Source organism: Oncorhynchus keta, chromosome 12, assembly GCF_023373465.1.
Source record: "Oncorhynchus keta strain PuntledgeMale-10-30-2019 chromosome 12, Oket_V2, whole genome shotgun sequence".
Lineage (NCBI taxonomy): Eukaryota > Metazoa > Chordata > Actinopteri > Salmoniformes > Salmonidae > Oncorhynchus > Oncorhynchus keta.
Genome location: NC_068432.1, coordinates 15579288 through 15696560, shown reverse-complemented (window position 1 = coordinate 15696560; position 117273 = coordinate 15579288). Strand labels below are relative to the sequence as shown.

Below are 117273 nucleotides of genomic sequence, written 5' to 3'. Positions count from 1 at the left end.
AACAGAGGTACCATGCTGGGCTAACACATCAGACCTGATCATGGGTTTTATCCCAACAACCACTTGACAATTTTCTCTTTGTGCCCAGCAACCGCTAATGGACAATGACAGACTGGACGTTGATGCACTAAAAGTCACTATGGGGCAGGGAGATGCATTCAGGGAAACCTTCTGCTGTATGCATCTAGTCTAGCAGTGAGCAGTACACATTACGATACATAGCTAACCAAACTGATTGGCTACATCATCTTTCCAGTGTGAATTCAGCTCCAAAGTCTAACGATTGAGTTCAATGGGCTATCACTATTCCATTTCAGGAACATGTCTGTGCCAAGTCAATAGTACAAACACCTCTTGCATCGTTAACCATTTCTTCAACACTTCATTGAGCTATTCCATTGAAAATCACTCGGATTCCATTTGATACAAAAAGCAAGACCAACAGGTATGTCCTGTCCTCCCTGTGTATGAACTGACCGGACCACCAAACACACACACATCTTTCCTTTGGACCACAGTGACCATCTACCACAGACAACACATCTCTCACTCCGTCATTACCACCACAGTCTTTTTAAAGCCCGACATCGTAACCCCTTCCCCGGGAGGTGGCCCATGTTTGGACACCTCTCCCCACAATCACAGAGGGATCCCCGAAGAGCCACGCTTTGCCCCGTGATGGGCCGTCGGGTCTGAGCTGACAAGAGGCCATTGGAGAGCACTCTGACCTCTAAATTGGGCCTTCGTCTTCACCCTGGGAGGAGGTAATCCCCTCCTGAGAGAGGGCTAAGAGGAAAGAGGCGACGCCGGCTCCTGGGACTCTGGATTTGTCCCAGAGGGTGTGGGGCACTGACAGCACCTTCTGGCCTCGCACAAAGGGCGTAATGGAGCGAGACCGGGGCGGCAGTGAGAAAATCCAGTCCTCTGCCCCAAAAATACATCGGCAGTTGCCAGGGCAACCCTGCACCAAGCAAATTTCTACCCCCCAAAACAACTAATTTCCCAGCTATGGTGAAGCAGCCAGCCAAGCCAGGGTAGTGAGGGGACTCACTGGAGGTTTGGATGTTCCCAGTTCCACTCGTTGGACAGGGAGCCTTAATCAAATTCAGGCTTTGAGGGATTTAGAACCAGTTCAACCATTTTTGGGGGGGTTTTCCCCCGTATAAGCCCTCAACAAAAAATGAATACTTTTGAAACCTATAACAAATTGGCAACGGAGGCCTGCTGAAAACTTGCCAGCCGAGTGGATCAAATATCCATCACAATACCGGCAGTGCTAAACCATTGGCTCTTGTCTCCTGTCAAACAGCTTGGAAGGGATGCTCTAACCATGGGTCAGGATGTTGGAGCACTGATAGAGGATCTTCAGGGTTAGGTTGGGTAAGAGTGGAAAGCATATTACACCAGGAACGGAGGATGAAGGATAGGGTGCAGGGGGGGGCAAGGCAGGAGTTCTGCTTCAATGCATCTCAAAACAGGCTCTAGTGAGGAGCACACTCCCCTTCCCCTCCTTTTCCCCTCCCCTGCTTCAAAACCAAGCACCACTCCCACATCCTGGGCTTTGCACACCTCTTTGCCCCCACATCTCTATCTCCCTCTCTTTTTCTCTCTCTCCAGCCCCCCTTCCCCATCTCTTTGTATGTCCAGCTGGCTGCTCCACAAAGGCTCTGGATCGAGGTTCCAAAAGAGCTTCAAACCCCCAGACGCTTTGTTCTGCCCATTTTCCCACTCCCTAGAGACAGAGTTTGGTAACAGAAATGATAATAAAAAAAACGGGATAAAGCAAAAGAAAGAGTGAGAAAGAGTTGGATTGGCTGGAGCAAAGAACTTTGGGCGTGCGTCTTGCGCAGGCCCTAAACTGTCAGATTTGGAGCCTGAGGCAGCTGAAAGATGTGGTAATCGGTGGCATCTGCTGCATGGCGACCTTGAAATATCAACTGTTGTTGCAGGAAAAACATTTCAAAAGGTACATTTCAACGACAACCCCCACACATTTGCAAATAAACTAGTCTCTGCTAACATTTCAACGCATAGGCCACATTAGTTTTCTACACCTCCCAGGTAAATCCTATCCAACAAGTGTCACTATGCTTCAAAACACTCTATGGCGAAGATCATGTTTCATGGTAATCACATGCTTGATTACAGGCAAGGAGCCCCCCCACACACCCCCACCTATACCCCTTGTGTTGAATGATCTCAGATCCATCCCATGCCAGGCTGCACCACCCATTTCCAAGACTGTGAGAGGGACCTGTGGTGGTGGATGGGCCTGACCGTGTAGAAAAGGCCACTGTGTGGAGATGTGGGCCGGAACTAATAGGATTGGTTTTGATTCATTAGATTCTCTTTCATCATCCTGGTTGGAATTTCACTGCACGTCCCGTCAGGCTTTGCACTTTAAATAGGGGGCTGCAAGGAGCCAAGAGAGGGTCTGAGCAGTGGAAATTGAGCCCCTAGATTGCAAAAAGCATCATACTTTGTGGAATCATTGGTGATATTATCCTAAACACGCCACTGTGCAACAGAATGGTATAATTAGAGATAAACAATTGATGACAGAAATGAGAGCAGACATCCATCTTACATCTTATAGGTTACTTACTATCCTCTAAGGGGCAAAAGGGAACATGTTAGTGTCATGGTGCTATGTTACCAATAATATACCCCTGCTGTACCCCTACTGCTTGTGACTTGATTCCTTATAGAATATATATTTTTTGTGATTTCTTTCACGATACTTCTACAGGCCCGGCCTCCCAGTATCACATTTGTTGCAGTCTGAATAATATAGGGAAACTTGATATATCGTATGTTGTCCTGGAGATTACATCTCATTTTAGGATTAGTGAAGATGCGTGTGAACGCTACACAATGCACACTTCTGATGAGCATTTATGCAATTTTATCTGAGAGTTGAAATTACAAAATAACTTAAAAACAATAGCGCCCATTGTTCAAGGAAATAAATGCTGCATTAAGTTTTTTTGTGGGACAACAGCAAAACCAGAATTTGTGCTTTCCCACTTTGTTTTATTGTTTGGGGGTATGAGACCGAGAAAGACGGCATCAGTCAGTTGAAAAATTTACATTTCAATGTAGTCGAGTGCAGATCCAATCTGTCTGGTTTAAATGCCGGCAAATGTGACAGAACACAGGATGCATCTGGAGTTAATGAACACGCTCACTCCATTTAACTATGTGAGAGGGCTACTACTTCACATCATAGTATGTCACAGCATTGCTACTGACAGTTCTCTCTTCATTCAATTTACTTGACTGACTTGAGAGGCTTCATGAATCAGACAGCTATGAGAAGTGTAATCAAAGAAGATATCTTAATTAACCAAAGTCACTCAAAAAGACACCTGGCTGCATCTGAACGTAGACAAACAGCGCTATGCATATCCTTAACAGGGCCTGCTTCAGCAGGACTAGGCCTGAGTTCTTTAGTGGCATTTTGATGCTAGATGATTTTGCTCGAAGGAATTAGTTTTCAGTAGACGGGATAACCAACAATGAAATGTTTAATGAAGTTGTCTTGTAAAATATTTGTATTGTTAAAAATATATACAAGTTCAGTAAAAAAAAAAAGTGAATGTCAAAAGTATACATACAGTTAAATTACAGCTATAAGTCTTATCCTCTGAACTTCAGAGGCCCAAGAGATAAATACATTCCCTTAATGCAACTGCTACCCCACCACTACAATTCAAACTAATAGCTATCTATATACAAAACATCAAAACATATAATCTATGTCAGGGTGAGATACCAGGCAACATTTTAGCCTATCTTTAATTATGGTTGGCCCAAAACTCCCCCCAACAACAAACACAACAGTTGACCACAGAGAAAACATTGGCTCTGCCTGTGTTTTGGTTCAGGTGCCAACTTGTCCGGTGCTCCATTTAACTAGGGCCCCTCTTAGTTGGCCTTTTCTCATCTCCAGTGCTGCACATACGGCCCTGGCCACCAGTCTAGCGAGTCAACTTGGCCTGGCCCCTCCGCTCTAATGTGTTCTCAAGGGCTTGGCATAGATGGCTTCCAGGAAATGCAGTGGCAGCAGGCCAAACAGAGCAACCAGGAAGCCCAGACTGGCCACTGACAACAGGACGTATCGGCCGATGAAGAAAGTGTCTACGATCTGTGGGAGTAGAGAGATAGGGTTGTTATGTTCATTCATTGGTTGACCAAATATACTGAACAAAATTATAAAACACAACATGCAACAATTTCAAAGACTTTGCTGAGTTACAGCTCATATAAGGAAATCAGTCAATTTAAATAAATAAATGAGACCCTAAACTATGGATTTCACAACTGGGCAGGGGCACAGCCATGGGTGGACCTGGGAGGGCATAGGCCCACCCACTGGGGAGCCAGGCCCAACCAATCAGAATGAGTTATTCACTACAAAAGGGCTTTATTACAGACTAAGCCAAACTAACAGTACTCTTCTCATATGATGAGCCCCCCCAACACTTTACATGTTGCCTTTATATTTTGGTTCAGTGTAGATCAAAGTCCAAATGGATGATGAATGAGTTAGTTAGGATCGATGATGGTTTGTGTATATCTGATAAATGGGTAACTTGTGTTTTAATTATCCTAATTCCTCTTTCTTCCAACAGATGTCACAAGTGAGCCACTGTAATCAGTGCTGGAGGGAAATTGGAAGGCAAGGCAGGCTTCTCTCCTCACACTTACTTCACTAGTGGCCAAATGTTTAAGCCAAATGTTAACATGGACTTTGGTAAATGTATTACAGTGTCTGACTTGACTTAGTAGATCATGACCCATGTTGCTCTATAAATGTACACGTTTCAGGCAGTAACTATATTGTACTCAAGCAAACATGGCCTCGTTCAATAAATGGACATGATAGGGCAAGAGACTTGTCAATAATGATGTGAGTAATAACAGGCCTTATTTTAAAAGATAATGATCACTCTCAATGTATACAATATGATCACTTGTTACATCATCCACTTGAAATGGCTCAAAAAACGAAACTTAGGTAAGTTGAAACAATGGCAAAAATACAAATGATTCAAATCACAAAAAATGATTGAATGCATTATGACCAACCTTCCTCAAAGAGACACTAACTACACTTAATATGATTAATTTAATATAATACATAATTCACAGAAGAGTCAATAGTACTGTGTTCCATCATCTTGGTCAATACAATTTCCAGCCAGTGTGTGTGTGTGTGTGTTAACTGGGGGCCCCTATGACTTAGATACAAGGTTACACTTGGACAGTTGTTGGTTTTACTGCGAGGACGGTTGGAACAAAACAGAAGGACCTGGGGGGAGGAGTGGAAGAGATGACTAACCAAGAGACCCAACTCCCTGAAGACCTGCTCCACCGTACAGATGCCAAATATTACGAGGCGGTAACAACCTACTGCTGACTAAAGATAGGATACTGGGGCCTTGGTGGGAGCTTCGGGGCAGGGGTGGGGGGCATTGTCTCTGGCGGATGCAGTGTTCTCTCATTTAACGCATCTCATTTTCTAATTTGCCAATTAGCCAGCAAGCGGAGCTGGGGCCCATGTTTTATTAATGTGGCATCGAGCCGTTCGGTACGGAGGCCCTGTCTGGGGCCGGCCTAATTGGCACTGTGATATTTTGTTTTTGTTTAACAGCAAGAGGTTAGCCGTTTCTTACACACACACACACACACACACACACACACACACACACACACACACACACACACACACACACACACGCACACACACACACAATCTCTTAGTAACACACACACAGTAGCTAGTTATTCAGAGGTAAGTCACATATAATTTAATAGGATCTCTGTGGTAAGGAATAACTGGTTGAGCCTCTTCTATAAGACCACCTTCTACAAGCAAATTGCATGTGTAATAGGTCTGCCCTTGTGTGTTTCAATAGGCTTGGGCTACATCATACCGAACTGTATGGTTTTTGATGTAATAATCTTTTAGTACACCAGTTGTAGACTATTGACAACTAATTACAATGTGCAATCAGCCGAATTAAATCTATTTTAGCTACGCTTGTTTATTTTAGAAATTATGCACTCCACCAATCATCTTTTAAAATCAATAAAAATGTTTTTTTTTTATTATTTTTTTTACACATGCCTAAAATTTGAAACTAATTTAAAAGTCAATTAATATTTCACTACATAAACCTAAATACATTAACACTTTTCTGTGGAAAAATAGATTTTTAAAGTATGACAGAGCAGCAAATTGTGAATTTATTCACATAAAAAACAGAATCCATAATGAATACATCGTCGAAAATATATTGCCTGATTCATCTATCGGGTCTGTGTGTCAGCTGATCTTGCACATTGGCCTAAACTAACAGGAAAACAGGCACAGAACCATGTCTACGGCCCAAATTGCACCCTATTACCTATATAGTGCAGTACTTTTGACCAAAGCCTTATCAAAAGCAGTCCACTAAATAGGGAATAGGGTGTCATTTGAGACTAGGTTGCAAATTTCAATAACTTCCCTGGTATTTCCGAAATCGAGAGGGAATAAGCAGGAAATCCAGAGTCGTCCAACCAGGGTTTCTGGAAAACCAGGGAATTTATGGAAAGTTCCCGTAATTTTGCAACCCTATGAGACACAGCCCATGCCTCTTTGTACTTCTGGTTTTCCCATGCACAGACAGCGCAGCAGGAAAGGCAAGCGCTGTGGTCTGTCTGTGCTGCGCTGCCTTTGGGGAGAGATAAACCAGACCAGGTCTTTATGACAAACACACCGCCACATGTTCTGACTGCAGCTCTGCAGCCAGGGCCAACAGGCCACTCTGCTTGGCCTACATAATGTACATGGGCCACAAAACAAAAGCCACCATGACAAAAAAAAAATGGATTGCAGTTTACTTGTTTGGGACAAATCCCTCTGTGTTGTTCAGGGGAATCATTTGATGAGCGCAATACGCTATTCATATTCCATAGACCTTCATAGTTAGCTAATAATGACATGAAAATTATGCACATGATTCAATGGGGCAGATGTCTGTAGCTGTGCTCAAATACTCATACTAACCATACTATTTGTGACGTGAATTGAGTATATAGTATGCTTATTGGTCATAGTATGGATATAGTCAGTATACCAAAAGTTACCAGATGAGGTACTAAATTTGCAAAAATATGAAGTATACACACAAAGGACACTATTTCCGTACCTTGGGACCCATAATGAAATTCTTCAGGAAATTTGCGTGGCTTCACATCGTTTTCAGATTTGAAGAAAATGGTGGAAAATATGCAGCCGAAGTACAACGAGAGTGGATACAAATTAATTGCATTAACTAATTATAACAAATGTTAAGAAAATGTTGAACAATGTAATAAAGTAACGACTTTTCAAATAAGTTACCTTACACGTTATGCTGGCTGACAATTTGTTAGCTACGCTGTCCTTACAAACCACATAGCATATCATTACAGCAGTAAGTACTGGTATGTTATTTGGCTACTTATACATCAAACTTGCCAGTATATTAACTATAGGCTATCTACCTACCCAACGTTTATTGACTTGATTATTCCTGTCATTCTTTGCTTAGCTAAATGGTATAGTCATTGTGCGTTCTCAATGGACATTTGGGTGCTTTCGTAAATTCGCTCTGGCTATCTACTCCGATTTCAGAGCACTCTTGTCTGAGTGTACTAGAGCCCAGAATAATGAATTTACGAGCGCTCAACACCCGTTGAATATGGCCAGTGTCAGTAAACGTTGGCAAAAAAGCATATTTAAATTGTTGCCAGCAGCACAGTTACAGTCACCAACGCTTTGGAAAACATAAAAACAGCCTACCCAGCTCTGCTAGGGCGAGTAAAATTATCAGTGTGGTCTCATTTGTCTGGAAGTAGCTAGCAAGCTAGCCGACGTTAGCTTGGGTCCTTGACTGCTGTTATAAATTCAGAACGCTCAAAATCAACTCTACCTCTCGGCCCAAGCGTCCCGTGTGCGAAACACTCTGAATTTACAAAACAGACAATCTGACAACGCTCTGAATTTACGAGCGCACACTGGCACTCCACATTGAATTTAGGAACACACACAAAGTTGTAAAATGTCTAAATAGTAATTTGTTATGCTAAACTAGCTAGCAAGAGGTTGCATAGCAACAGCATCAACTTGTTGTCTTGAAGAGTAAGCTAATTTGCGTTGACTCTAGTGTTCTATTTGCACATGTGCATTTACGGGGCACCCCCCAAAAAAATTAATAGCCCAGCATCACACAGTTCTTCTCCCTAAATTCCCTTTCCCTCCATGTCTCATTCACTCAATTGCATGCACACACAAGCTCCCGTTAGGCCTACAGAAATAGATGCATATAAAACTGTATCCAGCTGATGGGATACACAAGCAACATTCCTTGCAAAATGACACCAGTTTTATCACAAATTCAAAATGGACTGATATGTGTTGCAGTTTTGGAACGATTGTGTCCCGTCTATTTCCCACTTTGGCTCCTTTGTGAACCGCTAGTGCCGTTTAGAATTGTTTAGCCTAAGCTATAACCCCACTAAACATAGGCAGGTTCCAAAAATGAAACTAGGCAAAAACATTAGTTTGATAAACACAAAGAGTATATTTATCAGAATCATTAAGCCTAGACCTACTCAAACAGATGTCGTGATTGTAATTCATCACCACGCAGTGTTCAATGTGAAATTGTTAATCCATTTAGAAAATTCCAAAGAACAGGCAGAATAAACTAGATTTAACATCGGAATATCAAAAATACAGATTTTGTTTTGTAACCCTGAAGAAAATAGGCTTTCAACTCGCCAAATACAGCCCCGTTTCAAATGATCACTGAGAATAACTGTTCCAGACGTGAGATGCTCATCACTTCGCAGTGGCAACTTTTTTCATTTGGAAAAATATAATATTTTATTCTATTATATTACTTATTTTTTTTAAACTATAAAATAGGTGTCTAGACTGTGATAAGGGCTCAGGAAATAAGAGTGTCTTGTCTGCTAAATGAATTTGGATTTGTTATCTATAATGGTTATAACAAATTAGCCATTGTCGCGCACTGTTGCATAGGCCTATAGATAAATGCACATATATTTCTTTCCAGAGCGGGCCTTGTGTTCTAAAAATATATGGGGGTTTTTCAGTCGAGTAATCAAGTAAAAATCTGAAATGCCCATCCCTAGTTGTGTATCAATATTAGAAAACACATTACACCAGTGGCTCCCACTTCTAAAGAGAAACTTTGACACCCAAGAGCCTTCTGCAGCTGGCTGCCTCTATGCTGGAGTACATTTGCGCGTGCGTGTGTGTGCATTACAATTGTATTCCAGTTTTTTGCTTACCTCGATGTCTTTGAATGGTGACGGAGTCTCTGAGCTGCGGGGGAAGAACACCAGGATAAGAGTGGCAATGAAGGCCAGCAGGAAGACAGGGATGACGCCTAACCTGTTAAAAAACAATACAGATATCATTAATATCATATGGGGTCAAATTGTATTCTTCAAATATTTTGACTGGTAATCAATCACTTTTGATTGTGTGTTCTTTAGGACTAATGCAAAATAGGCCAAGGTCATTGCAATCAACATCAATCAGCCCAATCAAATATGTATAACCAGTAAACTAACCCCTTTTTACACGTTTTAGTGAATCAATTCATTTTCTCAGAGTAAAATCTTGACCTAACCATTTCAGTAGCCGTCAGAAACATCTGACCTAGACAGTAACAGTGCAAATAGCAGGCTGATCTAAAGTCGAATAACAGTAGACGGCCCTGGGCTAGCTATACATCTGTATAAAACATATAGGGCCTAACTATTTGATGTAATCTCTGAAATACATTATAATCCCTCTGAAATACATAATAATGTACAGTATAAACCACAAAAGTGTAAGCCAGGGATTTGATGTGGAACAGCCAGTGCAGCATACACCTATGAACCTGTGATTTCACCTCTTGGCATGGCGGTTGTAGAAGCAGGCTATTCGGGGCAATGTAAATGTACAGTGTGGTATCATGTCTGCCTGCACAAGATAATGTGTAAAAACTGTATTGAGGTAGCCTATTTAGCTAGGCCTGCATGTATGTATGTATGTATACACAACTACCGGTAACTTACTTAGTTGGTCCAGTAGCTCTCAAAAGGATCATCCCGAGCACGAGAGCCACAATCCAGATAAGAGCAATGAGGAAAACCCCAGTGCCCACGCCCATTACCGTGCCAGCCATTCTTCACCAAAGGGTTAACCAAGCTAGCTGCTCACAGTCATCTTGAGGAGATTCAAGCGAGCTCGTTAGCTGCTCACAGTCACGTATTGAGGAGATTCAAGTGAGCTAGCTAGCTAACGTAGCTATATGCGTTAGCTAGCGCTGTTGTTCAGCTCAAGCAAAGCTAATTGCGTTAAATTGAGTTTCTGCAAAACAAGTTGCACCCTAGAATGCGAATTGCATCGTTTAGAACTCTAGACGTCGCATTTTGCACCCGACAGTAAAGTTAGCTACCTAGCTAGCTAAATAGCTAGCTCGTACACTCAACACAACATCCAGGCCTGTGAGCGCGTGCTGATTCAATAACTTGCTTTCCAAATAACTCAAAGTTTGAGACCGCTCGTGATAACCCACAACACCAAAAAAATGATTTCTGAACGCAAACAGAACTTGCACGAAATCACTTCTGTACTATCGCCTGCGTGCAAACTGTATAACAACTACCAGTTGGATCCAATGGTTGCAAATAAACTTCAATGTCATAGGACAGAAGCAGCCTGGCAAAGTGGTTGTTACTAATACCGAATAGAGTGCTGGGAAGTGTAGTGTATTTCAAGAAGAAGGAGCATCTGAAATTGTGTACGCTCTCTTGGTTGCCATAAACAACAAACAATGGTGCTTTAACTTTGAATGCTTAACCACAATAAATCCAACTAACGTGATGTTGATTTTATCAGTGGGCAACCGGAATGCTTTTCAGACATTTTGCCAGTCACTGATTTTACAGCTAATAAGACATTTTTTTTATTATTATTAATTGTTCAAGGGCAGAACGACAGATTTTTACTTTGTCAGCTCGCGGATTCGATCGAGCAACCTTTTAGTTACTGGCCCAACGCTCTAGCCACTAGGCTACCTGCCGCCTATTGCCACTGTAACATTGGGATAATAGATCTTTGTGAATAATTTGATAAATAAAGCACTTTTTAACTGGTGTGTTATCATTGCAGTGGTGAAAAAAAGTATCCAATTGTCACACTAAGATACCTTAATAGAAAATGAAGTAAAAAAGTAAACGTGAAAGACACCCAGTAAAAGACTACTAGAGTAAAAGTTGTAAACATACATAACTATCAAAAGTAAATGTATAGATACCTTAATAGAAAATGAAGTAAAAAGTAAACGGGAAAGACACCCAATAAAAGACTACTCGAGTAAAAGTTTTAAACATACATAACTATCAAAAGTAAATGTATAGATCATTTAAAATTCCTTATATTAAGTAAACCAGACAGTACTTTTTAAAAATGATTTTAGCCAGCGGAACACTCCAACAACCAGACATTATTTATACTAACGAATAATTTGTGTTTAGTGAGTCCGCCAGATCATAGGCAGCAGAGATGATGACCAGGGATGTTCTCTTGATAGGTATCCTGCTAAGCATTAAAAATGTAACGGGTACATTTGGGTGTCAGGTAAAATGTATGGAGTAAAAAGTACATTATTTTCTTTAGGAATGTAGTGTAGTAAAAGTAAACGTTAACTTTATAAAAATCATAAAGTAAAGTACAAATGCCACCCAAAAACGACTTAAGTTAGTATTTTTACTTAAGTACTTTACATCACTGCGTCATTCGGCAGTGACAGAATGTATCCATCCTCATACTGGATAACTGGAATGTTTGCTAATGTTTCCAATGAATGTAGCATATCAGTTGCTTGTCTGACGGTAATTTTTAATATGAGCCGACAGGGGGGCGGCAGACTCCACGATTTGAATAGATGCGCAGTGCTGGGGTTTGTGTGGTAATACTGGAGGGAGAGTAGTGGAGGTGATGGGAGGGGGGATAAGAGGAGCCAGAGGGGAGGGGAGGTGTGGGGTAAGTGTGGGGGGTGGGAGGGGTCTTACATGGCAGACGTCACAGTTTGTGCAAGGGAGTATAGGCTGTGTTGTCAGCCTAGTGTCAGTCTGATGAAGATTGGCATTCAGGTAAGCTGTCATTCATTTTCAATGTCAGAGCATGGAGCAGGCTAACACTCCAGCGTCTTTTTTTCCCCCTCGCCCTCATTACAAAAGGCAGCACATTATTCATACAGACAGGGCCATGCTAGGGAGAGAGAGCGGGAGAGAGATAGAGCAAGATAGACAGGGAGAGAGGGAGGAGGGAGAACGTGTGTGAAAGGGAGGGAGGAGAGGAAAAGAAAGAAACAGAGAAGGGAGATACATTTTTGTACTGGATGGGAAGACTGGATGTTTTTTTCTTGATGCAGCGTATGGATTAATAAAATATGTTGGTTATGTTTCTGTTAATGGCATTTAGGGCACGTTTTGCGAGGTGTTTGCGAGGTGTTTGTAAGGGATATGGAGAATAGAACAATGTTTTGGTTTGAGAGAATAATCGAAGGACTGCACAAGACAATTTTAGACACTGCGCACGTGAACGCGCTTTCCACGCGTGACAATGTATCACGCTTATTGAATAATGATTTATTAATAAGTTATTATGCATTTTTCTATGTGTTTGTTTAATTAATTGTATTGGCAAATATGTTTTGACTGACATAGCCTATATGTTAGGCCTTTTTCATGTATATGGATTTGTATATTCTTCATTGATTTTGCAGTATATTCTTCATTGATTTTGCACCTGGATGATTGTCTTGAAATGGCATTGTATCCGGTCTTATCCTTCTCATAAGCGTTTTGTTATTGATAGGCTATAGGTGGAACTAATGTGTCCTCTTGTTTAAGGCAAACAAACGCTTTGCTGTCAGACTATGTCAGGTAAAGATTTAAAAGATTTAGATGCACTATTGTAAAGTGGCTGTTCCACTGGATGTCATAAGGTGAATGCACCAATTTGTAAGTCGCTCTGGATAAGAGCGTCTGCTAAATGACTTAAATGTAAATGTAAAGTAAGTAATAGTCTACGACTAACTTTAGGTTATACTGTGCTTTTTTGCACCACTTTACAGGCTATCCAAAATCCACAGTTGCTAATGTATGTGAAAGAAATATAAGTGTATGAAAGGATGTCAACAAAATGGTTTATGTGTGTCAAATGGGCTACATTAAAGGTATATTTCAGTGAAGACCATTGGGGTGCATTATTTTGCATTTATGGCACATATGGTGGTTAAGCTTTATCCCACTGGGCACAGACATCACTTCAATGTCTATTCCAAGTTGTTTCAACGTAATTTCATTCAAATGAAGTGGAAGTAATGTTGATTAAACCAGCGTGTGCCCAGTGGGATGCTAGTCAGTCTTTGTAGCCTAATCATTCGTAATTGGTCTAAAATACAAATGCCATAGTTAAGCAGGTAGACTGGTAATTATTTGTCAGTCAAATCTTGTAATAGCCTGAGCATGGCAAAACGTTTTTAAAGGTCCAGTGCAATAAAAACATGTGTTTTTCTATATTTTCTATACCCGTGTTTTCTATATATGTTTCCACACTATGAGGTTGTAATAGTACTGTGCCCTTTTAATGTAAGAGCTGTTTGAAAAGATGGCCTGAAATATCAGCCTGTTTTGGTGGGACGGAATTTTTGCCTGCCTGGTGACATCGGCATGCTGTAAAGTTAATAGACCAATAAGAAAGAGCGGTGCAAACCTCTCTGCCAATAACAGCAAGTTTTCAGTTTTCCCCTCCCCACTCAGACAACTCCCAGACAGTCTTAGCAAAATTCTTGCTTGAGAAATTGCTCTTTGATAAGAAGCTATTTTTGTTTATTTTTTACTATTTTAATTGAAAACAATCACAAGGTACTTTCATTGTTACCAATATTTTTTTTGATTTTGAGATAAAAACGACTGCATTGGACCTTTTAGATTTTATCTTATTGGATTTGATTATACTTTTTAAAAATGAATTATCCCATAAGTGATTTGGTTTGCATTAATCTGAAATTGCGTAATATAATGTACTGTAATATACATGTCATTGCCCTTGTCAGCATGTAATCCATGTCTATCAAAAATAGATTCAGTTTGGCACTTTATTATTTCTATATTTTAAATAGGGATACAGAGGGTGATTTGTCTAAAGTGAATGGCTTGTGGCTGTCAGCATCACAGTGACTCCAATGTTTGCTTTTCAATCCTGAGGCATACCATGCAAGACCTCTCCAGACTGAACATTGGCTCTCTTTGTGTGTCACGATTCATTGCCCAGTCGCTACTTTCTATTTTAGATTACTTGTTTGTTCCAGAATTGGGCTTTTAGTGGGCTAGGCATTTGACAAGAACACACTCAAAGTGTTTCCACATAATTCACTTCAGTCGTGTATCCTCAATTTATTGCCATGTAGATTATAAAGAGTTAAGCTTTTTTTGTTTTTCCCTCACGAAATATCAATGTATAAAAAGGCATAGGGAGTTTTGATTCACTATCATGTCATGCCATACTAATGAGTTCAATATGTATCCATTTGCAATGTTTGGACATCTGTTATTATTTTATTTAGTCAAAGTAGTTGAGGCATTCTTTACGTAAAACCCTGCATCTGATATAAACAATTTGTTTTGTTTTGTCTTTTTTTTCAGAGGGCGGTTTACAGGTACAAAAAAATGTATACAAAGATAACCCCAACCCCCCTCAGTCGCCATCCACCCGCCGTATCCCCCTTTCCATCCAACCCAGAAGCCCCCCTCCCCCACACCTGAAGAAAACATACCTCCCATCAGTCCCCCTCCCAGCTATCTGTATCTGCATCTTATTTTTTTAATGGTGTTAGAAATTAATTAATGTACATGCCAAGTAATTGTAGACATGACATATAATATATGCGCTGTAAAGATAACTGCCAAAATAATGGAAACACTTGAGTAAATAAGGGATACAAAGTATATTGAAAGCAGGTGCTTCCACACAGGTGTGATTCCTGAGTTAATGAAGCAGTTAACATCCCATCATGCTTAGGGTCATGTATAAAAATGCTGGGCAGGCCATTATTTTGGCTACCATGAGTATGCCTCCATAGGAGGACAATGCCCCCATCCACAGGGCACGACTGGTAACTGAATGGTTTGATGAGCATGATGTAAACCATATGCCATGGAGATCAGTGACCAGATCTCAACCCAATTTAACACTTATGGGAGATCCTGGAGCGGAGCCTGAGACAGCGTTTACCACCACCATCAACAACACTCCAAATTATGGAATTTTACGTGGAAGAAAGGTGTTGCATCCCTCCAATAGATTTACAGACACATTGAAGCTGTTCACACACACACACACACACACACACACACACACACACACACACACACACACACACACACACACACACACACACACACACACACACACACACACACACACACACACACACACACACACACACACACACACACACACAATTTAGATGCTCCAAAGCCCTGCTGGGATCCTAATTGATGATTTGTGTCATGGGACAAGCAGCCCAGGGGCAAAACTGCAGATACCGAACACCCATACATTATTTGCATATTCCCATTCCCCAGTTTATGGGTAAATTACATTATTAGGTGCGATGCTGTGCTCTCCTGCAGCTTTTAGAGGATAATCACTAATAAAGTGATTCAGTTGCACTAAATGAATGAAATAAACAGAGCAAGAACAGCATCTGTTATTAACCAATTTGTGCATTTATGTATGGCCATAAAGCGTTTGAGAAAATTGAAGCGATATGCAAATGGCTGCTCTTTCTTTGCCGTAGCACCTAATACCACCTCCTTCATATTGCCAAAGTAACAAATACATAATTTTCTCTGTGAATATCATCAATGTATTTCAGCTCTCGTTCTAATAGTCCCAGGGCCGGCTCTACTCTTTTGGGGGCCCTAAGCGAGATTTGGTTGGGGCACCCCCATCCCGCGGCAAAATACTTTAGTGTTTTAAAGCAGGTTTTCTGCAGTTCTACACATTTTGCCATAGGGTGGAGAGGAAACATTGCAATTTTATAACACATTTCATGCAATTCTAATAATTTTCCCATTGGTCAGAGAAAATACATTTGCAGTTTTACAGAAAATAACCTGCAATTCTACGCTATTTGCCATGGGGTAGAGAGAATGTTTTGCAGATTTAAATAACATTTCCTGCAATTCTACACATTTTGTAATGACTTATGCCATGTTAATATGATATCTGAGTGAGAATGACTAACAAAATCAATGGTGACCCCCTGGAGATCTCGGCCCCCATTCGGCCATGATAACTACAAGTTTAGATAGCTGGCAAGACTAACTACCAATCAAAAAAATTGTTTGCTAAAACCGATAATTAAGTGACTGTCTGTGACTGACATAACAAGAGAAAAACCGCTGATGCACAACCAAATTCCGATCAATTGCACCTGGTGTATTCTACTATTCTTACTCTCAATAGTAAGTTGAAACCCCGACTGAGTCGTGTGTGTGTGCCCCCCCCTATTTTGATCACACCGCGTATGTCGCTTATGCCTGGAACCGGCCCTGAAAAGGCCCATTTCATTTAATCTTTTTGTTAGCAGTCAGATGAAGCGATAGAAAGAGAGAGACACTAAAGTATGCATGTTGTTTGGTATAATTCATGAGGACTTAGTCTGCTGGGTAGGTACAGTATATATTTTTGGAGCTCACAACAAGTTGGGCCTTTTTCTCTGCAGCACAGGCCTCAAAAGTGAAGCACACCAGCACACCTCGAGCAGTTGGGATGCATGTTGTGGCACCTACATCAGAGGTCCTCACCGGCCAGGCACTAAGCCTACTTGATCCCTATTGCTTTCCTGAGGAATGACGAGGCCTGCTTTAGCTTTCCGATGGCTCAGTGTAAGGAGGACCCTGCATGCTTTTATACTTTACCCCTCGCCCCATTCTCCCTCTAATGCAGCATGGGCATCGCTCTTACTCTAAGTCCGTCACCGGGGACTGACACGGAGAGGAAACGGATTTGCTTGATTTATGCTCCGAGAGGAGCGATGGGCGTATTTAACGATCCTCAATATTGTTTGTGTCATGTGCTATTGGCTGATCTTTTGCTGCAACTTGCTCAGTTTGCAGAAGGACAGAAAATAGACGTGGTCATGAAAATGCATTAGAACTCTCCAAGATGTTTTCGAGGATGTTTCCAAAGCCACTACTGCTGAATAGTAACAAGCAGATTTTGTTCCTATGACTTTAATGACATGCTTTCCAAAATCAACAGATCACCAAATACTAGGCCAGGTCTATATGGTTCTATAGAGGTTGTCCAGACAACCCTCATGGTTGGAGATCTGTATAACTATAAAACAGCACAGCATAAAATAACATTGAACAAAGGTTTTAGTCATTTGCTAATGATTTTAGCATCAACGCTTTGATTTTATTGCCCTTTTTTAGAATGATTAAGTAGCAACAGGAAGACATTCTGGAAACTAAACAAAACTCACAAAACAGAATGCTGATGTTTTAATTGTGTTTAGCTGAAGCGGGGGTAATTATAGTTTGGTAGATTACAGTCAATGTTATATTATACAATTCAAAACAAAGTTAATTTCAAGTAAATGTAAACATCTTTACAATATTATTGTTATTATTGTTGTTATTGTTGTTATTATTCAAACTAAAATCAACATTGTATTTAGACTGCAATGATTATTGTTATTCAAGGGTCAAAAGTTAAATAAATTAACAGCAGCTTATTATTTATCCTGTGTTTAAAGACAGGACTGCAAACCTGAAACTTATTCGATTCTTATCTCTGGTGGAATGCAGATAATTCTAATAAATTAACACAGCCTTACAGAGAGAAATATGAAGTCTGCCACTAAATCCAGAATGTATTTTATTCTAGTAGCAGCTGAGCAGGGTGAGGTAAAACCGCTATGGCTGCTGCATATTTGTGGTCTCCGTTCTCAAAAAATACATAAATGTATGGGCAAAAATGGTAAACCTAAAGTTGCTTAAAATCTTATACCCTTTAGGTTCAAGCTGCAGCTAGAGCAACCATTCATATTCCCTCAATTAGTTTTGGGGTGTGAAGTGTCATGGCTGGAAATTTCGACCAGTTGTGTTACAAAACGTTGGCTGAGACGCAGACAACATGGAGAGAGTTTCTCCATAGTGGTTGTAGCCACGTGCCAAAATAGGGAGTTTCTTCTGAAATTGTCTTGATGGAATCCGGTTTGTCCATTGCCTCATGTTGATGATTGGCACCATACAGTAGTAGACTGTACTTGGAAAAAGAGTATAAAGCTCCTTTGAATGGATGCAATCGCTTTAGTGCTATTTTGTCCTAAAAAGTGCCATCTTTCACAGTTTACTGGAATGACATCACTCATTCCTTTCTGACATGTCTATTTCCTGTGTATTTCTCAAAGCATTGTTCTACAGGATATCATTGGTTTGGAGGACAACATCTTCCCTCTGTACCCCCACCTCCTAGCTTTTTAACATTAGTCGATATTTAAGTTTCCCTTCCTGCAAATCTATTTGTGCACCTTGTTTTTGTTCTCCCTACGGGGTCCATAGAGGTTTATTATCAAAAGTCAGATGCAACGTCTGACATAGGAAATCAAGGACGTTTTTCTCATGGGCTTTGTTATAGCAGAAGCACTGCATTAATGGACTGAAAGCATTGCTTAAACGGTGACATCAGAATCATTTATTGTAATGAGTTTTAGTGGTAATACCACAAATGATTTCCTCAATGTGTCCAACCCCTTACTGTAAAAGCGCAATGATTTTATATGAACGTCGACTACTGGAAGTGCATTTCTCCCTGGTAATGTTATGTCTTATGTTTTACTAGACTTTGACTCTCCAAAATACTTTAAGGAGTACCATTTTATCACTGTAATATAATGCATTAAGGCATTTTGGCCGCAGGGAGACTGTAAAGCTTCCAGCTTCTCTCAGCTTTGACATAGGTGATTTAGGGGGTTCTAGGCAAAAACATTAGGCCCCTCTATAGCTACCTCTTCTAGAATTTGAGCCAATGATTCCATGGTTCTGTGCATTGTGCAAGCTGAACTCGTTGACTCAGTCTATTTTAGGGATGGAAGTAAGCTATTCTCAAAATCCATCTTGTAAACATATACAGTGCCTAGTGAAAGTACACCCCTTGCACAGCTATCACATTTTGCAGCCTTCAAATTTAATCTAAAAAGGATTCATTTAGATTTTTTCATTTTCAAAGTGAAAGAAAAAGTATAGAACATTTTCGAAATTAATAACGATAAAATACAAAGCTGTCTTGTGTATGTCTTCACACCCCAAAGTTAATACTTGGTGGAAGCCCCATTGGCAGCAATTACAGCTGTACATTTTTTGAGTAAGATTCTACCAACTCTGCACAACGCTTAGGGAGACATACTGTATTACCAGCTCATAAAATGTTGTTATGGACAGCAATGTTCAACTCAAGCAGATTTAAAGTTAGTATTGAGACTGGACCCATGGGAACACTCAACACCTCTTGGAAAGCCATTCTGGTGTGTCTTTGGCATTACAATGTGTTATTGCTGTACTGAAAAATATAACTATATCCCAGGGTTAGGTATTCAGAAGACTGAGGCAGGTTTTCATCTGACATCTAACTCAGTCCTGGTTTGAATATTGCTGTCCATCAATGATTCCCAACCAAATGTAATGATCTTCAGCACCTTTGACAAAAACAATGGATATACAGTGCCTTCTGAAAGTCTTCACCCCCCTAGACTTTTTCCACATTTTGTTGTGTTGCAGCCTGAATTTAAAATGGAATAAATTGAGATTTGGGTCGCTGGCCTAAACCCAATAGTCCATAATGTCAAAGTGGAATTATGTTTCTTTCACCAAAGAAATTACAAATTCATTTAAAATGAAAAGCTGAAATGTCTTGAGTCAATAAGTAGTCAACCCCTTTGTCATGGAAAGCCTAAATATTTCAGGAGTAAAATATTGCTTAACAAGACACAATCAGTTGCATGGACTCACTCTGTGTTCAATAATAGGGTTTAAGATGATTTTTGAATGACTAGCTCATCCCTGTACCCCACACATACAATTATCTGTAATGCCCCTGAACCGAGCAGTGAATTTCAAACGCAGATTCAACCACAAAGACTAGGCACTGTAGGCTTTCCAATGCCTCGCAAAGGGCACCTATTGGTAGATGGGTAAAAAAAGCAGATATTGAATATCCCTTTGAGCATGGTGGAGTTATTCATTACACTTTGGAGGGTGTATGAATTCACCAAGTCACTACAAAGATACAGGCGTCCTTCCTAACCAGAGAGGAAGGAAACATTTCAGAGATTTCACCATGAGGCCAATGTTGACTTTAAAACAGTTACATAGTGTAATGGCTGTGATAGGAGAAAACTGAGGATGGATCAACAAAATGGACGCGGGAAAGATCGGGCTTGTCATTCCCAGCCAGCAGAACAGGAGGATCGGATGTCTCCAGACAAGCAGGGCTGGAGAGGTGAGGAGAGAGTTGCTGGCAGGTGAACTGGCATGAAGGATTCCATCCCAGAACTCTTCCCAAAGGCCAGTCAATTTGAGGATTATGGGTGGAAAGCCACGGATGTCCAATACCCAGGGGAAGCTCAGGAGAGTCCACCAGATGTAACTGGATAAGCTCCACATGGTCATCCAGAACTCGTAGTTCAATAGGCATGGTGAGTTGCTAGACCATCCAGTGCAGTGACCGACAACGGAGTGTCCAGCTTAGTGAGTGGCAGCCTTTGTTGGCGAGCTAATGTGCGATTCAGAAAACAGCCAGTAGTGCTAGAGTCTTTGAAAGCTGGAATATCCAACTGTTCCTTGTCCCACCACAGGTTGTCCAGAAGCAAGGTGCGTACCGTATTGGCCGCAGGAGACTGTATCTGACTCTCCAGACCGGAGATCTGTATCTGACTCTCCAGACCGGAGATCTGTATCTGACTCTCCAGACCGGAGATCTGTATCTGACTCTCCAGAGCTGAAAGTCTGGTGCCTCCCAATTGCATCGGCTCCTCTGAAGGATATGAAGGAGGACCATAGTCAAATTGAGAACCCTGAAGGGGTACAGGACAAGCAGGCCCAGCATACGGCAGTGAAGAGTCGACTCCCTCAGCATGGCCCGAAACACTGGAACCAATTGTTCAGGACCCCTCCGTACTCTCATGACGATGTTCCCGAAGCCGGTTGTCAATCCGGATGGCCAGAACGATAAGCTCTTCCAGAGTGTCAGGGTTGTCCCGGGAAGCCAGATAATTCTTGAGAACCTCACTGAGTCCGTTCAGAAAGACTGAGTGAAGTGCCTGTATATTCCAACCGCTCTCAGCAGCGAGCGTCCGAAAGTCAATGGCGTAATCAGCTACGCTCCAGCTGCCCTGTCTTTGAGTAGCATTTCTGCCACTGATGGGGTGATCAAAAACCCTCCTCATCTCCTGGGTGAAGCTTTGCCAATTGAAACAAATGTCTGATTGCTGCTCCCAGATGGCCATGGCCCAGGCCAGAGCCCGTCCTGAGAGCAAGCAGATGACGTATGCCACTCTGGAACGCTTGGTGGGAAACGTTGATGCCTGTAGCTCGAAGAACAGCGAACATTGGAGCAGGAACCCACGACACCTCCCAGGATGTCCCTCATAGCGCTCCGGTGATGAGAGATGAGGCTCCCGAGGGGAGGAGGATGATGGGTTGGTAGGAAGTGGAGGGTTAGAAACCGCCACAGGTGCAGCAGCAGTTGCTCCCGTCTGTCGCGTCTACAGAGTGAACACAAGAATTACTAAATCATCCGACAAAGTCTTCAGCCGCGCCTCCTGGCGACCAATCACTGTTCCATGGTTAGTGAGAGCCGACCGTAAGTGGTGGAGCTTGGAGTGTCCCTCGGACGATTGAAGAATCTCTGCTGGGTCCATTTTGCAGCTCAGGTCTACTGTGACAATAGTGCTAGTGCAAACTTGGACCCAGGCACAGAGAACCACAGCAGGCAGAGTTAAGGGTAATTCCAGAATATTTACTTAAGGTCTTCATAGCAAAACAACAAAGCAAGGGCACACGAGAACACTGAACAAAACATGAGACCTGAGCAACTGGCCCAGTCCACAGAGGAACCTAAATAGTCATCCAGCAGGTGACCCCAATTAGCCCAATCAAGGTCACCTGGATACTAGTCGAAACCCACGGGTGCTCTCCAGTGGCAACCAAAGGTAGTCCAGGAATAAACCCTGACCTGTGAGAACAATACATTACTGAGTACCACCCTCCAGATTTTCAAGCATAGTTGTGGCTGCATCATGTTTTGGATCTGCTTGTAATCGTTAAGGACTTCAGGATAAAATAAACAGAATGGAGATAAGCACAGGCAAAATATGGTAGAATTGTATTCAAAATGATTTACAGCAGTAATTTCAGCCCAAAGTATTAACTGTGAGGTATGAAGACATTTTTTCTTTCACTTTGAAAAGGTGGAGGAAAATTATAATATTTGAATCAATTTTTAAGGCAGAAAAATGTGACGAGTACAATGAGTGTGTAGACTTTCACTACACTTGATAGTTGATACTACCCTTATTTGACATATTGTTCAACCTTTAAGTATCTGAAATATACTGTTGTATAACGTGAAGTTTGTGTACCTTTTCCCATGATGTTACGTAATCTTAAAACAGAGAAGTTAATACCCTTTGAAGGTCTCTTTCTGCAATAACTAACATTGGTTTACTGTATAGGTTGGAGAAATGCATCATCAGATAACTGCTGGCTATTCATACACAGTTTTCCTTTATTTTATTAACCTTTATTTAACTAAGTCAGTTAAGAACAATGATGGCCTACCCCGGCCAAACCATCCCCTAACCTGGATGACGCTGGGCCAATTGTGCGCCCTATGTGACTCGCCATCATGGCCAGTTGTGATACAGCCCGGGATCGAACCAGGGTCTGTAGTGACACCTCTAGCACCAAGATGCAGTGCCTTAGACCTCTGCACCACTCGGGGGAGCCCAAGGATTTTTAAAACCAAAATTGATAAGCTGTCAACTTGGAAAGTGCACAGTTCATCCAGACGGCCATATCTGCTCTATTCCCAGTCATTGCTTTTCCCTCTCCTGTTCTCACACCAAAACATTGATGTTATACTGTAACTTTAAAGCTACAGGATTGCATTGAGAGTCAACCCCTTAGCACTTAACTTTTAGTCAGTTAGGCTCGATTCTGTTCTTCATTACATTTTTTTCTATTTTGTCTGGAATTTTCGTCAGCTGCTTCCCTCGTTAAGACACAGAGTATTCTTCCAAGATTCCTCTTCAAATACCATTTCTTGTAGAGAATCGAAGTAGGTTTGTTGTGACATGACTAATGTGAAAATGTAATGTTTTGGCCAGTTGCTCTGCAGTATAGGTTGGGAATGTCTGAATCTTGCTGCTCTTTCAATGCTTCTGCAGGAAGATCATGTTTAGCCCTAGCCATGTGTCAGACCCTGCTCCTTTATCACCGGAAGGCTGAACCCCAAGGGGGCCGGGTTGATTTGGAATTAAGGAGAAGGTTTCTTTGAAATAGTATGAAGTACTGTAGGTCCTAAATGCTGATTTAAGGTCAGTTTTGCATCCATAACCTCTAATGAATAAGGCTAGGCTTTTGGGACGGTAAGCTGATCTGAGGTCTGTGTGTAAGGGCAACTTTTACACAGTGCAGGTTTTTACTCCTCAACAGGAAATGCTTAGTGACATGTTTATGGAGATCCCATTGAACTTTGTGTCCAGGAATTTCATTCGGGCTTGAAATGTAGTAAAGTCAGGGATTTAATATGAAATCCAAACCTTAAATGCAGTCAAAGGTAAATTAAATGACTGTGTACGGATGTGGGGATTTTTATAAAGTTACAGTATAACATCAATGTTTTGGTGTGAGAACAGGAGAGGGAAAAGCAATGACTGGGAATAGAGCAGATATGGCCGTCTGGATGAACTGTGCACTTTCCAAGTTGACAGCTTATCAATTTTGGTTTTAAAAATCCTTGGGCTCCCCCGAGTGGTGCAGAGGTCTAAGGCACTGCATCTTGGTGCTAGAGGTGTCACTACAGACCCTGGTTCGATCCCGGGCTGTATCACAACTGGCCATGATGGCGAGTCACAAATTCGCAGTGGCACACACGCACACCTTTTGTGAATGAAAGATGTGTGTTTGTAAGACGTTTTAGGCTAACCACATTTCAGTTCTGAAATGGTTGCGTTTTTATGACTCAACTCACATCTAACTTCCCACTGGCTTTTCCAAACAACACATGCCACTTCTTATTTTATGTCCTTTCACATTTGTTACGTTTGAGGGGCCCAGGGCATCAAGTTGTTGCCTTTCAAGTCACATTGTAAACAAGAACATGGCAGATTTATCAAGTGGATGCAGAGGCTCTGGGAAGTAGTGTGTGTTCTTGGGATTATCATATCAGACTCTAAAGGAATCTGCACACAGAGCAATTAGCGACAAAAGGATGCTAGTAGTTTCATTGTACATGTTACCCATTGTACCAAGAGATAAAGAGAACACTTTTGATTCCACTCAAGTCTTTATGTGTCTTAAAACAATGGCCCCAGTTCCTATTTTCCAGTTATTCTGTAATTATCAACATACAATAAAATGAACTATTTCATGTTAAAATGAATAGACATTTACTATTGTCTTTAAATAACAAAAACAAAATGTCTTATCAGGGTTGCTTTATAGTAATAAATTAACCCTTTAAAGCCCAATATTACATATACACTGACTGTACAAAGCATTAAGAACACCTGCTCCGTAAAATAGACTGACCAGGTGCAATCTATGATCCCTTATTGACGTCTTTTGTTAAATCCACTTCAATCAGTAATATAATAATAATAAATGCCATTTAGTAGACGCTTTTATCCAAAGCAACTTACAGTAATTTTACATATGGGTGGCCCCAGGAAACAAACCCACAACCCTAGCGGTGCAAGCACCATGCTCAAGCACCATGCTCTACTAACTGAGCCTTACAGGACCACAATAATTGTAGATGAAGGGGAGGAGACAGGTTAAATAAGGATCGTTTAAGAACTTTGAAACAATTGAGACATGGATTGTGTATGTGTGCCATTCAGTGGGTGATTTAAGAGCCTTTGAACGGGGTATGGTTGTAGGCAGGCGCACCGGTTTGAGTGTGTCAAGAACTGCAATGCTGCTGGCTTTTTTCATGCTCAATAGTTTCTCGTGTGTATCAAGAATAGTCCACCACCCAAAGGACATCCAGACAAATTGACACAACTGTGGGAAGCATTGGAGACAACATGGGCCAGCATCCCTGTGGAACGAGTATCGTGGTACAGACATTTTCTAGACGTTAATTCAGGCTTGGTAGTCCATTATCTATAGTAGTATGTAGAGACAGCCCAGAAAAACAAAATTGGTTTTGTGAAAGTTCCCAGAACATTTATTAGGTTGCGGCAAATGATCTCATAACACAAAAACTTTCCAGTTGTGCTGATGATTACAGGATGTTTGTATAAAGACATTGCCTGATGTTGCAAGAATTTGTTTTTTAAATTCCCAGAGTGTTTCCAGTTTGTGGAAACAGTCTGGTGGGAGCATTGTGGGGACATCACAAAAGATATGTTCCCAGTATTCCAAAACTGTCTAGGTGTGTGGAGGATTTTACTGTTTCTTTTAGGGTGCAAAAAACATTCCCCTGATGTTGCAAGAACTTTTCTAGAACACATTTAATCCTATCTTTAAAGGTTCCCAGAATTGTTCATTAGGTTGTCTGAACAGTCTGGTGAGAACATTGTGGGGATATCACAAAACATACTGTGTGTTCCCAAAACATTAAAACTGTCCAGTTGTGCAGATGATTCTACAACGTTTCTTTTAGGGTGCAAAAAACATTCACCCAATGTTACAAGAATGTTCCCAGAACACATTTCATCTGCTCGTTAAAGGCTCCCAGAATATTTCTTTGTGTTGTGGGAACATTTTGGGAATTCGACAAGAGGTTCTCAAACATTTCATTTGGTTGTGGGAACAGTGTGGGTACATTACAAGAGATAGGTTCCCAAAACACGTAATATGCTTAGTTGTGATGACATTCATACAATGTTTAAGTTTGGTTGCACAGGACATTCCTATAATGTTCACAAAGCCATGTTTGTCATGATGGGAAAACATTTATGGTACATTGTGTTATTAAATTACCTAGAAACCTAATGAGAACATTCTGTGGTGATTAATTACAGATTTTGTGTAGAACATTTTAGTGAATGTTAGAACATTCCAATGATATTTCATTTTAAACATTTTTGTGATGTGGTCATCCTAATGTTAGCAAAACCCCTAACTACAACTTATTGGGAATCGTAGCTAATGTTCTGTGTTTGGTGGGAGTACTCATTTTCAACCTAGTCTTTCATTGAGCATTTCTTCACTACAACTACTAATCCCATTTGGTATCGTTAGTCTATAATTTGTTACCACTCTTTTGTCTTATTATGTGTGCACATAATTATTGCAGTCATCACATTAGATTATTTCATGCATAATAAACAGACTCAAACTGTGTGCCGGGTAATTAATATGTTAGGATATGTGCTGCGATATGAGCTTTGCTTTTCTAATGATCCTATTGTTCCCGCTGTCCCTGAAAAGTGAGAGTTACTGATCCAAATTGAACACAGTTAAATAGCAATGTCTTTCATCATATCTTTTTCTTTCTCTACACTTTCTTCTTTTTGGAAGATCCAGCAAATACAAAAAGATGCTAAAGAAATACTGCAGGGAGCATAAGTAGCGATAGACATGATTTAATTCTTGTTTCTGGTAGATCTTAGTCGATTTAAATCACAGATGTGCTACATTCCATTCACAAGGAAAGAGTCTTTTGATCTTTTATGTATTGATAGCTCCGCTCTGGCCTGTGGAAGTTGCGATGCAAAGAACTGTATGGTTTTGATACAGGTTTGGAACTTCTTTCCAAGTTAAGGCCCAGTGGCTTAACACTAAACTGACTTTTTAAAGCAGACATGTTCGTGTTTTTAGGAAGGAAGTGTACAGTTCTCTGTAGAGGTCTATCAGACCAAGACATTTTGGGATTTTGGAGCTGCTGATAACAGCTTTCGTCAACAGAATTGAAGCTACTGTTTGATCTCTCTGCACTGTCCTCATCTTGTCATGAATGACTGGATTAATCCTGTACAGGAATAAACAGAGTCCAGAAATGTTTTTCACCCTCTATTGTGGTAAATTGTCCATTTTCCCCAGGGTTTGGGGCAATTAGAATTACAGGCAGTCAATTCAGAAAGTAACCTGAAATTACAATTCAATAAATTGACAAAAATGCATTGATTTCGAATTACTTCACAACAAACTGAAAAGTAGAAGGTATGTATTTCAATATTTTTCCAATTCAGAATGTTGTATTCTAATCACTTCATGAACTGACAGCCTTTAAATCGAATTGACCCCAACCCTGCTTTCCCCCAATGAATAGTACAAAAAACACTGATAACCAGATGACTGTGGAGGTTTTTGCTGGCTGCTTTGTTGAGCAACTATATGACTTTTCAATGGCCATAAGAGACCATGTATACATACAGTGTGTTTATAACCCCACTGCAACCTGTTTATAACCTATCTGCAACCTGCTCCACCACCAACTCACTGTAACAAAATACTTTTATCACCTTTGATTGGACAGTTTGGACCAACATGGCCCTGTACGGGTCTGTCATGTCATCATCTAAACACCCAGAACCAAATCTATTCTGTCAAAATATTTAATTTCTGTTACGCCTGCTCCCGCTCCCCATCCTTGGCGCTAGAAGGCGCCAGGCGCTCCTGCATTACGCGCTCCTGCATTACGCGCTCCTGCATTACGCGCTCCTGCATTACGCGCTCCTGCCACCATCATTACGTACACCTGCCTTCCCCCGGTCACGCACATCACCTGGACTCAATCACCTCTGTCATTTCCTCGCCTATATCTGTCTGGTTCCCCACAACTTTTCCCTGCTTCAGCATTCATTGTTGTTTGTCGTTTTGTACCTGTATGCTGACGCTGTTCTTGTCTTGGTCTTTGTCTGTTGCCTGATTAAATGTTGACTTCCCGTACCTGATTCTCATCTCCGGCATTGGTCCTTACAATTTGTCTGTCACAAGAGACTAGTCACATCAGAACGTTAACATAATGCCATTGGCTGATCCAGTGAGTTTACCAGAGTCATAACCACATAACTGCCAGTCTCTGCCACCATATCATTCTAAAGACAGTGACCAACCAATCAACATGCTTCCCCAATAATCGTACGGTCAGAGTTGAAACACAAATCAAATCAAATCAAATCAAATGTATTTATATAGCCCTTCGTACATCAGCTGATATCTCAAAGTGCTCTACAGAAACCCAGCCTAAAACCCCAAACAGCAAACAATGCAGGTGTAAAAGCACGGTGGCTAGGAAAAACTCCCTAGAAAGGCCAAAACCTAGGAAGAAACCTAGAGAGGAACCGGGCTATGTGGGGTGGCCAGTCCTCCTTATACAACACCTATAAGGAGCCACGGCGGGTTCAAAAAAGGTGCCATTGTGTGGCACTAGAGAACAGTGGTGAATCTCCGACTTCCATCTTCCACTTGACCTCAGCCCCTCCCGTTTCTATAACTTTATAATGGTGTCCCTGAAAAGGTTGATGACAGCTCTGTTCTAAAAGATAGATATAAACAGCTGCTGTGTAGTGTAGAGCGACTGGTGTGGGGTTGAACACAGCAGCTAGAGTGTCTGTGGCCCGCTTCCATGTCTGTGCTAGAATGACAAGGCCTAGCAGCAGGGCCAGATTACTGGACGGGCATGCAGGGCACGTGCCCCGGACCCCCGACCTCCAGGGGGCCGCCAGATAGCATATGATAGTAAAATAGGTAGAATTGCAGGAAGTTACCTTTAAAACTGCAACATTTTCTCTCAGCCTCATAGAAAAATGTGTAGATTAGTAGAACATTTGCTTTCAAACTGCGCAAATGGGGAAATCTGAACAAAATATGAGCTATAAAACAGCAAAAAAAATAAACTGCCCCATGCCCTCAATGGTGAAAGGAGGAGGCGAGATCAGATGGGAACATTCTAGCCAATGAGAGGCCCCAAATGCTTTAGTCTGGCCCTGTCTAGCAGGGTGAGGAGAGAATCCTTTCCACACAGACAGCAGTTATATCTGGTACTCGGGGTCTGTCTGGTCAAGGTCCCTTCTCTGTGGTGAGTACCTGGCCCTCTCCATGGGTTCGGCCGTCCAGGGTCAGTATGGTGTAAATGGATATTGTAGCCTCTGAGTGCTGATCTGGGGTCAGGTGTATTTGTTTAATAGTAATGGTTATGTTTAGGTAACTGGGAAAATAAAACTGATCCGAGACCAGTGCTTAGATGGAGCTGTGGAACTGTCTGTCAGTGCAGCTTTACTGGAGGTGAAATGTCCCCAGTAAAGTGCAGAATGGTGGAGGATCACTTGTACCTTCCTCTTGAGTCCCCTGGTGTGTGTGTGTGCGTGTGCCTGTGTGTGTGTGTGTGTGTGTGTGTGTGTGTGTGTGTGTGTGTGTGTGTGTGTGTGTGTGTGTGTGTGTGTGTGTGTGTGTGTGTGTGTGTGTGTGTGTGTGTGTGTGTGTAACAGCCATTTAACAGGCAGGCTGCTGTCCCTGGTTCCACTGACGCCCTGCTGTGGTAGTATTTATAAACTGTTATAGACATTTAATACAGATTGCAGCGCACCTCTCAGCTTTCCCTGCTCTCTTAAATACATCATGTCCTCAGAAACAAACAGACAAGCACATTCATGATACATCTACCCAGAGTTTGAATTATTGAGTCGGCACCTCAAAGTTTCTACTGCTTGAGTACCAGCATCTCTTATAAAATATTCATCCTAAAATATTGACCCCTGTACAGAAAAATGAAAGAGTATCCACCCACTTCAAGAACTGCATCTAAACAGAATATTCAGATGGAGAAAACTGGTGAAGTTGGCTAGATCATGCATGCACGTCTTGCATAGAATATGGATTAACTAGATTATGCACACACATCTATTCTGTACATACAAATGCCTGGCGAAGCCCCCGATTGCAATGTGCCTCAGAAAGGGTTAACCTTTTCTTTTCCACTTGAAGAGAGAGAGAGAGAGAGAGAGAGAGAGAGAGAGAGAGAGAGAGAGAGAGAGAGAGAGAGAGAGAGAGAGAGAGAGAGAGAGAGGAAAAAACAGGCTAAAGGTCAGCCAGCATGCCTGATTTCAGACACTGACAGGGAATTCCGCACTGTCTTGACTTTTCAGGATCTTGCCCTTCTTCTGCCAAGTTCATTATGTTCCGTCTTCCCTCCGCTCGCGCTCCCTTCTGCTAGACAGAGTGACAACAAATGAACTTCTGGGAGAAATTGTGGGCTCATCAGAGGCCCAGTGAAGGAATATGAAACAGGCATGTCTGTCTCTGACCCTCCGAAAAGAGGGAAGATTCCACCAGGGGAAGATAGTTTTAGTGTCCCCCTACGTGCATTAGATCAGCCAGCCTACTGTGCTCTACAGGAGGGTCCATCCACCATCCACCCAATCCATCCCCAAGCCTGAGGAATCTGCTGAAAGCTCAGTGCCTCAGTCTTTTCCCCTCTGTTACCCCTATCCATCCTTTCCTCTCCCTCAGCCCCCCCCCCGCACTCACCAGATCTCATTCCCATAGTCCTTAGACAGGAAGCTTGTCTTTAGATGTCTGAGCAGGGGGAAGTGTTGATTGGCCTGGGCTGGGCTGATAGGTTGGAGCTGAGACTAGGACTAGGGATTGGGCTGGGGCTATTGGGCTGGGACTATGGGGCTGAGGATAGGGCTCATTGGACTGGGGCTATTGGGATTGGGATGGTTCTGGGGGCTATTGGGATGGGGATGGGTCTGGGAGCTCCGTTCTAGTGCTGGGGCTGGTGCTACGTCTATAGAGCTGAGGCTGAGGGACTGGGGCTAGGGCTGGGGCCTGGGCTGGCTGGCCGGGAGCCAGGTTGTTCTGGTGCTCAGCTCCAGTGTGAGCGAAAGAGCATATGATGCATAAGAGGCCGACCCAACAAGGCCCATGGGGGCCGAGGAGCATGGTTCAGATCATACGAGTTATGTGCGGTAGCAAGTGAGCTCCTTCAGTTTTATTACATTGGGGAGGGAGTGATGGAATAGAATAAACTGCATATATGCCTTAGGACATGTTATATCATGTGGCATTTTAATAGCATTTTCATATCATGAAATAGGATTGACACAGATTGTAAAATGGACATGTATCATCTGGGACTAAAGGGTCAAGTTGTTTTGTCTTATTAGCCAAAAGGCCTTAGTTATGGCTAGTGTAAACAGTATTTCTAAACACTAGATTGAGGAATTACTTAGTTCTCCTCATATGTAATATAACAGTAAAGTATTTAGAGGAAAATCATTTAGAAAATATAGAATGGAATTCATTTACAGTTGCGCTGCATTAGGGCATACTGACTGACCAGTGACCACACCCCAAAGCTCATATCTCTTCAACTTGACTTTCAAATGGTTCATCCCGACACCTTTTGCTTTACCCTCTACATCTGCACATGCACCATTGAAAATAAGGATATCAATTTGCTAACACTTTAGTATAGTCGAATTGCTGCAAAGAAACCACTGCTAAAGTACACCAATACGAATAAGAGACTTGCTTGGGTCAAGAAACAGACCGATGGAAATCTGTCCTTTTGTCTGATGAGTACAAATGAGAGATTGTCGGCCTTTGTGAGACGCAAAGTAGGTGAACGGATGATCTCTGTGTGTGTGGTTCCCAACGTGAAGCGTGTAGTAGGAGGTGTGATGGTGTGGGGGTGCTTTGCTGGTGACACTGTCTGTGATTTATTTAGAATTCAAGGCACACTTAACCAGCATGGCTACCACAGCATTCTGCAGCGATACGCCATCCCATCTGGTTTGTGCTTTGGGGTCATTTGTTTTTCAACAGGACAATGACCCAACACATCTCCAGGCTGTGTAAGGGCTATTTGATCAAGGAGTGTGATGGAGTGCTATATCAGATGACCTGGCTGCCACAATCACCTGACCTCAACTCAATTGAGAGGGTTTGGGCTGAGTTGGACCACAGAGTGAAGGAAAACCAGCCAACAAGTGCTCGGCATATGTAGGAACTCTGGCAAGACTGTTGGAAAAGCATTCCTCATGAAGCTGGTTGAGAGAATGCCAAGAGTGTTCAAAGCTGTCATCACGGAAAAGGGTGGTAACTTTGAAGACTTTGTTTAAAACTTGTTGGGTTACTACATGATTCCATATGTCTTATTTAATAGTTTGTCTTCACTATTATTCTACAATGTAGAAAATAGTACAAATAAAGAAAAACCCTTGAATTAATAGGTGTCCAAACTTTTGACTGGTGCTGTATGTGTTGTTTGGTGTTCACTCGCATTTGTTTGTAGATATAAAGTACATATAGTGGATAGTGCTGAGTGAAAGTCTACACACCACTTGCACAGCTTGCTTTCAATGTAAAAAAAAAATATTATAGAAAATGTTCCACATTAATACATTTTTTTAAACAAAGATGTCTTGATTGTGTAAGTCTTCACACCCCAGAGTTATACTTGGTGGAAGCACCTTTGGCAGCCAATAATTTTGAATACGATTCAACAAACTTTGCAAAATTCTTAGGGCAACATATATCCATTATTTTTGTCAAAATTGCTCAAGCTCAGTACATTTTGTTGGGAATCATTGATGGACAGCAATATTCAAACATTGTCTAGTTATGTGGAGTGAATGCAATGTTATTTGATCCTCTGTATTTTCAAGTTTTGTTGTGGAATTTGCCAGGATCAAAATAAATATGAAAGGAACAAAGCCCAGGTAACACGTTAGAGGAAAAGCTGCCTCAGTCTTCTGAAAACCTAACCCTGGGGTGTGGAATTTGCCAGGATCAAAATAAATATGAAAGGAACAAAGCCCAGGTAAAACGTTAGAGGAAAAGCTGCCTCAGTCTTCTGAAAACCTAACCCTGGGGTAAAGTTGGACCTTTTCAGTGGGACAATTACACACATTTTAATGCCAAAGGCACACCAGAATGGCTTTTCAAGAGTAGTCATGTGTGGTCCAGTCTCAGTCCTGACTTAAATTTGCTTGAAAATCAGAGACACGGTTTGAATATTGCTGTCCAACAATTGTAGGGGCCCTTAAGACTTGTGAAAAGTTGGTATAATCTTTTTCAAAATGATTCATAGCTGCAATGGCTGCCAAAGGAGCTTCCACCAAGTTTTAATTCTGGGGTGTAAAGACATACAAATGTATATTTTTTATTCATTTGAAACATTTTATATTAGTTTTTTTTCACTTTGAAAATGTGAAATAGGTTGTGAAGATCGGTAGGGGAAAAAAATCTAATGTGATCCCTTTTTAGATGTAATTTTAAGGCAGCAAAATGTGAAGACTGCAAGGGTTGTGTATGCTTGACTTTCCCTAGCAACTGTATATGGATCAGTGTCTGTGTGTGTTTGTATACACATGTGTTTATTGTTTTGTGTGTGCATTTAAGGGTGGATATGGTGTCGTGCGGTGTGTGTATATTATGTCCTGTGCTTTGTCTGCCACATCTGCCTATTATTAGCTGCTTGCTCGTTAAACGTTGGGGTAAACCCCTCGTGATGCCAAGGAGTGTACTGTTACCCCTATGGGAATACCTACCATTGTCATCCAAATCTCCCTGGAATTCTATAGTTCTTATCCTTAAACAACAAAGCCTTAGCCGTACTGACCTAGTAATAGTCCCCAATATTGAGCTTAGAATGACTCCTAAACACATGCAAATGTATTCTGTGCTGTTCCCAATGTTAAGTGCAGACTCAGTAGCCTCGGTTTTTCTAATGACTGCCTTGCCTGGTTCACCAACTACTTTGCAGACAGAGTTCAGTGTGTCAAATCGGAGGGCATGTTGTCCGGTTCTCTGGCAGTCTCTATGGGGGTATCACAGGGTTCAATTCTCGGGCCGACTCTTTTCTCTGTATATATCAATGATGTTGCTCTTGCTGCGGGCGATTCCCTGATCCACCTCTACGCAGACGACACCATTCTGTCTACTTCTGGCCCTTCCTTGGACACTGTGCTATCTAACCTCCAAACGAGCTTCAATGCCATTCAACACTCCTTCCGTGGACTGTAAACTCTCCTTCCAGACTCATATCAAACATCTCCAATCTAAAATCAAATCTAGAGTCGGCTTTCTATTCCGCAACAAAGCCTCCTTCATTCACACCGCCAAACTTACCCTAGTAAAACTGACTATCCTACCGATCCTCCTTCGGCGATGTCATCTACAAAATAGCTTCCAATACTCTACTCAGCAAACTGGATGCAGTTTATCACAGTGCCATCCATTTGTTACTAAAGCACCTTATACCACCCACCACTGCGACCTGTATGCTCTAGTCGGCTGGTCCTCGCTACATATTCGTCGCCAGACCCACTGGCTCCAGGTCATCTACAAGTCCATGCTAGGTAAAGCTCCACCTTATCTCAGTTCACTGTTCACGATGGCAACACCCACCCGTAGCACGCGCTCCCGCAGGTGTATCTCACTGATCATCCTTAAAGCCAACACCTCATTTGGCCGCCTTTCCTTCCAGTTCTCTGCTGCCTGTGACTGGAACGAATTGCAAAAATCGCTGAAGTTGGAGACTTTTATCTCCCTCACCAACATCTGCTATCTGTGCAGCTAACAGATCGCTGCAGCTGTACATAGTCCATCGGTAAATAGCCCACCCAATTTACCTACCTCATCACCATAATGTTTTTATGGTCCTTCTGTAGCTCAGTTGGTAGAGCATGGTGCTTGTAACGCCAGGGTAGTGGGTTCGATTCCCGGGACCACCCATACGTAGAATGTATGCACACATGACTGTAAGTCGCTTTGGATAAAAGCGTCTGCTAAATGGCATATATTATTATTATTATTATTTATTTACTTTTCTGCTCTTTTGCACACCAGTATCTCTACCTGCACATGACCATCTGATCATTTATCACTCCAGTGTTAATCTGCTAAATTGTAATTATTCGCCTACCTCCTCATGCCTTTTGCACACAATGTATTGAGACTCTTTTTTTTTTCTACTGTGTTATTGACTTGTTTATTGTTTACTCCCATGTGCAATTCTGTGTTGTTTTCTGTTCACACTGCTATGCTTTATCTTGGCTAGGTCGCAGTTGTAAATGAGAACTTGTTCTCAACTAACCTACCTGGTTAAATAAAGGTAAAATAAAAAAATAAAAAACATAGTGTGTGTTTCAAAATAACCTGTGTCTGTGATGGTGAAAGAGTATATATATTTTGCACGGTATGGGTTGGTCTTATGTCAAATTCTTGATTATTGCTATTGATTGTGGCCTAAATAAGTTACATCCCTGAAATAATGACCAAATAAATAGTTGTGCTATATTACCTTCTGAAAAGTGGTAGAGACATATTGGTATAATAGCTTTTTATAAAAGACAGTTGAAAGAGTTGAATTATCATCTATAGGCTTTATACTGTAAATGTGGAAGTACTATTCTGCATTTCTTATAGCATCAGCACCCTATAGAAATCCCCAGTGAAGATGGCCAAATGACCTCACTTCCTGTTTGGCCAGTGGAAAGAAAATGGTATCATTGTTGTACATCCTGTTTGACAGTGATCTGTGTGATATTCTGTACAGCTGTAGGGCATGACAGAATATTTAGGTCCCATTGTGTGTGTGTGGAAACCTCTGTAAGGATTTTATATGTTGTTAGTTCTATAGATACAGTTACATTCTGTTTGGTGTTTAATATAATAATAATAATGTGGGGTGTGAAGTTTGTGGGGAACGGGTTTTTGAGTTTGGGTGCATGTGCTACAGAACTCCAAAATGAATCCAAAATGAATTTGCTTCTTCATGCCCTGCATCTTTGTGTAGAAAAACATTGCTCGCCTTTCTTGTGTTTTATGGAAATTAAATTATGGCATAATGTCACTTTCGTTATTAGAACAGAGAGACTGTGCATATGAATCAGTCCACTGTTGTCATAGTAACATGAAGCACTAAACCTCTGAGCAGCTGTTATTGCAGGCTTTGAACAGCTGGGGGCTATTGCTGGCAAGGGATTGTGGGAAATGAGTCCTTTGGTCCACCCTGCTCACCTTGACCTTCCTCTTCCAAAGAGGAGAGTTTGTGGATCTTAAAGAGGTCCATCTGGAATATACCAATGTGTACTGAGTCTGTGTACGATTATAGGATATTTAGTGAATATTCATTACCTAGATTAACACTATATCTTCTCTGAACATATTTGCCTGAAACTAAAATAAACTGCCTGTACTCCACGTGAATTGTAAAAAAAAACAAATTGAGCAAATGAGCTGAATTGTTTCGTAACGCGTGGCCGAAAACAAGTTCGACGCAGCCGAGCGCATCCCATTATTCGAGAACAAATATTGTACAGGGCTGCGATAAAAACTCACAGGAAGCACAATAACTTGTCATGGGGTAGCACTGCTGCCATGTCCAATTCCTTCAGCTTTAATCAAGTCAAAATGTAACCCGAGAGCAGCGCCCCATCCTCCCACTGTTCAATTTAATGAAGAATTCCTAGACTGGGGGACTGTGTGTGCATGTGTGTGAGTGTGTGTGTGCTAGGCCTGGACTGTTTGCACAAGGCGACATGCCAGACTACTTGAGACTCCGAGACCAAGACAGTGACTGAATGTGGGAAAATCTAACGCTCTCCCCCTCCCCCTCTCCCAAGTCAGAGAGGCCCACTCTCTCCTCTCTGTGTCTGTTTGGGGGCCCAGCCAGCCGACCAGGCTGACAGGCCTTAGTGGGGCTGGTGTGGTGGTCTGCTGCTCCAGGAATGCTAATGCTTCCTCTGTGGTTTGCGAGGAACACAGTGATTAGCCCTCCAGCCCCCCGGGGGGAGCCGCTGCTGCTTCGGCCCGCTTTAATTCACTTTGACATCAACAGGAAGGCCAGCCCGGGTTGAGCGGCTGGAGAGGAAGGCCACTGCTGGTCCCGGAGCTTAGGGGGAAGCTTCCAGAGGGATTACAGACCAGGCTAAAATGTTTTCTTTGTAGCTGGAGGAAACCTTAGAAATGCCTCCCCTTCCACCTCCCCTGATCTTCCTTCGGTGACTGTTGTGTTGGTGAAGTGAACAACCCAGGCTAGAGGATAGCCCCCCTCCCCCCTCCCACAAAATAAAGCCTACTCTCCTTGTTTACTTTCATGAGCACTGGTCTAAAATGAGTTTATACATTGATGCAAAAGGGTGTATGGTGGAATCCTATCCAGTCATTTAATTAACTTGTTAGTGGTCTTGCAGTGAAGGAAACGAAAAAGCCATGTAACTGCTGCAGTATGTACATCCCCCCTCCCCCTGTCTGTTAAATATCCAGTCTCCAAGCTCCCTAGCCTATACCTCACACACAGTCCCAATTGAGCAGTGCAGGTCTTGGTAAACATTCGCTGTTCAGAGCTCCAGTGTTAGCAGGTAGCAGCTGGAGTTGCTAGCCTGCTGGGAAGCCCAGCACACTCCCACTGACAGGATACATGACTAGCCGGTCAAGCGAAAGATCAGGTGTCCAATCCTAAATGGAAGATTGAACTTAAATCGGTTACATGTGCATACTGACTTCCTGCACTGCACCTGAACTCCTTGAAATGAGTCCAGGAACCTATGGAGGTACTAAGCACAAAGGAATATGTCTAAAAAGAGACTAAGGCTACTTGCAGCCACAATATTCTATATTCGACATATAGAGTTGTGAGACCCTAACGTGGACCCTTTGTGACCAGAAGTAAATTAGCCATTCATTGTAGCCATTGATGCTCTGTAGAGTTGATATTTTCTCAGGTTTTCTCTTGTCAATTTACTCGTGACATTCCTGGATTACTCATTATACTAATAAAGTCAGATACATATTTTCTATTGTACCTTTATTTAACTAGGCCAGTCAGTTAAGAACAACATCTTGTTCACAATGACGGCCTAAATCAACAAATATGATAGTTAGTTTAAGAACGATTAAGGGTACAAGACTGTGTACATATCTGTCTGTGTTGGCAAAATCACGACATCTTCCATCGAGCCAAGCGAGCAGAGGCTGCTTGTTGTCATAGTTCCAAAATCAGTCAGAAATGTCTTGCTAACCCTATGCCACTGAAACCGGTGGATCTCAAAACTGAACTTGGATACTCGTTAAGTAGCAATGGTATCGCTTGCCACAATTGTCTTTCGACACGATAGATAGGTCGAACCAGTTACATGATCGTATAACTAGCAAAGGAGTTTTGAAGTTGAGGGTGCAGTATTTATGAAGTTTGACAATGATGGCGAAAACTAGCTCAAGTACTCATACTAACCGTACTAACCATACTATTTGTGACACTAACCATACTATTGGTGACACTAACCATACTATTTGAAATGAATTGAGTATATAGTATGCTTATTGGTCATAGTATGGATATAGTTAGTATGCCAAAAGTTCACGGATGTTGTTCTAGAATTCACCAAATGAAGTATACATGTGAAGTATGAAGTATACATGCAGCGGACACTTTTTCCGTACTTTTAAGGCCTGTAATGCAATTCTTCAGAAATGGGCGTGGCTTCACTACTTTTTTTTTAATTTGAAGAAAATGTTGGAAAATATGCAGCCGAAGTCCAACGAGAGCTGTTACAAATTCATTGCTTTAAGTGATTATGACAAATGTTAACAAAATGTTGAGCAATGTAATAAATAAATAACTTTTCAAATAAGTTACGTTACACGTTATGTTGGCTGATAAATTGTTAGGTACGCTATCCTTACGAACCGCATAGCAGTACAGCAGTATGTACCGGTATGTTAGCTAGTTACCTAACGTTAGTTGTCTACTACGACAGTACATCGAACTTGCCAGGCAGTATACTAACTTTATGCTATCCAACTAACTACCCAACGCTTATTGACTTGATTATTCACATCATTCTTAGCAAAGTGATCATTGTACATTTCAATGGACATTGTTAATTCTGGCTATCTACTCTGATTTCAGAGCATTCTCGCGCAAAATAACTGATGAATTTACAAACGGCCGGTGTCAATACACGTCAGCAAAAAAAGCGTAATTAAATTGTTTCCAGCAGCACATGGATAACATGAAAACAGCCTAACTAGCTCTGCTAGGGCGAGTAAAATATTCAGTGGTGTTCTCTCATTTGTGTCTAGAAGTATCTAGCCAACATTAGCCAGTGGTGTAAAGTACTTAAGTAAAACTACTTTAAAGTACTACTTAAGTAGATTTTTGGGGTATCTGTACATTAATTTACTATTTATATTTCTGACAACTTTTACTTTGACTTTAATACATTCCTAAGAAAATAATGTACGTTATACTCCATACATTTTCCCTGACACCCAAAATTACATTTTGAATGCTTAGCAGGACAGAAAAATGGTCCAATTTACACACTTATCAAGAGAATATCCCTGGTCATCCATACTGCCAATGTTCTGGCGGACTCACTAAACACACATATTTCATTTGTAAATTATGTCTGAGTGTTGGAGTGTGCTCCTGACTATCTATAAATGTAAAAAGCAAGACAATTATTCCATCTGGTTGGCTTAAGAAATGTGGAATTTTAAATTATTTTGTTTTCGAACACAGCTATAGTTCAGCTCGCCATCTATTTTAGCAAGGGAAAACAAGCTCGGGACAGGATTTAGGGTCAGTGCTATCCGGGCTCCTTGGGACGTCCCTACCCCATTGAAGTTAACATTTGAAATGGTTACGTTTAGGGTTAGGTAAGGGTTATGGTTAGGGTAAGGGTGGGGGTTAAGGTTAGGATTAGGTTAGAGACGTCCCACGTATCCCGGATAGCACTTACTCATGATATAGCTGGGCGCACATGCCCACTTGGCTAATTCAGGACATAGATTATAGTTTGTATGCCCTGATATCTGGAGCTGGCAGCGAAATGTTTAATTAAACAATTCAGAGACTGAAACAAAGAAATCAGATGACAAATATTTAAAGAGAGAGAATCGATATACAATTCTGAAATCAGCTGTAACTGTCAGTAGTAAAACAAAGCTTAAAACGATGTTTGAGTGAACCTGAATGCAGAAAATGAATGGTGATGTCGCTTCTAGACATGGTAGATTGCTTCTCCTCACCACTCTATTCACACTCATTATATGGTGGTATTTTAATGCCAATAATACTGTAAACATAAGAAAACAACCCAGACCACTATCATTGTGAAATGACAACTACTTTTCTGATTTTGCCTTATTTTGTGTACAGTACGTGGGATATGTTAAAAATGGACTTTAAACATGTTTACTCACACAGCAACATTTCCCTGTTTTTTGCAGACTTTGTGTGGAGGACCGGACACTAAGGCGTGGAAGAGCAGACGACAACAACATTGACTGCTGCTGTGTTGCCGAGGGCAAACTAACTGTAAGTTCTCCCATCACCTTTTCACAGATCTGAAATAGGGAAGCAAGACTTTAAGACTTCTTCACTCGAGTTACTGTTTACATACTATCTGTTTGTTTACAGCACCATTAAACAAGAGGTGTATTTAGCGAGAGCCTAAGTGTAGTCTTTAGGCATGTGTTTTATACACATACGCATGACTAACTAATGGGGTGTTAACAACACATCTTAGCAGCACATCTGGTACATCTAATACTGTCAAGCTGCTTCTTCAGATCCAACTCCCAAGTGTTTTTATCGTTCCATGATGAAGGCTAAGACTAAGGGCACACAATTAAGTGTAACTCCTACCTTAAAAAACTACCATGCAAGAGTAGTTACTGTAAGTCTCTTTGATTGACTCAACTCCGTTGTGGTTCGGTTGACCTAGATCGACGTCAATCATTTAAGGCCTCTTCCTAATTCCGCAGACTAAGTTGTATTTCCCAATTTGACTTTTTAAGTTGACTTTACTTCTCGCAGGGAGTTTATTGCCCAAAGTTTGGATGCTGCTTTTCCCCCTTCATGTTTTTAATAGCAGTTAGATTCAGTCTAAAAACACTATTTGTGTCTTTAATGGTTGAGCTGGCCAGGATGGAATTGACTGGAGTTGATGACTTCTAAGTGAAGCTGTGGCGAGAGTTCGAGACGAGGGCTTTACTGTGACACTATAATGACAGGCAACAGGGAGGTGAACTCATTTTGTAGTAGGAATAGGATGAGAAGGGGGGGTTGGAGGGGTTGGAGGGCAGAAAGAGAGGGAAGTCTCTTTAATTGAGTGCAAAAGCAGCTGGATATTCCAAGCCATTTCCCGCCACAACAACGGTGCACTAGCACTGCCTGTCTCCATATCCTCCTGGCCCTAATCGCTTCCAGCCGCTGCATCCTCCCTCCTCTCCTCTCTTGTATGGATTCTTTGGAGCCCTGCCGAGGATTGTTTTACACTTAATTTTGTTAGACCTAACGAGATTTCGCTAATTAAATCTCCTCCTGGCTGGAGCTGCCATCTCACCCTGTCGCGCGGAGTGTTTGTTTGTATAGATCTTTTTAGACTAATAAACATTTTCATTCCAAAGTCATGGGGTGAGGAGAGAAGGGTTGTGTTGCTCCGGCACTTCTGATAATCCTTATAGGTTTTAACCTAGCCTTCTGTGTTAGGGAAGTGGCAGCCATCCTCACCAGGTACCACTGTCTCTCCTCAATGGAATGGCATCCATGAGATGATAGTCTCTTATGAACACTGTCCATGGCTACCTAGCTCTTTCCCTTCCTGGACATCACCTTGTTATTGTACCAATGAATGGGCAGCGATCATGCAGCTACAGTATATGATCCTGATAAACACAGCTGTCCCCCACAGGAGGCTGCTGAGGGGAGGATGGCTCATAATAATGGCTGGAATGGAGTGAATGGAATGGTATCAGACGCATGGAAATCGTGTGTTTAAGTTTGATAACCATTCCATTTATTGTGTTCCAGCCATCACTATGAACCAGTCCTCCTCAATTACGGTGACACCAACCTCCTGTGCTGTCCACCCAATCCACACCGGTCTGGATGGATTAATATGAAACCTTTAGACATTGCTATATGCTTTCCCGGTATCATGACCAATGATAGAACAATTCTATTGTAACGACCGTTGGTGGAAGAAGGTGTGGACCAAAGAGCAGCGTGGTACGTGTTCATGATTTTATTAACTGAACACTGAAATACAAAACGTACAAAATACAACGTGAATAAACAAAAAAAACGAAACAGTCCTGTAAGGTGCAGAAAACACTAAACAGAAAAGTAAACACCCACAACCAAAATGGGGAAAACAGGCTACCTGAGTATGATTCTCAATCAGAGACAACGAACGACACCTGCCTCTGTTTGAGAACCATACCAGGCCAAACATATAAATACTACATAGAAAAAAGAACATAGACTACCCACACCAACTCACACCCTGACCAAATTAACACAAAGACTTAATAAAGGTACTAAGGTCAGAACGTGACATCTATGATGGATAGACACATAAAAATACAAACATTGTCTTCCTCTCTAGGTCCCTTTGTCATTATTTCTAACAAAGATAGAGCCTGTAAAACTACATGCAATATAAAATGGGTTTCAATAACCTGCATTGTATCTCTGTGTGTTTTGGGGTTTTAGGGGAAGTGTCACCAGGTGGGGCCAGGTATAAACATAGGCGATGCCTGGTAGGGGCAGGGGCCCTGCTATGGTGGATGACCCCTCAGGAGACACTCCCCGACTATTGTAGGAGCACACCGCCCACAATAGACTTGTAGTCTCTGCATTGTTGCTTGCCAAAGGCTCCATTGTAACCACCTCCTTCCTCCATTCTCCCACTCCCTGGCTGCATCCCTCTAACTCCCTCTTGGGTTTGGTTCTATCCAGTCCTCTGCCTCCTCTACCCCCATTGTGGAGGGTGTGGGTAGGCTGCTCGGTTCTGGCGGAGGTGCCCCTGGTGAAGGCCTTTGCTTGGTGATCATGTTTCTGCCACCTGTCGCTCAGCTTAGGGAGGGAGGGGGAGGGAGGGAGCCAGGGGAGATGCCCAGGCATCTGGCACCAAGAGGGGCTCGCCATGTGCCAAGAGTACTGGATTCCAATGTTCTCGATTTTTCATTTCATTCAATTCATTTAATTTCTCCAGTGTGAAGTCCGCTGTCTCATTTCTCCCCTTTTTTATCGAGGAGGACAACATAAATGGTGGTAGGGAATTGTATTGTTAGATTTAGCATTAGCATTAGCATGTGGCCAATGACAAGCATCTCAAAGGTAGATGTTAGTTACAGATAATTTAGCATTGTTGGAATCAAAGCTTTGTGTTTTATGTTTAGATGTGTCCTTACAACTGTTTAAGAAATGCCATTAGGACTCCCATGAGTTCCTTGTGTACAGTATCCTGTTGACCAAATGGTATCTAACATATGAAGTATCAATATATATAATATAATAATATATGCCATTTAGCTGACGCTTTTATCCAAAGCGACTTACAGTCATGTGTGCATACATTCTACGTATGGGTGGTCCCGGGAATCGAACCCACTACCCTGGCATTACAAGTGCCATGCTCTACCAAATGAGCCACAGAAGGACCACAAACACATGCATAGCAAGGTTAGCATAGAAATTCAGAGATGGAAGCCAACCTCATTAAACAGACTACATCTGAAATGCTCGCTCTCAGATGAGGCAACTAAGGTTATTTTAGATTGAAGCACTTGACACCTCCCACTGTCTTTACAGACAATTAAATAGTGAAGACTGGCATTTCCAATCCCACAAGGAATTCCAATATACAGTGCATTCGGAAAGTATTCAGACCCCTCAACTTTTTCCACATTTTGTTACGTTACAGCCTTATTCTAAAATGTATTAAATTGTTTTTCCTCATCAATCTACACACAATACCCCATAATGACAAAGCAAAAACAGGTTTGTAGAAATTTTAGCAAATGTATAAAAATCGAAACTGAAATATCACATTTATGTAAGTATTCAGACCCTTTACTCAGTACTTTGTGGAAGCGCCTTTGGCAGCGATTAAAGCCTCGAGGCTTCTTGGGTATGACGCTACAAGCTTGGCACACCTGTATTTGGGGAGTTTCTCCAATTTTTCTCTCTCCAACATATCCTCTCAAGCTGTCAGGCTGGTTGGGGAGTGTCGCTGCACAGCTATTTTCAGGTTTCTCCAGAGATGTTTGATCGAGTTCAAGTCCGGGCTCTGGTTGGGCCACTCAAGGACATTCAGAGACTTGTTCCGAAGGTACACCTGCATTGTCTTGGCTGTGTGCTTAGGGTCACTGTCCTGTTCGCCCCAGTCTGAGGTACTGAGTGCTCTGGAACAGGTTTTCATCAATAATCTCTGTACTTTGCTCCGTTCATCTTTCCCTCGATCCTGACTAGTCTCCCAGTCCCTGCTGCTAAAAAACAGCATGATGCTGCCACCAGGATGCTTTACCGTAGGGATGGTGCCAGGTTTCCTCCAGACATGACGCTTGGCATTTAGGCCAAATAGTTCAATCTTGGTTTCATCAAACCAGATAATCTTGTTTCTCATGGTCTGAGAGTCCTTTAGGTGTCTTTTCAAACTCCAAGATGGATGTCATGTGTCTTTTACTGATGAGTGCGGAAGCCACTCTACCATAAAGGCCTTATTGGTGGAGTGATGCAGAGATGGTTGTGCTTCTGGAAGGTTCTACCATCTCCACAAAGGAACTCTGGAGCTCTGTCAGAGTGACCATCGGGTTCTTGGTCACCTCCCTGACCAAGGCCCTTCTCCCCCGATTGCTCAGTTTGGCCAGGCGGCCAACTCTAGGAAGAGTGTTGGTGGTTCCAAACTGCTTCCATTTAAGAATGATGGAGGCCACTGTGCTCTTCAGGACCTTCAATGCTGTAGATATGTTTTTTTTTCGCCCTTCCCCAGATCTGTGCCTCGACACAATCTTATCTCAGATATCTACAGACAATTCCTTCGACCTCATGGCTTGGTTTTTGCTGTGAATTGGGGAACCTTATAGAGAGAGACTGGTGTGTGCCTTTCCAAATAATGTCCAATCAATTGAATTTACCACATGTGGACTCCAATGAAGTTGTAGAAACACCCATTGATGAGGGAAAACTTTTTATTTCATCAATTTTAGACTAATGCTGTAACATAACAAAATGTGGAAAAAGTCAAGGGGTCTGAATACTCTCCGAATGCACAGTATACCCTAGAGAAACCAATTGAACCGGCACCTCTGTAAATATCATGCCGTATTAGTGGAGAATCTGTGAATCTGTGAGCCTAGGGTGCCGCCTGGGATAAGGGAATTTTCCTAAGAAATGAAACGATTTAGCTGTCATTTCGATAATGGAACGAAAAAATATAATATTTAGACAAAACGGAAAAAGAAAACAAATTGACGTACGCCTATAATATATACTCCTGCAACCTTTTTGAGTTCACCCGTATGCCCTTCATCATTAGCGTTAGCAGCACGCTAGCTACCCCTCCATCTCCCATCCCATCGTTCTTGCCATCTCAACCATCATCCCCCAGTGAAACCCCTTCATCTCCTCACCCTGCTAGCTACCCAACCCTGCTCTCGTTTCCCCACCAACCCAGCAACCCTAATTATGTTGATTTAACTTAGCCACAACCCCTTCCTTCCGCTATACCACCATCTGAATGGAAGCTTATTAGTTTGAATATTTTTTTTATTTATTCCCCATTTCTTGGGGCCCCTGTCGGCATATCCAATTACTCTCGCCGCGCGGCTGTAATTGCCTCCATGCCAATGGCCACCAGACAATCGTGCTAAATGAGGTGAGGCCGAGAGGCTGCGAGCCCGACTTCATTAAGAGCTAATGGGATTTTATTGGGGGGACTGAAGACCCAGCTCATCAAAAAGGGACGATGGAAAGAAAACAAAACAGATAGAGAGGAAGAGCCGAAAGACTCTGCAACGTAGCTCCCTGCGTAGGCTGCATTGCACTTTTACCCTGGTAAGAAAAAAGAAGCAGCGAAACTCTCTATAATTCAAACCTTGGTATCAATCCCTACCCCATCCCTGTAAAACATATATACAGGAGAAAGAGACAAATGTTGGAGCGTTGTTGAACGATAAGGCAGGCCTGAAGGGTGGGAGCTTTTATAGGAAGTCTGTGGGCTTCTAGACTTTTTTTGGTGTTTGACTGATAGTAAAATGTTTGTTTTCTTCAGAATGTTTGCATGTCTTTGTTGTTCAAATGTATTCTAGGCTTGAATTATGTAGCACTTATCAATAAAATACATTTTTTTTCCCACTTGCAATCATCTATCTCTGGGATGTTAAGCAGATCAATACCAAGTCTACAGTTTATGTTTTCATCATCTATGTGTACAATAGATACTAACTACTATATTAACTCATTTCAAAAAGAGTACTGGTGAAACTAACAGACAGATGTTATACCCAGTTAAAGCATTCAAAGTGCTGCACTGAGACTGGGGTAGTATTCATGCTTCTGTGCAGTGTGGGATATGGCAGGGCTTGATGCACTCAGAAACAAGGAAAGTACTCAACTCAAGAAGAGGGCATGCAAAGTGCGACAAGAATAGCTTTTTCAGCAGCAATGAATGGAGTGGAGATGAGTGAGAGCCAATCACTGCCGATATACAGCAATGTGATGCATCATGTGTTGAGATGTTTTCCAACTCAGACATGTACAGTATACAGTATGTATGTGTTTGGTAGTGATGCCCATGCAATAGATATGAACATGCCCTCGTCTGTCATCAGTCTGCCCTTGGTATGCATGTGAAGCTGGTCCACCATTTTAGAGAACCCCTATAGGAATAGCTATATTGCAGCTTGCAGTTGAGGATCAGTTGCCCATACTTTAATCCTCTGCACCATCTTAATGCCGCTACGCTTGTCCTGCTGTGGGATTCAGCCCAATGTGCCGTTTGACTCCTCTGTAAGAGGGTCCTGCCAAAATCTATTACACAGTGAAGTGTTCACCTACAGGAGCATTTAGACCCCGTGTGTAATGTATACTGTGAACTGAACATTAGCTTCTAATCTGACTTTGCTCCATTCTGTCCCCACTGAGTATTAAGGCTACTAAGTCCATTCACAGGAAGTGAGAAATTGTGATTTGCACAAAAGACAATCCAATTACAAGATGCATCTGTTTGTGGTGAAAAACGACATGTTTCATCCTCAAAAGACAAAAGACAATTGAACATTCCAATGTTTCAAAACAAATCAAATTGTAGTTGTCACATGCACCGAATAGAACAGGTGTAGGTAGACCTTACTGTGAAATGCTTACTTACAAGCCCTTAACCAACAATGCAGTTTTAAGAAAATAGGTTTAAGAAAAGATTTACTACATCAATACAAGACAGTGTACTCAGTGTGTGTACCCAGTGTTTGTTGTGGGTGGTTGTAGGCCTGGAGCTGATTGACGCCTGGCCCTGGTAGTAACAGCTGTCCTCCAGCTGCCAGAATCTCCTGCTTGGAGGAAAACAGACCCAAACCTCCAGGGTCAGTGCTGTGGTATGGAGGTCTCCACGGCAACCGGAGGAGGATCTAGAGCCCTGAGAACAATCCTGCCACTGAGAGGAGCGTTGCGCTCCGGCTCGCCTCTGAACTCAACACAGGGGAATGCGACTCTCCCCAAGTGGGGAGACGGAGATAGGGAGAAAGAGTGAGAGCTGAGTAGGAAGGAGGGAGTGAGAGATGGGGAGAGGAAGGAGGAAAAGAGGATGAGGAGAGGAGGGAGGGGTGAGAGAGAAGCTTGGTTTTATCCTGGCCAAAACAGTGGTTGTCATGTTAACCCAACCCCCTCCTCCTCCTTCCCACCCTTCCTTCTCTCTTTCGCTCTCTCTTCAACCCCTCACCGAGCTCAGGCATTCCCCACAAGCAGTGAGGCAGTGTTTGAATGACTGAAACACTATATGCAGAACGTAAAAAATGGTACTTATTGGGTGCCGGCTTGTATACAACACTCTGACCATCGGTGATTAGAACAAAAACCTGATCCCTTTGCTAAAACGTATTTTTGTTATATTAAACACTGCACTGAGCAAGCTCTATTCCAAGAAAAGTCATGCTCTTTCATAATACGTTGTAGTTCAATAAACATAGCTTTTTATGCAAGTACGTTTATTTTGTTTGAATTCAGCTGGTGCAGATACGTTTGTTGCTCTAACAGTTACACTGTAGTCTCAAACGGCAGACCACATCAAAGCTAGTTACACCGTGGTAGGCAATGGCCATCAACCTGTGAATTTGAGTCTATGTTTGTGGTCATACAAAAACTTTTGAATAAAACCTCCACACACCATCCTTCTGTACAACATCTCTAAGTAGGGTCTTGTTAAATAGAGTTAACATTCAAATCAGCAGAGGAGACAATAGAAACAGTAACAGAAAGAGTAACAGGTGTTAACCAAGATGCGGTGCCACTTGAGCCACTCTATCTGCTGATCAGGGCTTCACTTTACCTGGAAGGAGAAACACTTGGCATGGACATTCTGATAATCATAAATCAGTTTAAGACAAAAGGAAATTGCGAATCCAATCGTCTATTGTTATGGTACATGAACAATTGTCAGAAGATTATTGTTCTGTTCTAAATGAAGAGGCCCTCACGCGTCACCTGCAGCTCGATATGGAAAGTAAGACACACAAACAACACTTGATTTAGACGAGGGGAATTGGAATGCTTGTTATTTACCTTAAGGTCACCACTTTTGCCTAAATGGTGACAGAAATTCACAAAGAATGGAGGGGTTTCTATGGTAACAGGCTCCCTGCAAAAAGGTCACCGTCAGAGGCAGAAAGACAACAGGATTATGGGGGATTTGGAGGGGGAATAAAATCAGTTTTATTCTCTCTTTTTTTGTGTATAAATACATTTTTTCTATAGAATATCTGAACGATGATAAAAACATTGGATTTGAATAGTGCAATTATATGGCTCCAAACGGCAAGGACTCTCTTTTTTATTATGATTTCTTTATTTTCTTTTGATGTCAGAATTGAAAAGGGAGTGTGTTCGGCAGTCGCCCGACGCCCAAGCTTTGTGCTCGCCGCTGATACATACCCGCCTTGCCCCCTCAATCACTGGCGGCTCCTTTCGCTCCCCTCCCTCTCAAGTCATTTTAATTAAGTCAGTCTCGCTGGCGTGGCTGGCAAAGATAATTGGAGAGGGTTTTGGATGCCATTTACTCTAAATGTCGCCTGTTTCTTCCCTTTCTTTTCGTGCTGTCTCGGTCTGACTCTCCCCCCATCTTCTGGCATGGAGGCTGATCTTTCGTTTCCATCTTATATTCAAACTTGAAATATGGATCAACCTCGTCTGTGTGGTGTGTGGCACGCCACTGAGAGGTTCCTGTGAATTGGGCCGATGCTGCAATTGATTTGAAATGGCAAATCAAGTGATGGCAATTTCTATGAAATGAGGGGATTCTTTGAACTTTTTGAAAAAAATATTATTTTCTCACTGTCAAGAATACTGAAAACGTATAGGGAAGACATATACACAGTATATTAAAAATATCTTAAGAATAACTAACATAAATGATGCTTTAAGCAATGCTTTGATGATCTGGAAGTGAAGCAGTTGTATGTTGTTTAACAACATCATTTCACATTGCTTCCATATGGAGAGAATGATGATCCCCCCCCAAGTTCTAGTCATTACTTGGCCTCGTTGTTAAAAGACATCAGAAATGGGCTTGTTTACATTGGATTGAATACAACTTCAGATGCAGCTTCTCTCTTACAGAAAAAACACATTATTTCACATGCGGAAAATTCATTTAATGTGAATTTCACCTGTTTTCACGTTAAATCAATCAATCTGAAATCAGGTGAATACATCTGTTTTTGGAACACTTCTCATGTGATCACATTTTCCCATAAGATCATGTGATCACATTTTCCCATAAGATCATGTGATCACATTTTCCCATAAGATCATGGAAACATGTTTTTTTGGAACACTTCCCATGTGTTCACGTGAAATGGATGTTTTTTTCTGCAAGGGCTGCAAGTTAACAAATACGTAGTCAGATGGTTAGCGCCTACAACATGGCAGCTGTCATCGGAGGATTGGTTAGCGAGCAAGATAGCGAGGCGAGGTCAAATATCACCAATAGAGCTAGAATAATATGCTTATTGAGCATAGCTATACCCATCAGTCTTGTGTGTTTTCATGGTCATCATTCACTCATTGTTAAGTTTGTCAAGTTCCCAACATCAGTGTATAGCTATACTGCTACAGGGCTTTTGATGTGAGGATACGCGTTCATCACTTAAACGGGATGTTTTCTTGTAAACAGAAAATGTCTTAATGTGCAGTATAATTTAGATTAAGACTACAAAATGAAGTGTAGCCACTTTGTAAAGAATCTATCGAATCATTTTTGTAATAATACTGTCAAATACTTTCAAGTTATGTGTGTTGTAGTGCGTGCATGAGTTTTGAGAGTTCGGGAATCTAGCAACGAGTGATATGTGCAACACTCTAAAAGTGTTAACTGTGTGCAAAGTGCCCATGAATATTAACTTCACACTTTCTGACATTTGCAGTGTTCACTTATGTGAGTGATAAATATAATACTACATTTACACTACATGTATGAACCCTACGACATATAATGTGGCGTATGAGGTATGTTGTACTTGAGTGTTTAGTGTGTGCAGTGTGTGGCATGTGCGGTGTGTGTGAGTGGTAAGTGTGCGGGGACTCCTCCAGGCAGGCCCCCTATCAATCACAAAGGGTCGGGCCTGTTGCTAAAATGGGTCTGCAGTGGGCCACCCATCCAGCCTTGCCGCTCGGGGGAGATCCAATGTCCTCAGAGCTCTAATGCACTCCAGATGTCCTTTTGGCTGGGGCTGATTTTTCCATGTGGTCTATATTAAAGGGAACTTTATTTAATATATCATGCTTTTAAAATGCTACATTTGTGGACAATTTCTAGTTAAAATACCAAAGGAACTTGTTGATGCACCTGCAGCAACTTGCCTGTTCAGTTCTAATGTGCATTTTCAATTTTTTCCCATTTTAAAACAGCATTGGTAATACTGAGTCCCCAATGTCTCTGTTCTCTCTGGTGTTGGCTGCTCTCTCCTCTCTCTCTATATATCTCCATCTGGCTCCTTTCATCTCTTACCTTCTCTCTCATTCTTAATCTACTTGTGTCTCTTCCTTTCTCACACTCCCTTTCTCTCTTTTTCTCTAGTTCTGCCTTTCTCACTCCCCCTCTCTCCCTCATCACCCCACACATGCTCCCCTCCGCTCCCTGTGGCATTTGAGAGAGGAAATGTAATATTGGATTGTTTGGTGTTTCCAAGGATTCCATTCGGCTGGGCTCCTTCCCCGACACAAAGACAAACATCAGCTGTCGGTGCCAAGAGCAGCAAACACCAGCGTCTCCCTCATTATTCGCCCCTCTCATTTCAGAGCTCTGGCCTAGTTTTTATTGTCTCTTTCTTCCCCATTGCCTGGTTTGTGTTCTAGACGGCTCTCCATGCTCTCCAAGTGCCCCTGACACTGTTTTTCTTTCTTCAACTTTATGGCATACCCACTGTGATCATTTGAATTGTGTGCTTTTTGTTTGTATCAGCAAGCGATATTGTAATTACCAGGCCCTTGGGAATACTTGGGGACAGTTATCAGATTTCCATTTTACAGGAGAAATACATCTGGATTAAGAGAGAAAATGAGGGGAGTGGTTCATTGTTGCAAGGAATGAAACTGTATATAGGGATAATAGTTATTCACTTTTCAATCATTTTGAAGGGAGCATGCATGAACTGGATCTCAATTAGCTAGCATATTCAGTAGCCTAGCTATCTTTCAGACAGTTTTAAGACTTTGTGGACCACCCTCTCATTAAGCTCAACCAAGCATTGGTTACCCTTCGGTTTCCTCATGGGTCCAACCACACATTGCCTACGAACACCCTTATGGGGTGAAGGTCTTTCTCCCTACCGCCTCCACACATGTCATCCACCTTGCCCTGGTTCCTCCACCTGCTATAATAGTCTGACCCCCCTCGGCGGCTCATCCAGACCCTGGCGAGGGGGCCTCAAACCCTCTCCACCTGGAATCTGCTGACAATCAAAGCTGTGCATCCCAACCATTCTACCTCCTCTACATCCCCACACCTGATAATCCCCCCCACTCATTAGCCCCCGCCGCTCTCCTCAAATATTCCCCTTCGCTTGTCCTTTGTAGGGGGGAGGGATGGAAGGAGGATAGAGAGATGGAATCCTCTGCATGCAGATGACTAGGTGCTCTTAATCTTCCCCTCTACTGCCACATGCCTGCCAATACCTCTACACAATGTGCCCTCACCCTCCGGTGGCACCAAGCAGGGCATGGCATGGCATGGCACTGGCCGTTCATTTAACTCATGTCAACCTTGCAAACTCTTGATTTACCCTCGGTGTCAATGTTAGGTGTTGTATACGTAATATTCACTCTAAAAGCTGTTGTCTGAAGGTGTTTGAAGTTGAACTAAGGGCACGGGACACAGTCATGCTCCCTGTCAGAGAGCCTTTTAATGTCTCTATTTGGTTTGGTCAGGGTGTGATTTCTGGTGGGCATTCTATGTTTCATTTTCTATGATTTTGTGTTTGTATGTTTTGGCTGGGTATGGTTCTCAATCAGGGACAGCTATCTATCGTTGTCTCTGATTGGGAACCATACTTAGGTAGTGTCACGACTTCCGCCGAAGTTGGCTCTCCTGCCTGTTCGGGCGGTGCTCGGCGATCGTCGTCACCGTCCTACTAGCCACTACCGATCCCTTTTTCGTTTGTCTGTTGGTTTTGTCTTATTAGTTTCACCTGTGTGTATTTTAGTTTAATTAGCGTCCTTATAGTAGGTTGTAGTAGGTTGTCCCGCCCTTGTTTTGTGCGGGATTGTTTTTGTATTCATGTCATTTGGTGGAGTACTTGTATCTTATTCTCCGGTCTGTTTTGATCCTGTGTTGGATTATTCACCCTGTGTGTTGGGTTGACCGTCGTTTTTGTGCGCCGGAGAATAAACTGTCAAATCACTGAAACCTGCTCTCTGCGCCTGATTCCACCCACCTTGGTAAAACGTGACAGGTAGCCCTTTCCCTCCTTTCTGGGTGGCTTTGTTGACTTTGTTTATGGCACATAGCCTTTAGCGTCACGGTTTGGTTGGTAGTGTTTATTGTTTTGTTCGGCGTCTTTTTCTAATAAAAAGAGAATGTACACTCACCACGCTGCGCCTTGGTCCTCTTCTTTCAACGGCCGTGACACTCCCCTTAAAGTAATGCTCCAGAGATTTTGTATGATTTCCACCAGGAGTTTTGAAAGTACTGCTTAAGGCAAAACAGGTCCCAGAAAATTGTGCACAATTGTGTACTACATCATCCATTTTGTACAATATGTTATTGCAAAAAATATATTTCATGATATGTTACAAATTCCAATTCATACTGTACAATATGTTATGAATTTGTAAGTGCTTAAGATCCAGACTGATTTTTTAAACGCCAGTGGATAAGCCTAGGTGTTGGGAAAATAGCCATTTTTATCGTGAATAAAAAAGTGAAACATTAAAAAACCTAGGAGACCCCTTCCATAAACTTACACAGTAGTTATGACAACTTCCAGAGGACTTCCTCCAAACTATCAGAGCTCTTGCAGCTTGAACTGACAAGTTGTCCACCCAATCAAAAGGTCAGAGAATGAATCTTGTACTGAAAGCATAAGCTACAGCTAGCACTGCAGTGCATAACACGTGATTAGTAGTTGACGAAAAAATTGAAGACAGAGAGAGAGCTAACTATATTTCGTAGCATATGTATCTTTTACTTTCACTTTCACTTACTTAGCTAACTAGTTTAGCCTACTCAAATACCCAGTTAAAACAGAGAGGGATGCTATGTCAAGGTAAGCTTTTGGCTTTATTCATTTATTGCCACCGACGCCCACAGGTGTAACTGCTAAACTGCTTGCTGTATACTGTACTGCATGATTGTATCGGGTTTACTAGCGCTTTAGTTCTAGTAGCTACTATATGTTGACTATGACCTTAATATGGTGACAATGATGTAGGCTGTGGTTAGCGGTTATGGTATGAAAGTTTGGCTTGGAAAGTTTTTTTTGCCTGGTCACAGACAGCTGTTGTATTGTGCACTGAAGTCCACAAGTGAAGGGAAAAGGTGAGAGGAAGAGAGAGTGTAGATGCAAGAAGGAATTATATATACAATGAGCAAAGTGATCATGCGGTTTATGTGGCTGCTAGTTCTGTGTTTGCATGTGATCAGGAGTGTTTTGATTCTGTTGAAAAACTTTTCTTTAAAGAAGCAAACAAAACGAAACGGGGATACACATACCTGAATTTGTCCAATGGAAACTTGTTTGCAACTGTTGGACTAATGATTACACCCTAGATCATCTAGATTCAGGCAAGAGTGTACAAGGCGGTATTGAATGTGTCACTGTCTGTCACCTTCATTACTTTAATTTCTCTTGACCTGTGCACCTACGTTGTAAACTTTTATTTGTAGGCTAGATTGTAGCAACCTCATGATGGGTAAAGGGAAAATTTGAGTATCATCTAGTACCTATGGATACTATATTGAGCTGGGTGCATGGAATATGAATGACAGTCATCCAATATGATGTAATAGAAATAAAGCCCATATTATTTACATTTTTTTTAAATGACACCGACCGCCACTGTTTGAATCACATTCAATTCTAAAAATGTATATGATGGATATTTGTTTTATTCAATTATGAAGCTTGAACAGCAGGACAGGTTTGTGAGGTAGGGCCCACGTGTATTACACCATCCATGTCACTCAGTTACAGTATTTGTCATGTACCACAACCACCACCACCTGAAGTTGTGGCCTCGCTCACTCACACGTCCACCGATAAGGAGGTATCCATTTTAAAATGGCCTTGCAGATGCAATAGCAGATAAGCCACACAATGTTACAACCGGCGTATCGCCTGTGAACATGAGAGTAGAAGAAGAAGAGAGAGAGGGCCACGGAAATTATTTGAAGACAGCAAACTTTTGAAGATTACGCTCCTCTCGCCGAGCTCAGGAGTTCCAATTTCAGGCAGAATTTTCAGCCTTAAATATTCCGATATTTATCAGCTTAGGGAGGAAATGCGATTGCTGTGTGTCAACCGCGGGACACGCTGCCTGCTCGGCCCTGCATCGGGCTAATAACATCAAGATGCTGGTACATTCAGAGCCGGCTTAGCACAACTCACAGAATGAAAGCTATGCGGTGTGTAGGAGGATGCACTGAAGATCTCCAAATGGAAGTCCCTCAAAGTGCTGTTTGACTGGATTTGGGACTATAAGGGAGGAAGGGAGAGAGGAAAAAACATGCCTAAATGTTTCAAAACAGAAAGGATTCACCTGGAAAATAATGTCAATACACAAAGAACACCATTTAGATGGTCTTTATTAGGCTGGCTAATGCATGAATGTATTTCGGTGCACAGGAAGTTTGATTGAAAATGGCAATCTACTCTGAAATAATCTGCCTATTTTGATTGGTGTCATCAACAGGGCTCTGGAATTAAATTATTCTTATACCATAGTTCACCTGCTAGATATTCCAATATTATATTATATTTTCCCTATAAGCTTTGCCACTGAAGAAACAAATAGACCTTTGATCTACTGTATCTGTCAAATACGTAACAGTGGCAAACCTTTTTAGGTTAACCCTGCAACCTACTGCTGGCTTGCTTCTGTAGTTAACCAGAGTCGATCCTGGATGGAGACCAGATGCTGCTGGAAGTGGTGTTCAAATAAAACATGCTTCACATGCTCCGAATACAACCGTGAAATGCTTACTTTACAAGCCCTTCTTGGCGCACCCATCCCGTTTAGCGGGATCATTTTCGTCAACATCCGCTGAATTGCAGAGCGCCAAATTCAAATTAAACTACTACTAAAAATATTTAATTTTCATTAAATCACAAGTGCAATATAGCAAAACACAGCTTAGCTTGTTGTTAATCCACCGGGTGTGTCAGATTTAAAAAAAGCTCTCTCAGCAGACAAAACATTACAAACAGCTAGCAGCAAAGTAGGTTGGTAACGGAAGTCTGAAAAGCAATAAAATGAATCGCTTACCTTTGATGATCTTCGGATGTTTGCACTCACGAGACTCCCAGTTACACAATAAATGTTCCTTTTGCTCCATAAAGATTTGTTTTATATCCAAAATACCTCCATTTGGTTGGCGCGTTTTGTTCAGAAAAGCACATGCTCGAGCGGTCACGACGTGGCAGATGAAAATTCCAAATAGTATCCGTAAAGTTTGTAGAAACATGTCAAAGGTTTTTTATAATCAATCTTCAGGTTAAAATAAATAATCGATAATATTTCAACCGGACCATAGCTTTTTCAATAAGAGAGAGAGAGAAAATGTCTGCTCCAAGCTGTTGCGCATGCAAAACTCTGCTGGCACCCAGCCATCCACTGACACGATGTGATCCTTCTCGCTCATTTTTCAGAATAAAAGCCTGAAACTATGTCTAAAGACTGTTAACACCATGTGGAAGCCATAGAGAAAGGAAACTGGTTGATATCCCTTTAAATGGAGGGAAGGCATGCAATGGAACAGATAGGTTTCAGGAAAAACAGCACTTCCTGGTTGTATTTTCCTTTAGAACTTTAGAGTGTTTTTTATCCTAATCTGACAATTATATGCATATTCTAGATTCTGGGCCTGAGAAATAGGCAGTTTCATTTGGGTACGTTTTTCATCCAAACATCAAAATACTGCCCCCTACACTCAAGAGGTTAACCAACAGTGCAGTTCAAGAAAGAGTTCAGAAAATATTTACCAAAATAAACTAAAGTTACAAATAATAAAATAGGGGGTACCGGTACCGAGTCAATGTGCGGTGGTACAGGTTAGTCGATGTTATCTGTACATGTAGGTAGGGGTGAAGTGGCAATGCATAGATAATAAACAGCGAGTAGCAGCAGTGTACAAAAAAAATAAATGGGGGGGGTCAATGTAAATATTCCGGTGGCCATTTGATTAATTGTTCAGCAGTCTTATGGCTTGGGGGTAGAAGCTGTTAAGGAGCCTTTTGGTCCTAGACTTGGAGCTCCTGTAACGCTGGCCGTGCGCTTGCAGAGAAAACCGTATTTTTTGGGCTTTCCTCTGACACTGCCTAGTATATAGATCCTGGATGACAGGAAGCTTGGCCCCAGTGATGTACTGGGCCGTCCCACTACCCTCTGTAGCGTTTTTCGGTCAGATGCTGAGCAGTTGCCATACCAGGCGTTGATTCAACCGGTCAGGATTCTCTCGATGATGCAGCTGTTGAACTTTTTTGAGGATCTGGGGACCTATGGCAAATCTATTCAGTCTCCTGAGGGGGAATAGGTTTTGTCATGTCCTCTTCACAACTGTCTTGGTGTGTTTAGACCATGATAGTTTGTTGGTGATGTGGACACCAAGGAACTTGAAAGTTTTGACCCACTCCACTACAGTCCCGTCGATGTTAATGAGTGCTTGTTCGACCAGCCTTTTCCTGTAGTCCACGATCACCTCCTTTGTCTTGCTCAAATTGAGGGAGAGGTTGTTGTCCTGGCACCACACTGTCTCAACGTTGTCGGTGATCAGGCCTACCACTGTTGTGTTGTCAGCAAACTTAATGATGGTGTTGGAGTCGTGTTAGGCCACGTAGTCGTGGGTGAACAGGGAGTACAGGAGGTGACTAAGTACACACCCCTGAGGGGCCCCAGTGTTGAGAGTTATCATGGCAGACGTGTTCTTGCCAGTAGGGGGAACTCATTCCTCTGGTCTAGGAGATCCCAATGCCCCAGGGCAGTGAAGGGGAAATTGCCCTGCGTAGAGTGCCTTCTTTCAGATGGGATGTTAAATGGGTGTCCTGACTCTCTGTGGTCATACAAAATCCCAAGGCACTTATTGTAAGAGTATGGGTGTTAACTCCGGTGTCATTGCTAAATTTCACACCTGGCCCCATTCCATCATGGCCACCTAATCACCCTCTCATTTTTAATAAGAATATATAACTCCTGACCTCTCCACCATGATAGCTGGTGTGTGGTGAGCTTTTTGGCACAAAAAAATGGCTGTTGTGCATCAGCCAACCCAAGTGAGTGCTACATATTGGTGTTGGAAGAGGTGAGTGTTTCACCTCAGACTATGTAAAGCACTTTGAGCACCTACTGTAGGTGGAAAGGTGCTATATAAATCTAATAAATTATTATTATTAATGTTAGCTAACGTTCGTGAATTATTTACCCTGTTGAACGCGTCTGCACTTTATCCAGATTTGATCCCGTTTTTAGGTTTTGCAATTTTGTGCGAAACATGTATATTCCTCTCCTTTTCATCCCAGGGTAATGTGTACCCTATTTAGAAAAAAAACTACCTAATTATAATAAGAGCTTTTAGATATGCTAATAAGGTTATTTGCATGCGAACCATTTGCCTTTAGGGAATTACGCACATTTCACCACACTGTAGTAGTCTCATCAACATCCATAGTCGAATCTTTAATCTAATTTTAAAAAGCAGGACAGAATGCAATCACATCTGAATCTGTAATATCCAAACAATCATTTGCATAAATACAAAGAAAACAAGAATTGGAGTCAGATTGGGCGACTGATGCTGTTGTATATGGACGGAAAATACTCCTGGGAAATGGTAGGGTGTTTTTTATGTTTATGTGGCACATTTAAATGTATGAAGGACATTATCACAAAATCTACTAAAGAACTATGTCACTAGGAAGTAGCATTTATCATTCAAGGTCATTTGGACTTATAACTGCATTATATGCACTCATACATTCATATAGGGTCTTATAAGGACCTAGTCGTCTTTATAATGCATTATGCTTTTTGTTTGATGCATGAATGAATCTATAGCCTTAATGCATTCATAAAAAGTGTTCAAATTAGCTGTGAGCTATTATGAATGCTTATAAGAAGTCTTATATTGCACTATGTGGCATTATAAACAGGTGGTTCATAGATAGTGTTACCCAAAATTCAATGGACATTATTGCACTATGCAAACTTGTCAGACATTAGTTAATTAACTTCTACAGTTCTTTGCTGGATTCATCAATACAATTTCACCATCGGGGGTGAAGACAAAACAAATCAATCTGCAACAAAGTCTCTCCCTCAGCAGTATCTGTGCAGTGACCTCTGCTGAGCTTATGTCTATAACAATGTCTATGATCGTTCTTCACCGAGCGACAGCATAAAAACCATCCACATTGGGCTTCTTAGGTATTACCCCCACATTTTGTGTGTGTGTGTGTGAGTGTGTGTGAGGCCGGAGGACCGCTGTTAGGCCCACCCGCCTCGGGCTGTACGGTGTGGGGTATGTGTGTGTGGTGCCCACTTATATGTCATGACGTTGGTTATACCGAAGGGATGTGTGTTTCTGTGCGTGTGTATGTGTACGATTTTGTAAGTGTGTGAGTGTGTGTATGTGTGCAAAAAACCTCATTACCTCCTGCCAAGCCCTTCTCTCTAACATGTTGAATACCCACCAAGGCCTCCTCTCCTCTTACCTTTTGCATTGCAAATCTACCTCTAAGAATGAGCAGTAATTGGATACCCATATTCATCTGTGTTATTGCTATGACTTAGGACATTAAGATGCATGATATTTGGACTACGTGTCACCTCCGAAGCAAATGTTATTCATTGCATTTCCAGGTCATGTCCGTAACCAGGAAACTCGGTAACGGGATTGAGAAAATGGAAAGGGGAGGGCAGCCCTTTGACTCAGGCAAATGTTGTGGTTGTAGTCTCTCAGTGGTTTTCTCCTTCATGATCCTCAATGCGCAATTGAAATCAAAACTACAAAATCAATATTAAACTGACACATTCAGACATGTTCTTAATTAACATCGGACACTGAGAAAACCAACGGGGATCAGTCTCTAAGTCAGGCATTGTGCAGCATGTGTGGCATCGATCTTGAAGTCAACCTGTGTTATGCTGTTGATAGTTTGTCAGTATGTGTGTGCTTAGAAAGATTCGTGCAACATCCTCAAACACATGGTTTCCTTACCCAACTTTTGTGTAAAGCCACCCGTGAGAGTATTCGGATGAAGTGTGTGTGCTGTAAACACTCATCTGATCACATTCCCTTGACTGCAGGCATCACCTGTTTTCTGTTTGCTTGGAAACATAGCAGAGCTGTGTTCAAGAGTGCCCAATCGCTGTGTGTCAGACATGTCACTGGAGAGGTCTTTGCACTTCAAAGATTCTGGCTAATTTCTTACCAACACTTCTTATTTAGCTGTTTGTTTTTGGTGGAGGAGATAATTGTTTAAATACCGCGGCTGATATTTGGTAGAAATCTGACTCAGTCTTATCAAAAGAGGAACAGGAATGTGTGTGTGTGGTGGTGTGTGTACGTTTTTGAGCGCAAGTGTTAGAGAAAACGAGATAGAGAAAGAGAGAGAGAGTGACACTATTTTCTGTTTGCAGAAACTGAGAAATTCAGAGCCAGCCAGCTCCATGAGCAGCTTTGACACTGTGGTGCTTTCCCCCTCCCCAGCCAGCCTCATCAATAGCCTGGAACCAGGAGCTAACGATTGTTGTCCGAGGTCATGTCAAGAATTATCGATGACATCTTTTACCTTTCCTCAGCCAGGGCTCTCAAGGAGCAGGCGGCCTCCTGTTAAGGCTCACCGATCGAACTTAACGTTCCTGCCACATAGTTAGACATGGGCCCTGTTCGAATACCTCAGAAATGTATCCTTCTTTCGTTCCTTCCTACCTTCCTTTAAGTAATCACAGATCTGAAAGGGTTGGATTGGAGAAGGTGTGGATGGTATACAGTAAGATGTGATGTGATTAAGTCAAGTGTGGATGGTTTTGGACTTAATCACATCAAATGTGACCGGATATGGATTTTCTATCAATACCAAGGGTAATGGTGTCAAACTGTGGTTAGGCCACTGACAGGCTTTGTGTCAATATAATGTAGGCCAATTGTATGCTTCAGAATGGAAATATTTGCTGTGTGCTCTTTGTTAATTAAACACATAACCTTTCCTACATTGGGTCCTCAAACAACTAGCACGTACTTAGTGGTTTATGGTGTAGCCATATTCCTCATAGTTGGTCCAGTGAGGGTCTTAAAGTGGAATTACTTACTGGTACTGACCAGTGGTGCTTTGGGAAAAGGGAAAATGTGTCCCTACCATTCTACAAGGAATGTTTTGTTGTCCATTTGGGTGTTATATTTGACCTGATAAAAATACAGGTCTCGTTAATTGACCACTTGGTTGTCCCCCAGAGTGTGTGTGTGTGTGTATTTACGGGTGCATGTAATGTGGTTGTGTTAGGTAGCCTACTGCATTCCTTGAGGAATGGGAGACTTGATAGATCACTTAAAATACTGTGCAATAATTGGAATTGCTTTATCTTTAAAAAACATTTTTATATCAACCTTTATTTAACTAGGCAAGTCAGTTAACAACAAATTCTTATTTTACAATGACAGCCTACCGGGAAACAGTGGGTTAACTGCCTTGGTCAGGGGCAGAACGACAGATTTTTTACCTTGTCAGCTTAGGGATTCGATCCAGCAATCTTTCGGTTACTGGCCCAACGCTCTAACCACTAGGCTACCCTCATTATAATCCACATAATAATTCAAATTTCCTGCTGCTGCAAGATTATGTTCCTGCTGTGTAATTTTCCATTTAATTACCAACCCTGCATTTGCAATTAAAATAAGGACCAATAAAAGGGGACATGCCTTTTAGGTGATACCACTTGGAACAAGAACACAAGCCAGGAAGAGAAATCAGTATACGAATCACACTCACACACACCCATCATCCTCAATGTGTATGATTTGGACCAGAGCTCATCAGATTAACTAAAATGTGCAATTTCAGAGCCAGGATCCATTCTGGGGGTGGTTGTACAAAAATACCTTAGAAGATGTGAGGTGAGCTGCGAACCATTTGGTGGACATAGGTGTCGATAGAGGGTTAATAATATCATTAGCAAGATGTTGTGTTGAGTTATTTGGGGGGCTGGCTGAGTTGACAGGTGGTTGTGTTTTAGAGCCTCCCGGGGCACTTTTCCACACACGTTGGTGCCAGGCCGGGTCCTAGGATAGGATGGGATGAGCTCACTGGTGGAGCGCGCCCGTCATCTATGTCTCCTTGTCTGTGTCTGGGGGAGAGATGAGAAGCCGTCCGCACCACTTCCTCTCTTGTCTGACTTCCTGGGTCCTTGTGCTGTCTTGTGCACTTGTGTCCCCTCAAACTCAAAGACACTGTTTCTATTCAGAGTAGAGCAGGGGAATTCTTTATGGAAATGGTGACTGGGTTTAATATACAGATGTAGGATCTTAATTTGACCCCCCTGTTGCAGAAGATCTTTCCTGTAATGCAGGACATTTTAAACTTGTAGTGTATTTTTGGTTTAAAAATGCTTCTTAAGTTTGTACTTTATTTGATTTTCCCTTAGGACACATGTATCAACCCCTACAAAAATGTCCATTAGGCGTAATTATAATCCACATAATAATTCACATTTCCTGCTGCTGCAAGATTATGTTCCTACTGTGGCAAACTGGCTCAAATTGAGATCCTACATCTGTATGGCTGTTTTTTACAGTACATTTTACAATGTCTCAGTTATTTGCATGGAAGCATGGGTATTTGTGCCCTGTTCGTGCCCTTTCTGCCTGTAAAATAGAGTTGAAATGGTTCAGTCCAATGCGACTCCCTGTGTCGAGCCGTGTTTTGGTATGACTCATAATCTCAATCTGATTTAACTCCTAGACCTCTCTGGCTGTTAACAATTATACCTGCCAAGTTCAGACTTCTTAGTAAGCATGACAAATACTGTATCATCTATTCCACAGTACCGCTCCCAATCTTCCTGTAACCACACCAGCAATTAATGTGATTCATACCCTACCATCCAAAGGGCCCTTCATGCTCATGACTATACATGCTGTTTCACTGATGTTGTTGTGCCTTACATGGGAATCGTGTCTGTGTGTGTGGTGTGTGTGTGTGTGTGTGTGTGTGTGTGTGTGTGTGTGTGTGTGTGTGTGTGTGTGTGTGTGTGTGTGTGTGTGTGTGTGTGTGTGTGTGTGTGTGTGTGTGTGTGTGTGTGCAGACGTGTATGTGTTTTCTCGCATGTGTGTGTGTTAACTCCAGAGGCCCTATAACTCCATCAGGTACAGTACACAACCCTGCGGGACTTCTCCAGTTCTGGACAATAGCAATTAGTCCACCGACTGGAGCTTTAATTGGACACTGGTTGGCTTAGTTTCATAACTACAACCTACCATCCACTACATGAGGAAAACAAGGGCACTGATCCCTTATTGTGTGTTTTCTTGTTAAGTGTTATTATAATGTCACCTGTTCTGTAATATTGCAGGTCCATTTTTGCATTGCTTTTTCACTTTGTGAGGTGCTATGTAGTTTAGCATTTTACGAGAGAGAGAGAGAGTAAGAGAGAGAGAGAGAGAGAGAGAGAGAGAGAGAGAGAGAGAGAGAGAGAGAGAGAGAGCGAGAGAGAGAGAGAGAAATCATAGCAGCACCTGGCGGTTGTCTGGTGCAGTCATAAACCAGACAACTGCTGCGCACTCATTCTCAACACAAGATGCATATTACATACTGTACAGCAAGTTAATCATTTTCTGGATCAACTGTATGTGAAAGAGATGTGTCACGCTGCACAAGGCAAATGGTTGTCACACCAGATACTGGTTTTCTGATCCACGCACTCTCCCTCAACCTGATCAAGACAAATGAGATGATGTGGACTACAGGAAAAGGATGATCGAGCACACCCCCATTCTCATCTACGGGGGCTGTAGTGGAGCAGTTTGAGAGTTTCAAGTTCCTTGGTGTCCACATCACAAACAAACTAACATGGTCCAACCACACCAAGACAGTCGTGAAGAGGGCACGACAAAACCTATTCCCCCTCAGGAGACTGAATAGATTTGCCGTAGGTCCTCAGATCCTCGAAAGGTTCTACAGCTGCACCATTGAGAGCATCCTGACTGGTTGCATCACTGCCTGGTATGGCAACTGCTCGGCCTCTGACCACAAAGCACTACAGAGGTTAGCGTGAACGGCCCAGTACATCACTGGGGCCAAGCTTCCTGCCATCCAGGACCTCTATACCAGGTGGTGTCAGAGGAAGGCCCTAAAAATGGTCAAGGACTCCAGCCACCCAAGTCATAGACTGTTCTCTCTGCTACCGCACAGCAAGTAGTACCGGAGTGCCAGTCAAGGCCCAAGAGGCTTCTAAACAGCTTCTACCCCCAAGCCATAAGACTCGAGAACATCTAATCAAATGGCTACCCAGACTATTTGCATTGCCCCCCCCACCCCCTCTTTTACGCTGCTGCTTCTCTCTGTTATTATCTATGCATAGTCACTTTAATAACTCTACCTACATGTACATATTACCTCAATTACCTTGACTAACCGGTGCTCCCGCACATTGACTTTACTGCTGCTCTATAATTACTTGTTCCTTTTATTTCTTATTCTTTTTCATATTTGTTTTAACTACATTGTTGGTTAGAGGCTTGTAATTAAGTATTTCACTGTAAGGTATTGTTGTATTTGGCACATGTGACCATTTGATTTGATTGATTTTTAAAGTATCTGTGATCAACAGATGCATATCTGTATTCCCAGTCATGTGAAATCCATAGATGAGGGCCTAATATATATATTTCAATTGACTGATTTCCTTACATGAACTGTACCTCAGTAAAATCTTAGAAATTGTTGCATGTTGTATTTATACTTTTGATCAGTGTACATAGAGACGCACCAAGCATGGTAAAAGTGAAAGTGGCACGGATAAACCACCCACTAAAGCTGATTAGGTAAATACCTGGGTGTTCATAACACTTCCCAGAGTAGGAGTGTTGATCTAGGATCATGTCCCCCCCCTGTCAATGTAGTCTTATTCATCATGGTCTACAAAGCATAACTGTAGCTCTCCTACTCTGAGATGCTTTATGAATACAGGGCCTGACCCTGAACCAGCAAGTAGACACTTCTTATATATATATATTTTTTTTAACTAGGCAAGTCAGTTAAGAGCAAATTCTTATTTACAATGTCAGCCTACCCCAGCCAAACCCGGATGACACTGGGCCAATTGTGCGCCACCCTTTGGGATTCCCAATCACAGCCGGATGTGATACAGCCTGGATTCCAACCAGGGACTGTAGTGACACCACTTGCACTCAGAGTGCCTTAGACCGCTGCGCTACTCAGGAGACCAACACCTGATGTTTAAATGATAATGTACTCATTTATTTTATTTACTTTTTTTTTTACCACTTTTTCACCCCAATTTCATGGTATCCAATTGGTAGTCACAGTCTTGTCTCATCGATGAGGTCAAGAGCCGTCTTGTCCTCCGAAACACAACCCAACCAAACCGCATTTCTTCTTAACACAGTGCTCACTGAACCCAGATGCCAGCCGCTCCAATGTGTCGGAGGAAACACCGTGCAACAGGCGACCGTGTCAGCGTGCACTGCGCCTGGCCCGCCACAGGAGTCACTAGTGTGCAATGGGACAAGTACATCCCTGCCGGCCAAACCCTCCCCTAACCCAGACGACGCTGGGCCAATAGTATGCCGCACCCATGGGTTTCCCGATCGCGGCCGACTGCGACAGAGTTTGGACTCGAACCCTGAATCTTTAGTGGCACAGCTAGACCACTGCGCCACTCGTGAGGCGATAATGTACTCTTAACACTATGTGTGTTTGTGTCCCCCTGCAGGTCTCCATGTGAATCTGTCCCATGATGCAACATGTGTCCCCAGCACTAACAATGATGGCCACTCAGAGCGTTCCTCCACCATCGTACCAGGAGAGCCAACAGGTCAGTACACCACTAGTAGTCAGCTCAGGGTTGGGGTCAAAGCTGTTTTTATTTCAGTCAATTAAGGAAATGGATTAGAATGTAAATAATCAATTGAAAATTCCTTGCAGAAAACATTCTAGAGTTTTTTATTTGTCTTAAGTCAAATGCACTTCCTAACAAACATTTTTGTAAAAGTATAGGCTAGACCTAACTGCAGATCTAGGAGCAGTTTACCCTACCTCAATGTCAACCTTAGACCAACAGGTCAAATCCACCATTGTCATTATCTCCAACACAATAAGTGTGAAAACGCTGCTTTTTAAAGTTTTGTAGAAAAAATATGTAAAGTAAATAATTATACCCGATGACATCACTCTAAGTTAAAACATTTAAAAAACATTGATTTTCAAACGCTGTAAGATTTTGGGATTTATTAGGGATCCCTTTTAGCTGCTGCCAAGGCATTTTTTTTTTTACTTTTCCTCGTATCTTTTTAATCACAGTTCATAGAAACGCCCCATTTTCACATACACTACCGTTCAAAAGTTTGGGGTTACGTAGAAATGTCCTTGTTTTTTAAAGAAAAGCACATTTTTTTTGTCCATTAAAATAACATCACATTGATCAGAAATACAGTGTAGACATTGTTCATGTTGTAAATGACTATTGTAGCTGGAAATGGCAGAATTGTTATGGAATATCTACCTAACCTTAACCTGTCACCATTTGTAAGGTTGTTACATGTGTTGCCCAGAAAAGGGAATGATTTCACTGTAGTCCCAAGTAGATGGTTTGTAGATGTTCAATAGCTGTCAACTACATTTCAACTAACTACTGACCTTAACCCTTATCCTAACCCTAAACTTAACCCCTATATATATATATATATATATATATATATATATATATATATACAGTGGGGAGAACAAGTATTTGATACACTGCCGATTTTGCAGGTTTTCCTACTTACAAAGCATGTAGAGGTCTGTAATTCTTATCATAGGTACACTTCAACTGTGAGAGACGGACTCTAAAACAAAAATCCAGAAAATCATATTGTATGAGTTATAAGTAATTAATTTGCATTTTATTGCATGACAAAAGTATTTGATCACCTACCAACCAGTAAGAATTCTCCGGCTCTCACAGACCTGTTAGTTTTTCTTTAAGAAGCCCTCCTGTTCTCCACTCATTACCTGTATTAACTGCACCTGTTTGAACTCGTTGCCTGTATAAAAGACACATGTCCACACACTCAATCAAACAGACTCCAACCTCTCCACAATGGCCAAGACCAGAGAGCTGTGTAAGGACATCAGGGATAAATTGTAGACCTGCACAAGGCTGGGATGGGCTACAGGACAATAGGCAAGCAGCTTGGTGAGAAGGTAACAACTGTTGGCGCAATTATTCAAAAATGGAAGAAGTTCAAGATGACGGTCAATCACCTCGGTCTGGGGCTCCACGCAAGATCTCACCTAGTGGGGCATCAATGATCATGAGGAAGGTGAGAGATTAGCCCAGAACTACACGGCAGGACCTGGTCAATGACCTGAAGAGAGCTGGGACCACAGTCTCAAAGAAAACCATTAGTAACACACTATGCTGTCATGGATTAAAATCCTGCAGCGCACGCAAGGTCCCCCTGCTCAAGCCAGCGCATGTCCAGGCCCATCTGAAGTTTGCCAATGACCATCTGGATGATCCAGAGGAGGAATGGGAGAAGGTCATGTGGTCTGATGAGACAAAAATAGAGCTTTATGTCGCCGTGTTTGGAGGAAGAAGAAGGATGAGTACAACCCCAAGAACACCATCCCAACTGTGAAGCATGGAGGTGGAAACATCATTCTTTTGGGATGCTTTTCTGCAAAGGGGACAGGACGACTGCACCGTATTGAGGGGAGGATGGATGGGGCCATGTATCGCGAGATCTTGGCCAACAACCTCCTTCCCTCAGTAAGAGCATTGAAGATAGGTTGTGGCTGGGCCTTCCAGCATGACAACGACCCAAATCACACAGCCAGGGCAACTAAGGAGTGGCTCCGTAAGAAGCATCTCAAGGTCCTGGAGTGGCCTAGCCAGTCTCCAGACCTGAACCCAATAGAAAATCTTTGGAGGGAGCTGAAAGTCAGTATTGCCCAGCGACAGCCCTGGAACCTGAAGGATCTGGAGAAGGTCTGTATGGAGTGGGCAAAAATCCCTGCTGCAGTGTGTGCAAACCTGGTCAAGAACTACAGGAAACGTATGATCTCTGTAATTGCAAACAAAGGTTTCTGTACCAAATATTAAGTTCTGCTTTTCTGATGTATCAAATACTTGTCATGCAATAAAATGCTAATTAATTACTTAAAAATCATACAATGTGATTTTCTAGATTTTTGTTTTAGATTCTGTCTCTCACAGTTGAAGTGTACCTATGATAAAAAATGACAGACCTGTACATCCTTTGTAAGTAGGAAAACCTGCAAAATCGGCAGTGTATCAAATACTTGTTCTCCCCAGTGTATATATATATATATATATATATACACACACATTGCCGTTTAAAGGTTTGGGGTCACTTAGAAATGTCCTTGTTTTTAAAAGAAAATACATAGTTAATATTGTAAATTACTATTGTAGCTGCAAACGGCAGATTTTTTAATGGAATATCTACATAGGTGTACAGAGGCCCATTATCAGCAACCATTACTCCTGTGTTCCAATGGCACGTTGTGTTAGCTAATCCAAGTTTATAATTTTAAAAGGCTAATTGATCATTAGAAATCCCTTTTGCAATTAAGTTAGCACAGCTGACAACTGTTGTTCTGATTAAAGAAGCAATCAAACTGGCCTTTAGACTAGTTGAGTATCTGGAGCATCTGCATTTATGTGTTCAATTACAGGCTCAAAATGGCCAGAAACAAATAACTTTCTTCTGAAATTCGTCAGTCTATTTCAAAACTCGATCCTCCAGAAAGTGGAGAGCAACACTTATGCAGTTCTACTACGTGATATTTTTTCAAAATAGATGCATTAGACAGGATTAACTAAACATACTGACCAGCTCAAATAGACAGAAGCGTGCTATATTGCTGACCAATCCGAACTGATCTCTCGGCATGTCCAGCCCACTCATTATCTCAGGCAATCATAGCTAGCGGGAAGGCTGCTCACTTTTTCTGTTGCTTAACAAATGGCAGACAAGTTTGTTATTAAGGCACATGAAAGTTCACATGTTCCAGAGGGCATTTCTGCCAAAATAACGCAGTTTGATAATAATAAAAAGTTTACTTTCAAATGGCTTTCCTGTGATGTAGTGACCCGCGACATATGCCTAGTTACCTGACATGAGTCACATATGAGGTTGAAAAGTGCCAGAATTGCCCTTTAACCTTATCCTAACTAAGCAGTATCCTAGAGAAGGAAGTAGAGCAGGTTCAATCAGAGCCTCACCATCCCCCTCCCTGTTTCCACTCTACCACTGCCTCCTTCCGCCCAGAGGATTAGTGACAGGGGAGAGCTCCCAAGCCACAGTCAGTGCAGGCAACAAAATGCAAATGAGAGCTAGTTAAGTGTGAAGAAGCTAATTTATTTCCCATTTGGAGCCGAGATTAAGATGCTTCCTCCCCAAACCAACACAGGGGGGATGGAGGACCCATTTCCTTCTCTCCAAAGGCTGAGGAGGAAAAGGAGACGAGAGGAGGGGATGGGGTGGGAGAAGGAGAAAGAGGTGGGGGTAGGGGATCGACACGATTGAAGAGATGCATTGTACACATCCAGACCATCACATCAAAATAACACGCCCATCTTTCATAGGCCATGCGGAAAAATCAAGCTGGTGGTCTATCCACTCTCATGTAGTTCACAGTATCTGACAATGTGTGTGTGTGTGCCTGCTAGAGATGAGATTGTGGAACACAAAACCAGTTTTCTAAGTAGAAAGCCCAGCCAGAAGAGGGCTAATGCACGTACAGATCTGGGACTAGGCTACCAGTGTATGTAGTTGACTGTGGTTCTGATTGCATGAACAGATCTGGGACCAGGCTACCAGTCTATGCAGTTAACTGTGGTTCTGAGTTAGCTAATGCACAGACAGATCTGGGACCAGGCCTACCGTTCTATGTATTGAAGTTCACTGTGGTTCTGTTTGCTCTGCCCTCAGATGACGGGCACCACCCAACAGAACTCCAAGGCCCAACAGGTCCACATCTCAGCATCCTCAGAAACTGGGAATACCCCCATCAATGTGACCCTTGACCCCCAGGCCCAGCTGGAGTCAGATAAGCGGGCCGTTTACAGGTAAGACGTGGTCTCAAAGCATACATTTGTGCAATATACTGTACATCTTCTGTGCTATATACTGTAAATTCTCTCTGTTAGTTAATTCAAACTAAGCTCTCCAAAAAGTGGTAAGGCAAAACGCCCCTGAGGAGATTTTGAGAACCAGGACACTTTTAAACAGACGCACGCACCCACTCCTGCATGGACTCACACACACACACACACACACACACACACACACACACACACACACACACACACACACACACACACACACACACACACACACACACACACACACACACACACACACACACACACACACACACACACACACACACACACAGGCACGTATATACACACACACACAATGCTACGGTAAGATTGAGCACGATGATGGTTGGTTTTCTGTATTTTCTCCAGGGCACTGAAAACTAAACATACATTTTGAAAAACATCCTCCTCTCCCAACTCATCACTTGAATATTAATGTACTTTCATAATGGGCTTTTATTATCTGTTAATGAAGAAAATTATTCACAGAACACAGAAATGTGTAATATGTTCAGCAATCTCCCAATGATAAATCATGCTCCAGCAACAAACCGCTATTTTTGTGCTACCAAGAAAAATACATCTTCTTCCCAATACCGTCTTCAGCAAACTCTATGATGACACTGCATGCTCTTTGTTCGGCTCACTGCCCTGGCTCCTTGGCTCTCCCCTAGTGTGATTATCCACTGCTCTTGTCTGAGTGTGCTCTCGGCCCCATGGTTGGCCGGCTCAGGCCCCTTAGGCGAGTGCTGTGAAGGCCTCGCCAAGCCTGGGGCAGAATTTCTAAGCTCCTCTGAGATACAAGGCTTCTCTTTGATGTGAGCAGCCAGCCTGAGAGGGGCTGTGGGCACTGGAAAAGACACTCAGCCTCAGGCTCACGCTGCCTGTTCACTCATTATAGTCCCTCCTGAAAACACACTCACAGGCGGGCTCACAGGCGGGCTCGCACTCACACACACATGAACTCACACACACATGAACGAGCACACACACACACACACACACACACACACACACACACACACACACACACACACACACACACACACACACACACACACACACACACACACACACACACACACACACACACACACACACACACACGTACAGTATATTCATGCACACATACACACACGCACACAGACCGCTAACCCTACCACTTGAAGGATATGAAACTGAAAGCAAAAAGGGGCTTCAAAACGTTGCCTTTTCTTCCTCTTTGACACTTCCAAATGTCCTTACAACATTCTAAACATCCACAGGCGGAGGGGACAGCTTCCTGTCTCCCACTTTATTGATCATCTCCTGCAGTGTGCTCACACCATGCGGCAACACAACACACAACACATGCTGCTGCAATGACAAAAGCTAACTCGACAGATATATTGTGGGTTAAATCAAATCAGAAATTAACATATTCTGTTTGTGCCAATTGATGAACACATGTTGGAAACCTTCTTGGATTAAAGACAGAATGCTTGTTTTTATATTTGGATGGCCTTGATGACAAAATGCTGTGCTATAATTAATAAAAGATACGCAACTTGATACGCAACTTTAAAGCATGTGTTCAATGAGTCAAATGTAGCCTCCAAAAAGCCATTGTCTCGACTCCCTCCCACTACTGTCAATGATGCATTCTCTGTACATTCTCAATCCAAAAATAGCTGCTCCTCCCCTGTTCCGCACTGTTCCAATTCTCCGCCGCCATTTGGGGGGTTGGAAAGTTTTCAAAGTGATACCAGAGTTTGAATTAGCATCCCTGTAATTTATCCAGGAAGTTTGCAGTATCTCTCCCTTATTAATGTTTGTGCACACGTCAGTTCTTTTCGCTAATGGCCTGGATAGTGAGTTTGTTGCGCGCGGAGAACCTGCCTAGCTCCTCTATTCTCTTTGACGAGTCCTCGCTTAATTATTACAGGCGGAATCAACTTGTGATAGCTGTAATTAGCCTAACGAGTTACGAAGCTCCCGATGAAGAAGCGCTAGATTGGGCTTGTCTTATTAGCGAGCTAGCAGGCGGTCTGTTTTCCAGAGGTCGCTCCACTATGCCCAACTGATGGAGGCTGAACGAGAGGCATATTTTTTATTTGTTGTGTACGTCTTTGTAAGTGAAATGTTGGTTGGGGAGATTTTAGCTACTTTGTTTTGATATGTAAAACAGTAGTAAAACTATGGATGAACTGTTTGTTTGCTTGTTTCACGAGGAAAACAGGAACACACAGTATCTCACAGAATCAATGTGGCAACTATTTCCGCCTTCATGGGTGGGTATATTGAGAAAATGTTCTGTACATTAAGAAGTTAAAATACATGCAGTGAACTTGAAATCTACAGTGCTTTTCCACATTTTGTTGTGTTAGAGCCTGAATTTAAAATGTATTTATGTCGCTGGCCTACACACAAGACCCCATAATATATGTATCAATACACCCAGTCACTACAAAGATACGTGCGTTCTTCCTAACTCAGTTGTCGGAGAGGAAGGAAACTGCTCAGGGATTTCACCATGAGGTTGTCATGGAAATTCTTACACAGGGACACTCAAAGTGAATCTTAAATTAATCATCCTTTATTTGTCAGTGCGCTGGAGAGGTTCCAACCAACTCAATGCACCATAGTACACATGTCAATCAGGAGCTCCCCATGGGAAGTACCAGCAGTTGTCTTATATATGGCTATACACAGACAAGTTATATTTGCATGATTTAGCATAATTCATTAATCATTACCATTTTGTTTCATTCATGTGACTGACCAATACTGGTTCATAACATGTCACAGACCAATACCTCACGGGGCTTCTTCTCTCTATGCTGAGACTTTAAAACGGAGAAATCTTTCATTCGTTCTCAAAACAAGGTCTGGGCGTACTTCCAAATTGTAGATACTGATAAGTGAGGATTCGTTAAGTCAGTCACTTGCATGAACACAGAAATTGTTTATTAGAACAGCACATGAATAAAACACATACATTAGTTATAAGAAAAGCACAAAAATTACAATTCCCATTACAAGGCCAATGGTGACTTTAAAACAGTTACAGTTTAATGGCTGTGATAGGAAAAATTGAGGATGGATCAACAACATTGTAGCTACTCCACAGCACTAACCTAAATGACAGAGTGAAAAGAAGGAAGCCTGTACAGAATAAAAACAGAGTGAAAAGAAGCAAGCCTGTACAAAATACTTGTTTGCAATAAGGCAATAAAGTAAAACTGCAAACAAACTGGCAAAGAAATTAACTTTATGTCCTGAATACAAAGTGTTATGTTTGGGGCAAATCCAACACAACACATCAATGAGCACCACTCTCAATATTTTTCAAACATGGTGGTGGCTGGGAGTTTTATTTAGGATAAAAAGAAACAGAATAGAGCTAATCACTAATCTGCTATTCAGCTAATCTGCTTTCCAACAGACATTGGGAGACAAATTCATATTTCAGCGGGAAGGTAATATAAAACACAAGGCCAAATATACACCAGAATTGCTTACCAAGACGACAGACTTAAGTCGGCTTGAACATCGATGGTGAAACTTGAAAATGGTTGTATAGCAATGATCATCAATGATCAACTTTACAGAGCTTGAAGAATTTTTGAAATAATAGTGTGCAAATATTGTACAATCCAGGTGTGCAAAGCTCTTAGCGACATACCCCAAAGGTGATTCTAAGATGTATTGACTCAGGGGTGTGAATACTTATGTAAATTAGATATTTCTGGATTTCATTTTCAATACATTTGCAAAAATATATATATATATTTTCAGGGTGGCAGGGTAGCCTAGTGGTTAGAGTGTTAGACTAGTAACCGGAACGTAGCAAGTTCAAACCCCTGAGCTGACAAGGTACAAATCTGTCGTTCTGCCCCTGACCAGGCAGTTAACCCACTGTTCCTAGGCCGTCATTGAAAATAAGAATTTGTTCTTAACTGATCTTGCCTAATAAAATAAAAAATATTATGGGGTATTTGTTTGTAAAAAAAAAAAAAAATGTTTTAATCCATTTTGAATTCAGGCTGTAACACAACAAAATGTGGAATAAGTCAAGGGAGATGAATACTTTCTGAAGGCACAGTACAGAATGGTTGACAAAATGAACCACAACTCTGTTTCACACAAAAGTCCCATATTTGTCATACATCCTCAATGGAAAGCAAACAGCGTTACACGCTATAACACTTTTATTTTCAACCTTTGACATTGGTGCCATCCTACTTCTAATGGGTCCAAATTGCAGTCCAAAGCCCTGTATGTGGTGTGTCTCTCTACACCGTAGTGGGTCTTGGCTGAAACCTGCTAATGCTGATCCGCCCGAGACATAGCCTCGTTATTGTTATTTATTGTGTTACTATTCTTCTATTTTTGTTTGTTCATTTTCTCAATTTTTAACTCTACATTGTAGGGACAGGGCTAGTAAGTAAGCATTTCATGGCAAAGACTACACCATGTGACAAATGCAATTTGAAGTGTGTGTTTGCTGCCACTTATTGAACTCCAGTGGGTGGACGGATTCACAGGGAAGCGAGGAATGAGAGGGTATGTGTGTGTGTTTGTGTGTTAGCGAGCACACACGTGTGTGCATCCACAGAGCAAAGTGGCGCAGCGGCGAGGCAGAGACATTCCGTATCATACACTATGGGAACACTTTTAATTTGACAGTGCCCTGGGATGGGGCATGCAGGATGTCTGCGCACAGACTTCCGTAATGCACCATAAAGTCTGTTTACCTTCACCGCTGTGAAGCTCTCACCGCTATTTTGTCTCCCGTCTGACCGCTCCCACCATCCTGAACGCCCAGCGCTGTTTGATGGCGCAAAGCTAGCCACCCGTGTTCCTTAAAAAAAAGGCTTCCCTTCGAGAGTTCAGCGGGCTGGCTGAAAGGTGTTTGTGTCAGAGCCCAGTGGTTTATTGGCATGGTCAGTCTGATCTCTGCTTGGTTCCTCGCCGTTTGACTTGACTGAGAAGGTTGAGAAAGGAAGGGCTGCAGGATATTTGTGAGGGAGTTTCTCAAGCGATTTTAACTTTGATATTGTTACGGATACAGAGAACTGGGTACCTGTGGAAGTAAGCATCTTTCGATAATGTTAATCACAGGAACATTAACGACCACAGCTGATATGACTGAATAGATTTAAACGGCCTGGACAGTTTGAATGGTGAATACAAACTATAACTTGAAATGAGTAACATGAAACGATTACACTGGCTTAACTGGATCAATGAAAGTGTCACGCTCTGATGATAGGAAGGTGACACACCAGCCCATCTGCCTCCGTCTCCCATGAGCCCACTTGCTCTCTACAACTGGACTGTGACAGAGACAGAGAATACAAGCACGCAGGCAGATATGCGCACACGCACGCACGCACGCGCACATACTTCAGATCTCACATACCGCAGACACTACACCCTGTGCTGGCTTTGCCCATCTATCCCGCATTGCAGGTGATGGAGGGAGGATGGACCAACAATGACTGTATATATGAATGGATAAATCAAATCATTATTGGTCACATACAGATGGTTAGCAGATGTTATTGTGAAATGCTTATGCTTCTAGATCCGACAGTGCAGCAGTATCTAACAGGTAATATCTAAGAATTCCACAACAAAACCTAATATCTAACAAATTCCACAGCAAAACCTAATAGCTAACAAATTCCACAGAAAATCCTAATACACACAATCTAGTAAAGGAATGGGATGAGAATATATAAGTATAAAATATATGGGTGAGCAGTGACAGAGTGGCTAAGATGCAATAATTATTAAAGAATAGATAGTGAAGTATACAGTATACATTTGTCACGCCTTGGTCTTAGTATTTTGTGTTTTCTTTAATTATTTGGTCAGGCCAGGGTGTGACATGGGTTTATGTTGTTGTATTTCGTATTGGGGTTTTTGTATTATTGGGATTGCGGCTGAGTAGGGGTGTTGTATGGGCTTGGCTGCCTGAGGCGGTTCTCAATCAGAGTCAGGTGATTCTCGTTGTCTCTGATTGGGAACCGTATTTTGGTAGCCTGGTTTCGCTTTGTATTTCGTGGGTGATTGTTCCTGTCTCTGTGTAGTTTCACCAGATATGCTGTATTAGGTTTCACGTTCCGTTTGTTGTTTTGTATCATGTATCGTTATTTTCATGTGTCACTTTTTCTATTAAAGTCATGAGTAACCACTACGCTGCATTTCGGTCCGACTCTCTTTCCACAAACGAAGAACGACGTTACAACATTACAGTATATACATATGAGATGAGAAATGCGTGATATGTAAACATTCTTAAAGTGGCATTATTAAAGTGACTACTGTTCCATTTATTAAAGTGGCCAAAGATATCAAGTCTGTAGGTAGGCAGCCACCTCTCTGTGCTAGTGGTGGCTATTTAACAATCTGATGGCCTTGAGATCTGATGCACCTGTACTGACCTCGCCTTCTGGATGGAAGCGGGGTGAACAGGCAGTGGCTCGGGTGGTTATTGTCCTTGATGATCTTTTTTGGCTTCCTGTGACATCGGGTGTTCTAGGTGTCCTGGAGGGAAGAGCCTTGCGGTTGTAGGCGGTGCAGTTGCCGTACCAGGCGGTGATACTCTCAGGATGCTCTCAATTGTGCACCTGTAAAAGTTAGTGAGAGTTTTCGGTGACCACATTCTTTCAGCCTTCTGAGGTTTTTCAGCCTTCACCACACTGTCTGTGTGCATGGACCATTTCAGTTTGTCGGTGATATGTACACCAAGGAACTTAAAACGTTCCACCTTCTCCACTGCTGTCCCGTCAATGTGGATAGGGGGGTGCTCCCTCTGCTGTTTCCTGAAGTCCACGATCATCTCTTTTGTTTTGCTGACATTAAGTGAGAGGTTATTTTCCTGACACCACACTCCCAGGGCCCTCACCTCCTCCCTGTAGGCTGTCTCATCATTGTTTGTAATCAAGCCTACCACTGTTGTGTTGTCTGCAAACTTGATGGTTGAGTTGGAGGCGTGCATGGCCACGCAGTCGTGGGTGTACAGGAGGGGGCTGAGAACGCACCTTTGTGAGGCACAAGTGTTGAGGATCAGCGGATTGGAGATAGTGTTTCCTACCTTCACCACCTGGGGGCGGCGCGTCAGGAAGTCCAGGACCCAGTTGCACAGGGCGGGGTCAAGATCCAGGGTCTCAAGCTTAATGATGAATTTGGAGGGTACTATGGTGTTGAATGCAGAGCTGTAGTCAATAAACAACGTTCAGGTATTCCTCTTGTCCACATGGGATAGGGCAGTGTGATAGCGATTGTATCGTCTGTGGACCTATTGGGGCGGTAAGGAAATTGAAGTGGGTCTAGGGTGACAGGTAGGGTGGAGGTGATATGATCCTTGACTAGTCTCTCAAAGCACTTCATGATGACAGATATGAGTGCTACGGGGTGATAGTAATTTGTTCAGTTACCTTACCTTTCTTGGGAACAGGAACAATAGTGGCCATCTTGAAGCATGTGGGGACAGCAGACCGGAATAGGGATTGATTGAATATGTTCGTAAACAAACAAGCCAGCTGGTCTGCGCATGCTCTGAGGACGCGACTACAGTATGGATGCCGTCTGGGCTAGCAGCCTTGCGAGGGTTAACATGTGTAAAAAGTTTTACTCACATCGGCCACGGAGAAGGAGAGTCCACAGTCTTTGGTACCGGGCCACGTCAGTGGCACTGTATTGTCCTCAAAGCATGCAAAGAAGTTGTTTCATTTGTCTGGAAGCAAGATGTCAATGTCCTTCGACAGGGCTGGGTTCCTTTTTGTAATTCGTGATTGTCTGTAGACGCTGCCACATACGTCTCGTGTTTGATCCTTTGAATTGCGACTCCACTTTGTCTCTATACTGACACTTTGCTTGTTTGATTGCCTTACAGAGGGAATAACTACACTGTTTGTATTCAGCCATATTTCCAGTCACCTTGCCTTGATTAAATACGGTGGTACGTGCTTTCAGTTTTGCTCGAATGCTGCCATCAATCCATGGTTTCTGGTAAGGGAAGTTTTTAATGGTCACAGTGGGTACAACATGCTCACTGAGTCAGCATATACGTCAATGTTATTATCTGAGGCTACCATGAACATATCCGATTGGTCAGACCAGCGTTGGATAGACCTACGCCCGGGCGCTTCCTTTTTTAGTTTCTGCCTATAGGAGAGGAGCAACAAGATGGAGTCATGGTCAGATTTTCTAAAAGGAGGGCAGGGGAGGGCCTTGTAGGAGGGTCTCACTTGTGTACAGCAATCAATATTCTGATAGAATTTAGGTAGCCTTGTTCTCAAATTATCTTTGTTAAAATACCCAGCTACAATAACTGCATCCTCAAGATATATGGTTTCCAGTTTGCATAAAGTCCAGTGAAGTTCCTTGATGGTTGTCTTGGTGTCCGCTTGCAGGGGGATATACACGGCTGTGACCGAGGAGAGTTCTCTTGGGAGATAATGTGGTTGGCATTTGATTGTGAGGAATTCTAGGTCAGGTGAACAAAATGACTTGAGTTCCTGTATGTTGTTACAATTACACCATGAGTCATTAATCATGAAACATGCACCCCCACCCTTCTTCTTACCGGAGAGATGTTTATTCCTGTCGGCGCGATGCACTGAAAATCCCTTTGGTTGTATGGACTCCGACAGCATGTCCCCAGCTAGCCACGTTTCCGTGAAACCGAGCATGTTACAATCCTGGATATCTCTTTGGGGTGCAACTCTTGCCCTGATTTCATCGACTTTGTTAACTAGGGACTGGACATTAGCGAGTAATATACTCAGAAGCGGTGGGTGGTGTGCGCGCATCCGAAGCCTCACTACAAGACCACTCTGGCACCTTCTCTTCCAGCTGTGTTTTGGGTCGGCCTCTGGAATCAGTTCAAATGCCCTGGGAGGCGCAGACAAATGATCCGCTTTGGGACAAAGCATAGTGCTGGTTGTGCTGGTAAGTTGACGTCTCTCTGTAATCGAATAGGTCTTCTCGGTTGTATGTAATAACACTTAAGGTTTTCTGGGCTAACAATGTAAGAAATAATACATAGAAAACAAAATACTGCACAGTTTCCTAAGGACTAGAAGCGAAGCTGCCATCTCTATCAGCACCAATCAGTAAGCCATCGATCATGTGACACCATTCATTCCTATGTGAAGACTCAATAGGACATTGAAGCCAAATGAAGTTGGTTAAGATGGCGTCTCATGGAGACATAACATGTGTAGTTGGTGCTACTCCAGGAAGTGGCGTTACAGGCCAGCTCAGTGCTGCCCCTCTCATTGAGTATCTAAAGTTGAAGGCCGACCGGGATATGCAGGCTGCCATTAGCAACCCAATTATCCTTATAACTTCCTCTGTGTGATCTTAAAATAATCAGTTATAGAACATGCATAGGTGTATTAGAAGCAATTATTGTTAACATGATTGTCTTTGAATTTTTATTTTATTTACACAAAGGTTAACCGCGAAGATCGCCATTTTTCCATTCACTATGGAAAATTAGGAGATCCTGTTTTCTGGTAACAATGCCGGCCTTGAACTTTCAGTCGTTCTCCCCTGGGATGGACAAGGGAAGAAAGAGAGCAAAAGAGAGAATAGGAGAGACCGAGAAATAAATAGGGGGAAGAAATACAGAAGGGAGGTGGGAGGACAAGACAGAAGGAAGGAAGTAAAAGTGCAAAAGGAGGAGGCAGAGAGATGGGCTGCCGTTAAACTCACTGTGTGTGAGTGTGCATGCTTGCGTATGTGTGTGCACGTGTATGTGTGCCCCCTGCACAGGGTGTGCTTCAGACATGTAGCCTGGGGGAGAGGGCCTTGTCGAGAGCAGACACAGCGTGGTTCCTGCCACAAACTGGGTCCTAATAAAGCACCCGGGCATATGGCAGGACTGATTAGAATGGCAAACACGGTGAACACACAGATAGAGCCACCCCCTCCTGTAACCTTCTTCACCCCCTGGGTGGGTTGCCAAAAGCTCCCCAACAAAAACAGTGGCAGAGAACAAAATTGGAATATCAAAACATGGTTGCTCTTGAGGGGCGGCACCTTTTGTCCAATTACGGAACACTTGAATTTTACATGTTTTTTTTTTCTACCACAGGTACTACAGGTATTTATGCTTACAGATTTACTTCCATTGTATATGGAGAGAGGACTGAAAAATGACCTTAGGCATAAATAAGTCCCCACAATTATAAGTACAGATCGATAAGCCAAAGTATAGAAACTCAGAAGGCACACACCCTTGCTAATGACAGCAAGGCCACAAACACGCAATTAGTATCACAGCATGGTTGCGTTCGATACGCCACCCTATTTCCTATGTGCACCACTTTGGACCACTATATAGTGAATAGGGTGCCAATATAGTAAATTGAGTGCCATTTCAGATGCAGCCCCATGCCTTTGATTCACGTATGATACTGCAGATAAAGGGTAGGTTTTTCATAACCATTCCCCAACCTTAATGTTTAAGTGAACACGTATCGTGCGAGTGTGATTCATGGAGGACCATTTCGGTGGGGTGTTTTTGTCGTGGCTCGGTTGGTGCAGGAGGAGAGACTTTGTGCTGACTGACTCCACGCTCACTCCCTCCGTCCTTTAAATGGCTCTTTTATGGCCCGGGTAACGATCCCCCCGTCGGCCTTCTCCATTCCGTCGCACTGCAGATAGAGACTGGCTGTTTTTTTGGTGTTCTCGATGTGGGGCTAAATGGTGTCCATATTAGGACATCCTTAGTATCAGAAAGACTTATACAGCATTCACCGAAGTCCGATCCACTCACTGATCTAACACTGTCTGTTCCCTAAGCATGAAACTGTGTAGCCTCCATTCAAGCTATGAGTATAAGAAATGAAATGCTCCCAATTTGCACAGCTTGGGTTAAGGCATACATAAGTACCAAAATAGTGACCATTAAATCAAGGGAAACAAAATGTGACACATTATTCAATAGAACTGAGAAAATATTTTCATGTTTATTACTTGGTAGGCCTACATTTATTTGCACTGACCTGAGCAGCTGATTGAACGTAGAACCATGTAAAACGTCCAAAACCAGGGAAAATATCCTAAACGAGGCAAAAGGTCCATGACTGTTATGTGCCTGGAGCCTTACCATTTAATAAATCCATCTAAAATAAGGATTAAATTGTGTAATTACTGCTATTGTTTATTTGCCTGACAACTCACCCTGAATTGAATTCCGCTGCTCTATCAATTGCTACATACATTCAGTCTGAAACTGCCATCCGAGAAGTTGTTTGTGTGACTTCAAAATGAGGGGTGTCGGAAAAAACAAATTAATCAGCGATTGGATCATCTCTAACAAATCTAACCAATCAGAGTATCAAAGTTGATCATGTAGGCCAGCTCTGGCCCAACCCATCAGACTCTGGGACCAATCAGAATGGTCACAATATGTTCGCATTCTATGGATTGTCGGCAAGGGATGCAAATCCAGACCCATTGTGGAGAAGAACCGTTTTTCTCTTACTGTGGTGTTGTAGGTGTGGGCCAGGCGGCCAATAAAACGTATTGTGTACCCATAATTCTCCGGGGTTATGAGAATAAGCCCCACGGCATCATATCTCCATTACATCAGTTGTGTGTGTGTGTGTGTGTGTGTGTGTGTGTGTGTGTGTGTGTGTGTGTGTGTGTGTGTGTGTGTGTGTGTGTGTGTGTGTGTGTGTGTGTGTGTGTGTGTGTGTGTGTGTGTGTGTGTGTGTGCACCTGTCTGTGTGTTTACAGAAAGCACTACTGAGGAAGGGGGAACAAACATTTCTATTGGAATCAATAACATGATAAATTCCTATATTTATCTGGGTTTTCATTTTAGATTAGTTCAATACTTGGACCTATTTTCACTCTCATAAGACAATGACTGTCTATAACACTTAGATATCTTAGCCCTAGTTCACCGCTCCATCGCCTCACCAAACTAAAAAATACTCTTTGGAAGAGCGTGGATAGAGTGCTTTCTGAAACCATGCAGTGGTAGTTCACCCCGTCAGACCATTGACAATAGTTTGCTCATTGGGCGTGGAATGGGTTAAGCACACCTCTGTTTCATACAGCGCGCCAGAGCAGTGCTTCCAGTGTCGGGAGGAATGGTCATGCATATTGATATATGTTAATTACATGCAAATAAAGGTTGCTTCTCTACAACACCCACAACGGAAGCACAATCATGGCCTCGGTTTGGGACAAAGTCTTTTCACTCCGTGGGCGGTGGTATACATTACAGTGGCCGTGGTTTTCAAAGCTCAAGGACTGTCCGATGCACATGCACTTTCAACTGGAAACCCTCCGCCTGGGACCTCATTCATAACTTAAACTATGGTGGGTTAATACTTATAGTTTACAAATGCACTTTCATATTAGTGCATACTTTTGCTTAATTTCCTCTTCATCTATTGGTTAATATTCTCCACTCCCCTTTAATTTCTGGTCATTCATTTCACCTGTCACTGCTGTGCTCCCTGAAGAAGGCCTGTGAGCAGCAACGTGTTGGTGTATTTCTTTTTTTTTTTTACTATTCAATAGCCACTAAAATAAAGGCTTTTTAACTTTTCCACAAGAGTGCCTTGGTTTTTTGAAGTACAACTTACTTTGGTCGCTATAAATTATACCCCATTCTCCGAATTCATGTTTTTATTTAACTAGGCAAGTCAGAACAAATTATTATTTACAATGACAGCCTACCCCGGCCAAACCTGGACTATGCTGGGCCAATTGTGTGCCACCCTATGGGACTCCCAATCCCAATCGGATTCAAACCAAGGACTGAAATGACACCTCTTGCATTGAGATGCAGTGACTTAGACCGCTGCACCAGTCGGAATCACCTCTCTATCTATCTTCATTTGATGCCAAAACAGCGGACCCTATTTGCTAGCCAACAAACAATGTCAATCTACTAAATTTACCTGAATGAAATATAGACAACTGATGTGTGTGGCCATAAAAGAGAGAAGATAACAATGTAGGTGAGATTTAATCAAATTTCACTGCGATTGGTTACTCAACATGCAATAATACCTGCCAATCGCTGAGATTAATTATTTGCATTGCTGGCTTCATTAAAAACTGCTAATCGGATGGATTTTTAAAAATCGTATTTATTTCTTGGGGTTCGCCATCGCTAACATACCTCATGGTTTATTTTAGGGATGAGAAGACGCTTTGTGATTCCTTAGTTAAAGGGAGTTTTGAAATCTGAAGACACCGTTAACCGCGACACCGTAAACCGATCATATTCAGTTTCAAACATTAACGCCTGCGCTGCACAGGTATGCGATTGGTCTTTACCTTTTTAGTGCAATAAACTTTGTCGGTTCTTTAGCACAGAAGAGGTCGCCGTTATGCCTGAATTCGACCCAAAACCAACTGTAGTGTTGAGATCGGTTGTATGAAACCAATCAGGATGTCATGAAAAGCTCTCAACCGTGCCAGCCCGCTCTTCATTTCTATTCAGTTCCACTCACCATAAGTTTGTCGTCTGAACTGTGCGTTAGATCACCAGCAAGTTAAATAATTGAACACCTGCCATAGCATAGGACCTGAAAAACAAGCCACGATGAACATATTACCCCTTTGCAGCCAGCACCTCTCCCTTGTCCCCCTCCACTCCTATCCTCTATCTTCTCTTTCCTTCATCCCCTTCCTCTGTGTGCGGTTTCAGAGGGAGGAAGTAGTTGGCACTTATAGCGAACCCCTCTCTCTCTCTCTCTCTCTCGCACGCCCCGTGAATGAGGCCGGGGGGACTGCAGCTCAGCGCTCTGCGCATGGCCGCCTGTTTAGTATTCGTCTCACGTCTGGCCGAGGGAGCCGCATTAAATTGGGATCAGGCAGATTAGAGTCTAATATAGTGGGCTATTAAAGGCTGCGAGCCATGGGTTAGAGCCAGAGCAGGGGCCCACTCTCCCAGCATCCTAGAGTAGCCCCGTGTGCTGCATGCCCACTTCCCCCCTACCTACCTACTCTCTCACGCCACATATACACACACACACGCGTGCACATTCGCAGATGGATGGATGTATGCATGCTTACACGTAGGCACAGACCAACGCACACACACAAACACACGCACACCACTTTAGTACAGAGACGGATGCAGGGAGGTCATGTTTTTTGGGGGATATTTTAATTAATTGTCATGTTGTTTCATGTTATGAGGTGCCTCTGCTATTTTGGGTTTTACAACATGAAATACGCAAAGCTATAAAGGTTATTGGTACTATAGTGTGCTTGATGAAGTGCTTCTTAGTGTTTGAATAGTTTTGCACATTCAAAGGCTTTTTCCTGGCATTTGTATGATTATTAAGGAGGGATTAAGATGTTTTTATCTTCTATTCTATTTGCTATTGTTTACTGTTTTAGTCTTGTCCAGTTAATTCTACGCAAGTATCCATAAACTTTGTCCAACTCTGAATTCTGACAAAACATTGATACTCATTGATATACTGTATATTCTCTCCTTAACATTGAACAGGCATTATTGCCTGAGTTGCAGAAGTTGGAGCTACTATATTAAACAGAGGGGGATTTGCAGATGGATCATTGAACCATATTACTGAGTGGTCTGACCTTTGTGACATTGGCAATAAAAGACAGATGGTAACAATGTAGGTGACATTCACTGTTATCGCAATGGACCATATCATCACTACTTAACGTCATCTTCATATTGATTCATACCAGAACTAAATGTCCTAGGGAATATGAGAAAACGATCCCAAACTAGGGTTGTGAAATTACAAGAACTCTCCCAAAAGCCCCAGGTTTTCAGAATTCATGGTTTGAAGATTTACAGAATCAGAAGGGAATAAGCAAGATTTTTTGGGGACTTTTGCAACACTAATCCAAACTATTGATAACACAGTGATATTTTGTTTTGCTTGTCAGGAGGTGAAAAGGGAGTTTGCGTGCACTTCAATCAGACGCAATTTCAGCGTTTTAATTGCATCTGATTGAAGTGTGTGGAGGCTTCGTTTTCACTCAATCATATGCATTTCCCACTTGGCACAGAAATCAATTCAACATTTATTCCACGTTGGTTCCACGTCATTTCATTGACAACGTTTATTCAACCAGTGTGTGCCCAGCGGATTACTCCTGCACCTTTACTGAGCTTGGCGACAGGGTGTGCAGTAGATCATCTCAGTGTCGTACTGTTTGCTTTGTCTGTTGCATTTGTCAGTGGAGTTAACAATCAAGTTAACTTGCTTATGCGCTTCCTGGGTGCTGTATCACGAACACAATACACAACAAAACTTCAAACTTCAGTCTTCCCATTTAATGGTCATTTCGGAGTTGAGCCTTTACTGTGAATGTGGTTTCAGAGAACTCAGGAACATTGCATTTAAAAGGAGCATTGTCGACCTCTAGACTGTAAACATGATACACATACCACAAATACCGATACAGCGAGAGCAGTATCCATAACAAACAACATTTCCTCTTCTCAAACAGAGTTAAAAAAAAAAATCTTTGCACCTGGAACTACTTCTTATATGGCAATCAAGATACAGCTAGAGCAGTTATAAAGTCTAACTACTTCCTGTATTCTCCTATCCTTCCAGACATCCCCTATTCCCACTGCTGGCCCTGCTGTTTGAGAAGTGTGAGCAGGCCACCCAGGGCTCTGAGTGCATCACCTCTGCCAGCTTCGATGTGGACATTGAGAACTTTGTGCATCAGCAGGAGCAGGACCACAAGCCATTCTTCAGCGAGGACCCCGACCTGGACAACCTGGTTAGTACCCTGCCTGGGGGGCATCTCAATAGTCTAATGTGGCTTTGAAGTATCTCAATAGTCTAGCATGACTTCTTCATTAAGGAGGCACCTCAATAGTCTTAACGGCGTCCTCAGGTTGAAGAAGTATCTCAACAGTCTAACATAGCTTACTAATGTTGAGGATGACTTGCTTCCTCTACTGGTGGAGGCAGTCATTACATATCCCTTTCACATACGCTTTATTTCCCACTCATATCAAGTTGTCTTATTTCCTACATGTACATGGCTCTCTCTTCTAGACTATCAATTATCTCTCTCTCTCTCTCTCTCTCTCTCTCTCTCTCTCTCTCTCTGCCTCTCTGCCTCTCTGCCTCTCTGCCTCTCTGTCTCTCTGTCTCTCTGTCTCTCTCTCTCTCTCTCTCTCTCTCTCTCTCTCTCTCTCTCTCTCTCTCTCTCTCTCGCATGCAGACACATCTACCCCTTTCCCTTCCATCTCCTTTGTGTCTCTAAATATTTATTTATATTCACCCGTTCTCTCTCTTTTCCCCTTTCCCACTCTCCCCCCTCATGATCTTTCCCTCCCACCCTTCCGTGACAGCTAGCAGTAATTAGAAATTAGGAGAAATAGGGAAGGTGGCTGGGGAGAGAGAGAGATGGAAGGTCGGCTCTCATCATTATGGGGGTACTCGGCCGACAAGTGGTGCGGCAGTCAATTAACCCCGCATCTGTGTGCTTTACGAGGTGCCGGCCGCGGACTGGCCCTGGCACACACTAACTCTTCCATAGGACAGTAATGCTGAAGCTGACTGGCCGAGATGGCACTTGGCTCCCGATTAAACAAGCGGCAGTTAATTGGCAGATTTATCTCCTCCTTGGCCAAGCACTTTTCCGCCCCATTCTGGTGCCCTTGAGTGCTGACTTTGAGGGAGTGAGCACTGGGAGGAGAAGCCTGGTTGGAAAAAGGACAAAGTTTGGATCATAGTGAAGGATTTTGAGAGGGCTCATGGATTAGCAGGTGTTATGTCAAGGGCTATCTTTGAACATTCAGAGACTGACTAGGGCTAGCACATAATTTGTAAGGCACATGAGGGGGCTGTCCAGAAACAATATTATTATTTACCTTTGGTTCAAACTGGAGAAGGCAACCATGGAGCTAGCCAATGTTGAGCGAGCATAGCATTCAGGCTAGCATGTAGCCTACTTCTCTAGTAATTGAGCCTGCTGGCTTTGCCTCTCTCTTCTCAGATGGTGAAGGCCGTCCAGGTGACCAGGTTCAGTCCTGGGTTCAAATACTTTCACATACATTTGAAATAAGTGTTCAGATATATTTTTATTTGAAAAGACAAGAAGTTGAAAATGTTAATGTATTTGGAAATACATTTGGAAAGTATTTGAACAATTCAAATACACTGCCTCATATACACTCCCATGCATTTATCCAGATATTTGAAAATAGTATTTGAAGTATGTATTTGAAAATCCTCTTAAATACAATTGATCAAATAACCATTCAAATACTAAAATAAAAGTACATGTTTTTGGCTGTGTGTTTGTAAATACTCAAATACACACCAAAAATATATATCTTTTATCAGATACTCAAATACAAATGCATTTGAACATAGGTCTGCTAAGGTTACACCTTTCTAAAATTGGAGAAATCAACAATAGAGCTAGCTCAAGTTGAGCCAATCTAGACTAGCATTCAGGCTAGCATGTAGCATCCTTCCTTCCCCAATCATTGAGCTTGCATATATTCCTCTTCTCTCTCTCTCTCCCTCCCGAGATGGTGAAGGCCATCCAGGTGCTGAGGATCCACCTTCTGGAGCTGGAGAAGGTCAACGAGCTCTGCAAGGACTTCTGCAACCGCTACATCACCTGCCTCAAGACCAAGATGCACAGCGACAACCTGCTTCGCAATGACCTGGGCGGGCCCTACTCGCCCTCGCACACCTCGCTCAGCCTGCAGCAGGTAATGCGGACACTTACACATATGCGCACTGGTGCACGCATGCACATACGTACAAACTCTAAACATAGTGTATCTGGTATGCACTTTGAAGGAGCCAACTGCATTTTTTATGTTTTAGTGTTTTTCTGAAAGACCATTGTACTTGTGTCCAAACATCTGAGCTGTATTAATTAGTCTAATACATTGTGTAACGTTTGGATAGAAATACATTTTGAAGAACAGATATGTCTCCTACATGTAGCACTAAGGAATCATCAGCTCTGTTCATGGCATTTTTATCCGCAACATTCAGTACTTTCATGTTTCAAGTTTCAAATTGTATTAGTCGTATGTACATCCTGAACGGCCCTTTTCAACCCCCTTACTGGTTCGTTCTCTTCCTATGACCTCTGACCTCACCAGGACCTCCTCCAGACATCCTCTCCGTCCATGACATCAGTCTCCAGCTCCGTCAACTCCTCGGGCATCATGATGCCCACCGGGACCCTGCAACAGGGTAACATTGCCATGACTACCATCAACTCCCAGGTGGTGTCAGGTGAGAAGCCTTTCCACCTTCCTCAACCCAGTTCTATGGGTACCTCACCTTCCCTGATATTACATCACACAACAAGTGTAATTTATACCTCTACATTGTAGTGACATAGGCAGAAACAATTGCAGTGTATGTACAAATTGTACAAAGTGTTCTACCCTGCATGCACAACATTTAAAATTTAAACAACATTAGGGTGAGAGAAGGTTTAGCCACAATGTTTTGCATTAAGTATCTATCTATTATTATTTCAGCAACTGCTTGCTGGTAGGTCACATCATATCCTATGTCAAATGGAGGCTGTTGACATATAATTATGGAAATGAGTTGAGTTTGAAGGTGTTCTACACTATATATACAGAAGTATGTGGACACCCCTCCAAATTTGCCACACCCGTTGCTGACAAGTTTTTAAAATTGGGCACATAGCCATGCAATCTCCATAGAATAACATTGGCAGTAGAATGGCACGTTGTCACGATCGTCGTTGGAATGAGTTGAGGACCAAGGTGCAGCATGGTAAGCGTACATTTGAACTTTATTTAAAAATGACGCCGACAAAACGAAGAACAAAAAAACAACCGTGAAGCTTTGGGCTATGTGCCCTGAACAACTACAAAGTTAACTTCCCACAAAACAGGTGGGGGAAAAGGGTACCTAAGTATGGTTCTCAATCAGAGACAAAGATAGACAGCTGTCCCTGATTGAGAACCATACCAGGCCAAGACATAGAAATAAAAAACATAGAAAAAATGACATAGAATGCCCACCCTAGTCACACCCTAGGCTAACCATAATAGAGAATAAAAAGCCTCTCTACGGCCAGGGCGTGACACACATACTGAAGAGCTCAGTGACTTTCAACGTGGCACCGCCATTAGATTACATCTTTCCAACAAGTCAGTTCGTAAAATTTCTCCTCTGCTAAAGCTGCCCCAGTAAGTGCTGTTATTGTGAAGTGGAAACTTCTAGGAGAAACAATGGCTCAGCCGTGAAGTGGTAGGCAACACAAGCTCACAGAACAGGACTGCCAAGTACTGAAGCACATAAAAATTGTCTGTCCTCGGTTGCAACACTCGCTACTGTGTTCCAAACTGCCTGTGGAATCAAAGTCAGCACAAGAGCTGTTTGTCGGAAGCTTCATGAAAGGGATTTCCAAGGCCTAGCAGCTGCACACAAGCCTAAGATCACTATGCACAATGCCAAGCATCGGCTTGTGTGGTGTAAAGATCGCCTCCATTGGACTCGCATTGGACTCGGAAATGCGTTGGAGCAGTGAAAACGTGTTCTCTGGAGAGATGAATCACGCTTTACCATCTGGCAGTCCAACGGACTAATCTGGGTTTGGCAGATGCCAGGAGAACACTACATTCCTCAATGTAAAGTGCCAACTGTAAAGGTTGGTGGAGGAGGAATAATGGTCTGGGGCTATTTTTCATGGTTCGGACTAGGCCCCTTAGTTCCAGTGAAGGGAAATCTTAACGCTACAGCACATATTGACATTCTAGACAATTCTGTGCTTCCAACTTTGTGGAAACAGTTTGAGATGGATCATTCCTGTTTCAGCATGACACTGCCCCTGAGCACAAAGCGAGGTACATACAGAAATGGTTTGTCAAGATCGGTGTGTAAGACCTTGACTGGCCTGCACGGAGCCCTGACCTCAACCCCATCAAACACCTTTGGGATGATTTGGAACGCCGACTGCGAGCCAGGCCTAATCACTCTACATCAGTGCCCGACCTCACTGATGCTCTTGTGGATGAATGGAAGCAAATCCCCGCAGAAATGTTCCAACATCTAGTGGAAATCCTTCCCAGAAGAGTGGAGGCTGTCATAGGAGCAAAGGGGGACCAACTCCATATTAATGCCCATGATTTTGGAACATGATGTTCAACGAGCAGGTGTCCACATACTTTTGGTAATGTAGTGTATATCACTCAAAAGTGTGGCTGTGTTTCTTGTTATTATGTACAGCGAAGTGTTACCCCTGCCCTCCAGAAATCCCTTTCAACTCAGAATAATAATCTCATTCCATCTTTCTCTTTGATCGTAAGACATTCAAAGCTCAAATTAATACCCATGATTAGAGAATCGAAATTAGTGCTAATTAGTAGCGAAAGAACAACTCATGAAAGAATACAGCTTTTCTTTTCGTGCTTCATTCGCACCGATGTGCTTTTGCCTTACTTGTTTACATGTTGTTGTTGTTGTTATTGTTTTGGTAGGGTTAGATAATAGAGCTCTCGAGCCGAAATGGTGCAAGGCCGACTGCTTTTCACAGAAGAAGAAGCCACTCGACTCTTATGACCGCAAATTATCCCCTCAGGTGGCACCTTGTATCAGCCGGTTGCCATGGTGACGTCGCAAGGGCAGGTGTTAACCCAGGGACTCTCCCAGGGGACCATCCAGATCCAGAATTCACAGGTGAGGCCGTCAGCTGCTCTTCTAGCATTTACCTGCCTCTTCTGCCATAAGATGTAGAGATGGATCATGTCTAACAACTCCAAATACTCTCACTGTCATGCATATCATTGTTTGTGCTTGCCATTAGCTGTCATCAAGTGGTGGGCCTCTCTGTTATGAACATGTTACGACAGTGTGAAATCTATATTAGAGTAATAGTGTAATAGCTAACATATCATTGGTAAACTTATGACATTTCAGCACACTGTTTTTGCAAGGTATCACTTGTTTATTATGCTAACGTTTCAGCCTTTAGCCTAGGTGCTAACATTTCCTCCTTGACAAAATGTTCGTACAATAAACAAGTGACTTGATTATTTTAATTTGAAGTCCAACACACCTGCAATGAAAGCTCTTAATGTCAGAGTTTGCGAGTGCATGTCCCTTTAAACTCCTGCAATCCCCATGCCCTGAAGAACCTCACATAGGTGGTCAATATTTGAGTCAGACTGTCAGACCACCCGTATGCTCGCCTACGGAGTAGACTGTGGGGTGCTCTGCTCTGCAGGCGTATTAGAAAGCCACAGTGTCAGCCAGGCAGGTAATTCTGTGTTTGACAGACAGCGGCGGCCTCAGTGAATACCCAGGACCCAGCCGAGGCGGCACTCTACACGTGGTCTGGGAATAGAGTGCAGCCCCGTAGCTACATCACCGACAAGCTCCCGGTAATGATACCCCGGCTTGGTGCCGCCAATTAATTCAACCCCGCTTTTCCGGAACACAAATTCCCAGGGCCGAGGGGGATAGGGGGAGGGATTTCCACGTGACACCCCAGCTGCACCTGTAATAAGGCTTATTTTATGCTGTGTGTGTGTGTGTGTGTGTGTTTCATATATTTACAGTGCCTTCAGAAAGTATTCACACCACTTGACTTTTTCAACATTTTGTTGTGTTACAGCCATAATTTAAAATGAATTACATTTTCTTTTAATTGTCACATGACACACAATCCCCATAATGTCAAAGTGGAATTATGTTTTTATACATTTTTACAAATGAATTAAAAATGAATAGCTGAAATGTCATGAGTCAATAAGTATTCAACCCCTTTATTTTGGCAAGCCTAAATAAGTTCAGGAGTAAAAATGTGCTGAACAAGTCACATAAAATGCATGGACTATCTGTGTGCAATAATAGTGGTTAACATGACTACATCATCTCTGTACCCCACATATACAGTTATCTGTAAAGTCCCTCAGTTGAGCAGTGAATTTCAAACACAGATTCAATCATCAAGACCAGTGACGTTCTCCAATGCCTCACAAAGAATGGTAACTATTGGTAGATGGGTAAAAAAGAAGAAGAAGCACACATTGAATATCCCTATGAGCATGGTGAATGTATTCATTACGCTTTGAATGGTGTAACAATACACCCAGTCACTGCAGGCGTCCCTCCACACTCAGTTGCCGGAGAGGAAGGAAACCGCTGAGAGATTTCACCATAAGGCCAATGGTGACTTTAAAACAGTTACTGAGTTTAATGTCTGTGATATGAGAAAACTTTGGATGGATCAACAATATTGTAGTTAGTTCACAATAATAACCTAAATGACAGTGTGAAAAGAAGGAAGCCTGTACAGAATACAAATATAAAAAAAACTCACATAATTAGTTAAATAAAGTCCACCTGTGTACAATCTAAGTGTCACATGATCTGTCACTTGATATCAGTACATATACACCTGTTCTGAAAGGCCCCAGAGTCTGCAACACCACTAATCAAGGGGCACCACCAAGCAAGCGGCACCATGAAGACCAAGGAGCTCTCCAAACAGGTCAGGGACAAAGTTGTGGAGAAGTACAAATCAGGGTTGGGTTACAAAAAAATATCAGCAACTTTGAACATCCTATGGAGCACCATTAAACCCATAAAAAATGGAAAGAATACGGCACCACAACAAACGTGCCAAAATAGGGCCACCCAGAATACCATCCCCACAGTGAAGCATGGTGGTGACAGCAACATGCTGTGGGGATGTTTTTCATCGGCAGGGACTGGGAAACTGGTCAGAATTGAAGGAATGATGGATGGCGCTAAATACTGGGAAATTGTTGAGGAAAACATCTTTCAGTTTTGCAGTGACTTGAGACTGGGACCGAGGTTCACCTTCCAGCAGGAAAATGACCCTAAGCATACTGCTCAAGCAACACTCAAGTGGTTTAAAGGGAAACATTTAAATGTCTTGGAATGTCAAAACCCAGACCTCAATCCAATTGAGAATCTGTGGTATGACTTAAAGATTGCTGTACACCAGCGGAACCCATCCAACTTGAAGGAGCTGGAGCAGTTTTGCCTTGAAGAATGGGTAAAAATCCCAGTGGCTAGATGTGCCAGCCTTATAGAGACATATCGTAAGCGACTTGCAGCTTTAATTGCTGCAAAAGGTGGCTCTACAAAGTATTGACTTTGGGGGGGATAGTTATGCACACTCAAGTTTTCTGTTCTTTTGTCTTATTTCTTGTTTGTGTCACGTTCTGACCTTAGTTCTTTTGTTATGTCTTTGTTTTAGTATGGTCAGGGCGTGAGTTTGGTGGGTTGTCTAAGTTAGTTTTTCTATGATTTGCTATTTCTGCGTTTGGCCTGGTATGTTTCTCAATCAGAGGCAGCTGTCAATCGTTGTCCCTGATTGAGAACCATATTTAGGGAGCCTGTTTTCTATTGTGTTTCATGGGTGATTATTTTCTGTCTTTGTGTGTCACCAGACAGGACTGTTTCGTTTCGTGTCATTCTCGTTTACCATTTTGTTGTTTTGTTTGAGTATTCGTTTTCATTAATAAAAGGCATAATGAATACTTACCACGCTGCACCTTGGTCCTTCTCTCTTTCTCCCAACGATGAACATTAGTTTGTTTCACAATAAAAAATATTTTGCATCTTTAAAGTGGTAGGCATGTTGTGTAAATCAAATGATACAACCCCCTCCCAAATTATTTTTAATTCCACTAAGTTAAACTGCAATAAATGTGGCAAAGAAATGGTTGCATCATGTTATGGGTTTCTTTGTCATTGGCAAGGGAGTTTTCTATGATAGAAAATAATCTGTTTAGAGCGAAGCACAATCCTACAGGAAAACCTGGTTCAGTCTGCTTTCCAAAAGACACTGGGAGAAAATTCACCTTTCAACAAGACCATAACCTACAACGCAAGCCAAATATACACTGGAATTGCTTACGAAGACAAAATGTAATGTTCCTGATTGGGCTAGTTACAGTTTGACTAAAATCAGCTCTAAATTGTATCACAATACTTAATGTCTGTCTAACAATGATCAACAATTAACTTGACAGATCTTGAAGAATTTTTGAAAGAATAATGTGCTAATATTGTACAATCCAGGTGTGCAAAGCTCTTAAAGACTTACCCAGAAACACTCGCATGTGATTCTAACATGTTTTGACTCAGGGGTTTGAATACTTATCTAATCAAGATTCTGAATATTTGTGTTTTATTTTTCATGTTTTCTTCCACTATCACAATAGAATATTTTGTGTAGATCATTGACAAAAAATTACGATTAAATCTTTTGATCCTTTTTATACTTTCAGAAGGCACTGTATATCAGAATCAGTTGGAAGCCATTCCTTTTTCATGACTTTCCAATGCCTGCATGAAATTATTAAGAATATTCTTTAGCTGAGTATATTTATTTATCTATTCAGGCATTTTGTCCTGCCAATTTATTCGTGGTCCAGATTAAATCTTCATATTTTTGCCTCGAAAGTGTTTTAGGCATTGCAAATGGGTTGTTAAATATGAATGAAGGATCCTCACTTTGATACTGTTTGCGCCAATGGAAATAGGAAATATGTATTTTGTGTGTGGACCAGAGGTGAACAATATTAGATTAAAGACATTTTGGAATTCATGCATAGTGATCTCATGCCACTGTATATGCCTTTTTTAAATGTTGTGTGCCATTTAGCAGACACATTGCAAGTGCCATCCTCTACTAACTGAGCTATAGAGAACCATTAGTCTTTGTGTGTGTGTGTGTGTGTGTGTGTGTGTGTGTGTGTGCATGCGCGCCCATGCATGTTGTGTTTTCTTGACGCCAGTGTGTGCATGCACATGGTTTAAACTAGTTAATTGCCACTGAGTACTCCCAACCCAACTATACTGTAAAACAAAAATCTGAGATTTCTTGAATAAGTGCCTTTTCATAATTTTCTCAACCACCCACGGAGTTGGAACAAAACTCTTATCAAAGCCAAAGTTTTGTTACAAGCTATCTACTTGTACTTTCTTGTTTTTGCACAATTTGCCAGGTTTTTTAGGCACATTTCCCATCGTAGTTCTTTCAGCTAGATCAAACCGACCTCCTAGATTTCTCTGAGTCAAGGGTGTTGTGAATCGACGTTCCTTTCTCGCCTTTTATTTTAAGTATCATTACTCAAATTTGGTTGCTATGGCGATGGTGAAGAGGGCGGTTCTGCCCTTGCCAAAGAGACGGATAATTGGCACTGTCTCTTTGTTACCGTGGCAACAATAACACCCCATCCCTCTCTCCATCCCTCTCTTCCATCCAAGGTAAACCTGGACTTGGCTTCACTCTTGGACAGTGATGACAAGAAGCACAAGAACAAGAGAGGGGTCCTGCCCAAGCACGCCACCAACATCATGCGCTCCTGGCTCTTCCAGCATCTCATGGTGAGCTAGCAACATTAGTTACAGTAGCAACAGAGCTAATATTCATCCCTATTCCTTTGGTTAAGCTATAGAGGAAGTTATTGTTAAAATCAGGGTGAAGGGTTTAGAGCTAATAATGTCAGAGTTGTAGCTGTGTATGACTGAAGGCCTCATCCAGAAACAACCCACATAGCTTCTACCCCGTAGGCACTTGTAGTGATCTGAATTAATGAATTGAATATCTTCATGAATTAATTGAATAGGTATAAGCAATATGGTAGTTCCACTCCCTCAGATAGGCTATGAAGAATTAGATTTAGGGGCTAAGGATTGTTTCTGGCCAAGGCCTGAGAATACAAGGTGTTGGGGCATGGGTCAAAGGTTTAGGGAAGTTGAGAGTTTAGGGGTGAGGGGAGGGTTTGAACTCTTCATTCACAAAACTACTAATTGAAATTGCTTAAACTTTACTGATGGCATCCTAAATATCTTAAATCATTCCCTTGTGTAGCATCCTTACCCAACAGAGGACGAGAAAAGACAGATTGCAGGACAAACAAATCTGACCTTATTACAGGTCAACAACTGGTAAGATTGTAATACTACTACTGCAAATGCACTAGGAGATGAAAATCAGCTGGCTAAAAGTATGGATGAAATCAATAGAAATGTTGAATGTTCAGAGTGAATGTTGATGAGTTCAAACTTCAGTGCTACGCTTTATCACCTGATGGTGATTCACAACATAGTGGCGCCATCTACTGGTCTACAAATGTTCTCAGTATCATAGAGTACAACATTCTTAAAGAGAAAAAAAGGTCTGTCTCTATGTTTCTCTCACACTGTCTCTTTCCCTTTACCCCTCCAATTCCTCTCTCCCCCTGCATCTCTCTCCCCCCCCTCTCTTTCTCTCTCTCTAGGTTTATCAACGCTCGCAGGCGCATCCTCCAGCCCATGCTGGATGCCAGTAACCCAGACCCAGCTCCCAAGGCTAAAAAGATGAAGTCCCAACACCGTCCAACCCAGCGCTTCTGGCCAGACTCCATTGTTGCTGGCGTCTTGCAGACACATGGACCTCACTCTAACAACGCTGACAGTACGTCACTAAACCATGTCACTGTCTATTTGCCTGTTTCAAAACTCTGGCTGAAAAATGGTTGAGTCATCATGATTCTCTTTGATATTTCAACATAGTTTCCTTGTTATTTCAACCTACTTTATCAAGGTAATCATTTTGCATTAATGTGCATAGATAGTGTGCACTTGCGCACTCATCCTCGTGGATTTAAAAGCAATACAATACATTGAATATTGTCATGTGCTATAGTGTTTCCACCACATTAGACCAGTTCATTCCTTTTAATCGCATTAGGGGGGTGAATGAGTGCACACTTTGATGAGAAGGATATAGAATCGGAGGCAGTTATCGGAGGCTGTTATGTCAAGTTTGTGTATTTCTTAGTGTGTAAACCCTGCGTTGCCTGCTTCTCCTTCTCCTCATACAGACCCCTTAGGCTTGGACAGCCTCCAGCCCCTGTCCTCTGACTCAGCCACCCTGGCCATGCAGCAAGCAATGCTGGGTGGAACCGACGACTCCATGGATGGCACAGAGGAAGAAGAGGAGGAGGAGGAGGAGGAGGAGGAAGAGGAAGTTATGGAGGAGGAAGAGGAAGATGAGGAGGAGGAAGAGAGCGAGGGAGGGAGACGTATATCTGGTGGCGGAGGAAGGAGAGATTTGGGCATGGAGCATAGAGAGGGGCTAGAGTAATGAGAGGTGTTAAAGGACAACGTGACCTTTTGACACCTGGGTTGTGTTCAGTAGTCACCAAAACAGAAGAAAACAGACTGAGACAGAAAGGGACTACCTGGATTTCTCCACTAAGAAATTTGTTTTGTTACGGGTGCCCTAATGAACACGATTCAGACCATACTTTCCTCCACAAACCACACCTCCATTCAATCTTGACCCCTGACCAGCCCCTAGATTCAGGCAACAGTCACACCTTGAATGGGACTTTTGTTTTTTCTACCATGGATGTCTGTCTAGAAACTACAGATCCGTCCCATCAGAACTCTTAAGAAGGAAGATCCTATATGAGGATTAGGGGTCTGAAGTTGTCCTAAAATGGTCACCATAAATTGTGTGTCCTAGAATGGACACCATGCTCTGTGGACTAGTGGGGCACCCCAAACCTCTTATGTTTTATTACTGACAAAACAATGACAACTATGAGTTGCTGTATGTGAGTTGATTGTGAACTTGTACTGTAGGTCTATACCTGGCCCTCACGTTGGATTCCATGCTTTGGAATCATCCAAGCCTTAGTCCGTTTCAGATTGACTCCATAAACACGATGTTGTCATTATGTTTTCCACACACATTTTCATAATGTTGATGACGAGCGATTTCTTCACTGCAACAAAATGGATGTTTTCGGGGCATGATTAAAAAAAACGTTTAATTCTTTGAGGCCAAGAGCAAAAACTGCACAAAGTATGTATATTAGATGTTTTGACGTTTGCGTTACATTGCTGAAGGCTTGCATATTTATAAACAATGTTCTTACAGCTTTCAGAAGACGGCTCAAATGGCACCTTTGTAGAAGGCACAAAGTAACTGTTGTGATGTTCTGGAGGTCTTGCAATTGAGAAAACGCTTGAGTGAATCCGAGTTATCGAAGTTACTGATGGCCAATCAAGGTGACAAAATCTCAAGACTGGAAAGAAACACTGTATATCACATTGAGGATTCACATTACAAAGTAACAGTGTCTCAATGAGTTAAAGAAAAACATACCGACATCGAGAGAAATGGAATTGAATCCTCAGTTCAAAGAACTAACATCTTTAAGTGAAAACCTTTGCAAGAAAAAGACAATTTAAAGGGAAAGCCTGTATATTTAAAGGGAAGAGTTAAATTCCTGAAACGATTCTCTATGTTTTACGTTAAGGATTTGAAGAAACTGTGAAAACTAATTTCAACCCTCTTTTATGCTAAATGAAATCCACAAAATTAAGCCACCCTTTATCCGATGTGATGTCTACAAAAGAAAAACCTGTTCTTGAATGTTCATTGAGATTGGTCTGTGTGAAGTATGTTCTTCATTATAAACTGGGTGGTTCGAGCCCTGAATACTGATTTGCTGACAACCGTGGTATACCACGGGTATGACAAAGCATTTATTTTTACTGCTCTAATTACATTGGTAACCAGTTTATAATAGCAATAAGGCACCTCAGGGGTTTGTGATATATGGCCAATATACCACGGCTAATGGTTGTGTCCAGACACCTAAGAACAGCACTTAGCCATGGTATATTTGCCATATACCACACACCCTCGTGCCTTATTGCTTAATTATACATTTTCTTGATTGCTTATTTTTTAAATGGTTCTTCCAGAACAAGTGACAATAGGGATTTCATTATTTTGGTTTGTGCACATTGTTGTCATAATCTATTGTTTCAATAGACATTTTTTTTATAATTAAAATAGATAAAGCTTCTAGTTTGAGTATCTTTTCTGAGGCAGGAAGGTGTGTGCATATGACAGTGGTCACACACAGTGTGTATATTAGGGCAGCCTCAATCAGCTTACTATAGACACTTTTGTGAGTATCGTGACAGGCCTACCTCTCCTCCCTGTGGCCAGATTGGGTATTACAATCAAAATAGTACAAATTACATCAAAAACAACTGCACACTGTTAAAGGGCTAAAGATACCCCACATAAATTGTCCTGAATCTGTGTATGTTGCGCATTGTTTAATCTTACACCATTGCTCCTGTCAGGAAAGTTCACCCAAGCCACAGTACCTGTTGCATGCTGACAGTAACCCAACGCTGGGCCTCTGCTTTTCAAACAAGAAAGACCACTTCTGTATGAGACAATAACCACAGTTATCCACAAATTACAGATGAAGCTCAGACTAAACGGCCTCAATGTAGAGCAACCTCCCACATGTCCTTGTCATGTCTCTATTTTCCCACCCTCTGGTTGTTAATCAAACCTGTGATTTGGTCTTGCTGGAGTACCACCCACATGTCTTCCCACCTTTACATTTGGGTGACCCATGTACTGTAAGTAGAGAGCATCAAAAAACATTAGCTGAATATGATACAAGTCTAGGATCTTCTGTAGATGGCCGCTATACATTGCTTTCAGACATTCACACACACACACATATATATATATATATACACACTTGTATCCTTGACCTACTTCATTGTAGATGGTCACCACAGACAGACACACACACACACACACACACACACACACACACACACACACACACACACACACACACGTAATAAAATACCCCAAATTCCTAAAATCGTTGTATCTGTATTTGGACTGCATATGACCAACCATTCCATGATTGCCATTAGGGTAGTTGTGGTATGGCAAGTTGTTGTACATTGCACTAGTTACCAGTCATTCAGTTCAGTTATCCATCCTAGCAGCAGCACTGAAATAGCTGTAGCAGACAGGGCCTAACTGTAACTACCATTCTCAATACTTTATGCTAGCAGCAGAGCCAACCTTAGGTATAAATAAGAGGGGAAATGACAGAGACAGGAAAAGCCACTGGTGCTTGGGTCTTGTTTGAAGTGGGCTGCTGCCATGGCAGTCGAGCATGGTTGGGACCTCAGTGAAGAGGCTGGGCAGTGTGTCATATGCACACACACGAGCGTGGACACACACGTAAGTACAGACACACACACACACACAGTCGCCACTCCCTCCTCCCACCCCAGACACACCTCACCACACAGCAGCCAGCCCTGTAGGTCTGTGGAGTTGCGGAGACACCACTGCCATCTGGGCACTAGCATTCAGCAGCAGTAATTAGATCCATAGACCCAGGACCCAGGCCAGCCCAGTCCCAGCCTGTCATATTGCAGGGCCCTCCCGGACAACTTAAGGGCCTCGCCAACACAGCTCTGGTCTTCAGAGAGGCGTTTGGTTCAGTTGTCTCACTGCATTTCCTTACTGGATTTCCATCCTGCAGTCACTGGTCACTGGAAAGAGCAAGCGGATTGACGGTAACATGGAAGCTGTTTATCATTGTATTGTAGAAGATGTGTAATGGAAATGATTGAAAGGCTGTTGATATTTAGGGAGATAGAGATGTGTAGAATAAGTGGTACTTATACCAATGGTTTAAGGTACTTTGATGCATGTTTGGTATTTACAGTATTGTCAATTGAAGAAAAATATCTGAGAAACTATTTTCTCTTCTCATCCTTTGCCATAGTTTCGCATACAGTTACGATGATTACTTCACACATTGAATACCAGTTTAATTTGGGGCTCCCGAGTGTCGCTGCGGTCTAAGGCACTGCATCACAGTGCTAGAGGCGTCACTGCAGACACCCTGGTTTGAATCCAGACTGTCTCACAACCGGCTGTGATTAGGAGTCCCATAGGGTGGAGCACAATTGGCCCAGCGTCGTCCGGGTTTGGCCGGTGTAGGCCGACATTGTAAATAAGAATTTGTTCCTAACTGGCTTTCCTAGCTAAATTTAAACAGTTTATTTCTCAGATTGGATATCAAGACTATAATAGTAGTGGAACTCCTGGTTCCACTCCAACCCAGGAACTCCTGGTTGCCAGTTGGGACGGGACCCCGCCCCATGCTAAAATCCTTCATGCTCTAGGGCTCAGTGCTATAAAGTCTCAGTGGACTCTGTTTGCCAGTCTGGATTTAATCCGGCCCATGCAACAACGAAAAACCTTCTCTACTAGTGTAAAACTCAGTTCTCCCAGGTCTCAGTGGACTCAGTTGGGGGTAAATCCAACATTTCCCTGTACATCTCTAGGCGTCAAGATGTCCATCGCTAATGCAGCCGCGCAGGCCATGCTGTCGGATGCCTTGCTCCGGGACGGCGCCGGGGGCAGCCATATCGGTCACCTGGAGCTGGAGCTGCCGCTCGACAGGGTCATCAAGTTTGTGTCCGTGGGGCTGCCCTTGCTGCTGGTGTCCATGGCCTTCGCTCGCGAAATCTCCATCGGTCAGTCTGTCTCTGTCTGTCTCTCCGTCTCTCTCGCTCTCTTCTAGTTCTTGTTTAGCGGCAAATCACATTTGTTACATTCTCTGATATTATTTCCTTTCCTCTCTTTCCCTTTTCTGTGTTTATTTTTGCTATTTTCTCATGCCTCTTTTGTCCACTGCAACATTGGGTCAATATTCCTCCATTTTCTTTTTCTGACTCACATGTCTCTCTCTAGTCTCTTCTCATTTGCCTTTTTCCCTTTACTGTACGGGAGTGAGAATCTGTGTTTAGTCAAGGGAGTTAGTGATTCAGATTCAGTCACAAACATGGGGGCACTGGATATTCAAACGGACCTGGTTGTAGTTTAAGGGTTAAGGAGACAATTCTATCAACTATTCAAAAGGTTCATTGTAACGATTTTCATGAATTATAAGGTCTCTTTCAATGTATTCATATCATTTCCATTTCTTTTCTGACTTGAGTTGACATGTACTGGACCCCAACCATGGTCAACTGCAACAATAATACTAACACAACAATGTGTGTGATAGTGGCACACAGAACAGGGTAAATACAGGCAAGTTTATTTCCTTTCATTGACATTGAGCTAACGATCGTCTTCCCGTCGAGCTGGTCAATAATCAGCCGTTCCAGATGTTAATTGGCAGGAGGATGACTGAGGGCAGCGCTCGCAAGTGCCGTGTTGCCTGATAATTACTGGCAACCTACTCCTTTTGCAGTTCTCTATCGAAGTCAAATTAAAAAGGATATGCTAATTAACTGGGATATGTTGCAAAACGAGGGACAGTCTAGGAGCGGTTGATTGGCTCTTGGTTCTCCTTATCTCGCTTGGTTTGTTGTCTGCTTCCTCTTTTGTCTGGTTGGCAGTGTCTCCGTTCTCTCTGCTGTGTGCACCTGCTGCAGAAGCCAAGAATTCTGCCCACAGCTACAAATAGCTGGGTGAGAAGGATCCCTTGTTGTACAATGGGTAACAAGCAAAATATGGATGGCAATAGGGGTTCTTTGTCAAACTGTCACCCAGTGGTAGAAGGAACATGCTTTGTTGCTGTCTGTGTTCCCTTGTAACCTGACGGTCTTGTAGTACATCGTCCATTTTGGACATGCCCCCAGCTATCTCAGTGTCACGTACACACGCACAAACGCACGCACGCACATCGTGTAACATGTAACCCATCCATGTACAGTTATCTGTAATACCATAACACTGCATGCCCAGTCAGCAACTGGATGGTTGGGTTAACTTATTTTAGGAGACTCTCACAGATGTGGAGATTTGGAGTCTGTGTATAAAAATAGGGTGGCCTGTGTTTATTTCAGAGTTTTCTCTGAAGTGGCCCTTTGCCTGTCGCCCTGCCCTGCTCTCCCAGCACGGCTGTAGAGGAGATGGGCTGAAAGGAAGGGTGTGGACCCGCTCTGTGGTTAAGCCATCTGTATGGTGGAACGGGCAGAGCGTGTTCTGAAAAAGACCCACACTAGGAGGGTAATACCACCCTGTTTAAAAACGCAAGTTTCCATTTAGAAGCATATGATTTCGATTTGTTAGGGCTAACCTTTCTGCTTCTGGAAAAGGGAACCTTCTGAAAAGCTTTAAGGCACGTTATGGAAACTCTCTCTCTCTTTCTGCGGTGTGTGTTTATGTCTATGCATGCAAGTATGTTATGTGTGTGCACATGCACACATCTTTATGTCACTGTAATACCTTTACAAACTGGACCAGTGCAATTTTTGAGCTTAAAATAGTTTTTCTTGTAGGCCCACAGATCAGCTGTTTCCCACCTAACAACTTCACAGCCAGGCAGGCAGCCTATGTTGACACGTACTGCTGGGACTCCCTGATGCACCATGAGTTTGACACAGATGGAAAGTTCGAGGAGCGATCCCTCTGGGTGCACAAGGTAAGGCCTGCTGTGTTCTGTCATGCTTGAACGAGAGACAATTGCACACACCTTAATGTGGCACAGGAATTGGAGAAAAAATGTCATAAAACTACTGTAAATAGTTGCTCTTTGTCAGGTGATAAATGACATCCGTGTAAAATAAGTGGGTGAAGTCAATGGTATACCGGAGGCATTTTGTGGGCTATACCTGTATTTGGCAATGTTGGTGGAAGATTCCCAATTCAAAAATATGCACTGGCAATACATTCTTAAGAGAGAAACCGAATGTCTTTTTGAAAGGGACATCTAAAAATTTCTCCAGACATAACACTGTTAAACTTTGACAAGACATGAACAATCGGAGGTTTCTGTTACTGAGGCCATTAACAACTCGTTTGAAAGCTCAGACATGCACTTTTAGAAGGGTTTTTAAAAATATGTATTAAGAGGTTCTATCAGTACTGGGCTGTCCAAGTAAGACATGGACCTCATGGGTATAATGATGGAGTTAGCCATGTGCTGTGTCCATTGGTATATTTTGATGTGTATTCTGGTGGGCAGTCTGTTCAGGAGCGGCTGATGAGGAGCTGTGTCACAAGCTTGTGAGGGTGTAAGGGGGTGCGTCCTGGCGGCAGAGAAGTCAGACGCAGGAGAGAAAACTGTGTTTCCAGCGGCGCAGTTTATTGGACAAAAACTCACCGGGAAACATAACAAATATAACAAATGGGCACAATACCCTACACACGTCCGGACAAACATGCACAAACACAAATAACAATCACCGACAAACACATGAGGGGGAACAGAGGGTTAAATACACAACATGTAATTGGTGGGATTGAAACCAGGTGTGATACAAGACAAGATAAAACCAAAGGAAAATGAAAAGAGGATCAGCGATGGCTAGAAAGTCGGTGACTTCGACTGCCCAACGCCGCCCGAACAAGGAGAGGGACCAACTTCAGCGGAAGTCGTGACAGAGGGTGTGTGTGTGTGTGTGTTTCTGACGTAGCACAGTACACCGTTTTAGGTGTTCATTGTGGGAAATTGTAGTGTCATGGAAATTCCCATCAACTGGATGGGGTCACCATTTGTAAGGGTGTGGAAATGATCCAACCAATATGTAGAAATTATGCTGGATATAATAAGAAACTACATTAATCAATCAATTAATCAATCTCCAATATTATGTGAATAAAAGGCAACAGGCCGTGTACGTTTCTGGAGGAATCTAGTCAAGCTAGCAAGCTTTTACATCACCTCTCAGTATGACTACAATGAACATGTGTCTAACGTTCACCGTCATATCATTTTTAAGAGATTAGATACAAATAGCTAATCCTGACAACCAATGTTCTAGAAATAATTTATTGAGGCAAGCAGATCATGTCAAGGTGGTACCCAATCATGTGTAGTGTACAGTGTAAATAACAACTACCAATAGATGTATTAAATTATAAGTGTATAGTCAATCAAATAATTACTCCTTCAAACGAGGAATGCATTTACTCAATTCAACTAATAGGATTTTTTAGTTACTAAAGAATTGACACTCAAACAATTACAGTGTACATGAAATAAATTATACATTTACTAAGTGATACACACAGGAGCTTGGTAGCAAGTTCTCAAAATATGAGAAAATGTACTGCCCTTTTAACCAAATTGAAGCAGAAACTCATGCCCAACCTGAATTAGCATTTCTTTGCACTCCTGCTAGTAATAACATAAGACAGGAGCAAACCCAGATTCAAAATTTAACCAACTCAATTTAAATGATAGGAGCGCTCCTCTTAAAACTATCTGCCATCCGATAAACAAAATAACACAGCTTGCTTCACTGTAACAATAAATCCATAGCACTTACAGTACAATGAAACATATCAAAATGTGTAGTTCTTTATGAACTCTTGAAACAATCCAAACATGACAATGGAGCCTGGAAGTCACCAGTTGCGAGTATCACCTTCTCTCATTCTTCCACTACAAAATTAAGCGAGGTTGTGAGTAGATATGGAGAGCGATAGGGATAGCATTGGATTTTTACCAGTACACTAACCATCATTACTTTTGAATGGAAAGTGCCTCTTGCTTCCTTAATGTCACATTAAAGAGCATCCATTAAAAGTCATTAATCTTTCTCATTAAACATTTAAAATGTAGTCTGTAAATTAATCTTCTTCTCTCCCTCCTACTCTTTCCCTTTCTCCTTCTCCTCACTCTCTCTCACTCTTTATCCTTTCTCTGTCATCATCTCTTACCCTCTACCTCTCCGATCCCCTTCCTTTCTCTTCGTTTCTCCCCCCACAGATTTTCCCTTACTCTCTGTTGGCTATGACCATGATGATGTACCTGCCTGCCCTCATCTGGCGTTTCCTCGTGATGCCATCGCTGGGCTCTGACCTGCTCTTCATCATTGATGAGCTGGACAAGTCCTACAACCGCTCCATACGATTGGCTCAGAGCATCCTGGAGATGCGACAGAACACCCAGAACCCCCTCACATTCCAAGCCGAGCTTGAGAGGTGAGAGTGGGTGTTGCAGAGATTTGTTGAGGCAGGTAGAGGGAGGATTTTGGACTGGGGAAGAGGGGAAGTCAACAGGCTTAAGGTGTTAGCCTGCTTCAGTTTGGCTGGCATCCAACGTGTGTGCTTGCATACTCCGTTAAAATCTATTTTCTTGAAAAATGAGAAAAAAGCAGTAATAGTACTGTTTGTGCATTTTGAGAAGCCGTTGCCAGTATACACTTCCTTAAAATAGTCAGACAATGTACGATAACTCAAGAAGTCTGTCATAAATGTTGCTGTTTTTGCCAAGGAGATCTTAGTTGCACAATTTTACATCTAACTAAGATGTTTTGTCCAGTATTTATCAATGAAAGAAATTGTGAATCAAAGAAAAGAGTTCTCGTTGAATGACAATAAAGACTTTATTGAAGAATCCCTACTGTTGACCAATCACTGATGAAGGGGCATAGACTGTCTCTGGCTTGCCTCCAGAACAGATTTTGTGAGCCCGAACAGCCGAAAAAAAAACAAATGAACAAAAACTTCACAAAATGTGGTCATAATATATTCACATTACCTGCTGGGAAGCACACCTTTAGATTGATGTCTACAATGATTCTGAAGACGTTTGAGTAGCAATCACGTTCCCGGGTGTTTGTTATTCCCATGGAAACTGAAAACAAGACACTGGTTTAGCTTCAACTACAGTCATGTTATTGACTATTTAAATCTCGAATACTATAAATGCCTTAGATGCTCATACAACCTCCATTTTCATACAACAGAGCCAATAACATGAAAGCGTGCTTGAGCCGTCTGTCCTCTAACCCGATCTCCTTCATGGTCTCTTTCAGGGCCAAGAGGAAGCGCTACTTCGAGTACCCCCTGTTGGAGAGGTACATGCAGAACAAGCAGAGCTCCTACTTCCTGGTCAGCATGCTCTTTCTCCGCGGCTTCCTGTTGCTCACCTTCATGTCGGCCGCCTGCCTCTACCTCGTCTATTTCCACCTGTCCGCCTTCCTCCGGGATGAGTTCAGCTGCTTCGTCCGCACGGGCCTGCTGCGTGACCAAAACTGGGTTCCCGAGCTGGTCCAGTGCAAGATGACCGGCCAACTGGTCTTCCAGGTGATTAGCGTGGCTAACGGCGCTATCTATGTCCTGCTGGTGCCTATCGTGCTGTTCAGCTTGGTCCGCCTCTTCTGCTGGGATACGGCTCTATTGTCGGTGTATGAGGTTCTCCCCGCATTGGGCCTCAACAGCGGTCACAAGCTGGGCTGCCCGCTCAACGACCTCAACGTTCTTTTACTGTTTCTGCGCGCTAACGTGGTGCACCTGCAATCTTATGGCAGACTGAGGGCTATATGCTCGCTGGCACCCCCGCAGATCGGGAAGGGGAATGGCATGAAGGGTGTGAGGATGCTGACGGAGGAGGAGATTGAGGAGAGGGCCGAGATGGCGCAGGAGTTGGAGGAGGACGTGGAGGAGCTGCAGGAGGAAGGGAAGCTCAGCCTGGTGGACATCATGACCATCTTAGGAGCGGCCCGGGGAAACGCTGTCAACTGCACAGAGTCCAGGCCACTGGTGGAGGAGAATATGAGTCTGGGTACCATAACTATTATATACACTCTCAAACGTATTCTGTTAGTGGTCTTCTTCGTCTGTATCGTTTGGGATGTTGAGAAAATTATAAAATGAGGAATCACTGCAAGACTGCAGATGAAGCTGAAATGAAATAGTCTGCTCCAGTACTTTGACTAAGTACCGGATGGTGGTGTAAGCAGTTTTCATTGAATAGCCACTATACTCTTATTGAATATTAAATGAGGAGGCAAAAGTAATAATGGACTTGACTTGAGATAGCAGGTTTGATATAAACTTTTCCATCCACACTTAGGGAACATTGGAATATACCATATGTTCTCAGTAGCTTTGATACAGATATGCTTTGCACAAATATTAATTGTACACAAATGGTTTATTTTAATTGTCGAACTACTATGCCAGTAGGCCTAATATAAATAACTATTAGAGAGTTTTTCCCATGACCGGACAGCCTATTCTTCTAAAAGAGGCTTTTATTAGGAAACACTGCAAGAGATCAGGTACAATGTGTTTTCTTTCCACTCCTAACTCCCCTCTCTGTCTCCTTACAGAGCCAAACCACCAGGGGTACCATGAGTTGAAGGAGACTGGACCATGTAAAAATGACTAAATCACCAATGGACATCAATGTGACACCAATCAATGTGGATGAAGGAAAAATATACTGAACAAAAATATTAACGCAACATGCAACAATTTCAAAGATTGTACTGAGTTACAGTTCATATAAGGAAATCAGTCAATTTAAATATGTTTCAGGCCCTAATCTATGGATTTCAAATGACTGGGCAGGTGTGCAGCCATGGGTTAGCCAGGCCCAGCTAATCCGAATGTGTTTTCCCCCCGAAAAAGGTCTTTATTACTGACATAAAACCCCTCAGTTTCATCAGCTGTCTGGTTGGCTGGTCTCAGACAATTCCTCAGGTGAAGAAGCCGGATGTGGTGGTCCTGGGCTGGAGTGGTTACATGTCGTCTGCAGTTGTAAGGCCGGTTGGAATTACTGCCAAATTCTCTAAAACAATGTTGGAGGCGGCTTATGGTAGAGAAAATAGCATTTAATTCTCTGGCAACAGCTCTGGTGGACATTCCTGAAGTCAGCATGTCAATTACATGCTCCTTCAAAACTTGAGACATCTGTGACGTGTTGTGTGACGAAATTGCATTTTAGAGTGGCTTTTTTTGTGTAATAATCATGCTGTTTAATCAGCTTCATGATATGCCACACCTGTCAGGTGAATGGATTATATAGGCAAAGTATAAATGCTCACTAACAGGGATGTGCACATCATTTGAGAGAAATAAGCTTGTTTGTGACTCAAACATTTCTGGGATATTTTATTTTAGCTCATAAAACATAAAACTACACTTTATATGTTGCATTTATATTTTTGTTCAGTATAGCTAGGTTTAGAAGATTAGTTAAAAAAGACTTTAACCCTGGAGAGAAGAAAGGGACGGTGTTCTGTACTCAGAGAAATTGTTCCAAAAAGCCTCCATTAGAATGAAAAGCTTGGTGGTTGAGTTGAGCGATGTCATTTTTTGATGAGCTTTTGGGTCGTTGGGACTCAACTTAATTTCCACCACAGATTTCCTATTTGTCCTTTATGGATATGCTATGTACTGTACTTGTTAGATTTTGTGAGGTAAAGTTCTATCTGTGAAACGTCTACAGGTAACATTTGATATGCTCTATGTCAGATACAAATGTAATGAATAAAGTTATTTTTATGACTGTTGTGTTAAACAGCTCGTGTGAGTGAAACATTTCTTGTCCAACTGCTGTAGCACATTCTGATGTTCGGTGGATCACTAATGAGGTGGAAACCTTTCCTTACCACCAGTGAATCATATTGCAAATTAATTGCCTCATAAATAGAAAAACTGTGAGTAGTTACAGAAGTAGGATCTTAATTTGTGGCAGTTTGCTCAAGCAGGAAAAGAAACAGGAAATGTGAATTATTATGAGGATAAGGAACGATTATAATGAATGGACATTTTTGTAGGGTTTGATAGGGAAACTTAAATATCAAATACACTAGATTTTGCATTGCAGGAAAGTTCTCCTGCAACAGGGTGATCAAATGAAGATCCTACATCTGTGATTAAATGTGCTCACTCCAAAAAATGCTTGACTTAGTCACAAAAGCAAAGGTGCAAATGTAAGCAATCTGTGCAGAAATATTTGCTGCACCTGTGCACTTTTTGTAATTAACAGTAGAAACATTTGTCGAGCTCGTCTTCCCTGACATTTTGAATGCTTAAACTTTTTAACTCTATACTAGATTGTTCTCCTCTTACACACCACACATATATTTATTGTAATACAATTATATTAAATTAATGTTATCTTCCTACACCCAATCATGACTGTGATTCAAAACCAAAATTCGCACATTCCACATTCACTCATTTATAGGCAGTGGGGTTAAGAATTGATAAATACCAGGGTTGGGAAACCAGGATTGATATTTTAGGAGTTGAATAAAGAATCATATTGTTGCTGCCCAATGTGGTTTGGAGGGAGGAGTGCTGCAATGGCATTTTGCACTGCAATGTCAGATATCCTGCAGAGACTCTGTCATAGGTTGTGTCACAAATGGCACCCCATTCCCTATATAGCGCATTACTTTTGACTAGGCCACACAGGCTCAGTTGGGACTCAGCCAATATGTCAATAAGTTAGTTGTGCAGCCATAGCCGCAGGAGTATGATCCCTAAAGATCCCTATTGCCTTTTGGTACTGACACTTTGTGACTGTCACACCATGGAACGCACAGTAAAAACCCTACATAATAAACATCCTTATCATTTATGCACGCTAACAATCCCTTTGCACTATACACATGGTGATACACTCGACTAGAATAACTTGCTGGACGTTAGACTATTCGAAGAGGGAAGCAAGCTCTTTTTTTGCTGAATGTTAAATACAGCAGCCTTTAGAACTCAGTGTAGTTTGAAAGAAGAGCGAACGTGTGACGGTGGTAGGCTAGCAGTTATATATTTAGACCCATAACCATTCAATCTTGGTGAAGAAAAGAAGTGGAAGCCTTCTGCATATAATTATGGTCCTATACTATTCAAGGATGTCATTAGAATGACAGACAACTAAGCGTATGTTATTTTATTAAACTAAACATATTTTATTTACTTATTTAATTAAGCTAGGAAGGAATGAAGCGACAATAGAGAAAGAGGTAGGCTAATGAGCTCAGGTGCATCCTGTTTCCATTGATAATCCTTGAGATGTTTTTACAACTTGATTGGAGTCCACCTGTGGTAAATTCAATTGATTACATAAGGTCCCACAGTTGACAGTGCTTGTCAGAGCAAAAGCCAAGCCATGAGGTCGAAGGAATTGACCGTAGAGCTCCAAGACAGGATTGTGGCAAGGCACAGATGTGGGGAAGGGTACCAAAACATTTCTGCAGCATTGAATGTCCCCAGGAACACAGTGGCCTCCATCATTCTTAAATGGAAGAAGTTTGGAACCACCAAGACTATTCCCAAAGCTGGCCGCCTGGCCAAACTGAGCAATCGGGGGAGAAGGGCCATGGTCAGGGAGGTAACCAATAACCCGATGGTCACTCTGACAGAGCTCCAGAGTTCCTCTGTGGCAATGGGACCATGAGAAACAAGATTCTCTGTTCTGATGAAACCAAGATTGAACTTTTTGGCCTGAATGCCAAGCGTCATGTCTGGGGGGAAACCTGGCACATTTACATTTACATTTAAGTCATTTAGCAGACGCTCTTATCCAGAGCGACTTACAAATTGGTGCATTCACCTTATGACATCCAGTGGAACAGCCACTTTACAATAGTGCATCTAAATATTTTAGGGGGTGAGAAGGATTACTTATCCTATCCTAGGTATTCCTTAAAGAGGTGGGGTTTCTGGTGTCTCCGGAAGGTGGTGATTGACTCCGCTGTCCTGGCGTCGTGAGGGAGTTTGTTCCACCATTGGGGGCCAGAGCAGCGAACAGTTTTGACTGGGCTGAGCGGGAACTGTACTTCCTCAGTGGTAGGGAGGCGAGCAGGCCAGAGGTGGATGAACGCAGTGCCCTTGTTTGGGTGTAGGGCCTGATCAGAGCCTGGAGGTACTGAGGTGCCGTTCCCCTCACAGCTCCGTAGGCAAGCACCATGGTCTTGTAGCGGATGCGAGCTTCAACTGGAAGCCAGTGGAGAGAGCGGAGGAGCGGGGTGACGTGAGAGAACTTGGGAAGGTTGAACACCAGACGGGCTGCGGCGTTCTGGATGAGTTGTAGGGGTTTAATGGCACAGGCAGGGAGCCCAGCCAACAGCGAGTTGCAGGGAGATGACAAGTGCCTGGATTAGGACCTGCGCCGCTTCCTGTGTGAGGCAGGGTCGTACTCTGCGGATGTTGTAGAGCATGAACCTACAGGAACGGGCCACCGCCTTGATGTTAGTTGAGAACGACAGGGTGTTGTCCAGGATCACGCCAAGGTTCTTAGCGCTCTGGGAGGAGGACACAATGGAGTTGTCAACCGTGATGGCGAGATCATGGAACGGGCAGTCCTTCCCGGGAGGAAGAGCAGCTCCGTCTTGCCGAGGTTCAGCTTGAGGTGGTGATCCGTCATCCACACTGATATGTCTGCCAGGCATGCAGAGATGCGATTCGCCACCTGGTCATCAGAAGGGGGAAAGGAGAAGATTAATTGTGTGTCGTCTGCATAGCAATGATAGGAGAGACCATGTGAGGTTATGACAGAGCCAAGTGACTTGGTGTATAGCGAGAATAGGAGAGGGCCTAGGACAGAGCCCTGGGGGACACCAGTGGTGAGAGCGCGTGGTGAGGAGACAGATTCTCGCCACGCCACCTGGTAGGAGCGACCTGTCAGGTAGGACGCAATCCAAGCGTGGGCCGCGCCGGAGATGCCCAACTCGGAGAGGGTGGAGAGGAGGATCTGATGGTTCACAGTATCGAAGGCAGCCGATAGGTCTAGAAGGATGAGAGCAGAGGAGAGAGAGTTAGCTTTAGCAGTGCGGAGCGCCTCCGTGATGCAGAGAAGAGCAGTCTCAGTTGAATGACTAGTCTTGAAACCTGACTGATTTGGATCAAGAAGGTCATTCTGAGAGAGATAGCGGTAGAGCTGGCCAAGGACGGCACGTTCAAGAGTTTTGGAGAGAAAAGAAAGAAGGGATACTGGTCTGTAGTTGTTGACATCTGAGGGATCGAGTGTAGGTTTTTTCAGAAGGGGTGCAACTCTCGCTCTCTTGAGGACGGAAGGGACGTAGCCAGCGGTCAGGGATGAGTTGATGAGCGAGGTGAGGTAGGGGAGAAGGTCTCCGGAAATGGTCTGGAGAAGAGAGGAGGGGATAGGGTCAAGCGGGCAGGTTGTTGGGCGGCCGGCCGTCACAAGACGCAAGATTTCATCTGGAGAGAGAGGGGAGAAAGAGGTCAGAGCACAGGGTAGGGCAGTGTGAGCAGAACCAGCGGTGTCGTTTGACTTAGCAAACGAGGATCGGATGTCGTCGACCTTCTTTTCAAAATGATTGACGAAGTCATCTGCAGAGAGGGAGGTGGAGGAGGATTCAGGAGGGAGGAGAAGGTGGCAAAGAGCTTCCTAGGGTTAGAGGCAGATGCTTGGAATTTAGAGTGGTAGAAAGTGGCTTTAGCAGCAGAGACAGAGGAGGAAAATGTAGAGAGGAGGGAGTGAAAGGATGCCAGGTCCGCAGGGAGGCGAGTTTTCCTCCATTTCCGCTCGGCTGCCCGGAGCCCTGTTCTGTGAGCTCGTAATGAGTCGTCGAGCCACGGAGCGGGAGGGGAGGACCGAGCCGGCCTGGAGGATAGGGGACATAGAGAGTCAAAGGATGCAGAAAGGGAGGAGAGGAGGGTTGAGGAGGCAGAATCAGGAGATAGGTTGGAGAAGGTTTGAGCAGAGGGAAGAGATGATAGGATGGAAGAGGAGAGAGTAGCGGGGGAGAGAGAGCGAAGGTTGGGACGGCGCGATACCATCCGAGTAGGGGCAGTGTGGGAAGTGTTGGATGAGAGCGAGAGGGAAAAGGATACAAGGTAGTGGTCGGAGACTTGGAGGGGAGTTGCAATGGGGTTAGTGGAAGAACAGCATCTAGTAAAGATGAGGTCGAGCGTATTGCCTGCCTTGTGAGTAGGGGGGGAAGGTGAGAGGGTGAGATCAAAAGAGGAGAGGAGTGGAAAGAAGGAGGCAGAGAGGAATGAGTCAAAGGTAGACGTGGGGAGGTTAAAGTCGCCCAGAACTGTGAGAGGTGAGCCGTCCTCAGGAAAGGAGCTTATCAAGGCATCAAGCTCATTGATGAACTCTCCGAGGGAACCTGGAGGGCGATAAATGATAAGGATGTTAAGCTTGAAAGGGCTGGTAACTGTGACAGCATGGAATTCAAAGGAGGCGATAGACAGATGGGTAAGGGGAGAAAGAGAGAATGACCACTTGGGAGAGATGAGGATCCCGGTGTCACCACCCCGCTGACCAGAAGCTCTCGGGGTGTGCGAGAACACGTGGGCGGACGAGGAGAGAGCAGTAGGAGTAGCAGTGTTATCTGTGGTGATCCATGTTTCCGTCAGTGCCAAGAAGTCGAGGGACTGGAGGGAGGCATAGGCTGAGATGAACTCTGCCTTGTTGGCCGCAGATCGGCAGTTCCAGAGGCTACCGGAGACCTGGAACTCCACGTGGGTCGTGCGCTGGGACCACCAGATTAGGTGGCGCGGCCACGCGGTGTGGAGCGTTTGTATGGTCTGTGCAGAGAGGAGAGAACAGGGATAGACAGACACATAGTTGACAGGCTACAGAAGAGGCTACGCTAATGCAAGGAGATTGGAATGACAAGTGGACTACACGTCTCGAATGTTCAGAAAGTTAAGCTTACGTAGCAAGAATCTTATTGACTAAAATGATTAAAATGACACAGTACTGCTGAAGTAGGCTAGCTGGCAGTGGCTGCGTTGTTGACACTACACTAATCAAGTCGTTCCGTTGAGTGTAATAGTTTCTACAGTGCTACTATTCGGGGGCTAGCTGGCTAGCTAGCAGTGTTGATTACGTTACGTTGCGTTAAAAGAACGACAATAGCTGGCTAGCTAACCTAGAAAATCGCTCTAGACTACACAATTATCTATCTGGCACCATCCTTATGGTGAAGCATGATGGTGGAAGCATCATGCTGTGGGGATGTTTTTCAGCGGCAGGGACTTGCAGTCTTGTCAGGATCGAGGGAAAGATGAACGGAAAAAAGTACAGAGATCCTTGATGAAAACCTGCCTCAGACTGGGGTGAAGGTTCACCTTCCAATAAGAAAATGACCCTAAGCATACAGCCAAGACAATGCAGGAGTGGCTTCCGGACAATTCTCTGAATGTCCTTGAGTGGCCAGCCCAGAGCCCAGACTTGAAACTGATCAAACATCTCTGGACAGACTTGAAAATAGCTGTGCAGCGACGCTCCCCATCCAGCCTGACAGAGCTTGAGAGGATCTGCAGAGAATAATCGGAGAAACTCCCCGAATATAGGTTTGCCAAGCTTGAAGACTCAAGAAGACTTGCAGCTGTAATCGTTGCAAAAGGATCTTCAACAAAGTGCTGAGTAAAGGGTCTGAATACTTATGTAAATGTGATTTAATATTTTTTGTATTCATTTGCAAAAATGTTTTTTTTAAAACGTTTTTTTCTTCGTGATTATGGGCCCCATAATATGGGGTATTGTGTTTAGATTGATGAGGGGGAAAAACTCATCCATTTTAGATTAAGGCTGTAACTTAACAAAATGTGGAAAAAGTCAAGGGGTCTGAATATTTTCTGAATGCACTGTACACTCTGCTATCTTTACCATTAGGCACTTAGGTACATGTAAGAGATAATCAACAAGGGGCTATGCGTTCCATAGAAAACAATGAAAGACGTGGAAGATGTGTTCCACAAAGCGCTAGCGGAGTGCAACTGACCTTCCACAGAATTACATTATTTTCCAGAGAAAGCGTAGAGCCCGGAGTTGATTATTCCTTTTATACCATGGCTATAATTTAATACATTTGCCACTAGAAACATCCACTGAAGTAGCTAGTAAGTTTATTCACACAACACCATGCCACACCGCCGTGGCACTATGCACTGGCACGCCACCTTTTGTCCCTTATTTGGTGGTGAGAAAGTTGGCAACCCTACTAGCAACCCTAGATTTGTGTTGGGACTATATCTTGTGGAAGGATGAAATAGCATGAATAAATTCATCAATCTAACGTTTTTAATGAAAATATGTCAATAATTATTTTTAATATGTTGGTAACCCGTTGTATAAAAGTGATAATAATGCCCTCGAAGCCGGTGTTTGGAGGATATATTTCCACGGTTTGCAGGCACTCGACGAACAACAACCGTGCCAATGTATCCTCCAAACACAGGCTTCGAGGGCATTACCACTTAAATTTAACACATTGTACATTTGCACGGTAGAATTCAATGGCAATAGTTCATTCTTACATGTTCTATGTTTGAGCTGCTTTTGAAAGATAAAGTAGAATTGAAAACATTATTGGCCTTGTTGAATTAGATTTTTCATAATGGCAAGCTACAGTAGGACTGATGGTTTGGTAAGCAAGTGAGTTTGTTCGGTTACCACGGCAACTACTGTAGCTACTGTAATGACCTGATTAGATCATAAATATACAGTGTTCATATTCTTATTCAATTGGAAAGGCAAAACATTTGTATATTCAATTTAGTCTATAGCTTTACTAAAACTGTATCATTATGTAAACTTATGTGAATAAACCTCAAAATAAATGATTAAAGAAATCACAATTTGGACCTTCACAGCAACAAAAGAAAATGCATAAGAGGAAAAGAGGGATATGAGTCACTCACCAAGTCTACTTAGTTTTTGCTGCTCTTGACTGATTCAAGCAGTCCTTTGTCCTTTTACATAGCCAGAGAGAAGTCATTACATGACAAGTCACAGTTCACAGATGTTTGAAGTTCATTTTTGATCAGCTCTGTGCTGCATCTGTTTCTTGAGTCTGACCATTTAATGGTCATCAGAGAGAAAATCCTCTCTACAAAGGCATTTGAGTCGAGCACACTGAGGACAAATGAGACAATCCTGAATATGTTGATCAAGTTGGCTTTCCTTAGGTTTTGGAAAACTGCCACCCACTTCTCACTGGTAGATTTTGTGGTATCCTGTCTGGCTTTCTGTATCTCCTCCAGGCTAGCACAAAACTCTTTATTAGAGTTGGTCCATACTGACTGTCTCTGTCATTTTGAGGGCAACACCCACCTGCTCCAGGTCAGTGAAGGAGAGCTCCTCATAGAGGCCAATCAGTTTCAGTTTCATCATTACATTGTTTTGGTGAGAAATCAAGCCACTTGTCAATGTATTGTAATGACAGTGTCATAGAACTTCAAAGTCCTGTTGCTGCTTGGACCGTTGTGCTGACAATTGTTTGTCCATCAGCTGCTTGGTCTGGTATCCCAAAAAGCTCTTCCTGTTTCTGCTGAAGCATCGTCATTTTGAACTTTTGGACTTCCTCGTAAACATCTGTGATGCAGAGCGTTGTTTC

General features: G+C 42.6%; 2 protein-coding genes across 2 annotated transcripts; one reads left to right on the top strand and one right to left on the bottom strand.

Annotated features, from left to right (window-relative positions):
- Positions 1–3509: 3509 nt before the first annotated feature.
- Positions 3510–10799, bottom strand: LOC118391035 (transmembrane protein 218). The gene is made up of 3 exons (XM_035781973.2): positions 10129–10799; positions 9352–9454; positions 3510–4147 (listed from the first exon to the last, which is right to left on the bottom strand). The coding sequence occupies exons 1-3, from the start codon at positions 10236–10238 to the stop codon at positions 4013–4015; spliced, it is 348 nt and encodes a 115-aa protein (XP_035637866.1). The 5' UTR covers positions 10239–10799; the 3' UTR covers positions 3510–4012.
- A 1345-nt stretch (positions 10800–12144) lies between these two features.
- LOC118391034 (uncharacterized) lies at positions 12145–109468 on the top strand. Its single transcript, XM_035781972.2, has 17 exons — positions 12145–12210; positions 40561–40648; positions 65990–66091; positions 70218–70354; positions 85966–86137; positions 87906–88091; positions 88494–88629; positions 90956–91053; positions 95623–95742; positions 96230–96306; positions 96639–96814; positions 97224–97483; positions 101265–101733; positions 103489–103631; positions 105924–106138; positions 106975–107723; positions 108274–109468. The coding sequence occupies exons 3-17, from the start codon at positions 66011–66013 to the stop codon at positions 108330–108332; spliced, it is 3078 nt and encodes a 1025-aa protein (XP_035637865.2). The 5' UTR covers positions 12145–12210; positions 40561–40648; positions 65990–66010; the 3' UTR covers positions 108333–109468.
- Positions 109469–117273: the final 7805 nt, after the last annotated feature.

What these genes read in the sequence shown, in the direction of transcription:
- LOC118391035 (XM_035781973.2), bottom strand. Translation starts at nt 10,238, where the DNA reads ATGGCTGGCACGGTAATGGGCGTGGGCACTGGGGTTTTCCTCATTGCT. An exon ending in AGAGCTACTGGACCAACTAA is followed by an intron (nt 9,455 to 10,128) that starts GTAAGTTACCGG and finishes GTTTTTTAACAG; the next exon opens with GTTAGGCGTCATCCCTGTCT. An exon ending in CACCATTCAAAGACATCGAG is followed by an intron (nt 4,148 to 9,351) that starts GTAAGCAAAAAA and finishes CTACTCCCACAG; the next exon opens with ATCGTAGACACTTTCTTCAT.
- LOC118391034 (XM_035781972.2), top strand. Translation starts at nt 66,011, where the DNA reads ATGATGCAACATGTGTCCCCAGCACTAACAATGATGGCCACTCAGAGC. An exon ending in ACCCCGACCTGGACAACCTG is followed by an intron (nt 86,138 to 87,905) that starts GTTAGTACCCTG and finishes CTCCCTCCCGAG; the next exon opens with ATGGTGAAGGCCATCCAGGT. An exon ending in TTATTACAGGTCAACAACTG is followed by an intron (nt 96,307 to 96,638) that starts GTAAGATTGTAA and finishes CTCTCTCTCTAG; the next exon opens with GTTTATCAACGCTCGCAGGC.